This window comes from Haemaphysalis longicornis, unplaced genomic scaffold (genome assembly GCF_048455015.1).
Source record: "Haemaphysalis longicornis isolate Haplotype H1 unplaced genomic scaffold, Haemaphysalis longicornis Haplotype H1 scaffold_16, whole genome shotgun sequence".
NCBI lineage: Eukaryota > Metazoa > Arthropoda > Arachnida > Ixodida > Ixodidae > Haemaphysalis > Haemaphysalis longicornis.
Genome location: NW_027526266.1, coordinates 8423043 through 8567221, shown reverse-complemented (window position 1 = coordinate 8567221; position 144179 = coordinate 8423043). Strand labels below are relative to the sequence as shown.

At 46.8% G+C, this 144179-nt stretch overlaps 1 protein-coding gene across 1 annotated transcript; it reads right to left on the bottom strand.

Annotated features, from left to right (window-relative positions):
- Positions 1-59483: 59483 nt before the first annotated feature.
- On the bottom strand, positions 59484-93003 carry LOC144166213 (uncharacterized). The gene is made up of 6 exons (XM_077695798.1): positions 92984-93003; positions 92688-92864; positions 87854-88112; positions 83671-87752; positions 60814-60988; positions 59484-59720 (listed from the first exon to the last, which is right to left on the bottom strand). Exons 1-6 carry the CDS (start codon positions 93001-93003, stop codon positions 59484-59486), a joined length of 4950 nt encoding a protein of 1649 aa, XP_077551924.1.
- Between the last annotated feature and the right edge of the window lie 51176 nt (positions 93004-144179).

Below are 144179 nucleotides of genomic sequence, written 5' to 3'. Positions count from 1 at the left end.
ATACTGCAAATACTGGTATTTTCCACCCGTTCATTCATATAATAATGCACTCACTACGTTCTCATTATTAATTCACAATTTCTTAGGTTGCTACGGCAGCTTCATTCCTCCACCGTGTATTTACAAGCATTTCCGGTTAAGCATTTTGGACCCGTTACTCTGCAATTGAAACGTATTATGTGCAGGCTTTGCATTTTGTTTTTCTGTACCTTATGCAGGCATCTGCAGGCTCTAGAATAGATTGCTGCGAACATGCCTCGCTATGTTTTATTACAAGAGCATTGCCGGGGCCGCCTACGCTCACGTGTGCTCAAGCTAAGTGCGCGTTCGTTTTTCTGGAATGGGCAGGGCAAGGCAGTTTTTTCTAATGGAAAGCGGATCTTACTGTATGGTCACAAATCCAGATTTTTCTGCTTTTAATGTTCGCGGTTTAAATTTGTGGTTCCTGGTTGGGATAAACTCTAATAGTGCAAACGCGCCCTCATTCGTTTTTTCAGGGGCGATTGAACATTGCACATTGCTGGTGATTTCTTGGCCGTTGGCGCTTCCCCTTTATTTAGGCATCACAATCCGTCTTCTGTAAACGGTAATTTCTGAAAGAGACTTGATGTGTTCTTGACTACGGGAAAATATCTTTTAGAGGTTCCGCTAAGCTTCACACCGGATCCAGTACTCGCAGCAGTCCGGACATTCGATGACGCGACTTGGATTGAAGAAATTCTGGCTAATGGCTGAGGGAGGAAGGCATCCCAAGACCGGTACTTTTCAGACGCCACCTGGGGCATTAAATAGTTGTTTCGCTCTCTATGTCTCACGTGTACCTTTCTTGAGCTTACTGAGATTGTTGTATCCCCTTCTACTACTCCAGCCCAAACATCCAGGCTCTGAAACTACAAAGTAGTAACGGTGGTATTCGTGATACGCACGAACGCACTGGTGGAGTAAGACAAAATTTCGGAACTTGTTTCTACACGCCCAAGCAGTACGACGTTTAAATATTTGCCACAAACGTATGTGGGCTCTTCTACTCCGGCTTCTAAAATTGAAACACGGTTGGTGTAATACACGCAGCTCGTAATTGCACCCGCCAAATGCCCGCCATCCTGATTTTGTTTTGATCTTTTCTGCTGCGTAAACGCGCAAGGCTGGGGCATTGCGTTGTTAGCTAGAGAAGGCGTGTCGTTTCAGCATATTCGAGCCACTTTAAAATTTCGTCATCCGAATGTTCTGTCACCTAACAAGGTTATTTCAAGGTTTCTGCATAGCGCCTTCAGATCTCTCCACTCATTAGCTGTTTCTCTGGTAGAAAAATATGGAAGAGAGAGTATAGAACAGGGACCTCTCTATAGGCTCAAAATATGAGATTTATCGCATACCTTCGGAAGTGCGAAAGCGAATTCCTACCAGAACAAAAGTGAGACGTCGGCATTAGGGATTTTTGAAAAACGTGAGAAAGAAATGTTACCACTACGACGTACAATGACTGTTCCGAGTAGAATTCCTAAATGCCAAATGAAGCACTTGAAATTAGTGGTCTTGCTCAAACGCTTTTCATCGAGGCTGCTTTGAAATCCTCCACCACAAATTCCTACAATCCCATATATTTTATATCTACCTCTTCTGCTTCTCTTGACTCATGAGCTGCGTTTTTTACTGCATTCTCTGGACGAAGTGTTACAAACTCAGCTAAATCTATAATCTTGAAGAGCAGCACTTTCTAATTAGAGAAGAAACAACACGCTTTTAAATCACGTCTTGTATTTCGTTGTATTCCTTCCTCTGCCTTCACCTACTTCAGTTAGGGGATCCAGTGATTGAATGAACGTTTACTTTGGAAGCATGAGTTGAAGATAATACGCCACACTCCCTCTGAACGACGCGCCAAGTCTATATTCCGCTGGATGGGCCTTGCTATTAGGGGCCAGTAACTCGGTGTGCATCCGTAACCTGTCCAGGTTCCGGGATTTTTAGTTTGGCCACCGGCTACTGGTGAGATGAGGCGGAATATGTTACAAGGACGCGGTATTATGGGCACTACGGTACCTTCATGCAAAAATAAAAACCCTTACAGAAATAAGCAACTCTTCATCTATTCTTTTTATAGGCTGAAAATACAGGCAAACTAAACAATTTAACCACGCTCTCTAGGTTTGTTCAATGCATCAGCTATTGTATCTGGCCTCGACACGACAACCCAATATTCTGTCTATAGAGGTTCACATGTACTTAAAAAAGTAAGTTGTACTACGCGGGGCAATGTTTTATGAATACAAAATTGAGCACATTTTTTGTTGTGGTTGTGTTTAACCGGCAAAGATATACTGAGGTAGTATTCATGGTAGAGGGCCCCAGGATAGCAGAGAGTGGCAAGAAATCCTTCTGGGCGCTTTGAACTGCTCTGATTTTAACCTGCAAGAAAAAAGTAAGGGAACGTTAGCTGTACCTAGAAGTGCCGTTTAAGGAGGGGTAAGCACGAGTAAGATTACGCTTAAAGTCACGGTTTGGGAGGAGAGGAGATAGGAAGTATTTTTAAAAAAACATTTATGTTAATTTTCGGGTTGCGATTAAGGATAACAGGTTCAGTTGCATTTATTTATATTTTAACTCAATGCCATGGGGCCCTTCTACCCTACGCATAAATATGTTCAATAGACAACAGTCCATCATTATGTACGTTACTCTATCCAGCTCTATTGCAATTCAATCGAACCAAACTGTAATACAAATTAAACGTTTTACGGCATCTTGTTCAATAAAAAACTTTCTTAGTTACTCAGTTCAGTTCGAAGTATTCTAATTAGTTCTAAAGTCCAAAGTGTCTCACGTACCTCAATTTATAGTAATTTACCTTAAGCAACCTTCCGGCCTTTTAATTTATTTAGTAGAACCTAACCAAGCTATTCCTTTCTTCCCTATTTTACTTTGCCCCCAACCAATATTACACCGTAATATACGTGACATCACCTCAGTCATTTTTATTTATTATAATTTGCTTAGTATGCCACTATCTTCAAATCGGCATATGTTACCCCAATCAGTTTAATACATTTTAAGGCAACCGGACTAATTTTAGCTATATCAAGTAACCGTAATGCCTCTTTAGCCTTTTTTATTTTGCTGCACCCATACAATAAAGGTTATTACAATCCAAATATCTGATCCAATTTCATTTCGATGTAATGTGCTTTATTTTGAGTATAAACTTGAATCGATTTATTTTTTGTTTGATTTGATTCTGCCGTAGTCTGCCTTAATTTTGTATGTTTTGTCAGAACTTACTTTATTCAATCGCAATCCTTCCTTTGGCATGCTGGTTTATAAAAATACACAATGACATACACTAGCTGACCTAAACCCAACTTAAGCTACCTACGTAACCCCAATAATTTAACAGACACATATTTATCCAGCCTAATAAATTCTAGTCTACTTGTGGGCACTCCAAACTGCATCTATTCTGTAAACATACCTTAAACCATCCTAACCATGTTTGCCTTGCTATTGTACCCATTTTAGGCAAACTACTATATTTATAATGACCCTAACTCATTTACTACAGTGAACTACAGTGTAACTCTAACTGAAATAGCTTGGATTTTGAATAACCTGATAATTTTAGTATATGATCTAATCCGGTAAAGGAATGTACGTATAAAAAATTCGCCCGTATTTACTCCTTTCGTTGCAAATGTCGTCAAAAGACGATAGTCGTTGTAGACATTTGCCAAGGAAATGCCCCCTTTCTTTTCCCGCTCACCTCTCATGCTGTTCCTGAACCGTCGCCCTCACCCCAAGGTGAACACGCTAAACGTTTGCTCAAGGCGATTTGAGTTTACCGCGTTCCATTGCTACAGGCTGGGTTCCTCGATGCCAGCGCTGCAGTACGGCGGAGACGCGCGTGAATCGAGGCTGCCGACTTCAAGGTTTATAGAACCGCGTGGCCGTGCTCCACTTGGGTTCCAAGCACAACGTGGAACCTAGCTAGTGGAAACTCGTTGCTGTTGCCGCATGATTTTTCATATGCCGCCAGGAGGTGGCGCGGGCAACAGCAGGCGGTGGTTTTCTGCAGTAGATTTAGAATATCCTCTTCTATCGAATAACCAAGCATCCATAAATTTTAAATAAAGAAGCAATGTGAATATCCCTCGGGTAGTAATTTTCTGTCTTATATTTTCGAAATGTGTGGTTCTTGCTTAACAAATTGACAAGTATAAACATCTAAACCGGGCTTAGACGTTTACATTTGGCTGTTAGTATATAAGACTATTGCGCAATATCTATTCCACTTCGGCCGGGTGGCTGAATCGAGTCACAGACAGACAGGCAGGCCGACATACACGCAGACAAAAATTTCTGGGTTTACGTAGCCCAAGAAAGACTATTGTCTTTAAAACTGTTTAAGAATTTCGATTATTTTCCAGTACAGATAGTTCGTTTGCACGTCCCCCAGCCGGTGGTTTTCCGCCTCGTAACCGGGCAAAGAAACGCACTTCTATTTAGACATGAGTCTGCGTTGCCAAAGGAATGGATAGAAAAGCTCAGAGTAGTAGTAAGCTTGATGCGGCCGCCGGGACATGGGTGATAAAAATTCTCAAATATCACCGTTATCATCTACGTTTGGAAACCTGCTCTAAAATACTTACATTTAAGGTGGACGGGCATGCTTCATATAGGCAACTTTTGCAAAGAAGAAAAAACAAAACGTTGTGTCTATTTATAGTCAAGCAAGCAGATGTTCGATGGTAGCAGTTTCATGCAATTAAAATACACATGGAAATATTTTGGCTACAAAAACTATCACGCGCGTTGAAAAAATATCAAAACTAGGCAAGATAGTCCATTTTAAAGTTCTCTTCAAGAGCTTTTCTAATAAATGGTGTGTGAGAAGTCCTAAGGCGGGTAAAATAGAATTAACCGAACCTCTTCTTCACCTGGTATGACCACTTGTTATAAAGGGAGAGGCAGAATAAAAGAGACAGTAGAAAGAGGTATTTGGAAGGCACGGATAAATATTGGCATCTGTTGATAGTAATTGCAGCGAAAGGAAGTACCTTTAAGTTAGACGGCAACGACTTGGCGAATGGCAGAACAAGCGCTTGAGTGAATTCCAGCTCACAGTAAACAGACTCAGGCTGGTAGTATTTGAAATACATCTGAGGAAACAAAGAAAACATGCCCCTACGCATGCGTATGGCCAACTTCAAAATAAATATCACGCAAATATTTCAACATATGAAAGCAGCCGTTATATCGAATCGTGGTCTGTCCGAGTCTGAAAAATACCAAGAAAACTCCAGCGACCTCGCTGAATTGATATATTTCACAGCCGAAATATTACTTTAATTGACGTCTTGTAGTTTCCACTTAAATTTTATACGACCTCACAGCCCCGCATGCACAACCGGAATTTTCAAAACACAACCTTGAGTATAGAAAACTACGCTTGACAGTGCAAACCTTTACAGAATTGATTGCAATAGAAATAGGGCGGTTTTTGAAAATAGCTGAAATATACATAAGACGCGATCATAAGAAATACCTGTAGCGATACTGCTTTCCCTCCTTACCATCAAGAATGCTAAAACACATATTTTTACAAAACTCTTGCCTTCTTCTGGCTCTTAGGAATATCTTAAACGAGATTAGTAAAGCATCCTTGTGGAGCCTTCTAAATGGCACAGAGGTGAGTACTTTCAAAAGTAATTACAAAGCGAACGAACCTTTCGGATTTGCTTTCGAAGGAAAATCTAAATTCACCAAGTTAAAAATTTATTTGAGGTGTTAGAAATATACCCGAGCATGTTGTTTTGCATAAATGTGGCGAAGGTGGAGCGCTGCTCGAAGAAACTCCTCTTTTTGGTCGTCAGGATTAGGACTACGATATTAGGGATTCTACTTCACACGCTGCCAACTTCCTTTGCGGACTCGGATATAAGCTTTGCCGTAAAGGACCTCTGCAGGTTATGACTCCCCAATATGTTGCGACCATAATTGGGCCCCGCAATATTGGCACCGTTCATCCACTGCTGAAACAGACTCGTATCCGTTATTTAGTATATAAATGTATTAAACTACACTCTTGCGATGACATTTGATCCCAAATCCACTGGTGTTCCCTTGCTACTTCGGTTTTTTCACAGTTCCATGGTTCAACAATGTGGCTAATGAAGACTAACTGTAGGGTTTAACGCGCCAGCGCAACGCAGGCGATGAGGCGCGCCGTTGTGGAGGTCTTCGGATTATTTTTCACCACCTGGGGATCTTTGACGTGCACCGAAATCTCGTGCGCACGGGCGTTTTTGCTTTTCACCTCCATCAGAAAACCGCCCGCCATGGCCGGGAATCGATCCTGAAACCTCGTGTTCAGCAGCGCAACGCCTTAGCCACTTCGCCACCTCGGCGGGTGTATGTGGAAGTGCTGGGAAGGGGATAGTATAGTAACCACCGCATAGTAAGATCTCGAATAGGGCTAGATTTGAGGAGGGACCGTAACAAGCTAGTAAAAAAAAGCTGATCAATGTCCAAACAGTAAAACGTAAAACTGTAGAATTCTGGATCGCGCTGCAGAACCGATATTAAGCTCTTACTAAGGAAGCAGAGTTTACGACACAAGAAACCAGCGAAAATATTACACGGATTATCCCGGAGCGTGGTGTAGACGTCGCGGGCAGGATGGCTAGGCGTTATACTGGTAAATTTCCCACGTGACGGAAGATCCAAAAAGGAAATGCCAAACCAAGACAATATCCACGACAGCTGAGAGAATAGAAGTCCGGAGCTTCTGAGGTAAATCAATCAGCGTTTGACAGCTGACATACGGAAGTATATTAGGGAGAGGATCGAATATGCTGTAAAAAACGGAGGCAGCCTCAAAGCAGTGAAGAGGAGTTTAGGTGTGGGAAAAAATCAGACTTATGCACGTAAAAACAAGCCGGGCAATGTCATCACAAATAGGGATAAAATAGTTACAGTAGCCGAGGAGTTCCACAGGGATTTGCACAGTAGCCAGGACATCCAGGATAACGCCGAACGAGAAAGTATTTTAGATAAGATAGACATCTCACCAGTAACGACAGCAGAAGTAAGGAAGGCTTTGAAAGAAATGAATGGGGGCAAAGAACCTGGTGAAGATCAGGTAACAGCAGACCTCTTGAAGGACGGCGGACAAATTGTACTAGTAAAAATGGCAAACCTGTACACGTAATGGCTTATGACCGCGAGTGTACCGGAATCTTGAAAAAACGCCACCATCATCCTAACGCACCAGAAATTTGATATGAAGGACTTGAAAAACTACTGGCCGATCAGCTTAATCTCAGTCGTCTGCAAAGTACTTACCAAGTAATCGCAAACAGAATTTGTGCCACCTTATATTTCAATCCACCTACAGAGAAAGCGGGGGTTCCTAAATTTTATTCAACATTGAACCATATTCACGCGATCAATGACGTGATAGAGACGTCCACCGAATATACTGAGCCTCTAGATATATAGCCTTCATAGATTATGAGAAAGCATTTGACTGGGTCGAGACCGCAGCAGTCATTGATACATTACGGTACCAGGGTGTAGACGAGCATTATATAAGAATGCTAGAGGATATTCACAATGAGTCCACAGGTACCATCATCCTACATAAGGAGAGCAGTAAAATACCTACAAGGAAAAAACACCATCTTCCCGTGGGGGAACCCTGAGTAGTATGCGAAGCAGGCAAGGGGTCAATTCAAGTGCCGATTTGTTTTCAGGTCGTCGCTTCCGTGAGGTTGGGGTACGTAGCTGCCGCTATATGTACCGTTTGGTTTCCATGGTAACTACCTCAATTTTCACTTACCGGACCTACGAAATGGGAAATTGCGTTGACCCCATGGCTGTTTTGCATACTAATCAGGGTTCCCGGAAGTTATTGTTTATTGTTTATTGTTTATTGGGTGGTGCCCACCAACAGCACTAGGCCTTCTTGGGTGGTGCACACAAAAGGGACAGGGCGACACACAGATAAACAAACGGTAAAACATGGAGACCGGTTATGAAGTGCAGGGGTCACAAAGTACATAGTACCACCGCACACGCGCGTGCTCGCAGGCACGCACACGCACTCACACACACGTAAACACGCACGCATGCGCGCACGCACGCACGCACGCACACACACACACACACACACACACACACACACACACACACACACACACACACACACACACACACACACACACACACACACACACACACACACACACACTCAATTTATACATTTAAGGAATTAAGATTACAGTCGGGTACATTAGCCCGCGCTGAGACAGGGCTTGTGACAAGGTATACTACAAAGTACATTGGCATACACGCAAGTTCAGTACAATCCACCGTCGTAACTTACTGGGGAAGATGGATACTGGAAACAAGTACATATAAAGCAAAATTTATATGTATGCATGGCATATACGCTCGTGAGTGCAAACAAAACATACATACACGCATGCCCACGCGGGTGCATGTGAAGGTGTACAAGTGCAGGCAAATGCGCACGTGCATGCATGCACACACACGTGCGGACACACATACATAGGTACACGGGAGTATGTGTACGGCAAACTGTGCAAGTGTAGAAAATTGGAAGGGAACGGAAAACACGAACACGAGATAACTTCTATACCATACTGAATGGGCAACAGCGGCTTCAAATGCATGCATTCTTCAGGGCGCGTTTAAAAGAGTTAACATTGCCGGAAAAGACGTCCAAAGATGCACGAAAGTCATCATTATACACGCGTTGCACACGGCACACAGGAGACAGCATCTCTGAGGTGGTCACATCAAAGCAAAGGTGGGGGCGGAGAGCTCGAATTTGTGCCCTTAGCCGAACATATCTCATTAATTTCGGGCTGTCGAATCTGGAGTGAATACACTTGAACAAAAACACTAAATCGCGGTTTGTGCGTCTAGATTGCAGTTCTTCGAGCTTGAGCCGCTTGATGACATCCTTGTAAGCGTATTTCTCGTGTAGGGTGTAGCGGCGAGAGAAGATGCGGGTGAACCTTTTCTGAACCCTTTCCAACCGCAAAGACGACGACGCATTCATGCAGTTCCAGACTGCCGATGCAAACTCCAGCTTTGGGAGTACAAGGGCTTTGTACAGAGCAAGGAAACACGAACCTCCTGAGAAGTCCCTTGTTGCACGAGAGATAGCGCCCAAAGTCCGAAAACATGAGCGTGCGAGGTAGTTGACATGCGGTGTGAATCGTAGTTTCGAATCCATCAGAACTCCCAAATCACGTGTTTCGCTTACTCTTCTTATCGTCAGAGAGTCGAGGTGGTATGGGAAGGTTCAAGGAGAGGTTTTTCGAGTGTATGTAATTGTAACGGTCTTCAATGGATTCAAATCTAAGTAGTTAGTTTTGCACCAGAGGGAGATGGCTTGTACGTCGCGTTGAAGCTGGGCGCAGTCCGCCTGTGATCCCACTGCGCGATAGAGTTTCATGTCGTCTGCAAACTGCAATAGAGATGAATGCTTTATAATTAACTGTACATCATTCACAAATAAGTTAAACAGTAAAGGACTGAGAATAGAGCCCTGGGGAACCCCGGACGGTGCAGTGAAGCTGCGAGACTCAGCACCAGCGTACTGAACAAAGTTTGTTCTCTGTTTGAGGTAGGTTGCAAACCACTCGCAGAAAGCAAGAGCCAAGCCATAAGCAGACAGTTTGCGAAGGAGCAAATCATGGTTTGCGCGGTGGAAGGCCTTGCTGCAGTCGAAGTAGATGGCATCCATTTGTTGACGTGAAAGTATGTACTTGCTGGCGTCACTGAGAAAGCAGGCAAGGTTTGATTCGACGGACCGGGCAGGTATAAAACCGTGCTGATTACTATGAATGAGGGGCCGGATTTTGGACAAGAGATAACGGTGTACTACTTTTTCGAAAACTTTTGAGAAAGAACAAAGGTGTGATATTGGTCGATAGTTCCCAGGCACCGACGCATTTCCGGACTTATGGAGAGGAAAAACAACGCCGGGTTTCCAGTTTGTCGGAAAGTGCCGCTCTTCAAGCGAGAGACAAAAAATGTGGCAGAGCAACGGCGCGAAAATGACAGAGCAGCCTTTTACAATGAAGCATGGGATGTTATCATGGCCTGAGGATTTCTTCGAAGGTAGGCTGCGCATAGCAGCCGTGACATCCTCAATGGTTATGTTGGGCGTGTGTATGACATCACCTATCTGTGCGAGCCGAAGCGGGAAGCCGCTGTCGCGTGACGAGGAGTACGCGGACAAGAAGTGTTTTGTGAATATTTCAACAATGCTGGCTGGGTCGGAAACGATGGTGTCGCCATCCTGCAGAGTAATCCGCTCAGGGGCCTTTTTTGTGCGCGTGCTAAAGATCCGCCAGAAGTCGCTCGGGGATCGGGTAAGCGAAGATTCTGTGAAGTCCGAAAAATGTTTTTTGTCGCGAGCGAGCAGCACTTTCACAAGTGAGCGCTGTTCTTTGAAGTTAGTGTCGGCGGACGTGTCGTTTTTAGCTTTCCTTAGTTTGTGGAATCGACGCTTACTGCGCAGCGCGCTGCGGAGTTCTTTGCTGAACCAGAAAGGGAATTGATGAGGGCGCTTACTCTTTTTTGGTATGTGCTCGTCCATTGCTTTTTGGACAATTTTTGTGAGCAGCTGCACCGCTGCGTCTGCATTATGCGATGTGTAGACTGGCTACCAATTCGTCTCCTGGAGCGTTATGTAGAGGGCATTGTAATCGCCACGGGGAAAATCAAAGAATGGGGTCTCCATGCGCCGCGCATAGGCAACCGGTAGTAAAGCCGTGACAGTGAATGGTTCATGCCACGGGTCGACCGGAACAAGGCCTTCTCGAGCGTGTTTAAGGTCTAAGGAGGTCAAGTTGGAGAAGACGATGTCAAGGACATTTCCTGCGGGGTTAGGAGGAAGTGCAGCATATGCCAATCCAGCGAATGAGAAAAAGTTAAACAAGTGAGTGGCTTTGGTAGAATTGCCAACATTTTCCCCGGGATTCCACCACCGGCCGGGCACGTTGAAATCACCGAATAAAAGAATGTTGTACTTTCCAGGGTCTATACTTTCTGAGAGGTGCTGAAAAACGGACGCGAAAGGGGGAAGTCTAGAGTTGGATGCATATAGTACACGCCAATGAGCAGGTTTTTTCCGCGGTTTGTCTTTGTTTCGACCCAAACGCATTCATTTCCCAATTCGAGATCAGCTCGGCGAAACGCAACCATGGACTTTTGCAGGGCGATTAAAGCTCCTCCACCGTACTTTTGACCGGTGCGTTCGTAGTCTCTGTCATGGCGAAAGACAGCGTACTCGTCCCGGAAGTAATCTGTAGAAGCAATTTGGTCTGAGAGCCACGTCTCAGTAATGCAGTATACGTCATGATCGAAAAGAACCACATTATCAAAGAACTGTTGCGCTTTTGTCCGTAGGCCTCGTGTGTTTTGGTAGTAAAAAAAAAACTCATGGGACGTTTACTTCGGAGGGCTTCAGCGCACGGTCTTCTCTCAGGATGCCGTCAAATTGTCGGAATAAGCACGCGCTCGGCCACACTGACGACTTATTCACAAGATCAAAACACGCATCGCTTACCGCAACATGAAAGGAGGCGTAGCTCGGGTGCTTGGTTTTTAGACGCGTGCAAACGACGCTGCCATCTTTTCAAACATTCGTGACGAGTTTCAGCACGGTTGGAACTGAGGTGTCGGGGTGAAGACGGGACACAAACAAGGCTTTCTTGAGGGGCTGTCGGGGCACGGTCTGAACGTCGCTGTTTTCGTTTGCCCCAACGGAAGCCTCGGGGAAGCGGTTGCGGGGTTGCCTTTTGTTGAGGCCGCCGGGGCGAAGAGGGCTCCACGCGGGAGGGGGGCTGTTCAAGCAACTCGATATGGGCGACTGGCTGGTGGGTGAGGAGGCCGGGACAGAGCTTCGGAGGGGGCGGTGTGTGGCAGGAGCGTCAATCACTGCGGAGGGCTTTCGCGGTGACCCGCGGTGGCGGAGCTCCTCGCGCAAGACACGCACCTCACTCTGAAGACACGTAATTGCGGCCGCCTGTATTTCCGATGCCTTCGTGGTTTCGCTTCGAAGGCGGGCGTGCTCCTCCCGTAGCTGGCTGAGCTCGTCCGTTAAAAATGAGATGCCTTCCACGGCGTTGACGAGCAGGTCATTCATCTTGCTCAGTTGGCTACCAACATCGCCGGGGTAGGGAAAGAATGCGTTGTGGTCGAGAGCAACGTTTTCTGCCGCCGGACCGGTGTTCTCGTCGGGCTTGACGGGTGGTGCCGCTTTCCAACAAGCGTTGCAATGGAAAGGAAGATCGCCAGCGCGAAGAAGTTGGAGATCCTCGTCAGGCCAGGCAATGCACTTTGTGTGCGCGCACTTGCCACACGAAGCACAGCGAAAAGAGTGCTGCTTGGCTGTGACACGTTGCGAGCAGGCGAAAAAGTTGGCTCGACCCGCCATCTTGGCGGCTTTGATGCAGCGGCAGTGCACGGGAGTGCACAAGTGGCGAAAAGGAATACAAGCAGCGATGGCGCAAGGGGAAATCACACTCACTTGTTGCCTTGCATGCTTAGCAGTAGTTGCGAAGTGCTGTCGTCGGCTTTGGAGGGAGATTTCTTGCTGTCTTCGACAATATTTGTAGGAGCGAAGAGCGCGCCGACTTCTTCCCTGCGCCCCCTGGCGGCGCAGTGAAGATGAAGATGGAGCGGCGCATCTACGGGAAGATGGAGTAATTTTATTGGAGGGCGGTGGGGAGTGTTAGAGTTTTAGAGTGGAGAGGCATAAAAGAGACAGAGAGAGAGAGAGAGAGAGACGTTGTACGTGGTATGAATTTGTCTTTATTTAATCATTATCATCGTCATCTCCGTATGACTAAGGTACGTAGTCACCGTTATATTTACCATTTGGTTTCCATTGTAAATACCATACTTTTCAATTACCGGAAGTGCGAAATGGGAAATTGCGTTGCTCTATGGCGGTTTCGCATACTACTCAAGGTTCCCCTACGGGAAGATGGGGTAACGTCATTGGAGGGGGTGGGGGTGTTAGACTGTAGAGGCATAAAAGAGAGAGAGAGACGTTGTACGTATACGAGTCTGTTTTATTTAATCATTATCATCATCAAGTTCAAAGTAGGTGACGTCGTGCTGTGATTGGCGGTCCACTTTGATTATGGCTGCCTTATGGTCTGTAGTATGTAAAGCCAAGGGCTGTTGTAGTTGATGGACGTTAAAGTTGCTGCTGATGAGGTCGATGCACGTTCCCCGGATTGTTGTGGGCTGCTTGTAATCACGTCCCGCCAAGACTCACCGACGCACGCCGCTGCCGATGACGATGAAACGTCGAAGGCGCGTGAAGCGTGCTCGTCTCGTTCCGGCCGATGAAGACACCGGGAACACTGTCGCTCCAGGAGCCATAGAAGGGAACGGACGCTCAGGAAGCCGAGCATGCCCAGTGGGGGTGTGGACGGCGCAACAACAAAAACGACAAGGGAGGGACCTAGCCCCGACCATAAGATGCTTCGCATCTAAAATGCGTCAGTCAAGGAGACACAATCTCTCCAATGTTATTCACAGCATTTGTACAAGAAGTATACAAAACATTGAATTGGGAGCAGGTGGGAGTAAGGGGTGATGGACAACACCTCAGTTATTTCTGATTTGCTGATGACATTGCCCAGGTAAGTAACTCGGGGGACAAATTGCGAAGCATGCTTACCGCACTGAAGAAACAGAGTAGAGACTTGAGCCTCAAAATTATTATGCAGAAAACCAAAGTAATGATTAATAACCTCGGGACAGCACTGCGATTTGAGATAGGTAGCGACACAGATAAAGTAGTAAGTGAATACATCTACTTAGGCCAAGTTTTGACTCCGCATGCCAACTTTGAGAGAGAGATAATTGGAAAAATATGGCAGCTACGTCTTCCCGGTACTCACATAGAGACAGAAAATTCGAGGCTCACTAAGAGGGTTCAACTTAAATTGAGGAAGATTCAGCGAACACTGTAACAGAAGATGATAGGTGTAACATTAAGGGAAAAGAAGAAAGCGGAGTGGGTTAGGGAACAAACGTGTGTTAAGGACGTTTTAGTAGGAATTCAGAAGAAACATTTCAGCATCTTCCCGCGGGGGAACACTGAGGAGGATGCGACGCAGCTGTGGCAGTCGGTTGATGTGTAAGTAGGGCTGAAGTAAGTAGTGTGAGTAGAGTTGGTGTGTGGTGTTTGAGTAAGGAAACGCGTGGGTAGCCTGAGGAGAAGAATGGAGGAGAGAGGCGCATGCGCAGTGGAGCAGCTGACAGCGCAACAAGGGAGGGAGCAGGCTCGACTATGAGCATCCTACGGGAAGATGATGTAATTTTATTGAAGAGAAGGGTTGTTGAAGTGGAGAGGCATGAAAGAGAGAGAGACGTTGTGTGTGGTATGGGTTTGGCTTTACCATTATCATGATCATGTTCAACGTCGGTGATTTCGAGATGTGGTGGGTGTTCCGCTTTAATTATGACCGCCTTACGGTGTGTGAAATGTAGTCAAGGGCTGTTGTAGTGAATGAACCCTACAGGTATTGAGGATAAGGTTGATGCACGTTCTCCGGATGGTTGTGGGCTGCTTGTAATCACGGCCCGCCAGACTCGCAGACGCACGCTGCCGCCACCGACGATGAAACGTCGAAGGCGCGTAAACCGTGATCGTCTCGCACCGGGTCAGAAAGACACCGGCGACACTGTCGCTCCAAGAGCCCTGAAAGGGGAAGCATGCTCGTCTCGTGCCGGCGCAGGAAGACACCGGCAACACAGTCGCTCCAGGAGCCATTAAAGGGTAAGCCACCACCGGGCGTTCAGCAAGCCGAGCATGCGCAGTGGGTGTTTGAACGGCGCAACAACAACAAGAGAGGAACATAGATCCGACCATGAGATGCTTCCTATCTAAATCTATACGTGCGCAAGGCACGTAATGCGAAGGCAAGATAACCGTTGGTGATTAAGGGTGACTGAGTGGATCTCTAGAGAATGCAGGGGGTAGCCGGATGTTAGACGGACAGAGGAGATCAAGAAGTTCGCGCTGATGCATTGCTTGCAGTTTGCACAGGACGGGAAAATTGGGGAATAATGCGAGAGGCGTTTGTGACGCAGTGGGCGCAGAGAGGCTTGTCATGATGATTATGATTACGATTATGATAATGATGATGACAGAGAGAAATAACTGTTGTGCGATTTACAAGGCGGATGTAGAAAATGAATTTCTGTTGACAGCGGAAAATAGCTCTATCTCTTGTGCGGTATATAGCAGGCCACTGTTTATTTAAGAGAAAAATGAATATTTCATTTAAGAAAGAAACTTCAAAGCCTGCTACTGCCCCAGAGACGTGACCTATAATGATACGTAAAAAATTCTATCCACCATTCAGGCAACTCCACATAGAAGAATGATTTGAGCTCGGTTTTTAGCAGTTTGTTTGATTTAGAAAATATTTTTCGTCACTGACTCTTTGATTTCCTTTTAAAAGGGATTCAGATATTGGCTCTTGTCTTCATTTTGTACTCTAAAGGAGCATTTTATTAAAGGAAAGCTTTCTATATCTCAAGTGATGGTGTATATCGCGTCAAAAAGGCACTGGAGGAAGTTGAAGTTCCTGTGACGATGATGAGCGCGTGTGAACTAAAAGAAAAAGCCCTTCTATTGGTCGGAATGTAACCTCCGTGCCTCGAGATAAAGCACACATCTATACAAGCGCACCATTTTGACAAGCTCATGTAATTTGGATTTGAACATGTTCATGCAAGTGCAAAATTAAACAAAAATATTGTGCTCACTTCCACCTAATGACGACGATAATTGAACGCGGAGATTTCTTCTTGCGAAATAAAATTGAGAAAGTTCTAAGCCAAAGTCGTCGCGTTAAAACTCCAAACTGCCTGCGAGTCAAAAGTGAAGCTTCGCGTTCAACCATCCTACTTGTTACACGAACGGGTGGGTAAGGTTTGTTACCTATCTACAGCAGCCGGATTAGCCTAGTGTGTTTGCAAACGTGTCTGCATTAGGCTCTTTATCCTGCCCGTGCGTATTTTAAAGGTATGATTTGCGGCTGGTTCATTTTTTTGAGGCCCTGGGTCCGGTTCCAGTGGGCACTACACTACACTGCAGTGAACAATCTTCTTTATGCTTCGTTGGCCGCGCCTCGCTGTGCCCTGCCATATTCTCCAGCGTTTCGAGGTGAGCACTAGTTTGAATTTTTTGTCGTGGGCCGGTACGGACAGTTCTCGTCGACAGAAATAAGGTTTCACCTCATCAAAAACCTAGACGGTTCTACTTCGATCGACAATGTTCTAGATGAAATTCGAAGGTTTCGAAAACACCAGTGCGTAGGTGTGCCTGCTCGAATCACAAACACTGAAGCATTTTCTTCCCATATGGACGAATTAGCATGTCCCATTGTCGCTTCCTTGTTCACAACTGATATTTTCATTTTCACTGAGGAGCACAAGTTCGCTTCAATCACTGTTAATTTCGCGAGAACCTTTATGTTGCTGTTCACTCATTGTCCGCAATTGTGGTGGTTCAGGTATTTTTTACCTGATTAGCTTGCGTCAGCCCTTCCAAAACTCAGGGACTACCATTGCGGCGCTCTTACGATAGCTTTGCTGCAGGGAGTATTTGTAATATGAAGACGGCACTATTGGCTGAGTTTGCAAGTAAAAGTGTCATTAGTTGTTTAAGATAGTTTAATCACTAGTAGGTGTAATATCATTAAAAAATGTACTACTCCGGCGTTTGAAACTGCCACTTTTTATTGAAATGCATACAGCCGGAAATAGCGCTTGCTAATACCTACCGCATACAACTGGGAAACCTGAGTTCGTATTGAACTTTTGTTCTTCGTAAAAGGGAATGCTTCTCGCTCTTCTTTTCAGATGAAGTTGTCTCCAGAACAGTTCAAAAGTTTCGCTTTGCCCTTTAGATCAACCCATCGTAGTAGCATCGGGCAGTGAACACATGCATGTGGAATGCGAGTCAACGACCTTTCTACGTGCTCTACACGCTGCCTGCCATCGCATACCTGCGAGAGCGCAGAAGCAAATTCCAGCTGCCACAAGCGGTAGCAATAGGCATCGCTCATGTATTTTTTACAAGAGAGCAATTACTGTTTGCCACTGAAAGTCCAAGAACGGTACAACAGAACACTCTGAAATACCCAATCAAGAAATTGCAGGCGGCTTTCACGCAGGAAGGCCATTCGTATATAACGCTTCTAAGCGCCACCATTACGGTTTGTAACACTGCTAGCGATACTAGAACTTTCTTTTTTACCTCTGTCTGTGAGCTCTATTTTGGAACGTTTATACATGCGGTGAATTTTTAACGACACGCCAATATTCTTCATATAGCAGGAGAATTTTTTACATTTCCCAAAACAACAAAACAGCATGTATCGACGACTTATACTATGCCCCACTTCCTCCTCTTCGGCCACTTTCAACAGATTATGTATTCATAGATTGACTCAATGCCCTCCTTGGAAGCGTATGTCGGAAATGCCAGGCCACATACCCAATCATCTGTTTGCAAAAACAGGTAGACGTTGACAGCCTCCGCATTCAAAACTTTGGTAAGATACTCAGTAAGCAGGAAACGAACTGAAGTTAGCAGGACATCGTGGGTTTGGGGCAGCACGTTCTCCAAATATTCAATAAACTTGAAGCAAAGCTTTAAAATAACCGTTTCCTGCACAGTTCCACAACATAACTGACATAGCCACCAAGCGTCTGGACCAAAGGTATAAGGCAGGCCAACCACATCTATGATGATCAACAATGCTTCCCAAGCTCGCATTGCACGATGCAGAAAAAAACGTCTACTAGGTGCCTGTGGTGGTAGTGGTTATACTAGTGCGTAAATCGTCATCGCGCATACGGCTGTGCGTCACGTGTAGGAACGAACCAGGTGGGTTTGTAAACATGTGTTAGAAAATGCGAGCGTCAGAGAGTTGTAACAAAAAAAGCGTATAGCGACGACTGGTAGACAAGACGGAAAAACCATTAACTACTCCCATGTTTCCTGATCTATGGGTGACCAGCCCAGCGCACAGAAAAGTGTTCGCCTCCCATTGAGTAATGCGATGCCCATTGTAGAGTAGACTTGGTCTGCCGACTCCCACAGTCCACGCTTCTGCATCGGATCGTCCAGTCCTCAAACAAAAGCCCTTCCCTTGATATCCGCATCGTCTGCGCAACAAAGCGGCCCGAGTCGCGGCTCGCGGTTTAGTACACCGAGCTATTTTTGGTAGTCGCAAGGATCTACCCCTCAATGTCAACCCCACCCACCTTGGCATCAAAGATATTCTCTCCCATTACAAGCAGACTCTCGGCAGCCAGAAGTTTGACTGCCTCGCCTGTCTTTCTGGAAGCCAACTTTAACAAGAGACGAAGTCATAAGCGGTCACGTGACTTGTGTGGTGTTGTGTTGCGCAGTGTAATACAGCAGTGCGGTGATCTGTAGAGACTTTCTCATCGACCTAATACGCGTTAGTAGTGGCTCGTACGTGATCTAAGTGCGGTTTGGTGAATGATGAACTCTAGTTTTGGACCACAGTGATGCAGACACGAAAGCGCAGTGAAGTGTATTTAGAGTGAATGACTGAACAATGTGAAAAGCGGTGCAAACTGTAGTGTGCGATAGTCTTTACTTTACCGCCGAGTACTGTTTATTTGAACTGTGTGGTTTTCTGTCACTTCTAGCCGGTTTATTTCTGGTTGATTTGTTTTAGAGTGATCGTTGTGTCCATGGGTCTGCATGTGGTGAAAAAAGGGTCATTAATGCACCAACTAATTTCGCATAGTTCTGGAACTCACTGTAAGGACATTGTTCTAGTGGACTGTTTTGCATGTATTTTTGTGTGTTCTCATTTTATAACGCTTTTCAACTTTTTCGCAACTTCACTGTCATACTGTTAGATTTAAAAAATTAGCTCTGATGTATAGGATTATTTTAGTGTGTGTGTAACAGTAGCGCCTTTGGATGTGGAGTGTGATTTTTTTTTCTTTTTGTCAACATCGAATCGGCTTTTTTCTAAAAGTATTTTTGGCCTAGTGCCTATTTTATTTATTTTGAATTGGTTTAAACCTGCGATAGCTTTGTTGGTGCGGGTTTTGTCCTCGAAATTTTTTTTAGTTTTTTCTTTTAGTGTGTACATTAGAGGACAGGAAATAAATGGGATAAATGGCATCAAAGATATTCTCTCCCATTACAAGCAGACTCTCGGCAGCCTCCCACCCACACGCTGGTGCCTCTCCAGAGAGGAAGCTACAACTTGGTGGTGGCTCCATACGAATGCCTACCCCCATCCCACCAGCCACCATCTGATATTCCCCACCCAACGACCTTTTCTCTGCGCTTACTGACCCCAACGTGGCATTAACTACCACATCATATGGGAGCGCCAATTAACTCCAGACTTTCCCCCACTTCCCAACCTCACCTTCGAGCAGTGGAGGGCTTCCCTGGTCAGCCCATACTCGAATTATTAAGCGTTCAGTGTGCGTACACAGCGCAATCACAAAAACTGATCGGTTTTTTACTAATGGCTTTGCGTGATCACTGGGCAATTTTTTCCGAGGTGTGCATACGTGCAATTTGCTAAACGAGAGTTTTTCATAAGCAAAGAAAGGTTGTTTGGAGGCCATTACACCCCTTTTCTTGACTCTCAACACCCTTTTCATAACTCTAAACCTTTTTTCTGTGGAAAAAGGTATGTTGATGAACTTCAAGACCCTTCATTTTTCTTGGGCTGTTGACAGGGCATAGAAAAGGGGTTAAGCACTTGATTTGTTAAGGCTATGCCTACATGAACCATTGCACTGTAAAGTACAATACACACCCTCATACCCTTCTCTTCTCGTAAGAAAAGTTCAAAAGGGAAAAAAATTATTCTGCAATGATTGATCGTTTCTATATACGGTTCATCTCATGGCCCAAGTTTAGCCATGCCACGCGAAACATCAATTTGAACTTTTAAAATCAAAAAGAGTATATTTGTGTGGCGAAAAGGGTGTTGACTGACTGCTACACGCTTCCCTTTATGTAGAGTGTAGAAAGGGCGAGAAATACGCGTTTCGTTTAAAAAAAAGCAGCTGATCGGGGGGTTGACCTAGCTTCTTGTGGTGTTGCTAAGGTTTACTAGGTTTTGGTGAGCCTTATTACGCTTTGTTAGGTTTAGCGATGCTCTTGCTAGGATAGGCTAAGTACTCAGGGGTGAGGCCAATTTTTACAGGGTTTTAGAAGGCAGTTCCAGTGTGTGCCCCGCACTGCCGGTGTATACAAGAGGGAAACAAGCTAGGTCGACCCCAAGTCTGTTGTTTCTTTTCTGTTTTAAAATCCCAAGTATACTCGTACCTTTGAAACGGTATAGTAAGAGAGGTGCATGTGCATGAACCCCTTCTGGTCTCACCCGAACAGGCTGCTAAGCGGATTTCATCTGCGGTAGGGCACCCTTTACAAGCAGCGCCGTTCTTTTTCTTATTATTGTTTTGCCAACCCTACCGCAACTTGCTCAAGCCTAAATCGCTTCACTGGTCAGAAATTATGCGAAATCGTTTGATTTTAAATATCGTGAGGTACAAAACGTCCCCCCGCTTGTCTAAAACGTTCAGTCCAACCGTGTAACCGGGTATAAAATACTTTCGAATCTGGAGCTCTCGACACCCTTTTTATCAGTTGGTGGTCGTTTATTACACCCGTTTTCATACCCCTTTTTTACAGTTTAATTTTTTAGTTTCCAAACCCCTAATTTGAAGCTTTACACCCTCTTGAAAAAGAAGGTGCTGAAATATTCAACACACTAATTAAAGACTGTTGAAATGGCGGGGAAAATTCGTTCGGTATTTCATAAAAATTTGCGATTTTTTTAACATAACTGCATTGCGAATGTAAAGCTTTTGCAATACGCATGCAGCTTTGTATATGCTCACATTAAAGTGCATAATTTCAAAATTATCTCTAAAATGTCTGGTTTTTGCGACAAGCCCACCGACTCAATCGGGGGGCTTTCCTCTGCTGGCTATAAAAGCAAAAAGAACAGATGCAATTCTAAGTACGTATGCACTCACTGTACACAAGCACCCCGTTGATTTCCTTGCAGAATACATTTGTGGTGAAAGTGGGACTTGTGCTGTTGAATGTGTCTGTATGTCATGCTGCGCTGTCTGCCCATCCACACTGTAGCGCGTTGCGCCACTCTATAGTCGCCGACAGGCTAGCTACGCTAGCTGTGGAAAAGAGGGGCTCCTAGTCAGGTGTTTATCAGATTTTGGGCCTTACATGTAGATTGTCGTGAGCACGCAGTAGCGCATACTTGCGTACAGGTACTGACGGCTGCTAGGATACGACATTGCGCCCCGTAATGTGAGGTGCAGGGAATTGGTCGCATTCACGGCAAGCGGATAGCGTAACATGTAAGTCAGTGAGTGAGTGTGAGAATAGTTTGGGTTGGGTGGTTCAGAGAGTGGTGGCGTGAGTGAGTGAGGGAGTGAGAGTGGGTAGCTCGGTGAGGTAGTCATTGAGAGAATGAGTCAGTGAATCAGTGAGTGAATGAGAGTTGTTGGATGGGTAGCTGGGCGGGAGGGTGGGTAATTGAGTGAGTGAGTAATTGTGAGCACATGCTTGATCGTATGATCGGCAAAATGTGCGCACGTGCTGCTGCTACTTGTTCCTATGAGGTTCGACGTTATGGTCATCGCCGCTCCCGAAGCAACCGAAACTATCGTGCTTCGGTGCGTTCGCTGGCATGTTGCTTCTAGTTAGAACTTTGCAGTTGAGGCTGGTCACAGCTTAGGGCTAGCGACGTACTTAATGCCCATGCCTTTCGAATGGAAACGAGTTTGAAATTGCACTGTATAGGAAGACCTCACTAGCGTGACTTGTCAGTGCACCGCCCGTGATCAGTTTGGTAGTCCCCAAAATAACAACTAATATTTGGTTTCTTTTTTGGAAAGAATCACATTACTTAGAACGACTGAACCCCCGCATATGGCATTGTCATCGAAGTTGGAACCCTTCACGTTAAACGCCTTCTTTTTGCGCGGCCGCCGCCATCGAATACGCGCTACAACCTCCACACTTTTTTGCCTCAGTAAGCGAGAATACTTTTTTGTGGATTGATAAATACTTCTTGCCCTATACGTTGGCGATTCGGAGGTTTATTGACAATTTTATTTTGTGTATTTCTTTGAAGGGTACCAATTGGGAACACTAAACTTCACTTCTGACAGCCGTAACGACAATGGCATTGATTGTGGCGTCATTCTCAATTTTGTGTTGTCGCGCGGACACTCAAAATGTACCAATGCTGCTGTACGTACAAAGTTTTAATCAGTCTAGTCAAAATCCAAGGCCATTTCAACGTTTTTGCCAGCGTTCAACACAACTCAGTCACGGTGCATTCTTGGCATAATTTTGTTGCGTTTGTGCTGCAGGCGGGTGGCGATGTGCAAAATGTTTTCCACATATGTGCCGAAATTGCTTTTCCCAAGTTTACTGCTACTTTTATTGAACTCAATATGGTTCGCTCAATGAGACAAGAAGTTTTTCGCGGTTGTTGGCCGGACTGCAAATCGCCGGTGCAGTGCCAGCAAAAACAAGCCAGAAATGTAGTTTTAACGAGTGATGTGTCTTAGAAACTCCCTACAGAAAAACAAATAGTCTCTGGGTATGCCATAAAATTGTCGATAAACCGCATTTTTATTACAGCAGCCCAATTTTGCGCATTTGCGCATGGCGACAGCATTTGCGCATGGCGACAGCTCGCTGCTAAGTCGTCTGTCATCATTTGATGCGTTTGCCAAACGCTTTGAATTGGATCAACTAGGAAGTCTCCATGCCGCACGCAGCACATGCACGTGCAGGTAAACAAAAAAGCGCACACTGTCATTTTATTTTACTTGTTTCTTTGTTTTGAGGGTATGTATTCGCTATATTTTGTAGGGCAGTTAGTGACAGGGCATTCCAGATAAGCTCGTTCGTCACGTGTGGCGTCATTCCAAACCAACATGGCCATTACTTCATGCTAGCTAAAATCAGAGCAGTCAGAGGGAAGCGGGAAAGAAGGTGGAAGAGATCGCGGAAGGGGGTACGGTCAATTCAAAGACGGCGTCATGCAAGACAAAAACAGGAACTCAACCCACCTTCGTTTCTCCTCCCTTCTCTCAGAGCCGCACAGCAGTATGTAAAAGGGGCCAGAGCCTGTCGAATGATTAAATGCAAATAGAGTGAACCACGGCGGAAACGTGGTTTGAACCAAATTTGTTTCCCTTTTTTAATGATAATGAGGGGTCGGCAAGCAATCGCGGCCTGTCAGTCGCCAGCTAAGGCCATGTGATTCAAAAGAAAAACAAATAGTTTTTCCCCTATTGACGAGAACCGAGTTTGTTTGAGCATGAAACATATTTTCTGGGGATAAAGAGGGACATCGATTTTTAGAAATGCACACATCTCTTTTGTTGGTAGTAACTTTATGTCATAATCAAGACTAAGATCGTAAAGAAAAATTATGTCAATCATCTGAAGGTTGATTTTAACACGAAGTCTGAAGCTACAAAAAATGTTATAGTGTGGTTTTTTGGGACGGATACTCCTACTCTCACGGTAACATTAACTAAGGCAGGTGTGCATGTCCTGCAGCGTTGACAAGTTTTAAAGAATAACGTTTATTTTCAGCTGTGTTTTTGACGCCATGTCATTTTGGTGCCATGAGCGATGCTAACAACACTGTAGTAGCAGTTTCTGCTAAAAATTACGTTAAGCAACAATCATGCTTGTAAGCACAGGGAATATTAGGGTGTCGGGTTACGGATGACTGTATCCCAGTCACCCATTTTTTCCCTAGTGCAAAAAAAGTGTTTTCTGACCCAGTGCAGGACGTTCCATTATGACGACGTGTTTTATGACAGATTACCTTACTTGATGATGCAGCAGGTTACAAATTATCTCTGGATGTAACACCGTGAGGAAAATTGGTGGAGATACCTGCACGTATAATTGAAACAGTGTATGCTTGTCCGGCATGAATTTATTATTTTCTTATGCGATTTTTTTCTGAAGATTTTAACACATATTACAGAGTTCAATGACTTCATACTTCTTGAGGCAGGGCACGCTGTGCTTGTAGAAGGCAAAACTGCACCTGGCAAGTGAGTTGAGCCCTCCAGGAGAAGTGAGTATTGCCACGACTAATTAGTGCACTTTTTCTATGAAAGTGAGCCACCATGCAAAGGTAGAGGGAGTTTAGGGCTTCGCATCATTAAGTGTGTGCCCCCTAACTTTAATAGGTGCAAACTGGCTCACTAAAGCAAGAAACAGAAGATAGTATAGTCATGCAGTTACCTAAGTGTTTTTCTGTCAGAAACAAAGCCTTGCACGCGTTCTGGAAGAAAGTCATTCAACCTCCGAAAAGGTATCGCTCGTTTGTCTCAAACAAGCCTGGTCGGACTTCTCTGGCCCAGACAGGCATGAATCACGGTATGGTTTCAGAGCATACATAAAACGCGTGACTTATTTAGCGTCCAAACGTGGAACGATATCATGGAATAAACGTTCTTGCGCACACTTTCAGGAGCTGCGGATTTGCCTTCCTTTTTTGCCTTGCTTAATAGAAAATGTTTGTAGGGCGTCTGGAACTTGTTCGCTTTAACCTCAACTAGGGTGTCTTTATATCAGTTTCAATAACAGCACGGTGCAGTCAGTGCCTGAATAATGAATGACGTAGGAAAATGTAGCTGGCTCATGTTGTGTGACGGATAATGGGCTCGAGTACATTGTTTTACCACAGCAGTGAGTCAATGCAGCTTGCTAAAGTGCTGTCAGAATAATTGAGGTTTATTGTATTGAGGTGTATACTTTGTACACAGACATGTACATGCCTCCTGTGTGTGTGTGCGTGCGTGCGCACACAAACGTGATTGGTGTGGACACGCACAGGTACGTACATACATACATACATACATACACTCATGCATGCATGCATACATACATACATACATACATACATACATACATACATACATACATACATACATACATAGATACATACATACATACATACATACATACATACATACATACATACATACATACATACATACAACAACTAGGAATACTTCCATGGCTTTGTTGTCATGCTGACATTACCAGTTTTCTTAGAATTCATTAAATACAATGTTTAACATGCCCATACAAGCAGGCAATAAGGCAGGCCGCAGTAAAAGGTTCCCGATTCATTTTGAACACCTGGAGGTACTTAACTTGCGCTGAATTCTCAAACACATGGACATTTTTCTCTTTTCGCCTGCATCAGAATCGAGGCGGGTGCGTTTTTCTTGCAAGAGTTTGCCAATATTTTAAACGAGTTAAAGAAATTGTGTATTTGGAGTGCCTCGTGCAAGTATGTATGATGGTAATGCCCCCATTGCCTTTTTGAATCGTTATATTTTAATTAACAATGTTCTTTTGCGAAAGATTGTTATTAATTTTTTGCCAACGACAAATATACTGGTAGGTATTTTGAGTGCCCACTGGAAGTATAACGAAACCTTTTTATATCAAGGCCTTTAGCAAATTGAATATGAAATAAGCATCTTTCATCCATTCAGAGCAATGGTGAAGTTTTAATATTAGCACTTGTTGGCACTGATTAGATTTAGACATCCTTAAAATATATCGGCATTAAAAATTCGCACAGCTTAGTTTCTTCTTTAGGAATGTAGCTAAGCAGTAACATCAGGATTGCATGTTGGCATACTAAAGGGATCTAGAAGGGATTTGTAGATATTGTGAGATTACTTGTGCAGAGTTCCGAAGCCGTTCCAAAACCGAAAGTTCCGAAACCGTGCTTTGACCTCTGTAGTTTCGTTTATGTTAATTTCTATAGAAGAAAAGTCAATTCAAAACGGATATTCGTTTTCTTCGCGTTCCTTGCTGGTTTTTTTACGTTTTCTGTGACGCATAAATTTTTCATAGACTACGTGAGGGTTGCTGTTAAATATTGTTGACCAGACCAGTTGTCTAAGCGATCCGCTGTTAGGCCATTGGGAATTGATAGTGAAGCGAAAAGTGGGCCTAGATGTGCTTTCTGCTGTGGGAGTCCGGCTCATTTTTGTGGGCGTGCAGAAGGTGCTGAATTTTTGTAATTGTGCAATTCCACATAGGGCACATGCAGTATGGTTTTTGGTTGAAGACACTTTGCTGATTTTACTTCAATAGAGATCAGGCTTGTGTGCGTGTTCGACTGACATGATTGCAAATAATCAAACGTCCCTCTGGCGGAAGAAGAGGCTTAAAAAAGCAAGTAAAATCGACGAAAACATTCTCCGTAAATCGTAGACCCAAGGTACAAGAAACACTTTTGACGCAGGTTGTAAGTGACTTTGTGCAGCAAACTCGATTGCTCCACAGGCGAGTTGCGTCCATGCGGACACACCAGTGCCCGGATCTGGGCAATGGTGATCGTGCCAATGTGACAAAGCGCCAGCAGCTTGCTGACACAGTGCTGAATCGGCTGACTGTTCGCCTGATGTTAATACACCTCCTATGATTAGGTGAGCACAACAGCGATGAGCCAGGAAAGCTCTGAAAGTGTCGGCTAGCTTCCTTAAAGTTGAGCGCCTCCACTGACACGCACAGTTTTGAGCCACTGCTTACATCTTGCATCCCCTATTCTCACGCAATGGTACGATGCTTGCTTGCCCTGAATGCGCTGACCGGAGCAGCCAGTTTTACCCGGCCCACTTTGGTGCTCACAACTTAGCAGGAGTACGGAAAGCCAGTTCTGGAAGTAGCGAGTGCGCAAAACCAGGGATAATGGCGCAATTTAACCGTATTGTAGCAGATAACCAAAACCAGAATTGTGGTTTTGGTTCTCAACACGTAGACAGTCTAATTCCCCACACCCACAAAAAATCAACATGAGCCACATTTGGGGCATATTCATTTGGCAAATATCCCGGAAAGTCTTCCTTAAAAACAAAAAAAAAAGCATTACGATGACACGAGTGCAAGTGTGTGCGAATGAACCCTAGAATTTGCACATCGTCCACTCCTATTACAAGACCTTTTGAGCGTCTTTTTACGCCACTGCTGTAACTGTTGTGGCCGCCACAAAAGTCTCAAGCGATGCTTTATCTAATTTCTAGCTAGATGAATTCTAGCTAATTTCAAATTTCTAGAAATGAATAATGTGGGGGTAAGCGAAACGGCAGTGCGCGTCCTGGGTGCTCTTACGAATGGTGTGTGTGTGTCATTTTGTGCGTTTGTGCGTGTGTGAGTGTGCGTGGGTATGCGTGTGCGTGTGTATGGGTATGCGTGTGTGCATGCGTGCATGTGTGTGTATGTGTATGCGTGTGTGTGTGCGCGCGTGTGTGTGCATGCGTGTGCGTGCATGCGTGTTCGTGTGCGTGTATATGTGTGTGCGTCTTTGTGTGCGTGCATGTGTGTGCTCGTGCGTGCGTGCGTGTGAATGTGTCTGTGTGCGAGCGTGAGTGCGTGCGTGTGTTTGTGCGTGCGCGTGTGTACGTGCGTGCGTGCGCGTGTGTGTGTGTGAGCGCGGCAGAGCATGTGCGTGTGCATGTGTGTGTGTGTGTGCACGCGTGCGTGCGTGTATGTGTGTGTGTGTCGAATGCGGCTGAAACTTCTCGGCAGAACTGAACGTTCATCAATGAGGCACCATAACGCTGAGAAAATTTGCAAACACCAGTTTTCTCGGTGGCAACGAAGATTCATGAACTAACAACCTGGGAATCCAAAGAAAAACGTGTAAGGGGCGTGCTTCCACCACCGCCGCGGCCGCCAAAATGGGTTACATATAAAAACATCGCAAGGAGTAGTACAGTGATAGGAAACCACAAGCAACACAATGCACGTACGCAGTCCAGTTTGAAAACCCGTAATGTCGAACACGGTTGAAACTTGTCGGCAGACCTGAACGTTCTTCAATGAGGCACCATAACACTCAGAAAATTTGCAAACATCAGCGTTCTGTCTTTTTTATGGTCTGTGAAATGTAAAGTCAAAGGCTGTTGTAGTGGATGAACCCTAAAGTTGCTGAAGATGAGGTCGATGCATGTTCACTGGATGATTGTGGGCTGCTTGTAATCACGGCCCGCCGATACTCGCCGACGCACGCCGCTGCCGATGACGATTAAACATCGAAGGCGCATGAAGCGTGCTCGCCTTGTGCCGGACCAGGAAGTCACCGGACACACTGTCGATCAAGAAGCCCCTAAAGAGGAAGCGTGCTCATCTCGTGCCGGCCCAGGAAGACACCGGCAACACTGTCGCTCCAGGGGCCATAGAAGGGAGCGGCCGGTCAGCAAGCCGAGTATGCGCAGCGGGGATGTGCACGTCACAACAATATGTGGGCTATAATAAATTCTGTTTACGACAACGACAAGGAAAAGACATAACCCCGATTATGAGATGCTTCGCATCTAAAAGGGGGGCGTGCATGCACAGCTGGGCTCCACGGTGCTGCTGACCAAATGCCGGTTGTGCTGGTTGGAGATTTAGATGCCGACATTACCAGGCTAAATCCGATGAGTCGGCTCTCTTTTAATCGAGTGGTTCGGGTGTGGGTTGATGTGTTACACAGATATCTTACGCAGTCAGTAAGATGCCTAAGAGGGGGAAGAGAAACGTACAGCCACATATTTGTACTCGAGAATAGAGCTTAAGGGCTTCTAGGTTTTAAATCGTTATGGGGCGGATACATGCCCTTCGTTTTCAGAAAGGTGAGCAGCAATTGAAGCGTTGGCCTACCACAAGCGTGAAGGGGGTGAAAACAACAGAAAGCTGCTGGTGCCACCGTTAGCGCCTGAAGTTCAGCTCGCAGAGTAGCGGCCAATTTCCTTCCGGATGAACAGCAACTCGCCCGCTTAGAACGCCGGCGGAACATGCCTTCTTCAGAGGCTTTTCAGGGGATATTGTCGATCGCGAGTGTCACGTCTAAGACCGCACAATTGCCTGGTTGCTGGTTTACGCGTGCGCAGGTTTGTAGTGGAGAATACTGGGAGATAGGAGGGCGCCTGTGCACAAACAGCTATGGATTTTATGCCCGTACGGATGGATGGCATGTCCGTTGTGCCCGTGCGAGGTATAAATGCGGACGTTAAACTGCTGAATGGGACCTGACCGGATCACTAAGTCGTAGATCGGATTGGGTGTGTGTGTTACACAAACAGTAAGATGCTTACGACGCGGCAAGAACACAGGCAGCTAAATTTTTGTCGGCAAGAACAAAGCTTTCGATCCTTCAGAGGTTCATTCAGCTAGCTACCAATTAAGTATGCTTCGTCGCAAATTACAGCAAACGTGTTTTGTTTCGTGCACTCCGCGAACTGCGCCCAGCTTTGCAGGCCATCTTTCTTTGCTGAGTGGAAGGGCACGAATTTTTTTACAACCCCCTCTAGCAAGAAGGCTAATGGTTCCCGTTAAAGTTCAGTGTACGAATAGGACGCATCGGTTCCTTCCCTGCTATCGCGCGGATATAAATGTTGCAAGAGGGGCTGCATCAGTCGTAGAGCAGAACGTATAGGTATGCAGCCTCGAGCAGGAAAGCAGGTTATCACCGGATTAACGCAGCTCTGCTCATGCGTCGTTACCTGGACTGCGGGACATCCGAAGAGGACAGCGAGCAGTCACACCTTTGTTCCCTACCGAGGGAAGAAAGGTAGGAGTAGTGAGAAGAACCCCGGTGTCGCCTACTTTCACCCGACTGCATTTCTCCCCGTTGCTGCTGAATGTGATCATGCTCGTCTAGCGCATTTCTTAAAGATGACGTTGAGAGAAGGTGAGTTGCTTCGATTTTATTCTTCAAATCTACTGCGGGAATACCAAGAAATTTGTTGCTACTACTAATTGATCCTGCGCGATGAAGAAACGAAAACCCGTGAGCTACATGGTCTCAGTGCTTTCCCCACGCCAGTGTCGATGCTGAGGAACGATCCAGGTTTAATGGGATGGGCTGCCGCTGATGTAAGGAATCCGGATGTGAAACGCACGAGCGCCACTTCAATGACGGTGACGTCGAACCCATTTTTTGGGGGGATGAGTTGTCTTGAAAAAAAGGGTCGGCGAATTAAGTCTATGATAAACATTAGCCAGCGTAGCCGCGGCAACGTAGAAGACGGGCACTCCACCTCGGAAGAATAACTTTGATATCATTTCCCGGCAATGGGGTGATGGGAGGCTTACTGGATTTCGGTTTGAGGCGGATGTGTTGTTGCTCGACTTCGCTGGGTGCTGTAGAGGCACGTGAGCCGGTGACAGGAATGCGATTGTGGCCAGCCAGGGTTGTGCGTTGAAGGCGGCGGCCACAGTGTAAGCCAACCGGGTTGGAGTTTCGTCGGGTCGACTTCAATACCTTCGACCGCATACTCTATTGTGGGCAACGAAAGAAGTGCGAAGAATTTGTGCGGTTGGAGCTGTCGAAGCAGGAAACATACGGAGTGCGGAGCACCGAAGCGGCGGGGAGGGGTCTGCCAACCATGCCTGAGGTTTACCTGTGGAAACGGTGTTGTGCAAGTAAAAAAACAACGTACAAAATTCGCTTGGAGCATCCTATGGTCACAACTGGGATATCAGCACACTCCACAGAATGTTTGGAACTGCGCACACTAAACGTGAAGGAATAACTATGAAAAGATCGCATGGACGAGGGCGAAAAAACGGGAGCTTATGGGAAACCACTGTACCTGCCTTGTGACCTTCGATCAGAGCAGTTTCAGTAAGCGGTCGAAGGTGCTGTACACTTTTTTCGCGCAGGGTGAACGCCATTCGCAACGCCAGCTGAAAGGAATCATCAGCAGCCTATCTACGCCTACTGCAGGGCAAAGGCCGCTCCCATAGACCTCCAATTATTCCGGTCCTGTGTTAACTGCGACCAATCCGCCCCCCTAAACTTCTTGATCTCATCTGCCCGTCTAACCTTATGCTGTCCCCTGCAATACTTTAGTTCTCTGGGGATCCACTATGCTACCGTTAATGACCAACAATTAACTTGCCTTCGCATTACATGCCCTGCAAAAACCCATTTCCTCGTCCTAATTTCTACTAATATGTCATTGATGAGCGTTTGTTCTCTGATCCAAACCGCCCTCTTGGTGTCCCTTAAGCACCCTATCATCTTCCGTTCCACTCCTCGCTTTGTCGTCTTAATTTTAGTTGAACCCTTTTAGTAATCCTCCAAGTTATTTCTGCCTATGTTAGTACCGGTATCAGGTACGGACCTGCAAAAAATCAGATGGCCTTTAACGATGCCAGTTAAAGCATGTGCACCCCTGGCGCATAACAAGGATGCCTCTCCCAGTTGAATATGAAATAGCTCCATTAAAAGAACAAAATCGTACGGTTCGCGCAGAAGAGCAACATGCCACAATTAACATGATTTTCTATCCTCCTACTCTATTTTGAGCACCATGAGGAAGATACTGGATAGTAACCACTCAGTGACCAGCTGTTTTTAGGGCGCAGCCCTTTGGCGCCGACCTCTGGGCTGAGCCGCGTCGCCATCGTGGTTACCGAGAGAATGGTGGCAAGACGGGAGAGTGCAAGAGAGCAAAGAGGGAGGCTATCGCGAAATTGGGACGGGAATGCGGTTCGCCGTTGTGGAGCGAGAAGCTTCGTCCAAAGTGTGGAGGAGTGGGCAGTATGCTCGCACGCACGAAGAGCTCGACTGCGTGACGCTGGGTGAAAACCTGGGAGAAGCGTGCGCGTGACGATGATGTGCATTCACTAATAACACAGTTAGCGGTCTCTTCCTGAGACGAACTTTGCGCCGCCGACGTAAAGGCTCACCATAGCTGCCGTCGAGAGAACCCACGAGTGAGTGCTGCCTCTGCGCACTGCAGCCATCAGGAGTGAGTGCTGAGCTGCGAGTGAGGAAACCGCTCGTGCGCCTCGGCAGCCGCTACAGCAGAACGAGCTGCCTCAGGGGATGTCGAACACCGCCGACGCCATATTCCCGAGTGAGTGCTGAAAAACGAGTGAGGCAGCAGGTGCATGTGCGTCGTCAGCCACTGCAAATAGAAGTTTTCTGTAACCGTACAAATATGTCTTTCTGAACTTTTTTGCCTCACCATAATCTGCACAGTCAAAACCGCTAAACAACTGCGTCCCAATATGGTATTAGGGAGTTTTGTAAACCCAGCCAATTTTTTGGCTGGCGGCACCCGGCAGGTGCGAAGACACTCAAAATTTTCTCTGTCGGAGTCCGCGTCTGCTCTCCCTCTCTTCCGTGCATTCTTATTTCCAATTCAATCAAATTTCACTCAGTCAACAACACCATAAGTTTCTTATATCTATCGAAAGTAAAGCGATATTCTTGATCTTCCTAATGGCGAAGATAGTTATTTGGTTACATATGCGAAGTATCATGGCGTCACTAAACCATGAAAAGAGGGGTGCGCGTCTTTTACCGCCATTAAGGTCACGCTGTACTCTAAGAGTAACTACTTGCACATGGATACGAGCTGACGTCGATTGTGTTGCGAGCTGTGGCCTAAGGAATAGCACTGACACAATAAAAAGAACGTTTTTACTTAAGGAAGTGCGGTATGTATTTTTATGTGGTTCAGTGCGAACGAGTTCACTTCCGCGTGATACATTGCTGTGAATAAAAAAAAAACATAACGTTCCTAACGTGCGACACTCTTACCACTAAAATTGCTTTCAAAGCTCATCAACTTTTTTGAAGTCACTAAAAGCACTGTTACACATAGTGTAGCCCTTATTAGAGCTCCCCCACAGGAAATTGCAGCACGATTCTTACGAATTGGGACACGTTTGACACGAACAATTACAAAGCGGCAGAACTAACACCCAAATTGGTGTACTTGAGCCCTGCTGGTGGCTGTTCTGGAAGAAAGCGTAAAGTGTGAGTGATTGCTTGAAGGCGCTAAGAGACATTTCAATTAGGCTTCAAGCGTTCTGGCGCATCTTTTGGAGTTGTTATATTTGTCATTTTGACGTAAATATCCAAAAAGATTCTGCAATTCTGCGCATATGTATTGTAGCAGGTGTCCCATGCGGTACATACCAGCCAAACAGCAGTAGATCAAAGAAGTAGCACTATGTACTGGACAAACTTCCCGCAGACTAGCTTGCGTACACAAGCAACTGTGAGGGTGACGCTTTGGCTGTTATGATGCCGTGCTATTTCTTAATCCTTGAATAGCGTGTGTGCTCTACCTTCTATTTAGCACACAGCTTTTCAGGGGCTTTACTGCAAACCATCTTACTGCCCCGTCGTGTCGTGGTACCTCGTCCGGGGTCACGATATCTAGGCACCATAGAAACGCGTAAGGCGTAACGTAAAGCGTAACGCATTCAAATAGGCACTCTGAAAAGATCAGAGCTTCTCCTGGTCGCCGGTCGTAATCGAAGCAGGGTAGCGCGCATTGCGAAGCCAATGTCAAACCCATTGGGCCCATAGGCACGCGTTATTGATATGCGCAGTGTTGGGGTTATCATTTCTCTGCGCCGATTCCACGAATCATAGCATTATTAGCCAACAAATAAGGGCACAATAACACAAAAGATGGAAAAATCGCGACTCAACTCATTAATTGCCCAAAATAATAAAGTCAACACAGTGTCTTTTTAAAAGCGTGATGATAATTTTAATGATTAGCGGCTTCTTCTTTGTAACGGGGTGGCGTTGCACAGCGACCTACGTCGTCGCCACTTTAAAAGTACCTCACCACCCAAAAAACCTTTGTGGAAAATTGCTTTAATCTGACTTCTATGTTCGCATGCCTTCCCAGATTGATCTCTGCTCTTTCTCCACCAACATTCTAACCTTCTTTTACTAACCTATACGGCTGCCCAATTCACTTTTCCATTAACCTTAAATCAAGGGTATCCGGATGCTGGATGTCTTTCTAATCGAGGACTAGACGGATGCCTTTGCACAACGTTAAAATATCTCGCATGGTTTCGGGCTCGCTGCCGCAACCTGTGTGCAGTTGTTCCTGTACTGCACTCGCGGATGAGAGCTTTTGTCCGCAAGCAACCCGCCAGGGCTTCAAAAAGGAATGTACTCCCTTTCGTATTATGAAAGAACTTTTTTTTCTGCGTGATATCCCGCTTACCGATTCGGTATAAATCTAAGGTTTTTTTACGTTCATCGTCTTTTTTCAGGTTGCTGTTTCTGATTCTTTCACTTAATTTTTATTGCCTTGGTCGTTTCCATTGCACTTCCATGTTTCATATACTTTTTCTTAAGCCTTCCGGTTCTTTTGGTAAACCCCGTGTCAACGCTTTTCATCTAAATCTACCGAACACTCTGGCCGCCTATCTCTGGTCATCACTATTTCTAAGCCGTTTTTTGCAACAAATTTTGCTCTGTGCTTCTCTGCATTAAAATGAGTCCCATCCCATGCCTCCATGCACTGCATCATTTCATGTTTTACTGTGGGTCTCTGCCACTCCACTTACCACCCTTTCATTTGCTTCTAGCCTTTATTGGATCTCTGATATGACACACACTACTGCGCATGAAAAGGTAGAACGTGGGTACCATTACTCCTTTCCAGGTTCCCCTCACTACTAGTTATTTGTTATATTCTCACGCTGTTCTGTGCTTCATGATTCTGGCATTTATTTTGCCTTTAATTCTTATGCGTTCCTCATGAGCTTTTAGATACACGTGACCTTCGTTTATCCATATGCCCAGATATTTGTATATTTTACCCACGCTTTTGTTTCATGTTGAATGAATGCCGATCAGTTACGGGCGTCGTCTTTAATAACCACAACTCTCGAGTTTCCTGTGCTACGCTCTAACCACAGTTCAGCGGCTTTTTAACCGCATATACATGTGAGCGGTTTTAGACACTATTTGCAAACTTCTATTTGTGCTATGTCATCTTCATGAATCAGTCCCGGGATATGTTGTTCCACTTTGGCGACCAGAGGACAACCCTACTTTCAACGCCTGTTTGTGACTACCGGTTCGGTGCACTTTAGGTTCTGCCAGACAATTTGCACCTCGCTCTAATTGTGAATTCCCTGCAACAGCTGTATAAAACCATGGCCAAATCTTTCCCGCCCAAGTGTGTTCTATAGACGTTCATTTGGGAGGGTTCCCTTTATATCGAGAAATGCTACCTTATAGTGGTCATTTTTAAGCAACTGACACATGTATGCATTGCGTTTGGACAAATAAATTGTCCTTTAAGTGCCTGAGCCGCCTGACTCCATTTTTGTCTCACGGTATGCCGTTCCCCTCTTCCACGCCTGTAGTTCTGCGTTTACAAAGAACATTGCCAGCCAGTATGCCCCTGAGGTAACTATAATAGGCCTGTGTAATTTCGCTTCCGCCCTATCTCCTGTACCTGTATAAAGCCTCTTCATACTGCTTTTGCGCCAATCGTTCGCAACTTGCTTCATTTTTATCACTTTTTGGATTGCTCGAATCAGTTGTGGTTTGCTTTTTGGACCCAGTAGAGTGAGTAGCCGTGCAGGAATTCTATCCCTCTCTAGAGCCGTATTACCCACAATATTTTCTACAGCTTCTTTGCAGCTTGGATTCTCCAACTTTAGCTCCGTATCTGTACTGACCTCATTTGTAGCACTCTGCAAATTCTGTAGCCCTGTCTCCGGTCTTCTGAACTTCTCTTGTGTCATTGAGCGAACGTGAAATACCGCGTCATCATCTTTTAGTACCTTACCTACACTGGTTATGACAAGACATATTTCTTCGGTGTGTTTTCGGTAGTTCGTTTGCATGAGTCTGAAAAGTTCTCTGCGCGCCTTTATCCTATTCCCGAAAATGCGGCACCCTCTCTTGACTAGTTCCAGTACCAGTCTGGCTTCGATAACGCCAGGCTGGGAACACAAGGCTCGTACAGAAACTACTCAAGAGAGAGCGGCACAACCCCTACATTGAATCGCTTTGACGCATTTGACAAGTTTTGCGTTCAGTAGAACTGCTTTAATTTCTTTCTTTAACGGCGGGTTTCAAATCGCGTGCCTGCCCGGGAACACGAGTCGTGGTCTTGAACATGAATTCAGCCAAGTCAAAACTGTTACCAGTCCTAGTAGCTGTTTAACATCTTGTTTTCTCCTTGTGACACTAGTTAGAATTTTTTTTCGCAACTCTTAACGTTCGATAAAATTACAAGAGGAATGTACGTAGGAAAACATTTTGTTACACAAAAAGATGAGGGACTTGTTAGTCAAAAAGCTCTACCAACTGCGGCAGCCTAATATGTACCTGTGTGTTCTGGGGGGCCAACGAAACACGATTGTTACTTTGTTTTGGGGTATTTTCGTGAGCCCGTATACTTCTATGTTTGTTTATATGAACGGCGTTTGATGGGTTCTGACGGCTCCTACTTATGGGTTTGCGTGGCAGTGTTTGTTTTTGTTGACGCCGTGCTATTGTCCGTTCATCAAGGGTAGCCCCTTCAGTGCGCGCTGTCTGTCATGATATTTTTCATTTGACATTTATCACAACAGCCCTTGTGTTTTTTGGAAGAGAATACATTGTTAATTGTTCTCTTAAGGTGGTGTTTGCGGCCGGCTTTCCAACGAGCAGAATCATGTCATCTCAGGGCACCCGACTTCTTTTGAAAACTGCCACCGGAAATACTCAGTGCATTCTGGTTTGTTAAATTAAAATTTATGTTCATTCAATATATACCGAGGTTGCACGATGGAAAAAAAACTTCACTGAATGGTGTGGCATGTTTCGTTCAACTTTGTGGCAGTATCCGTCACGCAGGGTAAACTATTAACGCATTCGTCAAACAGGGCGTACTGGCAATACACAATGAAGAATGCACAAAAAATGGGGCAACTAGAGAAATGGGAGATCTAGGCTTCATACAGAGATATTGAAAATATTGGCAAGTGAAAACAAATCACCATAGCACCGGAAATAATATTGCTGCATAAGAAGGATGACTAAGGAGAAGAAAAAAAAGCAACAACACTGAGAAAAGAAAGTGCGCCCGATACAACACAACACATTTTTTCAAACCCCGGTTCAATAGAAGACGAAAACTTAAGCAACGTGAAGACAATTACAAAGGCGGACGTTAGAAGCTAAAACAAGAACAAGCAAGAAAACCTTGAACAAAGGAGGCGAGGAGGATGAAATGTGTTTATGACAACGTTCACTTTGTTGTGCCACCAACAAGCTTTGTTAGTGTCTCTATGGTCAAGATGCCCATAAAATTATTCTGCTGGCCGTATTTAACAAAAATGATGCAATATAATGTATAGAAGGCTTTCCCGAAAGTTGATTTCAGTACGTGGGAAGTGTTATTTTTTTTTCCTTCTTCAGTCTTTATGTGTTGTTTCTTGGACGATAGTTTATCCTGCGCTTTGCAAGCACGCAATTTCGGTCTGACACCTCGTTTATGCCGCTCAGAGTCTCCCGGCGGCATAAGAAAATCTACCCATAGAACAACAAACCATGTAAATTCAGAATCAGTCTTTCCGCCAACCTGGGCTACTGAAAATCACGTCCCCGATTCTAAATAAACAACTCTTCAATCTTGTAAAAAAGCAGGGGCAATCTAGCCCATGATTGGAGAGTTAAGGTATAATTAAAAGCACCCGCCACCCTTACTTCTACCTCGCTCAACGCCCTTTCGCCTAATTATTTAACAACATGTAGAGCATCTTGTTGTGAAGCCACTGCCTGGAGGATATCCAGTAGGTAACCCGGAAACAAGGGGCGAGTGCAGCTTCGGTATTTCTAATGAATAAGCTACCTCCAGCAATTGCAGAGGGTGCAGTGAGAGACAAACGGAGATAATTCATTCCTCACTCGAAACAGGGGTCAGATTGTCCCAAACCACGGATGTTGTTTAGAGGTGAAGCGGTGAAAGCCTGCAAATTAGTGTTATTTCGGGTGGGGAACCGTGCACGTGTTCGAAAAAGTATAGAAATCACACATCACGCATAGAAATTGTAGACATGGCGGTTTGTAGCAAATACCAAATTTTGTACATTTTTGTTGACAAATAGTTGTTTACATACCTTGTCTCATGCAAAAATGTGACGTGCAAAGCAGTTTAGCGGCTGGCCTTGTCGCTATAGCTCGCTGTGACAGTCGATGTCAAACGGCTGCCAGAATTAGGCGCTGCCGCGAGATGATGGACCCAAGTAGAGCCTGGAATTCGTTCGTAGGGCATCCCCCTTTTTTGTTCTATATTGCCTTCTTTGACAGAATTAAAAACAAAACACACGTAACTGATAATGTAACTCAATGACACGTAACTCAATGCTCAATAATCAATACAAGCATTAGAACTGCAGCCCTTCTTGGGCAAGTGGGGTGTTTTCAATATTTTTTATTACAAACAATGCTTCAATTATCGGTAGCCACTCTGGTTTAGAGGGCTGAAGTTTGCGTTTCCGCACAAAAGAACCTATCGTCTCTTTGAAGTACTGTCGGATGGGTCTGGCATCAGGGTCGGAGTAGCCTACCGCTATCCTGTTTCTCCAGGGGCTATGTAGTCCATACAGCACAATTGTATCAAGTGGATTAGCGTCCTCATTTTCAACATTCAAAAACTTAATACCGTAAGCATCCACAGGCAAACCGTTTTAAATGCAGGCCGGCGTGCGCCTGCATTCCTCCAGCGCGAGCGCACGTGAGCGCGCGCCTCGTAGTTCTGCCTTCGTCGTCGTCGTCGTCGTAAATGCGAATGCATTTCTTAGTCGGGGGTTCACACAATGCAACGTGAGCATTATGCCTCTCCCTGGCGGTGACGTCACTGCAGTTGCTTCCACGTCATCATCATCGGTTGGAGAAGAAGAAGACAAGTTTGCGAAGCGAAGAGCGCGTAATGCCGAACGCGTTACGCGCTCGGGAACATCAAGAAGGAGCCTAGTCGTTTGACCGCGCTTCGGGTTCTTTGGAACGAGTTTGGAAGAGGAGGTCATGAGAACGGTGACGCCATCATCGCGGTCTGTGACGACAACCCTCGTCTGGCGCCGTTCAGGTCGTACCTGGTGTGTGCTTCGTGCCGCGAGTCTCTGGTCAACGGGCGCGTTCCTTCGATGAGCGTGAGTTTCGGCTACCGGTACCCTCCTTGTCCGGCGCACCTTCCCATTACTGCTTGCCGACTGGTGCCTTGATAGCGATGGAAGTCTGTCACGTGCCCCACTACCATTCACGGGAGTTGCATTGATCTGGTCTTTACGCGAAACTGTGACGCGAGTATGCTTCTCAAAGACCCTGTGACGGTGCACCATAGCGATCACAAGGCAGTGATTGTGGCCGTCAGGTACAACGATAACACAAACAGGTGCTGATGAATAAATGATTACGTTCACACACTCGTCATTATTTACGCCATTACTCGCCACACACTCATCGGTGCACCCAAAGCATTCGCATTTCTGCACGATTCCCTTCGGGGATGTGCGGGGGAATTTTTTGTTTGAGTGTTCGCTTGAGGATGTCCCAAATAAATACCGCTCCCGAACAGTCCAAGAACACGTGCTCAATTGTTTCTGGTTTTCGAAACACAAAACAGTGCACACCCCATGGCACAAACCATCCCTTTTACTCAACCAGGTCTTTACTTCCAGTGTTCCAGTATGGAGTTTAAAAAAGAAAGATTTCCCTCCAACTGGGACCAGCATTCTTTAACCTCGCCTAGGCACATCTCTCTCAGGCCTTAGATTACACTGGCTGCGATATATTAGGACCGGAAGCACACTCTCGACGATATGTTTGTACAATTTCTTCCGCCTCACCCCGCTTAGATACTCTAAAGAAAAATGCACTAAAAGAAACAGTATGACCAAACCGTTTCCTTAAAAAAATGTATGTGTATCCAGAGCTCACAACAAATTCAAGAAAACGTTTTCCAAGTCCCAGCTGACCAACCGTCCTAAAGAGCGCATCTTCAACATAGAAAAGAAATAAAAATTTATAGACAACTTGCCTTAAAAATAAATGCAATAAACCAAGTCCGCCTTCACGCACTTCCAGAAAAAAGGTTCGTTCAGTTTGTTCTTACTCATGATGAACTAAAGATAAAGACGGCGAATACACGATAAAATGTCTCAAAATTAGCCATGGAACAATGGAAAACTTGCAAAAGATAGCACAGTTTGCTTATACAAAACAAACTGCAAACAGTGGCTCTCGCAAGCATTAATACACCCCACCCTTTTCACTTCTCTGTCTTTACTCGAAGTTCCTTAAGTTGCTTGAACCAGTAAGTGTCACTGTTTTCGTAACTGTCTAGTGGCACCCCCAGGTGCTTAACAGGACTCGTGACCCACTGGATGTTTGCAAAACGCTTGGCGTAGACTGTCATTCGCCTTGCCAAAAACCTAAGCATTTAGTCCAATTTACTGCGCTACCGCTTGCCAAGCAAAACTGTTTCACGGTTCGTACTACCTCGATCGTAGGGCATCTCGCAGTGGCTTCTAAAACCAAGCGGAATGAATAGTCATAACCATTCAAAACTCGTGAAACGCAGGCGCTTGTGGTACTTATCCCCGTTGTTAAGCTCGAACAACTGCAGATACATTTGACGCAATGTATATATAATCAACCGGCAGTAACCACCTTCATTTATTTCGGAAAGCTCGTTCGGTTGGTTTTTTGATAGTAAGCGAAAAGAAGTGGCAGTGCAACGTCGGCACGTGCTGTAGGAAAAGCAAGCACAAAAGAACAGAACTCCCGCTGCCGCTGTTACAAGCAGAGAGCCGGCGAGCACCAGGGAGGCGGGAATTGTGAATTGCTTTAGATGGTAGCAGTGAGCGGATAACGGTGCTACAGCACATTATGGGGAATCGGTTTCGCTGAACTGCCATCAGCTTTCACGTTGAGTGGAATGGCTTTAAATTTTAAGATGTAGAGACCTAATTGGGTGTTGTAATTTTAAGGTCTGTGCACGGTCGAACCCAAAAATGTGGAATAGCACAGGTTTGTACTAAAACTATTTATACTTTCATCAAACCCAGCCGTCACTATTTGGCCATGATTAATGCGGACGAAAATAATTAACCATAAGCACGGGGAAGGGAGCATGCTTACTGTATTTTACAAGTGCATCTGCTCAGCTTGCTTTTATGGCTAGCAGAGACAATATTTTGCTGCTGTCGCATGGCGTTTATGGAAATCTAATCATTTGGGGCTAAATATAAAGTAGGCACAACAACGACAACATATAAATGCGAGCATATATATTGGGAATAAGTTTGTTCGCGATGCGAAGTTTAGAAATCGCTTTAGTTGTACAATTCAAGTAGTAATATTCTTACATCAATTTCTAAAGACCTAATCCAGGCGCTCTAAATACCCATCAAGAAAGCTGCTCATAGCGTCAGCATGATTAACAGTGGGCACGAGAATGTTGTCACAATGAAACATAGGAGTAACGTCCTTGGTATTTTTCACATGGCTTTTCAGAAGACTACGATACAAAATGCTCAGTGTGTGCGGTTTGGGTACTCCTTTCCGAGTACGTTCAAAAAAATCATTTCTATTGTTGCGAGCAAATGTTTAGGAACTATGCAAATATCTGCTTGCCGTTATGCGTGCTTTACAATTTACGAAATTTTGCAGTTTTCTTTGTGCAACAAAGGTAAAGTATTCCAGGACCTAACGATATTAGTGTGTTATAAGGATGCTGTAGCAACAGTTCAAGCATATAAAATTTGTTTTCAAAAGGTGAAGGGGCGGTAAAGCTTCCAAAAAGAAGCCACAGGGCTGGACGTGAACAATATTATGAGTGAGGGGAAGCGCTGTTTCGACGTTTAGCGTTTTTTTATCTATGTTTTGGCCTTACTATGACTGAAAACGGATTTCGCCCTCATTGAACACTCATAAAGACCGACCTTGTGCAATCGGCCACCATCATTCTCGACTAAGAATGACGGTAATTAAGTCAATAGGTATAATCCAGGGTTGGGACTAATCGAAGGGAGATTTTCTTCCGTTCCACTAGCCTAATCACACCTTTACAACACTTTTTCAAACGAAATAGTGTGGAAAGACGTTTTCTGTACGAGCTCAAACGACATGCAATACGATCCTCACTCTGCACGTCTATGCATTGTGAAGCCCGTAAAGCTCGATTTTAGCAACAGGCCGTCGTTGTGGAGACCCCCGTCCCAAATGTGATAACGTAATCGTGCTTATTCCAGGGTTACTAAAGAAATTGTCAGGCAAGGTGGTGTGAGGAACAGAGAAGAGCAGGAACAACGCTCTTTTAACTGCTGTGTAGTGAGCGATTGTCAGTGTTGCATGTTGTCATTTCTGTGAGAATGATAAAGATAGTAGAGGGCGAGGAGGAAGAGGACTGAAAGCCGACACTTGTGTGAAACATCGCAAAGGACAGAGCCGGGTTGGAAAAAAAATGGGAACCGGGCGGGAAGAGCGACTTGATTTGGAGATCGTGAGAGGGATAAAATAGCACAAAATAGCAGGGGACAGAAAAATTTGGGGGGGGGGGGTTATCACGTAGTTAACAATGACGCGAGTTAGGATGATTGCGATGTTAATTATTTTCTCATGACAGCCGGGAGGAGGGCTCTACAATAGATTCACAAATGAACTGTAGGGGAATCACGGTGCGAATATTTTTGTACCATTAAGTGTCAGCCGGTAGCAAAGTGACTCTACACCATTCTTCTTTCCTTCCGGCACCCACAATCTTTTCCGACCCTCTCATGTTTCTTTGAACCCGCCAAATGCATTCGGTCCAGCCAATATTCATATCGGTGATCTTTTTACATGTTTTTATTCGTAGCTGCTCTTTACAGTTGTCTACGTAGTTTATCTGCTAATCGTTTTTTATCCGCCCGCCTTATATTTCCTGATTCTTTATACTTCCAGAAAAAAAACAGCAAACATTTTCTTTAATTTTTTTTAAATTCAATTCCGTTTTGTATTCCGTGGATCAACCACTAATGAAATATAAAAACCGGTTGCTTGCGTCCTTCCAATTCAAAATAAAATTATTTTTGGCAAATATAAATCTTTCGAGGGAGGACTTCTGAGAACTGAGTCATGACAACTTGAAGTGTACCTTGCAGTTGCCATGTGACAATGCATTAGGAATGTTCGGACAAAACAACTTTTTTGAGTGACGCATGAGCAAGATGAAATAACACTGTCCTGCTGTCTCCTGATGCGCGTAAACAACCATTATGGATTGTTTTTTTATTAAAAGACACCCTGCCTTTCCGTATTAGCGCATCTATATATACATACTGCTCTAAAGCAATGTTTACATATTGCTTTTTGATCTGTAAGATTCCTTTAAAAGTATCCATCGAGTTCAAACAAATCTGTAGTCATGAGGTTCCTCCTGTTGTGTGTTGTTCTGGTGCTGACTGGGTCAGTATGGCACTCTTTTTTCGCACCATATTCAACGTTACTAATGTACTAGCACAACAGCCCTTGGTTTAGGAAGGAAGATTTAGTATTTTTTGTCGGTTCTCAACGTACAGTAAATCTTCTGTCCCTTAATTCGTATTCTTCAGCTTCCTCGCAGCAGCTGGTCAAAATGTTTGTGTAAGGGGGTACGTTGCTGCTACTCGTTGGGTAGATAGTGTTAAGACAACCAAGATAGCAAAACAAAAACAGTGGAAGCAGTGCGCTGACTAGAAAGAAAAATATATTACCCCCGGAACATGCAGAAAAGTTTGGGAACGACCACGCCACTGTATTGGCTTGCGCTGCATTAGATCATCAGTTGTGAATTTGGTAACCTGGGTCTTCTACTAAAAGCGTACTGCATACGCCCTCATAGTCTTTGTTCTTTCGTCTTTTTCTCGCTCTCTTGCCTCTAGTTGGTGAACTAATCCTAGGAGTGAGGCCGGAACATCTTTAGCCTTTACTGTGTGCGTTACTCAAGAGCTTAACATGAAAGCGTTACTTGTTTCGCTTGATGAGGGCGGGCAACCGGCGGCTGTCCACAGATCGAGCAAACAAATATCGTCCGTAAGAAAGCGTCCACAGGACCTGAGCTTTCCCCATTGCGTCCAGTACCCTTTTGAACGTGTATTAGTGTGGCCCATGCCAGAAAAAGCGCCCACACCGAAGAAAAACCGCTTAGGCTTATAACGCAGTGAGAGGTATGAATTCTAGCGAAACTGATTCGTAACTTATCCAAGAGGATTGCTGCAAAAGTAACTTAATCTGTAGCCATAGGAAATAGCCTCGCCAAGGGCAAGTCAATTGGACCCTGCACTATGGTCTCTAGAAATACTTGCCAGTCTGCCGTCCACCGGCCGCGAAGGAGGCTCCTCTGTGATGCATGCAGCGGTGGCGCTGCGAGCACTGGGAGCGCGGTCGGCCAGCCACGGCCGGAACGATGGGCAGCGCGCAGACGGCACCCTGCCGTGCTGCCGCTGCCTTCGTAGTTCTGCCTTATTTCTGTGCGTGTTCAGCCCATTTTATCCGCCCATTTTCGAACTCCGTCCTTTTCTCTCGACAAACCAGATTAGCCAAATACGTGGGTTGCAACGAATACGAAGAGTTTTAACCAAAGCATGAAGTGATAGGAGTAAGTTTTCGCGAAATATGAACGATCGAGCCGTAAAAACGGCAGGATCGTGTCGCTGCGCTCTTTCCTCTTCCGAACAACCAAACTGTCGGCACTGAATCTTTTTCCAGATGGAGAATATAACGCATGATTTCAACTACGTTAAGTAGCAAAGAACCATTCTTTGTGAATACCCCCGCCGTTGTAACTGAAGGATAGTTCAACACGAGAATATGTGTGTGGTGTGTAAGCGCTCCACTTCCGTGTACGGCTCTTCGGAACCGCCTTTGTTTGAAAGTTTCCCAAGATGTTGTCCCCTGTACCTGTATGTAAATAAAGCCGCTGTTGATAATCGGTTAAATGTAAGTGCCAAAAAAAAAAATCACGCGTGCACTTGTATACGCAGTTTTTTATCATTTTCAATCGACAGATACAGTGATTTCTCCTTAACTCGAACTGGGATATCTCAGAATATCAGTGAAGTCGAAAAGGTTTCTTGCCGTGCATATACCTGCCTTAGGCGACATTTGCCACCCTTTTATTTGAAAAGTTTTTTTCGGGAGATCACGAATATCTCGAAATATTGCAAAGAGGACGCAATGCAACATCATCTGCAGTCAGCTGATAAGGTGTCGGCTAACGCTTAGCTCCCATTACGTGCCTAACACCTTCACGAATGGCAAATTTACGCGCGATACGCGCTGTGTGAGGCCGATTTCCTGTTACCGGAATGATGTCCGACGCCTACACCGGAAGACGCTTTTGATCATGTGGACGAGAACAAGCCTCAACAAGTGTCTACAACGGCAGAAACAAGAAACGAATATTAGATGGTACCCATCTCATTCACCCGCCTTGTCCATGCATGCATGCATCCCTCCATCCATCCGGCGTCGTCGTTGTCCGCGCCAGCTGGGCATGCGCTCTGCGCCGCTCTCACCGCAGTGTTATCTGCGGGTTAGCGCTCGCTCCTAGCAATGCCAGCGGTGCGTCGGCGCGCGCTAGCGCTCGGTTAACGCATGCGCACGCGCTGCTCTCTCTCATTCCCCTCACCATTATGCGGTGGTATAAAACGCGGTACCTGCACCGCTCCGCTTCGTCGTTCCAGCGCCGGGGCTCCGATGTCCAAAGCTGCTTTGAATGGAGACTAACAAGCCTGCTATCGCGATGGTCAGCGCAACCGCAACAAGCACCGGCCAGCCCAATAACAGAACTGCTAGCACAACCGACGATCAGGCTTCAAAGGGACGTGCACGGGATGTGGGAACCCCGTAGTAGGCGGAAATGCATCGTACACGTTCATGGCACGTTTCACGCGACGGGAGAATCAACCCAACGAAAACGCCGAGGGAAACCCACGATGCGTCGCATCTACACAGGGTTCCCGCGAGGGGAGGTGGGAGTAATTTTTCTTTGCCTGCTTCGCAGCAAGATAAGATATAGCGTTGGCGACCAACAATTGATGCGGCATTGAGAAGCTCGAGAACGCCTTTTTGGGACCAGATGCGAACGCAAAATAGGCGAGCATAACGCAGTTCTTTTTCCGCAGTACCCAATAAAAAACTTGTTTTTCTGCCAATATTTTGCCTTTTCCGCTGTGCATTGGAGCGTTTGTTACCAGCACTAGCTCTTATTTCAGTGACCTGGCAATACATTTTTGGCATTTCGCTTAACTCAAAACTCCGCTTATCTCGAAATTTTCAGAGGATTTTGAGACTTCGAGTTAACTAGGTGTTTCTGTATTTTAAGACGACAAGATTTCGGGTACTATCAAACTTTTTTCGCGTGCCTGTAATTTTCGTGAATACCACGATTTGAAACATTCGCAAACATTAGGTGCACGTGACACTTATTTCTGATATAACCAGGCTGCAAATCAGTAGCTGCGCTTGCATTCCTCGTTGTACAGGTTCTTTTTGGTAGCCCACACACTCGGAGTTAATCGCGAGATGTGCGGGGAAAGCAACAAGAGAAAATATTTGTGTTATGTCCAATCATTTTATTCGCGGCTGTTTCAAACCAGGGAGCAAAAATACTTAGGTTCATTTATACTACCATGTCCATAATACCTTGCTTTATCCCATCTCCCCGCACTCTACGAAAGTATTTGGGGTCAAGTTTTTGCTGGTAAAACATTTCACCCAAGCTGTCGCTTTTCTTCTTGTCAGCCTACCAGCCGGCTACGTGGCTGCCACCATCAATGAAATTCGGGAATAACCCGGTAGTTGTGATGCGGAACAAACACTGCTTCTGGCACCGCAGGGAGCTGTTTTTGAACGGGATCTCACTGTCTGAACTTTGCGTAAAAAATCATACGCCCCTCTGTCTGACGACGAAGGTGGTTGAACGCGAGGCTTTCTTGTGAGGGAATTGTTGTCGTCTGATTTTGGACTGTGACGCGCATTTTGGACTTGTGATCGCACCATCTTTGACATCGCCCTTTTGCCATTTGATTTCACGCGAAGAACGCATCGTTTCGGAATTAGACGAAGTGGAGGTGCGGATGATTTTTCTGACTAATTAAATGTGCAATTCTATGCACCCCTCTCCAAATCCAGACTCATTTGACAGTGTTAGAATTGCGCAATGAGAAAAACGTCGGCCTCATAACGCGATAGAACCAGGTAGTGCCTTTTCACTACTTTTCGACGCGACATAGGCCATCAGTGAGAGATAGCTTCCCTTTAATAATGGTTCCAGCGGCGGTAGCGGAACGGCTACGCTCGTTGCTGCGGTTTCATCCTCGATCTCACTCGCGAAGTTGAGGGGCCACAAAGACGCTCTGTAGCTCAATTCGCGAAAACTTCGGGGCGCCAAATTAAAGGTTCTTATATTACTATCGCACCTTCAAATGTTAGCAGATGTACCTCGAGCCAATTCATTCCAGGGCTCTAATTGGCCGACCAATCCTGAGGCACGCTCGCTTTCCGCGGCAGTAGCGCGCGGCACAGGCTGGCCGGCGGCCGCTTTCGCTCCGGCTGCTTGGGCACTTCGATTGCTCGCAGCGCCCTCTGCGAAGCGCCAGGCATGCATCAGCAGCGCGGACACGCCTTCCTACGGAGAAGGCGCGCGGAAGGCAGACTAGCAATTATTTCAAGGGACCATACTGCCACTATGACCATATCACGGCCAACTACACGGGAATCTGGAGTCACGCCTGGTACCCTGCCAAAAGTAACCGTGCTGTAATTCGCGGAGAATTAAAAAAAAAGAAGGCTTTTCGAAATGTTACTGAACTCCAAGTAATTTCCCTCGCCGGCGTGATCGCCAATGAGTCTTATTTACTAGTTAAGCCAAACTTACAGCCTCCAGCAAGGCATTAAGCCGCTTCCTCCCAACCTACGAGTACCTTCGTCATGCGGCAACGTGAGACCCAGGAAAAACACCGCTCATACCAGCGAGCCCTGCCACGTCCAATAAACGCTATGCGACGCTCCCTTCGCTGGGCCATGTACTCTGTCATCGGGGTTTTTCTTCGAGTCCCTTCTCCCCCTTCACCCCCTGCCGTTGTCTGGACAGCGCCTGAAGGAGATGCACGAAAACCTGTCCGAGACCAGCCGAGGACTTGCGCTCTTCAACCATTCGCCGTCAACTGCCGCGTACGGGTTGCCGATACCACGCAGAAGTGCTTGCTTCCCGTATAAAACCCCAGCAGGCCGCGCCAAGGGAAATAAAAGCCGCAGCCTCAGAAGGTGAACCTACTGAATATCGAAAAAACTAGACCCACCAATAGACACAGCAGGGAACTTTTCATCGAGACCCGCACGCACCCACAGCTTTACGCCAAGGTCGGCCGCACGCTGCGACGCGCACCTGACGGGACAAAGCTCACCGAACCTGAAGACCACGTGCGGAATTCGACCGATTCCGCACACCAGTCTGATACCACGCTTGCCGGCCACGAATCTCCAAAAGAAGGACGACCGATGTACAGTCATTCATCCGTGGGCATTATGTTGTGGCATTGATAGCCACCCGAGCCAAATTCTCGGTAATGAGCGGATCATTAGTGGCGAGGAAGACAAAGGTTACAACTAGTTGGAACAGATCGCATGTCTGCACAACTGGAAACCGTTTTTTACGTCAATATAAATCTGCACATCGCGAATCACCATAAATTGCGCTACGTACACTGCTGCAGCTCCAGCCCTGCTGACGCGACGGGTCTACAAATGTAATACAGTCGGCGACCGTTAATTCGGACGCCGAAAATTCGGACACGCTTGTTTATTCGGACGCCTTCGCGGCACGGCCACTTGTCCCATTGAAGTACATGTATATCCACGACCGATATTTCGGTCGCTGCACAGCCCGCCGATCGATTTTTCGGACTCCAGATTCGGTGCTCTCACGGGACCTGTGTCGCCACATGGCCGCAACTGCTTTTGGTTTGCGGGATTTGTGGTTGGCAGTGAGGACAAGGATAGTCACACAGTCCCGAACCCCACAGCTGAGATGCCGTCTGCCGCAGCATTCGACATTTTCGATGACCTACGTGCTAGCGGTGTCGATGTGGGAGCGGCTACGTTTGAAGGTTTCACCAACATAGATAGTGCCGGCCTGCCGTGTGCCGAGTTGGATGATGACGAAATCGTACGCCAGGTCCTCGAACCGGGGCAGGTGGACAGCGACTCCGATGATCGCGTGCCACCAACGCCAGAGGCATCAAATACTGATCTAACGCGAGCCCTAACAGTGCTTTTGTCTGCCTACAGTGACGAACAAACGCTGGCAGAAATAGAGGCGGACTTAGTCGCGCGTAGGCGTTGGTGTGTACAGACGCGCATATATACGTTTTTCCAGCCGTTGGGCCAATGAAGGTTTTTTTTCAGTGAATCCTTTTTTTCGCACTACCGACTATTCGGACTTACCGGTGGATCCCGTCGAGTCCGAAAAAACGGTCCGCAACTGTATTAATAATGGTGGCGCGGTTATATATTATAGTCAAGTTAGCAAAAACTGTAAATGACCACGCCGTGACGCCCCAGCGCGACCCTAGCACAAGAAAACGTGTAAATTAGGAACTTCATAATTCCGCAAAAAAATATTTGGTGGTCCACTTAAAAGATACATCACATTCCACTTCGGAAACACCGATATGCAGGGTGATGAAAGTTAAGTCGACAGTTTTTCTAAAAATAGGCGCTTAGATTTACGCGAAGGCCGACTCTACAGGGAGGTTATGCGCCCTGGGGAACACATAATTAGGAGGTAATTGTTGATGTAGGTGGTTAAATTAACTAACATTTTTTGTAACTCACTCCCCTCTGTAATGCCTCTGGCCCTGAGGGTATAATAATAAATAAATAAAAAATTGATTAAATAACTTTTGTAGTGGCTACAGTAACTAGGCATGTTTGTATTGGAAAGTTAGACGCAATCATGTTTCTACGCAGTTTCATTTGGCAAAATTCTTCGAGCGCAGCCTTAATTCGAGATATTGAACTGCGAATTTTAATTGCCTCTGACATGGTTACGCATGGTAGAAGGCAAGACCGGCGCATAGCTCCTCTCTTCTGTTCTATGTTTTGATAGCGGTTCCGAGTACGGCAGATTGAAATAACGGCAGCAAAGAATTAATGGGCGCCAGTTATCATTTTTCCTATGCCTCCCCCTCCACTCCTTTTTGGAACTAAACACCGTAAACAGCAAGCAAGTCACAGAAGGGAGGAGCTTTGCGCCGGTGCAGATTGTCTTGCATGCGTAATCATGCGAACGGCAATCAAACTTCGCAGTTTGATATCTGGGACAACGGATGCGCTAGAAGAATTCTGCCAAGTGAAAATGCGTAGAAACATGATTGCGTCTAACTTTCCAATACAAACATGCCTGGTTACTGCAGCCCCTGAAAAGTTTATTAATCAATTTTACTTGATTAGGCCTACGAAATCTGTAAATATCTTTTTTTTATTGTGTCCCCCTGGGCGCATACCTTCACTGTAGAGGTGGTATTTGCGTAATTCTAAGCGCTTAATTAAAAAATTCGGAGCCCTTCCACCCTGTGAAGAGGGATGGCCAGCAAAGCTGCGGTGCCGAGCCTCCACGTGAGGTTTGACTGGGTCGTAGTCCAAGGGGTGCCCGAAGCAAAACACTTTTGTTTGTATTTTGCGATTGAGCATTGTTCCTGGTTATTAACTGAAAGCCCAGTCCTGTACAGTCACCGCTCCTCGCGCATGCTCAACACGCCTCTTCACGAGCCACGCGAAACGGCTTTCGAGCGGCTCCGACGCAGCGACAGACTTGCCTGGGCACGTGCCGGTGCCAGTGCGTCTGCCGCGGCTATGACGCAACACAATCCAACACAATCCACTTTATTCCAATCCGTTCTTCACTTACTCCGTTCTCCGTTATCCGTTCTTCTGTCTCCGTTCTCCGTTCTTCACTTACTCGCGTTAGAGATATGTTTCCACAAGCACCTATTTTTCTGTACGGAGATTTTAACTTTCCGGAAATTTCATGGCATTTGCTTACAACTACCCACAGTTCCCCGCACAGCGAATCAAAAGAGTTTATCAAGTTAATTTTGGACTTCAACCTTAATCAAATGATAACGTCCCCTACCAGAGGAGATAATACACTAGACTTACTGCTAACATCCTGCTCTGATAACGTCCAAAGTGTTACTGTTCTTGGAGGCTTGAGCGACCACAATCTTATACATATTTGCATTTCACTGCCACTACGTAAAATATCACCATCAAAAAAGTTCATCTGCGATTACAGGAAAGGAAATTTTGAGGCGTTTAACCGGGAGCTAGAGCATTTCTTTCAAGACTTTAAAAATTTATACATAAACCGCTCTGTCAACGCAAACTGGGAAATTTATAAAAATGTCATGCTAAACTTAAAAAAGAAATACGTACCGAATATTCTTGTCAAGACTGATTCAAACAACCCTTGGTTTAATAAACATTTGAAATCCCTCCTAAACCGTAAGAAACGTCTGTACAAACGAGCAAACGCAACTGGTCATTCTCAGGCCTGGCACAGGTACGAGTTATGTTCTAAACAGTACATTCAGGAGTTAAGTAAAACTAAAGCAAAATTCTTCTCTACAGACCTGCTAAATATTCTTCAAACTAACCGCAACACGTTTTGGCGCATGATTAGCAATAAGCCCGGCTCTAATCTAATAGAACTTACAGACCAAGGCAACGAGCCAATAAATAACGATAAGTGTGCAGATGTCCTAAATGACTATTTTTGTTCCATTTTTTCCCCTAGTAACGCTGCTATTTCTGTCCCCACTTCAACCACTTGCGTGAGCACGATGTCCGCTATCCACGTTAGCTGTGAAGGCATTTTAATCTCATCAAAGAACTTAAGTTGTCATCTTCTGCCGGATGTGATCAAATTAACAGCAAATTATTGAAAAACACTATTGTTCTATCCCGTCAGATACTCTTGTTGATATTTTCGCAATCCTTAGAATCCAGCATCATTCCCGATGACTGGAGGGTTGCGCAGGTTGTGCCGCTTTTTAAATCGGGAAATCGAGCAGGCCCCGCTAACTATCGTTCTATTTCACTCACAAGTGTCGCCTGCAAATTGCTCGAGCATATAATAGCATCTGCCCTCATGAATTACCTGGAAACAATTAACTTCTTCTATCCACATCAACACGGTTTTCGAAAGTCATTTTCCTGCGAAACGCAGTTAACAAAATTTACATATGACATCTTATACTACATGGAAGACAACCTCCAAGTAGACGCAGTGTTTTTGGATTTTTCAAAGGCGTTTGACCGGGTTCCCCATAATCTTCTCTTGCTTAAGCTCTCTTCTCTTGGAATTCCCATTAATATACTACGCTGGATCGAACACTTTCTACAAGGCCGCATGCAATATACTACCGCTAACAACCAGCGCTCAACGCTCGCCAATGTAACTTCTGGAGTCCCGCAAGGCGCAAGCCTATCACCATTGTTGTTCCTCATCTACATAAACGATTTACCGACCAATATTACAACAAAATTACGATTATTCGCTGATGACTGCGTCATCTATAACCCCATCCGCTCTCCCTCTGACAACCACTCCTTGCAACACGATCTCAACACAATTTCTACTTGGTGCGATAAATCCCTCATGCCATTAAACCTAAAAAAAATGCAAAGTCTTGTCATTCTCCCGAAAACACACTACTGTTCAACACCTGTACACAATTAAATCAGTACCAGTAATCCCGGCCACTACGTACAAATACCTTGGTGTTCATCTGACGTCATCGTTGTCATGAGTGTCCCATATCGAATCCATCTGCTCAGACGCTTCACGCACACTTGGCTACCTCCGTCGCAACCTTAAAACCGCATCCGCCGATGTTAAAAAACTTGCATATCTAACGTTCGTTCGACCAAGGCTAGAATATGCATCATCAATTTGGAACCCCTCGCAATCATATCTTTCTAACGATTTGGAATCGATACAAAACCGTGCCACCCGTTTTATAACATCGCAGTACTCCCACACAGTCAGTGTGACGTCACTCAAACAGTCCATCAACCTCCCCACCCTCGCTACAAGCCGCGTTATCGCTCGTTTGTGCATTCTACACATTTTCTATTTCCCGTCACAATCACGACATGCTTTATTGACGCCCCCACCAAGAGCTTCTGCCCGTCTTAACCACAGTCACCCAATCTCTAGAATCAAGTGCCGTACATTATCAATGAATAGTTCTTTCCTTCCTCACGCAATAGCAATTTGGAATTCCCTACCCAATGACATAGCTTCATGCCCTAACCGAAAATTATTTCGCAAAAAACTTCAAACGGCGAACCTTTCAGCCTTCACGCGATACCCCTGCCGAATCGATTGTGAAAATTCTGTTGTCACGTTCTCTTTTTTTTCTCTCTCTCTCTGTCACTCGAGTAATTATGTTTACAATAGTTTCGCTATTCCTAACTGATGTTGCTTTTATTGTAGTCTTGTTTTTGTTGTTGTTATTTTCGGTGTATGTATTCTTATACCTTGGCGCAAGCCCCCCTTATGTAATGCCTTCGGGCCTTTAAGGAGCAAATAAATGAAATGAAAAAATGAAATCAAAATCCAATCCAATCCTATCGAAGCCAAGCCAAGCCAATCGAATCAGATCGAATCGAATCCAATCAAATGCCCCTCGCGCTTGCGCAGAACGGCCCTTCACGGCACACGCGAAACTGCTCAACCTCGGCCAGTGTAGCTTACGCTACAAAACACACAGGAATCGTGGGTATAAATTTATTATAGCGCGGGTATGGTAATCACGGCGCATGCTCTATGAAAGCCCTAGGACCTTTTTTTTATTTTGTATGATTTTCTCCATGCCCCGGGGGTGTGGCGTGCAGTTTAACGATTCCGTGTATTTGAGTGGGCTCCGCAACGCGGCGCTACGCTCGCTAGCGATTCCTGTCTACATCCCTTTAGGACCGGAGACGATCTGCTGGATCCTAGCCATTTACAGCTTTTCTGTAAAAAAAATCCTCTCGACCTAACTTTGATCACGCTATATAGTAAGAGACGGAGCCCGCTAAGCAACGTACCAGAAATAAAAGCACTTACTGCAATGGAAGCTCTAATCTTCCACCGAGCTATTACCGGTACCGGTTTACAGCGACTATGAATAACTGGCCCAATGTTAACACGAACAATTATTAAAAAGCAAACAAGTTGCCAAAATATAACCGATTTTTCAAAATATGTCGCTCAAAGTAATTTCTGAATTCGCCGAACTCGGCCCATTGGATAATCAACCGTTCACTGTAGTGACCACGTTACGACATCGATCCCCAACATCGACTTCGTGGAAGACAACAAAAGAGCTCCTACGTATCCTGAAGGCCAAAACTTAAAGGGCTCCATTCCGCGTGCCCACTGTTTCATTTCCTTAACAGCAGTGCTCCTTCCCCGAGTAGAAATCCCAGCTCTACGCTTGTACCTCTCGGCATTCTCGTTCATTTTTCTCCTGCTTCACCTCCTTCGTCTGCCCCTCAACCTTGGTATTCAGGAGGCTGACGTACAGGACACCTTTCGACTATCAAATTACGACATTTTTAAACCTTATTGGTTATATATAAAACTTCTTATAAAACTTATTGGCCTATTGGTGTATCAGAGAAATGTTAATATGTGTTCAGAAGAACAACCCATCTTCTGTGGTTGAGATCAGGAACTCGGACTTTCTTGAGTGCGTCGCCTGCTGGATATTTTTGGGTAACATTTGTATCAAGTTTATTACAGATTACGTCCTGTTGACAGAGTACAAAACTTTATGCTCCCGAGACAGAGTAAGGGAAGCAGTCAGGTGGGAGTCCTCGTCATTCTTCTTACCTCACACCACGGCCAGCATTCCTTGGGTCCTGGAGCATGTTCGGCCATCTGGATGGCTCAGAGTTTAACGTCCGGGTCTGAAATGAGCACCACGGTTCCCGACTGCTCCGAGGAAGTGATGTATAATGATGAATTCGGCTGTTGACTGTAAGGGACCAGTCCCATAAAAAGCGTTCAAGGTCGGCCCTTGCTGAACATAATTTACACTTATTGTCATAGAGCCGAGGGTAGCAATGACTGTACGGCACCGCGTTTGGAAAAGTGTATGACTGAAGTAGACTCCGCACTCCGGACTTCCACTTTCGCAAGGTTAGGTGAGTTGCAGGATATCTGGGCCTCCTTATTGGGTAATGATCAGTTACCTCTCTAGTAGTCACCAAGCGGTCCTACCCCCTTTATCCCCCCCCCCGCCCATGCTGAGCGATGATTCAGTATTTTCCGGGCAGTCTCGTAAACGTAGACATTCTGCTGCCACGTGAGCGTTTTCAATCCCTGGAAGTGCAGAGAGTGCCGCTGCCCATATAATTCGCAGCCCTTGGAGTTTTGATGGTTTTAGTCCTTTAACAATTAGTTTGGCGTCGGGGAGATCCTTCTCTTTGCGAAGTACTTGATCCAAGATTTAGAACCGTCTAATATGAATTATGCTGTAACGGAAAATAATGCTTGGGCAATGGCTGCCTCATCTCCTACCTCCACAGTATCGGTGGGGATTGTTGCGGAGGCTATGAAAAGTCGAAGGCTTTTGTTAGGTGGACGCCTAGTGCTTCCCTGCTGTCTAGCTGTGAGCACCCGTCTCGATCAATAATTTGGTGCTGAACCCTTTGTTAGACAGCGGGACACATACGTTTCACTTTCTATTTCACGTTCTCCGCACTATTGCTCCTTGAGAAATTTCGCGGGATGATAGCAGAACATTCCAGATGCAATGTCGTAACGTTGCCACTAAAATGAACTACACTTCAAGACAAGTGGAATCCTTTGGTTTCTTATGCCCATGTCTCAATGTTTTGCATTTTTGAGCTATTCCCAACTGGAAAAAAAATTGGTGAGCAAATATTGCCTTTTTTGCTTGACAGTAATACTTACGAACACCAAAAACTAAATTTTGTGATTTTTGGGCGTGGATAGATAAACAAAACAATTTTTACCAAAGCGGCCCGATTAGCTTTGCAATGAAGTGGGAGCTGTTCATACGGCACCGGTGTAACGTTCGTGTTAAGGTAACAAGAAATATTTCGCGGGTTAAGATCACCTTCAGTAGAACAAATCACTGGGATACGGCGACAGTTAGCATGCCTGCGCCCATAAATCAGGCCTTCTAATCGTGGTGTTCATGAGTTCACGCGTACTACATATTGAATATATGCAACGAGCCTCTATATGAGAGTTTATTCGCACATTTTCACCTGAAAAAGTATCTGCACCACGTAGGCCCAGGGTCGAATGGCACTCACCTGAACACAATGACCCAACTGGAGGGTGGGACATATGGGTTTGACTTTTTTCTCAGTAATGAAGCAGTTAGATTTTTTATATGTTTTGTTATTATCAAAAAGTAGTTATGGCTAACATACAACATCTTCAACGCGATAAAATGTCTTGCCTTGTATCCACCGAAGCGTTAAGGCAGAACATAACGTACTGAGTTTTGTTTTTGCCGAAAGCCTATCATGGTGTGGGTATAGATATCTCTCTTGTTCATGAATTTGTTGAGCCTGTTGTGAATGAAGTGCTCCAATAGGCTACCTGCCCACGATGTGGGCCATATAGGCCTTAAATTTTCTAACTGAAGTTTCTTGCTGGTTTAGGAATAGAACAATTATAGCTGATTTTCCTTGCGCCAGTAAGGTTCCTTTTTGAAGCTGTCGTTCATGTACCTGGAGAGCGCTTCCTTTGAGTGGTCATCCAGATTTCTAAGCTTTTTGCTAGTTTTCCATTCGGGCCTGCGGCAGGCTTGGCCCGTTCCAATGTATGGCGTGTTGCACTTATGGCGCGGTGCTATGAGGCTGGTAATTCAAGATTTGGTGCTCCGGTGCAACATGCCAGGGACCTGCTGAAATACTACGCGTTTGTGTCCGTCACAAACTTCCACCCTCAGAATAGGTGAGGGGTTTATCAGCCACAATCCTATACGGAGGAGTGACTACTATCGTGTCCGCAGATATAGCGTAGAGAGCACAATTAATAGATGAAATTTATCACTTCAGAACAACGAGCCCTCTACTTTCATTCATGGTACTTGACCCTCATTCTCCATTGATAACGTTGCACCCTTCTTTCCCGACATAGTGAATTGTGATTTCCGCCAACTCTTGAAGGTGGATGATGAGAACTTTCTTCAGCAGAATAGAGATGGTGTGGAGAATGAGGAGGTGGATAAAGGAACGCTCACTGGCAGTTGCTTTCCCGGGTGTACCGTGGTCTTTGCTGTCCCCAAACCTCATTTGTTCATCTTTGTTAACAGTTTTGGTTGAGTGTGTGGTGTGTGACACCACGAACGCCCAGGAATTGCGTCCAAGCCCACGGCTTGCTGGACTGCCTCCATCGCCTCCCACCACGATTTGGAACCAGGCGACTGAGCAACAGGGCGCCTATTGAGACGTGGAATATTCACATAAAGTCCGTATGTTTTTGACGTGCACAAATTCTGACTTGAATAACAGAACGAAGAGGCTCTAGAGCCGTTTCTGGGAAAATGCTCTTTTTTCGGAAACTGTTAGAGTAAACAAGGAAGTGGCGTTTATTTACAGTGGAGACCACGACACACCAGGGCAACCATGAGTAACAGACAGGAGCGCCCCTTTGCTGTCTGTTTTACTTCCCCTAGTTGTTCCTGGCGCTTAATCTGTTCCCATGAAGCAGCTCAGAATTCATTACCCACCTGCGGGTCTTCTAGAGGACCCCATTTCATCTTAATATACATGTCGTCATCCACTTCAAGCACTGTGAACAAATGCTTAGGTTACCTCAAATATAAACATGAATGAAGCAATATAATTTGAGTTCCAATGAAGTATTGAATGGTATCACATAGGGTGTAGATATGAAAATACATGCAGTAATAATTTCCCCATTTTAGTAAGTTGCTCTCGGCTGTGCAATAATAAGGTAACTCGGCATACAACTTTCACTACCTGGTAGCTTTTCCTCGAAGCATAAACGCGACCCTTGGTACCACGGTAAACATGAAGAAGTTAACGTCTTTCTTAGACCAGGCCATGCGAATGTGCACTCAAGAAAGCTCCGTTCAAAGCTTGTACGCAGATGTTGACACCGAATGTGAACGGCTGTGGGCACTTTAAAAGAGTGCCGAGTGACAATATCGTCGAAGTGGGAAGGGTCGAGGATTCTGCCACTCCCTTTCAATTGCGAACTCCTGTGACGAAAAAAATGCATTTGATGTGTCCTTTATTGGGCCAGTTAATGAAAGCTAACTTTCCGATGTTTTGCTGTTGCCCAGAAAGAACTGTGGCTGATGAAATCTGTACGATTGCAATTGACCAGGTGCCAAGAGCAATGGGCCCGATTATAGACCTGGGCCAAATTGGCCAACCATGAAGTCTGTGAAAACTTCCATGAAGAGGAGAGAAACAATAGAGCCCTAAGAACGTTACACAGTAGGACGTGTCTTCTAATCAGCCTGATGCTATCCGGAACAAATGTGCGATACCAGGTGGGCGACGATGCTACACAGGCATGAAAATTTCACTTCATTGTCCCGGTTGTGCTTGTAAAGAAAGAAACGCCTGCTCCGTGGGCTTTCATGGCACAATGTTTCGCGTTATAAAAATAGGTTTACCCAAGGGAAAAAAATCGGCAACGTCCTGAACCAGCTATAAATGCGAAGTACCTTCTTTTGATTCACTTGAAAGTCACGTGCTCGCCTTCAGAAAGTGACAGGGACCGTTGGTAGACTACCGCAGGACGGAGTGTGGCACCTCAAGGAGCTACCGCTTTGGCCGGGAGGGACGCTAGCAGTTTTGAAGTGCTATTGACGTTGTGCTTCCAGCTGCTTTTACCTCGCGTGTTTGAACGTATTGTCATGTAGCCGAAGGCGACGCAGCTGTCTTGAAAAAAAAAACACCTTATTGGAGCGAACTTGTGCTCCTCTAACAGCTCAACGAATAAACAGGCGGCGAAACACCAGTCAACAAAGTGACGTTCGTAGACTGGCGTCGGCGATTCGAATGCCGTGGCGTCGGCTCCGTGGGAATTCATCTTTGGGTGAGAGTGTTTCTGGAACCGTCGAATTACATCCACAACAAAGAATATTATTATAGGCTGTTCACATCAGATCCAAACGCTCGCCCTATCAAATAAGATAGCACAGTCGACATGGAAAGAAAGAATGGAATACGCGCTTCCTGGCATACACAGATAATACAGAACGGCGCAGCGTGCGGTAAAAGCAAAACATAAATAACCAAACACAATGCATGGTTCGCGGAATTACCTCCCCTTGAAGAGTGCATTGAACCGATGCTAACATAAGCGACAGTTCGAACAAAAAAAAATAAAAGCCCGTCATCGTGCGTAGATAGGTTTAAAGGGAACAACGCGGATGATGTCGGGCCGCATGCGTCGTCGTGATGTTCCTGAATCACCATCGGGGATCACCTTGTAGTTAAGTTGGCCAAGGCGTCGTAGAATCAGGTAGGGCCCGAAACACCATCGTAGAAGCTTGTCACTGAGTGTACGTCGTCGGATGGGAGTCCAAACCCGCACACGATCCCCTGGGCCGTACTAGACGTCTCGGCGTCGGAGGTTACAGCCTCCGGCATCAGCATGCACCAGCTGCTGGTCTGTTGTGCGATGTCGCGCGAGCTGGCGGGCCTCCTCCGCACGCTGAAGGTGCCCTTGGACGTCGGCGTAGAGGTTGCCTTCTTCTACGTGGGGAAGCATGCCGTAAAGCATCGTAGTCGGCGGTCTTCCCTAGACAAGCTCGAACGGTGTCATCTGTGTAGTTTCCTGGATAGCCGTGTTGTACGCAAACGTGACATGCGGAAGGACTTCGTCCCAAGTGTTACGTTCAACGTCGACGTACATAGACAGCATATACGCGATCATCTTATTCAGACGTTCCGTTAGTCCCTTCGTTTGTGGGTGGTAGGCCGTCGTTCTTCGGTGCTCCGTGTTGCTGTAGCGCAAGATTCCTTGCATGAGCGCCACAGTGAAGGCCGTTCCGCCATCCGTGATTAGGACTACAGGGGCTCCATGTCGCAGCACAACTTGTTTCATAAAGCACTTGGTGACTTCTTGCGCAGTCACCATCAGAAGTTCGGCGGTCTCTGCGTAGCGGGTCATGTAGTCTGTCGCTACGACAATCCATTGGTTTGATTGATTGAAGGGTTTAACGCGCCCACGCAACGCAGGCGAGGAGGCGCGCCGTAGTGGAGGGCTCCGGATTAATTTTGACCACCTGGGGATCTTTAACGTGCGCCGAAATCTCGCACACAAGGGCGTTTTTCTTTTCGCCTCCATCAGAAAAGCGGCCGCCGCGGCCGGGAATCGAACCCGCGACCTCGTGCTCAGCAGCGCAACGCCTTAGCCACTGAGCCACCGCGGCGGGTGCTACGACAATCCACTTGATCGCTGATTGTGACGTGGGGAACGGGCCCAGAAGGTCCATTTTAATTTGTTGTATGGGCCTTGATGGGAAGGCGATCGACTGCAGAAGCCTCGTGGGTCTCGTCGGCGACGTTTTTTGTCGCTGGCCGTCACGGCAGCTCCGGGCATAGCGTGTGGCGTCGCATGTAAGCCGGGCCAATAGTATTTTGCCTTGATTTTTCCAATAGTGCGAGGTTTGCCGAGATATCCGGAAGACGGGTTGTCGTGGCACGCTTCCAAAATTTCGTCCCGAAGGACTGCGGGGATGACAAGAAGATAATTCGTTCTCGTTCGGGGGCTGAAATTATTCTTTTCGAGGACGGGGTTTTTCAGGCCGAATGCTGCTAAATTGCGGTTGAAGGCCCTAGGCACGGCGATGTTGCTTCCTTCAAGGTAGTCGATCATGACGCGTAAGTAGGGGTCGGCACGCGGCTGGGCGGCTAGGTCGATCTCCGTCACGAGTTCGAAGAACGCGCTGTCCTCGTCGGAGTTCTGTGGTGGTGGGTCGAAGGGGGCGCAGGTCAGGAAGTCGGCGTCAGGTTGTTTTCTGCCGGATTTATAGACAATTGTAACGTTGACCTCTTGCAGGCGCAAGCTCCACCGCCAAAGACGGCCAGAGAGGTCCTTCATTTTGGCCAGCCCACACAGCGCATGGTGGTCTGTCACAATCTTGAACGGTCTTCTATACACGTATGAGCGAAATTTTGAAACTGCACATATGATAGCGAGGCGCTCCTTCTGAGTGGCTGAATAGTTTTTCTCCTCTTTTGACCGACAACGGCTGGCATAGGCGATTTCGTTTTCGCCCCCGCTTTGCTTCCGGATGAGAACGGAACCCAAGCCTATATCACTGGCATCCGTGTCAATTTCCGTTTCGGCGTTTTCGTCAAAATGAGCGAGCATGGGTGGCCTTTGCAAGCGTTGTTGCAGTTCCCAGAATGCTTCCTCTTGGGCACTTTCGCAGCTGAAAGGCGTGCTATCTTTCGAAAATCGTGTGACTGGCTCTGCAATGCGTGCGAATTCTGCGACGAAGCGCTCGTAGTATGCACACAGTCCGAGAAATCTTCCCACGTCTTTCTTATATATTTTTTTGGAAAGTTCGCTATGGCTGAAGTTTTCGCCGGGTCAGGCACGACTCCCTAGGCGTTGACCACATGGCCCAAAAACTTCAGCTCCTCGTACGCGAAGAGGCACTTCTCAAGCTTCAGCGTTAATCCCGACGTACGGATGGCCTCGAGTACCGACTGCAACCTTGCGAGGTGTTCGTCGAAAGTACGGGAAAATACCACAACGTCGTCGAGGTATACGAGGAAGGTGTGCCACTTCAGGCCAGCTAGCACAGTGTCCATGACTCTTTGGAACGTTGCTGGTGCCGTGCATAGTCCAAACGGCATCCCCTTGAACTCGTAAAGACCGTCCGGGGTAATTTATTTATTTATTGTACCCCTCTGCGGCAAAGGATTTACAGAGGGGGAGTGGGTTACAAAGCAAAAAAAAAACATAATACAGTGCAGTGAGCATCATAACAACAAAAACTATTAGATTGTTCCTGAATGTACAATATTAGCCACATTCTAGCGAAAATTCAAGTTATCATTCATATTAACAATGTCACGGGGAATGTGGTTCCATTCGCCCGATGTACGGGGGACAAAGGAATGACAGAAAGTTTTTTTGTTGCGCGATTGAATACCAACTTTGTGAGAGTGATTAATGCGATGTGAAGTGTACTGGGGTGGTGGAATTAATTTACAGAATTCCGGGTGATGATACAATTTCTGGAACAAGGTTAGACGTAAAAGCTTTCGACGAGAAGACAACGTAGGTAGGCCAAGTGTATTTAATAGGGCTGGTATGCTGCACCTCGGTTATAATTGGAGAGAATGAAGCGAATTGCCTTGTTCTGTACAAGTTGAAGTGAAGTTGTTAGCATTTCGTGATTGGAATCCCATATGGTCGCGGCGTACTGTAATTTTGAACGTACTAGAGTTGTAAAAAGCAGCAGTTTAGGTACGGACGGGGCACAAAAAAGTTTCGCCTTATATATCGCATCAAACGGTTAGCGTTGTTAATAACGTATTCGATGTGAAGGGCCCAGGAGAAGTTTGATGTGATGTGAACGCCAAGGTACTTATCGGAGATAAAAAATTCTAAAGCGGAAATATTAATAAATTACATATTAATAATAATATTTCTTAGTGTTGAGCTCCATTCGCCATTCATGACACCAGTTAGCGATACTAGTAAGATCAGACTGAAGAATTGTGCAATCGTTGTGAGTGTTGATTTCTCGGAAAATGACGCAGTCATCAGCAAAAGATGGATTTAGAACTTAACAGGGAGGAGAGATCGTTATTGTATATTATAAATAAAAGCGTCCCTAGCACTGACCCCTGTGGTACACCAAAGTGTACGTCTCGTAGGGGTGAGTAGTAGCCGTTTGCTGAAACGAATTGGGATCGGTTAGTAAGAAAACATTGAATCCATTTTAGAAGATTAGCATCGATATTTAGTTGGCGTAGTTTGGGAAGCAGCAGCTTATGAGAGACCTTTTCAAAAGCCTTGCTAAAAACCAAAAAATACAATCTACATTAGACGAACGATTAAGAATACGGTGAAGACTGTGCAAAGGTTATCAAGTGGTGAAGGGTATGATTTCCGAAAACCGTGCTGTGCCAACGTAAAAAATGAGTTAGATTCAAGAAATTTAACGAGAATAAAAAAATAACATGTTCGAGCATTGTACAACTTGTGCTGGTGAGTAAAATTGGGTGGTAATTAGAGGATCAGAATTATTTCCCGTTTTGTACAGAGGAACCACCTTCCCGATTATCGACGCGGTGGCTAACGTAAGTGTATATAGTGATTGTTGAAAATTTTTTTAGTAGTAAAGAACAATAATCACTGGTACTTTTTTAGAAACTTTGCAGTAACTAGGCCAAAACTAGGGGATGAATGATTCTGTAAGCCGCCAAATAATTTGAAAATGCCAAGAACATCGACAATCACTTGAGACATGGCAATATGTTTGAAATGTTGCACGGCCGGAAGCTTATCGACAGTAGTGTTGGAAACGTTTTTTACGAAATTCTCGTTTAAGATAAACGCACACATAATAGAAGGCACTGTATTGTTAAAGTCGTCCTCGAGGCGAATATCATCATGAGCGGGTGGATTAATGACGCGCCAAACTTTCTTAATGTTAGTCTTTAGCATAAACGGCAGTACTGTAGAGAAGAAAGCTTTTTTAGCATTTTTTATTCAATGGACGTAAGCTTCAGAAGCGACACGATAAATATTCCAGCGGGGACTAGTGGGGGACTTTTTGGCTAATCGGTAAAAGCGCTTCTTACGGTTAGAGGGGCGCTTCATATACGAGTTGTACCATGGTGCGTGGGAATAAGATATAACTACACGATTCGGAACATATTTACCCATTAGGTGGTGCATTTTACTCAAAAAAAAATCCCATTTACAACGAGCCGACCGGTCATCAAAGTGCAGCAAGAATGAGTAGGTAAAGGCTGACAGTTCGTTCTTAATAGTTTCGAAATGACCGTTCTTGTAGTCACGAATATATTTTCCTCTCTTTCGCTTTTCTTGTGGGGACTGCAATAACGTGAAACGTCAAACACAAATAATCACTCAATCCAGGAGAATAAGTGACAGATGAAGAAAAATCAGGTTGGTTCGTTAAAATAAGGTCTAAAGTACTTGCTGTGTTATTTATGGTTCTAGTCGATTGTGTCATTAATTGGCTTATAGAAAATACAGAGCAGAAACCTAAACAATTAGTTGCTTCAGTCGAAAATGGCGATAAGTGAGGCGGTTGCGTACTCCAACAAATGTTACGAGAGTAAAGTCACCCAGAAGAAAAAGGCACGCGGAAGGATAGCGTGTAGAAATTGCGTTGCTCATTCATAATGTAGCTCATTCATAAACATAACTGAGGAAGAAGGAGGTCGATAGCAAACACCGAACAAGATATTTTGATGGTGACGTGTCATAGAGGACCAAATTTTTTTAAATGACGGTTAATATGTACGCACTTGGATGGAATATGTTTTGATATGGCTAAATGAACGCATCCGCCTCGATGTTCAGTACGGTCACAACGATAAATGGAAAAGTGAGAGGCATTGCAAAAACTTTTCGTGTCGCGCACATGTGTGGAAAGCCAAGTTTCTGTTAGGGCAATAATGTGGGCGGAACATGTGTCAATCGCCGAAGACAACGAGTCAGGTTTGTTAAGTAAACTTTTTACATTGCAAAAAAGAATGAAAATTCTAGGCGAAGAAAACGATGAACAAAGAAAGCCACTCCCCTCGTTTTCCTAGGATAAGGCAGGAGAGGCGGCATCAGTAGTACGGTTGGGGCGCTCGTCTCGAGTTTCAATTTGCTCTACGGTGTCAATGCTAGCGTTGTTGATGTAACATTTCTTTTCTATAAATAATCGTTTGTAGCTGAGTTGGAAAAAGAGGATATAGGCTGACTTTTGGCAAATTCGTTCGGTTTCTTCTGGCAATACGAGTGGTAACAGAGAAATTTTAATTAACAGCGATGTCCTTAAGTTTGAGTGTACTGCGTAGGGAAAGTACCTTTTGTTTTTGTTTGAAATTAGTAAATAATGCAATGACGAGGCGACTGTTCTTCGGTGAAAGGGACCCTGAACGATGTGCACGTTCCATTGCGTCGGATTTAAAAGAATCCTTGACGGAAGATAACACAGTTGATAGTCTTGCTTCTGTCTCACTGAATGAATGCGGTCTTCTCGAATGAGTAGTCTTCTCTCTTCTGGCGTATGAATGCAGTCTTCCCTCGATCTCTCTTGTCCACTTCCATTTGCCAGTAGCCTGTCTTCAAATCCATCGAAGAGAAGTAATTTGCGTGGCAGAGGTGGTCGAAGGCGTCGTCGATTCGTGGTAGGGGGTAAAAGTCCTTTTTGGTGACTTTGTTCAGTCGCCTGTAGTCAACACAAAACCCTAATGTGCCGTCTTTGTTCTTCACCAGTACGACTACCGCAGCCGAGGAGTTTTTGATGTTTCTATATAGTCGTCGCTGAGCATGTCGTCGACTTGAGTCCGGATGGCTTCCCGCTCGTGTGAACAGACGCGGTAGGGTGACTGTAGGGTAGGTAGGGCTCTATCTTGGGTTATTATTCGGTGCTTCGCTAGAGGAGTCTGACGTAGTTTTGAGTTCGACGAAACATACTTCCTGTAGCGAAGCAGCAAAGCAAGTTATTTGTTAGTTTATGCTTGGGGTAACGCCGGATTCACATCGAATAGATTCGGAAGCTTGACGGTGTATTCGGGTGTGGGTTGAAATTCGGCAACCGCAATCACGTCACTCCCTTCTAGCGTTTCTTCGAGGAACGCAATTGCAGCGCCCTTCTCTAAATGCTGGTATTCTACGGTGCAATTAGTGACGAAAACGTGAGATTGGCGTTTCTTAAAGCGCGCAATGCCTATTGCGACAGAGACACCGTGGCCGAGAAGCAACGTTTAGTCACTCTCTACGATACCGTCGACGTCAGGAACAGCATCTTCACAGTAGACACTGATCATCAAGCTTGCGTGGGGTGGCAGCGTGACATGATCGTCGGCGATCCTTACAGCAGCACGGTTTTCGGGGTTAGGTTCCGGCGTAATGCAGTAATCAGAGGAAAATGTTATCGACTTAGCCTGTAGATCAATTATTGCAGCGTTGTCCATCAGAAAGTCCATTCCGAGAATTATGTCACGGGAGCAGTTAGGCAAAATGACGAACGCCGCAGGGTACGTCGTGCCGTATATGGTGACGCGCGATGTGCACGTTCCCCTGAGCGTTACCAGGAGTCCTCCTGCTTTGCGTATGTTCGGAGCGTCCCATCTGCTCATACCTTTCTTCATCTTATACGCAAATGGTCCGCTTATTACTGAGCAGTCGGCTCACGTGTCTAAGACGGCGAATACATCAAAGCCATCGATGGACACCTTGACTTCGGATGCTACCTTTTTCGAGTTCCAGGTGCGTCGGGGCGTCGCATCTCGGCTTGTGCGTGTTGACGGTCGGGCACTGTGCGTCGTCGTCTTCTTCTCAGTGGCAGTCTCGGTCATGTCGGCTACGCGTCACACCCTGTGGCTGTCGTCGTGTTTATGCGTCTAGTCAGAGTTAGGTCGGGTCGTCGGGATGAGGGCGTGTCGTGAATCACGGTCTTCGTTGCGTCCTTGCGTCGTTGGAGGGTTTTCGGTTTTTTCGCCGTAGAGCAACTTGCCCTCCAGACGTTTCTGCTTTTACTTTTCTCCGCGTGGGCTGGGGTAGTTTCAGGGGGGAAGTCTTCGTTGCTTCGGCGGCTTGGTGATTGGTAAAGGTAGGGTGACGGCGAACGGTTAAGTTCGCTGGGACACGGCAGGTTTGAGATAGGTTCTTGTCAATCTCACGTGGTCGATGGCCAGGGAGAGGGCGAGGTCTGTCGATGGAGCGACCACGTATTCCGAGTGTCTTGTACCGGCAACGCGATATATGTGATCGGCCTCTCCACAGTGGTAGCGCAGCGGACGATTATCGGCGGTTCTCTATACGTCCGTCTTCCTCGGCGCCTGGTTTTGGGCTTCAGAGGGTCGGCAGAGCGACAGTGGACGGCGGCACGGCGGGACTTCTTGACGACGAGTTGGAGCCGGGCGGGGTCGACCAACAGCCGTGAAGTAGGGCATAGCTTCTGGTTCGCGCGGTACGTGAGATGGTGTAGAAGTCCCCAAAGCGAGTTGAATTTCTTCTCGGATCACGTTGCTCATAGAGGTGAGTTCGGGTTGTAGCGTTATTGGGAATAGTTTCCGAAGTTCTTCAAGTTCTTCCCTGACGACAGCGCGAATTTTCTCGCATGGTGCATCGGAAAAAATAGCCCCTGCTCCGCTCGCCTCCGAAACAAGCGCATTGACTGGATGGTCGTACTGCTTAGTTCGGATTTAGAGCCACTTCTCCATCGCGACGGCCTAAGACGCGAATTCGGACACGGTCTTGGGGGGAAGCGGTCATGAAGAAGGCAGGCGAATGGCTCTTCCTTCATCCCTCGTATCAGAAACCTTAGTTTCTTTTTTTCCGTGATTTCTTGGTCCGCACGACGAAAACGTCGCTTCATGTCCTCGACGAAGATCATTACCACTTCGTTGAGGTGCTGCGTTCAAGTTTCAAGCAAACGCTCTGCACGTTCGTTTCTGACGACGGTAGTAAAGGTCTAAGGAACTCGCTTTTGGAGTGAGCCCAGTTGGTGAAGAAGCTCTCGTGGTTCTCGAACCAAGTGCGAGCTGAATCTTCCAAGTAAAAGAAAACATGCCTGAATGTTTCTGCGTCGTCCCACCTGTTGAAGATCCGGACGCGCTCCAGTTTCTCCAACCATTCTTCTGGGTCTTCTGCGGGGGCTCCTCGGAGTGATGGCGGTTCCCGTGGCTGCTGCAGGACGATTCGCCATGTTGCTTCTTTCACCATGGTGGTGGTTGCAGCGGTCGTTATTTTGGGTTTGTCTGGCAGGAGACCGAAATCGGGCGGGAAGCCTTGCTGTCGGCGGCTGTCTCTAGTTGTACTGGCTTGGTGGCTTCCAGAGGTTTTTGGTGGCATAAAGTGTGCGTACCTGCATCTCCACCACATGTCACGTAGCCAAATACGACGTAGCTGTCTTGAAGAAAAACAATTATATTAGAGCGAACTTGTGCTCCCCTAAACACTCAAATAATACACAGGCGGCGATACAGCAGTCAACAAAGTGACGTGCATAGACTGGTGTTGGCGATTCCGATGCCGCGGCGTCTGCTCCGCGGGAATTTATCTTTGGGAGCAAGTATTTCTGGAACCGTGGAATTACATCCAGAACAAAGAATATTATTCTAGGCTGCTCAAGTTAGTTCGGAACGCTTGCCTCTTCCGAAGAGATAACACAGGCGACATAGAAAGAAAGAATGGAACACGCGCTTCTTGGCACACACAGGTAAAACAGAACGGCGCAGCCGGGCGGTAAAAGCAAGACATAAATAAATAAACCCAAAGCATTGTTTGCGGCAGTATGGTCGTCGCCGCGCTGAGCCTCAGGTAGCAGCTTGGAAGGTTTAAGCATATACTGGAGATTCCGAACTTCAGGATTTACACAGCGGCTTGAGAAGTCAGGCTTTCAATACGACGGACTCTATTTCTTGAGCCAAGTCACCAAAGCCGCCGAAATCATGCCCGACACGTCGAAAACATCAGCTGTCGGCAAGTTCTTTATTCTCGAGGACTAGAAAGGCGTGAGCTGCTTCGTCGGAAAAGTCGCAGGTATAGCCGAACCAATCTCCCCTTTATGAAAAAAAGCACCCCTCTGATCTAATAAAAAGATGCTGGGAAGGAGCCTAACACGAAACATTTCAAGAGGTCCTCCAGCGACTAAAATGCACAGGTGTGCTTCCCCATTTTTGCGAGGACGCTGAAAGCAAAATTTGTACATAAATATGCGACGTAGATTTCAGTACTGTCCGCGTGCAGAGGGAAATCTTTCGCAAAAATCTAATCTATAACAGCATGAATGATCTGCACATAAAAAAACTACGCACCTTAAGAGACACTGATCTTCACTATATCTGTGCCATTTCTAAATACACCAGTCAAGCTACACAAAATATTCAAGGGGGTTATACAACATCATGCACTGGGCTGGCTTCAAAATCCAAAGGAGCCCTCCCGGCCAAACCGCACTGGAGCCTGAGCAGCAAGCCTTTGAAGATTTTCTTCTGCATAAAACCGGCACGAAACATAGCGGTACTGACTGCCTATCACGCACCCCTGTAGAACTATTAAAAGAAGAATCAGAAGAAGACAGTGCGGTTTTGGTCATAGTTACGGAAAGCAATCTAGCCAACAAGCAGCGTGTAAGCCTCACGTTCGGCATCCCCTTTGACCACACGAAATGACACAACCAGGAACTCAAAGCCAAACCTATGTGCACAAGTGTAAAACATATTGTTCTTGTTAAACATATTGATCCCCAATCGAGAACAATATATCGCCCAGTCAGTTTTGCATATATAGAAAGAAATTTGTGAAGTTGTGTCGCAGCCACCTGCGTATTGCACAACTAATCACAGCGCATACGCTTGGAGGAATTGTCTAGCTGTCCTAATTGAAAGTGGGAGAAATCGTCAACGACGAGACCAGCAATAACAACAACAGTACAGTAACATTCTATTCCTACACGTTCAACGTATCACAATGAACCTTCTACGCCTGTTCAATATGTAAGGACACGAGAACACGTGGATTGTCGTTGCCACAGCCTACAAGACGAGCTGCTAGCATGCCGACGCATTACCAAGGAAACCACAAAAAATTGCCAACTGTTTTGTCCTCCAAGTGATGCTGCGAAATTGAACCCGTGGAACGGCGTCAGCTGGAGGGGTACAGCGAAGGGTTTAAAGTAATAGCATCATATCGGTATCTTTGTTAATAAAGTTTTCTCCTTCGATTTCTCCTTCTCGTTTGTCACGAAAGATTATGGCGTTCGACGGCCAAATGAACAGATGAAAAAAAACGTCTTAACAAGATCACTCTAATGTATTTTACGTATGAGTCGACATTGATTATCTGTCGAAGTTAATCAAGAAACGAGGATGGAAATACTTCGTTTTGAAACTTGGTTGCGCGTACAGCTAAGAAACCACGTAGAAGACTTCATTTTTGCTTGCTCCTTCGGACACCCGACAACGGTGTCCGATAGTGTTTTGCGGCATTTGGAGGACACCACAATGTCGGCGCCGACGCCCAACAATATCGGCAGGGTGCACAGAAGTTAAAACACGTAGCACACGTTCGTACGCTGGACAAGGAGCTGGTTGACGCCGTACGATACAACCACTGCTACAGAAACCTAATTTCACCGCGGTGGTATCGTTCACGTTTAAACCCTAAGCCGTCAATGTGGCCTCTACGACAAGCTTCTGCGAAGATATTTCGGACCATACCGAATTGAAAGACGGTTATTCCCGGTAGACACTAGGGAAGACGTCGACAACCTGCGATTCCTGAAGCTTACCTCCTCCACATCAAAACTACCGTGTTAGGTAAGACACCTGAATTACGAAAACTGCGCCGACTGCACATGCAGAGGAAGGCTGGCAAACAAGGCGCATTCTTTGTCTTCCTTCCCCTGTATGTCCAGTCAGCGCAATTTTACTGAAGACCCGCCTTCACTGGTTTTGTGCGATTTTCGGTGTTCGCGTCCATTCTCCGCACTGTTTGAGGCATAATGCCAAAAATTGTGGCCTGGGAAATATTTTTGTGGATGTATTGCCAGCAGCGTGTTCCGCGCGCGCTGCAAAGCGCTGGAAAGCGTTTTGACTTCACTACTTTTAACATGTGGGTGACGGATAAGCCCACTCATACGTTCTTTTCAACGCAGTATCCCGAGCATCTTGTCATGACGACACTAAAGCTGACTAGCTTGCTACTAGCAAATGTGCAAAGTCGTCAGAAGCCAATGCTTGAGGCTTTGCTTTCTAACAGCATCTCTTATTATATTCAGCCAGACTCTATTATTAAGCTTTTAGTGCACTGACTCAGCCTCGACTGATGTACGAACACACTTTTCTCGAACTCCATCTGAAGTTATTGGCGTCGACATGTGGGCGCCTTTAACTTCGAGTGCTCATTCAAGGATTGTGACGCAGTACACTCAAATTGCCCCCATTGTAGCAAAGATTTCTGCCTCTTCCACCCAGCGGTTCTTTCGTGACTAGCGGAACAAGAAACTCCCAACGCGATTGGGCAAGCGGGGGGCGCTTTTCACTCACGTAGCAGAGGATAGAGCGCCAATCCTGCTCACGGAGCAGGGATGACGCGGAGATAGCTTGTTATTAACCGCGTTCCCCGTGCTCATCCCGGCGGGCTCGTCAGCGGGACCCTGCCATCGGCTTTGCCGTCTGCTTTAGCGACGGTGATTTGGCGCAGCTTCGCGTCCATTGCGCGGTTACTTCGCACGGCTTGATTAACTTGTTCCACAGCTCGTTGTGGGTAACCCAGACCCGACGGAATGAAGTGTTCGCACGGCAAAGATACGTTAAGAATTGGTTTGCAGGACGGTTAATCAAAATGTTGAGACCAAATACAGACATCTGGCTGCTAGAGAAACAACACCTTTTGAGCACTGCTTGTCACGAATAGGACTGCGTTTTTATATTGCTCAATACCAATTCGGTTGTGTTTTAACACGTAATCCAAAGAGAAGAATTGAGCTACTGGTACTGAAAAATAGCGCTTATAAGAGGTCCGTCACCTTTCATGCAATTTTCAAAACTACGAATTTATTTAAGGGAAATCTGTAGAAATGGGAATCACTGAGCTCACAGGCCGGATTATTTTGGTGTCTGCGCTTGTGTTGCGAGGTGGGGTAGCCCCGACCTAGCACATCACGATGGCTAGGTTCCATTGTCTCACCCTTCGGTACACCATCCTTTCTGTACTGTCTTCCGACGCACGGCCGGGATACAGCGTCGGCGTCTGCTGCTCACGCCCACCCGTTGCCCATGCTGCTGCGTTCGGGACACCGCCCCTCGATTCCAAGCTAACGGCTGGTGGAATCTCTGGTTTCACTCTTTATAGAGCCACGTGTGTGAATTAAAGTGACGTCACATGTGGAATTGTTGTGGGCGTCCTTCACAGCTTTGTTTTCCAACCATCCTTACAACGTGGATTTTAGTCAATTTTTTTAAATCTGTTACTCGGCGCCGAATCGGTCACCCTGGGAGCCCACCAATTGCCACTTAGCCTAAATCTTGGTCTGCCCAAATTCATATTTTTGTATTCAAACCACAATGACTTCGACTATACACTGCATTAGCTGATTCAGGAGATTCGGGTAAAGTGTCTAACTGTTGCTCAGGGTAATATTCCGCCCAAGGCCCGTTGAGCCTACCTAAACTTTTTTCAAGTTGCATAGTAAGGCGTCAAGTTTACGTTTTAATGTCATCACATTTATTTTCCAAGTTGAGTTGTAGCTGCAAGTTCCCCATGACTGTCAAGACGCGGATCATTTCGTCCGCAGGCTCTCACATCTCTTACAAAGTGGACAGCGTTTGTAGATCCTAAAACCCGCGGCGAATCCAAAGACAACACCCGCGCTACGAACCGAAAATAATGCACTACTGACGGGTTGAGATTATAGCCCAGTCGGAACGACGCAGGTTTCATAAAGCGAGTGACCCAGGTTTGATTCCGCATAAAGGAAGCGTTTTAGTTCTCTCCGATTGATTGCACATATTACTATTATTCGCCGCTGTAAACCCTTTCCCCTCGGACCTTTGGGTTGCCCCGAGGTCACGTCTCCGGTTTGGCGTCAAGGTTCGATGTTCGATTACTGACACGTCCCTAACAACATTTTGATTTTAAGGTTTCAGGGTTGCTTGGAGTGCCGGATGGATTTGCGTCGGCCGAAGCGACTCTGCTTTGACAATTGAACAGCAGGCACCAATGAATCCCAAAGTCCTGTCTCTTGGCAATGACAAACGTATATAGAAAACGTAGCTGCCATTTCCCATAATATCTGGCCGAATGCTTTGAGATTACTTTAATAATGCACCATGTTTAGTATAAAACATTTTTTGAGAGTTTAAAAAGGTCGTGAGTGTATTGGGAACATTAAACTACAAAACATTTTCTGCCCGTTCTCAATCATAGGATTTGAACCGCTTAGCGATGTGGTTCTGTATGTAGTTTATTTGAACGGGAACTGAATCGTGACAACATAAAGGTTCCCGCACTAGCACTGTGGGCCAACTGTTATTTCTTTCGGTTTTACACACTCACCCGAAGTGAATAAATCAAACACGGCTACTTTGAGCTATGTCAACAGAAGAATTTAGAGCTTCGTGGCCCGGGCCTCTTACCGCAGTACCGTAAACGATTTGTTATCAGATTAGTGTTCCACCTGATATGTCGGTGGCTATAGGTATCGGCAGGTGATTCTGGAACTTTTAAGGAAAAATTTTTTATGGACATAACATTTACAGAGACGCAACTTCAACGATTGTAATTTTTTTGGAACACAATTCGCAGGCCCCTGTTTATGGGGAAATACCAAAGAATACAAAAAAGAGTATTTGTGAGACATGCCGCAGGGTATCCTATTTTTGGGGGTTCGGATAAAAGGCAAATCCTACGCTATAAACCAGTTTGCTTCTCTATAATCACGGTGGAAAGGCAGTTTTTGCGGCAGTATATATGAATAGTTTTAGTGTCCTGTGCGACAGACAAAATAACGGCGAGTTTTCTTGCAGGCGGGAATACTATGACCTTTCCATCAAATCCTTTAAATGTGAATTTTTTTATAGCACTTTCAATTATTAAAACCATCCTTTTGTTGTTTTTTCTGTAAAATTCGCCCTTAATGCGCCAATTTAAAATACGAGCAGTATTCAGAATGTTTTGTTTGTAGCAGCAATGTATCAACTTTTTTGACGCATGATTCATTTACAGGGCCGTGCTGAACACAGACCACTGATATAAAACTGTTCTGCCGCCATAGTATTGTCGGATCATCTGCCAGTAGACAAAAAGTTTTGGTATAACGTCTGCAGGTATCGCTACGGCGTACGTCACCCGGCTGTCGCCAATGAACATGGAAATTACGTGTGTGCATCGGTGTTAGTATTTCCGCCAGGAGTGAGAGAAAACAAGCACCCGATTTACATTCCCGCGCACACAACTTCAGCGAACGCCTCCGTGTGCAGTGAAGTGCATCGAAGCCACCAACATCACCACTGAATTCCGTGCCGGCGACTGTGCTACTGGTGCGTCACTATCACTATTATCCCCGTCTGCATCAGAGAGCGGCGGCCATCATAATAATTTTTTTATTGATGCATTGGAGAACATGGCACTGAAAAGGAGGACGTGCGCGTGTGGAGCATCGAAGGGTTTTCCGTTAGTTAGAATACGTAAGCTTCTTCTACAGTGAGACCGCAATGTGAATTGCAAATCCCGCAGAGTGGGCACGTGCTCCAATGAACCAATCAAGTGTTGAGAGGTTCGTCCGCAGAATGCGACTAGGAGCTGCTATCAGAACGTATCAGGACTGGTTCTGAAATGCTGCGAGCCGTACCGATCTCCCCGGTAAGCGACGTTCAGTTACCCTCAGCAGGTTATGAAGCCGCGGGACAGTGGTGCCGGTTCCTAGTTACGCGTGAACCCACTACCTGTCGTAATACGCTTCCAAAGCACTGCGAACCGACAAGGGCGAACCACATTTTCCGTAAACCGGACATCCACAGTAACCGAGGAGCGGCACGTGCTGTGAGTCACTAGCATAAGCAGACTAGGCCGAATCCGTCGCCGCATTGTGATAGGTAGTGTGGTCATGTGCATCCTATCTCATTAGCCTAATGTAGTTTTCTTGTGCCGCATCCTGTGTGTGCCGGGAATGGTATCCTGGTCCCACTAGAAAATCTGCCTCCGCAATGCTGCCTTGATCATCTCGCGTGGCCCTAGTGCAAGTTCTGTTCTTGCCTGTACCAGCCTGAAAACCGCACTGCTTATGATGTCACCGGCACTCGGAGCCGCGGTGCGAACATTTCTCATGCTTCTCCTTTGGATACGCTTCCCTGGCGATCACAATTCCTTTGAATCGCGCCGAAGTAGACTACTTGAACCGTGCGAGAACGCACAGTGAAACTTCTCTTGATACCGATTTTGGCGGGCCTTGTTCTCAACATTGTTTTCATTACCACAGCCCTGTATTCAATTTTCTCAAGCAATTTTCTGATGCCACCATCATCATTGCCGGGCACGGCCATCGTTAGTGCGGGATCATCAGTGCTCCAATAAATCGTTTACCAAGTCTCCTGGTCGATTTCCGCTGCACTTATTTTTTTGCATATATACGCACAAAAACGAAGTTTCCTCATTCATTTTGTTTTTGTGTTTTTGTCCGAATGAGAGAGTGTGTTTTAATGTACTATTCACTTCAAAGAGTTTTGCTAGACAAAAAAAGCCCTGACAAAATTACCGATTCTTTTTACAGGAGTATTTCGGGCGTATCATCAACTATAATTCCAATTCCATGCTACGATGCTGTAAGTACATCATTCCTGGTTCTGTTGAACATCCGTAGTATTCACTGATGTTTTAAAAATGCAGAAGCAAAAACGATTTCCTGTCGAAGTGAGAGATAGCAGCTAAACTAGTATATTGCATTTACTTTACATAGGATACGTTAGGCTTCTTTTAAAGATACGTATTTCCGAAATATAACTGCGAAACATCCAGGTTTGAAGGCGTGGTGTTAAAATGAAAAAAGTAACTTCTGCACAGAATTTAGTGCATGCTTCAATACGCAAAATTTTAACACCGCCTGACGTAATTCGTCGCAGTTTCGAATATAGGGTTTTTAGTGAGAAGAATTTCGACAGTGACAACAGAAAGAACAGAATGCTGCTTATCAAAAACAAACACCAGAGCTAACGCGTCATAAACCGCGACTGATACACGCTTCCTAAAGCATAACAAATATGTGGAAGGCTAAATACACCAAATATTGTTCCAGAAATTGAACAGTAACGTGCAATATAAGTGTTTTTTTTATTTTTTATTAGCATTCTCACTTTCTTACGTACAGCAAACTCAAGGAATAGGAACAAAAAGTGCCAAACTGCACCTGTCTGGTTTCGTGACTCCATGCATTGTGCATAACAGGGAAACAGAAACAAGCTAAATTACAATACAAACACAGAAAAAAGTACACACGGTATGTAGAGGCACTAGAGATTATTTAAAAACGGGTGTGATATACAAAACCGCGGTTACATTGCGAAACAAAATCGTAAACAGACAGCATCACACAGAAAATAGAGAAGACGTAAATTATTTCTTGAAAAAAAAACCCTTTGGGCACTGATCACTTATGTCCATTAAGGCCTTATTTTTATTCAAGAGGCTATAAAATAGGTGGTGTAAACCTTAAAAGCTGTAATTGGTTCGGATCTTCAGCGTTTTGTACTTTCTAGTTCTAGATTCTAAAAACTGATTTCTGGTTAGGCATGCATGTTCAAAGTCCTCCTGACTTTTCTTTATGTGTGAATATATGTACATCGCAAGCTTGAGCTTGTGAAGCTGGAACACATCGATCAAACCATATTTGGCGCACACGTTTGCAACACTATCCGTATATTTAAAGTTTTCTAATGGTCTAATAGATCTTTTTTATAGTTGAAAGTGTGCTCCCAAATTAGAATCTGTTGTATTGCTCCAGATTAGTAGGCAATACCGGAAATGAGGCTCAATTATTCCAGAATATATACTAGTTCTATACCTTGCAGGAATTTGGTTCCTTAACTTCCACAATGCTCCTGTTAGCCTATTAGCTTCATGTGATCGATATGTTCATTCCAGGATAGATATTTGTAAAAAAACACGCCTAACAATTTATTAGCGTTAGTGGATTGTAATATGTTATTGCGAAAGCAAAATTGAAAATTTTCTAACCACGGTGTATTTCGGGCTCTGAACATAACGTACTTGGTTTTGTTTATATTTACCTACAATTCATCAGCGTACAGCCAATCAGAGTTCCCCTAGCCAAAAATTCACACCTACTTCCAGTTTCATTACGTCTCTTACAAAAGAAAACATTTCTGTCGTCTGCGTATAAAACTATTTCTTGCGGGTGAAGAATATTGGGAATATCATTTATATAAACCAAAAAAAGGAGAGGACCGAGTATCGATCCTTCGGGTACTCTCAATGATATCGAACGAAAATCGGAAGACGTGGCACCTACCAATACAAACTGCTTACGACATGTCAAATAGCTTTTGATTAGTTTTTGTGCAACTCCTCTAATTCCGTACGGAGCTATTTTGTCCAATTAGAAGTGTTTCGTGGTGTCAAACGCCTTCCTGATATCAAGAAAAAGTCCCACCGTATACACTTTTTTCCAGATGTTTTCTATCAGCTTTTCTTTAACTCATAATAACGCTAACTTCGTCGACGTTTTCTTTGAGAACCAACTTTTTGAGGAACTATCACTTGCAAACTTTCTATGTATTCATTTATTTGTGTAAAAATTACTCCTTCTATAATTTTGGAAAACAAAATTGACAATCGAAATGGCACGATAGTTATTTAGCTCATCTTATGGACCCCATTCTGAAGAACCATCACACGGGCAACCTTGAGTTCATCTGGAAACAATCCGTCGAGGAGTATACAATTACATAATGACAAAATGGTGTCGCAATAAGAGAATACATGGCTTTTATGGGTGCAGCCTTGATTTCGCCAGGGCCTGCTGCGCTATTATTATTCAAGAAACCGATTATATTTTGTTTTTCTAACTCCTCTGACGGCCTTAAAAAGATACAGCCTTCAACATGGGAGGTAATTTAGGATACAGGATCACGTTTTTTTGCCTATCGTTTGGCGAGACCACACAACAAAAAGTGTTAATAGCTTTGTCAGACAATTGTGTATCAGAAATCGTTACACCATTGACATTTATTTCCGTAGGTATTGTATTACTTGTGCGTTGTTCAGCTCATTAGAGGCTTTCAAAAATGTGTGTCTTTGATCAATAATTTCAAACCTATGTCTGTAGTAGGAATATTTCGTTTTACTAATTGCTGTATTTATTTTATTGCGAAGCCTTTTAAGTTCCGGGAATATTTCAACATTTTTGGTCTGGAGAAATTCTGCCAATAATTTATGTTTTCTGTTATTACCACTATAAACAGAAACCGTAATCCACAGTTTTCTAGCCTTTTTACGCCTTTTCAAAATATACGCTGGAAAGGCCTTGTGGTAGGCATCAATAACTTTACAATAAAAAGTTGAAAACGCAGAGTTTGCGTCATTTTCATTTAAAACATCAAACCAGTCTAATCAAGATAACATCGAGTGAAATGTAGCTACCGTTTTATCACTATTTTTCTCAATTTCTGCAAAGAGTTGGGTATTTCTACCGAGATATTGTAATTCAAAACATAGAATAAAGGTATAAGATCACTAATACTTACTCTAATTACACCAGAAGTGCTTTTGTTTTGTACAGCATTAGCAAAGCACACATCAATAGAAGTTTCAGTAAAAGGGGTATTTGTGTTGCACAGTTTATAAGTATGTCATACCCATAAGACAACATGAAGACCAGAAATTCGCTCTGTGCCCTTCCGGTTGAAGATAACGTAATATTTATATCTCCTACAATACCTTATTTCAGTTTTGAAAGGGGCACATGAATAAGAAGTTTTTCCAAGCAGTCGAAGGCGTTTTTCACTGTTCCATCGGGAGGCCTGTACATAAATATTCCTAAAGTGCCAGCGCAGTTAGCTGTTAGTATTTCATAATCTCTCGTAACGGACGAAAATTCTGGCACAAGCGAGCACTTCACACCAGCCTTCACATAAAAAAAACCGCCACATTTTCTTTCTGTTCTAAATAAACCGATGTGCTCGTAACCCTCAAAGCGGCAGACATCGCTCGTACAAGAGAGAACCACTTCTCAGTAAAGCCTAGTGAATGTTCACTAAACACTAGTTCAAGTTGTTCCATTTAGTTTCTTAGACTACAAGCATTCAAATGAAACAATGACAACGCCTTATGAGTCCATTTGTTGGCTGATACGAAATCTACGCTTCTATGAAGAAGTGGAATCGGCAATGAATAAAGTAAAAACAAAGTATACCGTAGTTATGGGGGACTTCAATGCTAAAGTAGGCAATAATCAGGTTGGAGACAAAGCAGTTGGGAACTATGGTCTGGGCTGTAGAAATAGCAGGGGGGACCTACTAGTTGAGTTTGCAGAACGGAATAACCTACGCATAATGAATACCTTCTTCTTTAAACGGGAGAGTTGGAAGTGGATCTGGAGGAGCCCGAATGGGGACCCCAAAAATGAAATAGACTTCATATTATGCGACACCCTGGCGTCGTGCAGGATGTGGAAGTGCTCGGAAGGGTAAGGTGTAGTGACCACCGAATGGTAAGATCTCGAATGACGCTAGATTTGAGGAGGGACCGCAACAAGCTACTACAAAATAAGCCGATAAATGAGCTAACAGTAAGCCGTAAATTAGAAGAATTCAGGGTCGCGCTGCAGAACCGATATTCCGCCCTCAACGAGGAAGCCGAGCTTACGACACAGGAAGCCAGCGACAACCGTACACGCATTATCACGGAGTGTGCAGTAGAAGTCGGGGGCACTATGGCTAGACAGGATGCTGGTAAACGTTCACAGGAGACGAAAGATCTAATCAGAAAACGGCAAACCATGACAATATCTAACGCAGCTGACAGAATAGAACTAGCCGAGCTCTCGAAGTTATTCAATAAGCTTAAGACAGCTGACATACGGAAGTTTAATATGGAGAGGATCGAATACGCTGTAAAGAACGGAGGTAGCCTGAAAGCAGTGAAGAGACGTCTTGGCGTGGGGAAAAATCAGATGTATGCACTTAAGGATCAGCAAGGCAATGTCATTACAAACAGGGATAAAATAGTCACAGTGGCCGAGGAGTTCTATAGGGATCTGTACAGTAGCCGGGACATACAGGACAATGCCGAACGAGACAGTAGTTCAGAGGAGATAGACATCTCACCAGTAACGACCGAAGAAGTAAGGAAGGCTTTGAAAGAAATGAAAGGGGGCAAAGCACCTGGTGAGGATCAGATAACAGCAGACCTCTTGAAGGATGGCGGAGAAATTGTGCTTGAAAAACTGGCAAACCTGTATACGCAATGCCTAATGACCGCAATGGTACCGGAATCTTGGAAGAACGCGAACATCATCCTTGAAGGACTTAAAAAATCTCAGCCGATCAGCTTACTGTCAGTCGTCTACAAGGTATTTACCAAGGTAATCGCTAATCGAATCTCTGCAACCTTAGATTTCAGTCAACCTAAAGAACAAGCAGGGTTCCGTAAAGGTTATTCAACAATGGACCATATTCACACGATCAATCAGGTGATAGAGAAGTGCGCTGAGTATACTGAACCCCTATATATAGCCTTCATAGATTATGAGAAAGCATTTGACTTCGGTCGAAACCCTAGCAATCATTCAGGCATTTCGGAACCAGGGGGTAGATGAGCATTATGTAAGAATACTAGAGGATATCTACAATGGGTCTACAGCTACCATCATCCTCCATAGGGAGAGTAGTAAATTACCTATAAGGAAGGGTGTCAGACAAGGAGACACAATCTCTCCAATGTTATTCACAGCATGCTTACAAGAAGTATTCAGAACGTTGAATAGGGAACAGGCTGGAGTAAGGGTAATGGAGAATACCTCAGTAACCTCAGATTTGCTGATGACGTTGCCTTGCTAAGTAACTCGGGGGACGAATTGCAAAACATGCTTTCCGCACTGGGCGAACACAGTAGAACCGTGGGCCTGAAAATTAATACGCAGAAAACTAAAGTATTGATCAATAACCTCGGGACAGCACAGCAGTTTGAGATAGGTGGCGAGGCAGTGGAAGTGGAAAGCGAATATATCTAATTAGGCCACGTTGTGACCACAGATCCCAATCATGAGGCAGAGATAATTAGAAGGATCAGAATGGGGTGGGGTGCATATGGCAGACATTCTCAGATAATGAATAGCAGCCTACCACTGTCGCTGAAGAAGAAAGTGTATGACAGCTGCGTCTTACCGGTACTCACCTACGGGGCAGAAACTTGGAGGCTCGCTAAGAGGGTTCAACTTAAATTGAGAACGACTCTACGGGCAATGGAGCGGAAAATGATAGGTGTAACATTAAGGGAGAAGAAGAGACCGGAGTGGGTCAGGGAGCCAACAGGTGTTAAAGACGTATTAGTAGAAATTGAGAAGAAATGTACGTGGGCAGGGCATGTAATGCGAAGGCAAGATAACCGTTGGTCATTAAGGGTAACAGAGTGGATCCCTAAAGAAGGCAAGCGTTCCAGGTGGCGGCAGAAAGTTAGATGGGCAGATGAGATCAAGAAGTTTGCGGGGATAAATTGGCCACAGTTGGCCCAGGACCGAGGCAATTGGAGAATAATGGGAGAGGCCTTTACCCTGCAGTAAGCGTAGATAGGCTGGTGATGATGATGATGATGACGACATACCCTATAAAATACTCAGTCGAGTATACTGAACCCTCTATGACAGTAACTTAATTCCGTTAGCGAACATGAGCCTTTCATTTGATTTTTTCCAGATCGCCCTCAAAAAGAATTCTGCTATTAGGGGCGCCGGACTGCTTCTTAACCAGAATCTTCGAAAAATCTGTGATTGCTCAGAAAAGTCTGCGATTGCTCAGAAAAAGGTGTCAGAATTGGAGAGAGGGCAGACCAGATTATATTTGGCAAATCGAAATCCCCCCAAAAAAATAACGGCTAGGAAGGGAACCAAAAGGCGAGAATATTGAGAAGATTGTGTAGTTCCTCAACGAAGCCTTCTGATGCGTTCGGAGGGCTGTAGGAGAAACCAATTATACCTTTTGGCCTAAGCTTAGGCCTAAACTGTTTCAAAATTTGTTTAAACATTTATGGGAAAATACGGGATACCATGAGGTATAGCAATAAGTGTGCCAGAACCGTGTTGTTCTTCCCTGTCACAGCGATAAACTGGTTACCCTTGCTGCCGTGTAATATTTCGCTTCTCCGCACTTTAGCCGGTAGCCATGTTTCGGTTAAAATAATTACGTCCGCGTCGCATGAGCGGATGATAGGGCCGTGTTGGTCCGTTTGTTCATAGCACTTCTCACATTGGCAAATACAACGTGATCCGATAATAATTTTTAAGCGCCGGCGCGGTTGGCAGGTGCAGATTGCTAACAGTATCTGTGCGCGTTGGAAGAAGCGGCTGTGCCATTAAAAGCAACTGTCGGGCTGCTGCGCGCACGAGTGCTTGAGGTTGATCCTAGGGCTTCGGTACTCCCGGAATTCGGAGCGCTACTTGCGATATAACGGGAACTTGCCCCCATGCTATCACTTTGCCGGTCGTAAGGGTAGTTGCACCATATACAGACAGCCCGTTGTAACAAATGTTGAATTCAGGATAACCTGGCAGCTCTTTGCCGTATTGCCACAGTTTTTTCTTCGCTTGTCTTGTCACTAGTGAAAAATGTTCAGTCAGTGATACGTCGCATTATTTTAGTTTGGATCGTTGGGACAGTAGCTATTTCTTATCTTTATAGCTGCTAACCTCGGCTATAATTGGTCTGCATTTCTGTGCTCTGTAAGGTCCTCCCAAGCGAAAAACATTAGTTCCCTTCCACTCAGTGAAAAATGTCCTGCAATTCTGGACGTAGTCCACGGATTGTACGAAACAAAACACGTTCATTGTAATTTCTGATGAAGCATACTTAAAGGGGCCCTGAAAGGCATTTTCATCACACTAAATGAACTAGCGCAACCGTTAGATTGGGTCGTCAACGTCCTCTGTGCCAAGTATTACTCTTTTACGCGCAGCGGAAAGCTCACACTTTCGTTGCAAAGTTTGTCGTGTTTTTCTCACCCTTCCCTTCGTGTTCTTGGACCCCGCCATCTTCACATGTCTACATCATCGATTCCCAGATGTTCGTCATTAGCTAGACATCCTGCTATTGGGCGGCTTTTTCACGCACTTCCGGCAAAGAGATCAGTCGTCTGCTCAGCGTCGGCTCGCCGGCTGATCTGCCAGCGGAGTGCCGGAGTGCTTGGGCATTTTACGACAAACGAAACAAGTGTAAAGCAAACGCTTAACCGTTTGTATTGAATGCAACACGGCCATAACACGACATGGATATTCTGTTACCTGAGTACGTTCCATAAAGAAAGCGTTGAAGCCCCGTGGCAATTCTTTCGTGCAATCGCAGAGAACGCCCTGAGCCGAAGGCCCGGGTTTGACGCATACATTTTAGTCAACTTCAAAACAATCCAGAGAGGCGTTTTTAACGAACACAACGTCACAACATGCGTTGAAAGTCTGAACCACGATTGACAGAGGATGGGTTGCCTCCTACCTGTCGTAAATTCGGTACTCACCTCGCGCGCGCTTTGCGGGGACAAACAGCAAGTCACTTAACTCTGGCGCACAAGCCGATGGCTTTTAGCCACGCACACTGTGTGGCGGATCAAGCAAAGAAAGCAGGACCCAGACGTCCGGTTCTCGTGGTGGTCACGGAACACTCCAGCTCGAGAACGCGAGCGCGGCCGATCTTCATCTTCTGATCGTGCCAAGCCCCCTGCCTTCGCTTGTCTCAACCACCCATTCCACCTTTATTTTCTACACACTCCCCGGCCCGCCAAGAAGTGTAAGGGTTGGCTTCAAGGAAGTAGAGACGTTGAATGGGCCGCCTGATTTCTTGACCAGTTGACAGGCGGAGTACACAGGAGCGGGCGATTCCGTCGCGTCCGGGTAGCAACTTGGCCACACGGCCGAGTCTCCAAAACGTTGGGGCGTATCCTTCATCGTGCACTACAACCACGTCTCCGAGTGCGAGTTGGTGTAACGGATGCGAGGGCACTTCGTGAGCGGACCGCAGAAGCAGCAGGTATTCATTCCGCCATCTTTGCCATAGGCGATTTGTGACGTTCTGTCGGTGCCTCCAGCGGCGTGTCAACTCGGAGCTTGTCGACGATGGCTCGAATGGCCCGAGGTTCTGGGGGAGGCACATGTTCGGCTTGCCGAGCCAGAAGTGAGCCGGTGTTAAGGGATGAGGTCCGTCGGCATCTGTGGTCAGGTACGTCAAGGGCCGGCTGTTGATAACCGCCTCCACTTCACACAACGTGGTGACCAGTTCCTCAGCTGTCAGGGAGTTGCGTCCAAGGGTACGTCTCAGCGTCTCTTTTGTTATCCGAATCATTCGTTCCCACCAACCGCCCCACCACGGTGCCTTCTCTACGTTGAATTTCCAAACAATGCGCTTTCCGCTGCAGAAATCTTGGAGTGTGGCGTCGGTGAGGGAATGGAAGGACTTCGCACAGTGTTTAAAAGCGAGGGCGTTATCGGAGTATACCGTGGCAGGTATTCCGCGGCGAGCGATGAAGCGCCTGAAGGCGAGCAAGAAACTTGACGCTGTCATCCCCGTCGTCAATTCCAGGTGTAGAGCCCGCGTGACGCCGCACGAGAATACGGCGACGTATGCTTTGACTTTGGAAGGGTCATTGGTACGGCAGTACAGAGGACCGCAGAAGTCCACGCCCACAATAGAGAACGGGCTTGTTTCCGTTATGCGGTCACGTGGTAATGGTGCCGTCGGTGCTGTCTCCGGTGTCAGCCTGCGCCTTCGGCACGGCACGCACTGGTGGAGGGCTTTCTTCACTGTCTGGCGCCCTCGAATGATCCAATAGCGCTGGCGGATCTCTGTGAGCGTGGCTTCTGTTCCAGCGTGCAATAGGCGCTCGTGGGTTGCCAGAATAAGCAGCCGTGTTAAATCGTTCTTTCCGGGCAGAATGATCGGATGTCGCACTTCGAAAGGCAATTGTAAGCAGTGTAGTCGTCTCCCCACGCGGATAACGCCAGCGGAGTCCAAAAAGGGCTGTAGACGAAGCAGTCGGGAAGTCCCCACACCAAGCTGGCTGTTCGATAGAGCTTCCCGGTCTTGGGGGAATGCTTCCTGCTGTACCTGGAGAATCCAGTACAGTTCAGCTTCTTGGACTTCGTTAGCAACCAGTGGCCCGGTCATCGACGGACGTTGCGGTAAAGCGTTGTTTACGAAGCGTCGAACCCAGGCCGTCACTCTAAGTAGCCGTGAGTAGCGGCTGTAATCTGAAATTTGGCATAGCGGTTCTGGTGGCGAAGACCCCACCGGGCAAGATGACGGCAAGGCTGGTGACGGGTCGACGAAGTCAGCGACTTCCTGGGGCTGGTTCAATGGCCACAGGTTTTCTATGTGGGTGATCCATGATGGTCCATGCCACCAAAGCTCTGAGGTTCTGAGGACTGTTGCACTTATTCCGCGTGTTATGAGGTCGGCAGGATTGTCCTTGCTACTGCAATTCCCCCATCTGCATCCCTTGGTTAGGCGCTGGATCTCTTCGACGCGATTTCGGACGAAGGGTGGCCACCTGCTAGGTTCCCCGCATATCCAGTGCAGGGCAATCTGCGCGTCCGACCAGAAGAACGCACGTGTGGCTGATAGGCGAGGAACTCGCATTAGGTAGTTGTAAAGGCGCGCTGCGATGAGGCAGGCAAGGAGCTTGAGGCGAGGCAACGTCGTCGCCTTGATAGGGGCCACACGACCTTTGCTGATCAGCAGATTTGCCTCAAACGGGTCACCATGCACGGAGCGTCGGCGGACGTAGACAGCTGTGCCATATGCTCGCGGGCTAGCGTCCGCGAAGAAGTGGATTTCGATGGACTGCTCCGGGTGACCTTGGTTGTCTGATACGTTTCGTGGCAAACAAAGGTGTTGCAGCTCGGTTAGTTCGGAGCACCATGCGTTCCAGGCGGTGAGTTGCTCACGTCGTAGAGGACTGTCCCATGGGTGCCGCAGCTTCCATAAATCTTGAAATATAACCTTTGCCCGGACCGTGAATGGTGCCAAGAAGCCTAGCGGATCGTAGATTCTTGCAAATGTTTGTAGCAGGGTTCGCTTGGTGGTGGGCTTTCTGTTGATAAACGCGGTCACGTTTCCTGTGCTAATGAGCAGCGTGTCGTCAATGCGGTTCCAGCTCACCCCGAGAACTTTCATTGTGGTGGCGTCGCCACCTTCATCCTCCAATGCGAGCTTATCTCTTATGAACAAGTCCCGCAGGGAAGAGATGTTGGAAGCCCATTTTCGGAGCTCCATTCCGGCTTCGGCCATTACAGCCCTTGCTTCCGAATATATCTGATGAGCTCGGTCGACGTTGTCCATGCCAATGATGAGGTCGTCGACATAGAAAGACTCTCGCAAGATGGCGGCGGTGTCCGGAAACTTTTGTGAGACTCGCAGATGATGGTGCAAAGTGGCGGCGAGCAAAAAGGGACTCGATCTCGCACCAAAAGGAACCCGTGTCATTCGCCACTTCACTACTGGAGGAAAGGGCTCATTCGGTGTAGGAAGGCGCTCGACCCACAAAAAACGTAGCGCGTCCCTGTCCTGTTCCCGAACAATCATCTGGAGGTAGGCCTTCTTTATATCTGCGACCATGACCACGGGATAGCACCTGAATTTAAGAATGAGCCTTAACAGGTCCGCATCCAACTTGGGCCCCTTACAGAGAATGCTGTTCAGCGAAGGTTGCCCCGAAACATGTGACGAGGCATCGAAGACCACCCTTAGCTTGGTTGTGACGGCGTCCCGACGAACCACACCGTGATGCGGCATGTAGTACCTGGTTGTCGAGCATTGGTCACCGTCATGCTCGGGAACTCGTTCGGCATGGCCGTCGTTGAAATACGTCCGGATTGCGTTGTCGTACTGGGACAGCAGCTCAGGCTGACCACGAAAGCGCCGCATCTGCACACGCAACCGCTGTTCTGCGAGCCTATAGTTGTCAGCGCTGGCGTCCAGCCCTGGCTCCTGGATCATGACTGGAACCTCGAACCGCGCGCCATTCTTCCTCACGTCGCTATCGAATTGCTCTACGGCCGCGCGGTCCAGCACTGACGCATCAGGTCTTTCTTTGATCCCGATAGCATCCAGTCGCCACAGTGACGATAACTCGTTATCTGCCGCTGCGTCATCCAGCGAGGGCTCAATGAGGGCCAGGAATAAAGCACTAGATGATCCCGAAGTCCAGCCAGTTTCGTCGGAGTGTGCACCCTGGAGAGTCCAGCCGAACATTGTTTCGACGGCGGTCAGGTGCGGAGTCAGCCGTGAAATGTTCCCCGAGGTAACTTTCCAGTAGAAATCTGACCCAATTAGGATGCTGATGTGGTCATCCATGTAAGCCGACGCGGGCGAAGTGTCAGCGGCGAAAAGACCATGGTCGTGCATCAGTCTAAGCGTGTCATCGGTGATTGGGGGACTCGTAACGACGCAGATACTTGGGACCTCAAGGGCGTCGATGACCGCCTGCTTGCCGTTGTTCTGGCTGGCCACCGTGACTGACACACGAGGATACTTCTCCGCTGCTGCATGGTGGCTCTTGCCGAATGTGACCAGCTTGAGGTCCTCAACGCCTTCAACGGAGTAGCCCAGAGCGCGCGAAACGTCACGCCGAACGAACGTCCGCTGGCTGCCCGTGTCTAGCAGAACCCTCACCAGAAGCTGACCGTTGGGACCTGTCGCCCATGCGCGGCAAGTCTGCAGGTAGACTGGAGTGGGCCGTGTGGTTCTAGTTGACGCTGTAACCACCGACGATGCCGCATGGGACGGTTTGGGCACTGTGGGCGGTCCCCCTTGACCAGCCGAGTGGGACGACCTGGTAGCGTGCGCGGAACCTGGCTGAGCCACGTCGCAGAGTGACGTTAGATGCCGGCGTGAACAGCGGCTGCAGGACAACGTTCTAGCAGTCTAGCAAGCACGTGCAATGTGATTCTGCTTGCCGCACCGGAAGCAATGTCTTCCTGCTTGCAGTCGCCGTCGCTTCTCCTCTGGTGGCACATTCGCGGTGCATTGCGCGATCCCATGGCCTCGCCCGTCACAAAGGGGGCAACAGTCACCACGAGGAGGCGGCGATGACTCCGCATGTAGCGCTGCGGCTGACGGTGGAGAAAACTCCTCATGCGGTGTCTGCCGGGGTGCTGGAGGGCGTCGAACCTGAGGGCCGGTGCTGTCCATGTACCCTTCTTCCCGAATTTCCACCTGAATACAGAGAAAATCCAAGATCGCCTGAACTTGCTTGGCATCCCCGTTCACCTCATTCGCGGCTGATTCCTTCATCCGTTGCCGGTAAAGAAGAGCGATGTCATGCGGCAACGCCTTCAGCAGGACCCGGTGGATTATGACGGCGTACCGGTCGGGCGCGATGCCTAGTGCCTCCAAAGCGTTTAGGCGAAAGCTGATGTCGTCATGCAAGCGCCGCAAGCGCTTGTCTCAACCACCCATTCCACCTTTATTTTCTACACACTGCACATACCCCATGCGAGGTTGAGTAGTACGTCGCTCGAGAAAGATAATCCAGACCATGGGAAGCACTATCCACCCGCAGAAGCACAACGTCGCATTTCATCGCGTGACAAAGGCGCCCACAACACACACACATCGCCTCCTGTAATGCCAAACGCATCTCGCGCTTCCCAATTGGAGTGAATGGTACGCCTGCAGTGCCCACATGTCGCGAAGTGGGGCCCCAAGCTGAACCGGGATCACGCAACCGTAACTGACTTCTAAAGCGGTTTGTGCCTTGTTGCCAAGGCAACCGATGTTTGAGATTGTCAAAGAAATGGCGCTCGCCCCAGCGCTAGAAAGCTCAGAGCCGCGGCGGAGCATGTTTTGCCAACGTTGCCGCTCTCCACCACGCCTCGCCCCAAGCTAAACTGGTCACATGATTGAAGCGTTTTGTGCACGGGTTCTGTATCGGTTTAATATGACTTTTCCACATGCAGCCGGCCGGAATTACCACCACCGCAAAATAAGACCCGGCACCAGCGGGGCCACATCTGATACGGCGCTTTTTGGATAAACAGTGCGCGGTACATCAAGGGAACGAGCGCACGACCCTCCCCGTGCGGCTGCGAGTTCGCCCCCGATAAAAAGTCAAGTGCCGCCAGCAGCGTACACCGCGAAAGGGCAAGGCCATGCCGCCGCATACATGCGGCCAGATTTTTCGTTCGCTTTTCCAGCCTTGATCGGAGTGCGGGATTCATGGTGTCAACAAAGCTTTCCCGTAGCAGACGACAGTCTGAGCAGCGCAATAGCGGAAGTACGTCACCGCTGCGGAGCGCAGCATCATGGGAGGCAATGCTCGCGCGCCGTCAACAGCGGAGAGTAAGTCGAAAGGAGGAGGAAACGCGGAGCGACTATAATGCGCGGTTTTTGATTTACGATTTCTCAGCTAATACTCATCGCTTTAACAAAATTCTTGCGGGAGGGAGATTGCAAATACATTGCTTTATTTGGGTACATGTACATCCATGCATCGGCGGAAGGTATTTCAGGAATCCCTTTAATAGCCAATCAGCTGACTGAACGACGGAAGAATCCAAGCTTTGTTCTTGCACATAAACATGGAGGTTCCTGTGTCCCTCCAGCGTCGTAAGCATCTTACAGCTTGGTAAGGCCGGGATCAGATGGTTGCTGCAAATGTCGTAATAACGTTAAAGAACGACGTCATTTTCCGTCTCAGCCAAACCGAACCGTGCGACGAGCCGTTTCTTTGCGTCCACAAAACACGATACGGGTTTTGCTTCGGCAGTCTGAACAAAAACACAATTCGCTCTACCACTAAGGACTCCAGACAGGTCTCATTTGACCGTAGAACGTGCGCGTTTAAACCTCGCACGAGCAAAAAGCCCATGCCTCCAATCAGTAGGAATATGAAACCTATAGCCACACGTGCACGCCCCCCCCCTCTTCCCTACCACTATTCCCCGCTGCAAACCTACGCGCGCCTAAACCAGGAACCGGTCACGTGCACGTGCATAGATGTGACAGACGCGGTCGAAAATATACCCTGAAATCTCTCTGAACAAGTGATATTGGCTCACGCCGGCGTTCCAAACGGGAAAGTCGCTGTTCGTCCGGAAAGGATTCGCCGCTACTCGACGAGCTGAACTTGAGGCAGTAATGGCGGCTCGAGCACCTTTCTGTTGTTTTTGCACCCATTCGCGCTCGTGTTCTGGTTAACGCTTCAATTCTTGCAGTTCCTCCAAACGAACGGCATGCATTCATCACATAACGATTTAAAACCTGGAAGCTCTTCAGCTCAACCTTCACTTACAAACATGTGCATTTGCGCTTCCTTCCCTCTTGTATGCATCTTTCGGTTTGTGTAAGACGTCTGTGTAACACATTCTGCCACACCCTAACACTGGTTTGAGGAGCACAGCCGACTAATCGCACTGAGCCATGTAATTTCAGCCTCTAAATCTCCCACCGGCACAACCGGCATTTCATTGGTAGCGGCATGAGGGCTAGCTTTGTGTGCACGTCCCCTTCACCCCCCCCCCCCCCGCTTTTTATACTCCCCAACCATGCATGCCTAAACCGGCAACTCGTGATTGCTTATACTTGGGCGTGAGAGAGACCGGCTAAAATGTCGCTCTCAAGGCCTTCCAAGCTGGAAAAGAAATAAGTGCTTAAGCCGGCATTCCAACTAGGTTTGTTTCACTTCTGCCGGGAAGGATTCCCAGTTGGTGAGGTAGCATTTCAGCGGAAATGGCGATGAATGTTCGCGTTAGTTTTAGTAGGCAGCGTTTAGGCAGCCGTTACGTGGGCTTCATGGAAGCGGCATCGGTTTAGAGGTCCGCGTTGCTGAGTGACCGAACACTGCAGCTATGAAAGAAAAGAAAACGAAGAGGAGCGTCCAGCGAAAGGTAAAGTGGAGTATGACACGTGCGGCTATGGCATCCTCTCTGTCACTGCCTTTCCCTTGCACATGTTTTATGTTTCGCCACCAAGGCGCGCCCTTCCCCTGACACTTTCCCCAAATCCTGTTCCATTTACCGCTATCGCAACCTCGTGGCGTTTGCGTGAGAGGTTCAAACACGATATGCAGCAACATGCTCGCTGCTACGTTGTCCTGGGCTGGCTGGTGACGGTGGTGCAGTGCGTGCTAGCAGCAGAGTAGTGCACGCGGCGGTGCACTCGCTGATCACGCGAACACTTCCTAATACCTAGCAGAAATGCGCCGTGACCGAAAAGATTCAGGTCGCGCTGCGCACAAATTTAGTTTTATGGAGTTTGGAAGTCGTCGGGGCATTTTTACGCCCTTCCGTGCTTCTGTTTATTTCTCGCAATCAAGTAATACTGCACTACCACCGTTTGCTCGATGGCATCGGTGGAGGCGAGGGGGAAATTAGTTGTGAAAGAGGTGTCAGCGGTAGTGAGGAGGAGCTCCGGAGCGACGCCGAGTAAATCGATGACATCGGAATAAAAACTGAAGGGGGGGGGGGGCGGGTGCGGTAGATTAGACATACACTGTTTTGCAGTAAAATATAGCGCTGGTCTAGGATTTTTCTGGTGGAGTTATTGATCGACATTCTTTCGAGCTGGGCGTCGCGTTGTGCTGCGGCTATTTCCTCCAGCGGGTTGTGGATGCCCAATTGCAGTAGCCGGTTGGCGTTCGTGGTTTCCAGCAGTCCCAGGGCTGTGTTAGGCTGTATAATTATGCGGATCTTGCTTTTCTCGCTCTTCTTCCGTCTGTCAAAAGCCGCCGCTTAGGGAATGTGGCAAACCACCAATCTTTGAATTACCCTTACGAAGCTTTGGTGTCTCATGACACTGGTTCTTGCCATAACTCTTTTCAGGAGTCGCATTGAATTTGCCGCTTTCCCAATGAGGCAGCTGACGGTGACTCCGTTTCACCTTTTGTCATTGACGATGTTGGGACTGGGCATCTCACCTCAGTCACCCATATCACGACCCCAATCCCAGGTTGTCATTCCGACATCCCAGGTTGTCATCAGCCATTCCGACGCTCTCCCCGCTGTTGAGACTTGGCCTTCTCACCGCAGCCACCACTGTTGCGACTGGCCATCCGAGCGCAGCCACCGGTGTAGCGACGTTACCTTGCTCGGTCCTCTATGGACGCGACGCAGAGTAGAGCGATGAAGTTTCTCAAGCCGACGAAAAGTTGAAGAAGCATTTATATACAGTATACTGTATGTGCAAGGATAATGAAGGCGTTGCATTGCTCGCACCAAGGCGACAGCACCTATCAACTTGGTGCCTCCGAAAAGTGCGCCAAAAAATGCCGCCGAAAAATGCCGACAATGAGTGCCTCGGGGCGGGTTTTTATACCCCCGGAAGTCCGTTGTGGTCCCGAAATGTTTCAATTTTCTCCAATAAGGACTCTCGCTGGCTGAAGTTTGAAATCCCACGAGTGGAAGCGAAGCGGTTACGTCAACCGAGCCCCCATGATGCGGAAAGGGAGGGCGACGCTCACGTGGTCTCTGCGACGGCGCCTCCAGGCAAGTAGCAGCCTGTCGGTGGCGGGTCGTTCACCCGATGCAGATTCGGTGGAGCCGCCGCGATGCAGAAGGATGTGGAGACTCGTGGGAGTGTCACGTTTCAGCCTTTCGGCCGTGGGCGGTTTGGTCTGGTTTGGACGAGGCGTGAATCGGACCCGCGGTCGGCGGTTCACCAGGTGCAACAATTTTGGGGCGGGCGCTCTTGCACAACAGCACCCATGCCGCCAGACAATGCGCCATGAAGACAAGCTGCCTCCGCGTGGCTGGATCCCGGGCGTGCTCGTTCGCCAGGGTCATCCAGGTTCACCTCCAGTGGTCCAGGAAAAAGGCGGATCCACGCTCCTTTCCAAAAGGAGGTACCACCTGCCAGATCCCGATAACAGGTACATCACCGTGCTGCCCAGGTGTCTCGACCAGCTTCGCCAGGTTCTTCCGGTCTCGTTTCTCAGCACCGTTGGGTCCTCGTTTTGCAGCTTGCAAAGAACTGACCGACAACAGGCAACACCAAGCGCAAGCAAGCACCCTCTGTCCTCCGACAGAACAGCAGACTTCAAAATATGTGACAAAATTTCCTATCTTTGTGCCTATCCCCCAATATGTTACCTCTTCACGAAGGGACCCATGCGGTACGCAAGTCTCTCAAAATCAGAATTCACACTATGTGTCAAACGTAACACACAATCTCAAATGTTGACGACTAAAGTTGATCACTTGAAATCACGCGGTGAGGACATAATCAATTGAGGCAGCAAATTGGGGCAATAATTTTGCTCCCAGTGCTCAGCTAAAATCCCTTCACGAAGAGACGAAACAAAAGTCACTTGGAGGACGGAGGCAGCAGTACTTATAACGCACAGCTTAGCGCGGCTGCGTTAGCACTCAACTTTCCTTCCTTATAGCGAACGATAAGATTGTGCTGGTAGTGTAATTTACTCCACCTAACCAATCGACCGATTTTAAACGATTGAAAAGTCGGTGGCCATTAGAACTAGCGCTTCACTCAAGGCTCGCTTCAGTGTTTGAAACACGTCCTCCATCTTTGTGTCCCGCTACACCTTAACTGGCTCCGTCTTTCTGAGAGCGCCAGTTGAGTGACTAGCAAGTGTGGAGTAATCTTGCCCACCAGCCTAATTTCATTCCTTCACACCTAAATTTGCCCTTATATCGAACTTAGTAGTTGGTCGGGGATTGGTCTACTCCGTGTACTTCGATTTCTTGTGGTTTTCCTCGGCTGCGCTGGTGGTTTGCCTCAGCTACGAACTCTTATCATAACTGGTTGTTTCGTTAAAAAATCTACCCAAGAACTATACGAAACACTTACTGCTTATATTAGGTTGTACATTATGAGCTCTACCCTGCATTCAATAAATGTCTCTAATATTTGAACTGAAGTTACTATCGTCACACAAAATTGCTCCATACGTTCAATGGAGGATTCCGAAAATGTGCAGGTAGTATTTCTTTTATGCCTCCAATGTGGTTTTATTTGTGCCTTCATTTACATCAACGCTCATTGTGCGAAACTTGGGGAAGTTTGTGCAGTTGTCACTTAGCTTTCTTGTAAGAAAACGTAGATTTTTTCGGATAAAGAATCCACAAGTACAGTATTCTAAGCTTGAAATAAATTCTTGCAGAGAAATTGTAGATGTCTATTGAAAAGTAAGTCTCTGTTCCAATGTATTTAGTAGTCTGTTTACTCTTTGCACTTCACGGAAAAACTAGCGAATGTTGTGATACAATATACTGCGTGGTTAATTTCGTTCTGTAGTGTTTTTCTTTGAGCGAAGTAGTCACCCTTGGGCGTACGAGGATCATGACTGCAAATGTATTCTTTATAGTTTCTTGTTTTTTTATTTTTGTTTTGTACACTTTACTAGAACTGTGCAATAAAATATACTGGGCCCGCATGTACCTCGCACCAGGAGGAGAGGCCCTAATCAGGCTCCAAGCCTTTAGCCTCTGCTCCCCTATTCGTACCGACAGAAACTATAAAGAAAAGGAAAAAGAAGAAAGAAAGAGAATAACGGCATTTTGAGAATAATAAATTCTCAGAGAATCGCCATCTTTGCGCGCTTTTGGCAAACCGAAACGAAGTTTATTTTCAAACATTTTGTTCTGCGCAAATTTAATTCCGAATTCTTAAGCCTTTTTATGTATTCATTCTATTACTGATATTTCTTGCAGTGTTCTGAATATGGCGAAAACGACCGATGCGGAACAGGTTGCCAGTGTGTTCGAAAAGTAGAAAATGCTTCTGGGCTCTCTGGGAGGTGCGAGCGAGTATCGTGACTAAACGTTGTACACGCAAAAATGCCTACAAATTTTTTGTAAGGTAATGAGCATTTTAAATAAACAACACTGGTGCGACTAAAAATTTGCTTCATGTTCTTCATTCGCGCACAGCTCCTGATGTTTCGCATAAATGTGTTATAACTGCCCACAGAGGCTGCATTTGTGCTTTTCAGAGGACGTGATATTTTGGCTTTATATGGTAAATATACCATTAACAAAAGGCGCCAGAGCGAAAATGTTTACCATTAGCTAAATATCTCGGTACATGTGTTCAAAATTATAAAAAAGGTCTCTTGGAGCACCAAGATGTATTAGGTTAGATGATGTCGCAGCATTATGTTCCTGAGGTAACAAACATGACAAGAGAATCGTTTTAGAATTGTACACATTTGAAATCAAAAGAGAATTTACGATATCCCGCTGTGTGGAGTAAAAATACCAGTGAACTAGCCGCAGTCTAAGTGGTAGCCAAGAAAAAGCTTGTTTTTAAAGAGAAAGCTTAATTTTTGTTACCGATCGCATTCTCTTAAATAAGTAACCCATTTATTTATATACCGGTTGGTTACCCAAAAAACTCTGATAAGATTTGTGGACACCCAGAGCGTGCGTGAAACCAGGCTTCGATAGGGTCAAAATGGTTGTTTGAAAACTGCGAGAAGTAACTGTTTTTGAAACGACAATACAAGCATCGGCCCTGAAGACGTTTTACAATAGTATAAATTTATCCCATATACCACCTATCGAGAAAATATTTAGATCGTTTCTTATGCGTTTTTTAGTGCGGGAAAAATCGAGGCATGCGTTTGTTCTTCGTTTCTGTATGCCGTAGTCTTTCTTTACAAGAGTAGGCCAGCTACCTCCTCAGAGGAGGTGTAATCGCCCGTTTCTTTTTTATTCTGGTTCCCACTCAACTCAAGATAAAGAAAACGTTTGAAGAAATCATCCTCAACCGACCTGCGACCTCAGCAAAGATAACCCTTTAGTCTCATACTCACATAAACTGTGAAGGAAGTGTTTTGTAATGTATTGTGTTTAACTGTGGCTTAATATTATCCGGTCGGTTAATATTGCAACTGAGTGAAAGCGCTAGGTGTACACATTTCCCAGGCTAACCTACGGTTACTGAAAGGTCACTGAAATGCGAGGTACGTTGCCCCGTCGTGGAGCAACCTTGACCGCTGTCTTGTAAATACGACCCCTTCCTCCCTCTCTCCCTATCTTCTTTCTCTCTTTTTTGTTGTTGTTTTTGTAACTTAGGCTTAGCCCGAATGCATGCATACTCTCTGTTTCCGAAACATCTTCCGATCCTTCTCGCACTTTTCTGCAACTCTATAACGGAAATGTGCTGCAAGTGTTTGTGACAGAAAAATAATGTAACGGTACTCTTCTGATAAAGGCAAGTCCTGTTGCCGCTTGTATCCGACTCTTTACTGGTACTATTTCTGCGGGCTTTGTAAGTTTTATCTCTCTCACTCTCTCTCTCTCTCTCTCTCTCTCTCTCTATATATATATATATATATATATATAAGAGAAGAAAAACTTCGAACAAGGTAAAAGCACGATTGTGGCCTACGTTTCAGCAAAGAGAACTTGCTTTCCTCAGGGCCCTGAGGAAAGCAAGTTCTCTTTGCTGAAACGTAGGCCACAATCGTGCTTTTACCTTGTTCGAAGTTTTTCTTCTCTTGTGTTCTCTACCATCTTCAAAGTTCTACTACTCCCTATATATATATATATATATATGTATATGTATATATAGTCGGGAAGTAGAGTCCTTAGTTGCTGCAGGAATACGCACAAAGTAGAAGTACGCTCTTTGGAGACTTTATTTCCAACGTTTCGACCTGAGACAGGTCTTCCTCAGGAAGAAGCGGAAACGTTGGAAATAAAGTCTCCGAAGAGCGTACTTCTACTTTGTTGTGCGTATATATATATATATATATATATATATATATATATATATAGGAGAAGGGCTGTCTTTGGTAGCCGTAGCAAATAGTAAAAAATGGGTAGAGCTTCTAACAAAACTGTTTATAGGGACCTTTCGATCGGAGAAAGATCGGCATCCGATCGAAACGTCCCTATAAACAGTTTTGTTAGAAGCTCTACCCATTTTTTTACTTTATATATACACATATATATATATATATATATATATATATATATATATATATATATATATATATATATATATATATATATATATATATATGTGTATATATATATATATATATACATGTGTGTGTGTGTACATACGTATGACGGCAGCAATACGCAATGTAGGCGCCTGCATCTTCCACCCTCTGCACGCAAGCGTCAGCGGCGTCACTGAACCAGCCAAGGTGTTCTGGCACCCAGTTCACCCAAAACAGCAACGGCCGATAAGTAGACCCCGTGGGTCGCCAACCTACCACCTCATTAGAACTTACCCAGGATATGAACTATGCTTCCTCTGTGCCTCGAAGTGAAGTCTCAACACCCTGCGCAAGGCACGCACTGGTCGCCACAAAGAACACGCCGCCAAATAAAAAGTCTAGGGCCACCCCAGGTGCTTCCACCGCACGCGATCCTCCTTGCAGCCATTCTCCCACTACAGTTTACCCGACCGCTCCTCCTGACCGATCATTCCGGGTTCACATTAAACCCACCACTATCCCAAATAGGTTGTTCAACAAGTTAGAGAAGAGTGGCATCCAAAAATATCAAGGGTTCGTGAGCCATAACGGGTTCAACACAATACCCACGAACCTTGCGGGCATGAATGACGCTAACAAGATCTGCTGTAGTTGCAGCCTTCAATTATCCAGCGGTATTACAATGCCCATGCACCTTTAATGTGCCTCTGGGCACAATGTACCCCGCTTGGTCCTATTCCACCTTCACCAAAATGACTCCCCTGCAATCATTCGAAGTGAGTGGAGGTGATTGCGATGAATAAATTTTCATGGCGCAAGGCCGACTAAGGGCAAAGAGCACCGAACAAACGTCATTTCATGAGAGTGACATGAAGGTAAAAGTAGACCGTTTAAGTAAAAATAAACAAAGTAAAACACAACGTAATGAAGATGGCTGGTGTAAAGGGTCAAGTTGTCAAGATGCACGATAACAAATGAGATGTAAAGTTTTATGTGGCTAAGACACTCAAAAACACGTTTGACTGAAAACATGGGCTCCGCTCCTAAGAAGTATGGCGGATGTTGTGGAATATGTTGTGTGTACACCTGTGGCAAGTGTTTGCGTCGTGTTATGTCAAGTGCCTTGGATTGATTGAGCACGTGGATTACGGATAGGCCTTCTCCACACCCGCTGTAGATGGGTCTTGGGGATCCAGTAAGCCGGTGGGAGTGTGTCTTAAATGTGTTTTGCCAATCCGTAACCTTGCCAAGGCAACTTCTGCGTATGTGTTGTGTGAATCGGTTGGGTATCGTCTCCAGCATGGTTTTATAGTGTGGAAATTGTTGTCTGTGTGTTCATTCCAATGTTTTTGCCATATTTTCCGTAGTTGTTTTTTAATGTGTGGTTTCAAGTATGTGTAGGGTACTGTTGTTAGTTGCACAGTCTTTGTGTTTGTAGCAGCGGCCATTTCATCCGCCGTCTCATTTCCAGCGATCCATGAATGGCCTGGTACCCAACAAACAGTTACCTGAAAGTTTGCGCCATATGCCAACATAATTGTCCTAAGAAGAAGGTTGATAATGTACTTTTTGGATTTCTTTCGTGATGATAACGCCCCTATGACACCTAGTGAATCAGTGTAAATGACAGATTTTGGGATATGACATTTGACAATATAATTCACAGCAAGATTCCATAAGCCTCTGTTGTGAACATACTACACGTTACATTCATACATTCAAAAGCTTCAAATTTGGGTCCGTAAGCAGAACATCACACTGCGGAGGCAGTTTTGAAGGCGTCACTATAAAATTGTGTACACTGGTACTTTTCCTTCAGTGACATAAAGTGCTGCAGAATCGCATTTCTCGGTACCCTATTTTGATAGATTTGGAATAAAGACACGTCACACGACACAGCGCACGACACAGCGCGAAGCTGCCACGGCGCTGTAAAATCAGTGCAAGATGATTTCAAGATGTTTAAAAAGGCGACATTAAGTAAAGGCGCCTCCTCTCTCACTCTATGTGAGAAGGGAACAGAAATGGATGGGCGATTTAAAAACAGCTGTGATGTGTATGTATTCATAAAAAAGGTTTAAAAGGATGGTTATCAATCGATCAGACTTTAGAACCATATAAAATATCAACATAAGTTCGCTGGTGCTCTAGGCACCATTTGTCGCATTCCACACAAGGGCTTTGTACGGAAAGCGCCACACGAGAGGCGAAGACGCAAGTGCAGCACTGGGTCGATCATTTCCGTAATGCAAGCGAGACCCTACCAAAGCGGTATAAAGGCGCAGCAGGAGTTTTTTTGTCTGCGCCGTATGATTAGTGAGATGGGACTTTAAGAATATTCATTGTTTTTAGACCATTTTGCTTGAGCTGCTTGATATGGAAAATAATGATAGTTTTTCGTCCATCACCACACCCAAAAACTGGTGTTTTTTCAACAGAAACTTGGTCACCATTGAGAGTCATCATAGGAGCGGGCCTTAATCAGCTTCTCTTTGAGAATACCACACAAGTACTTTTCGCGGGATTAGGTTTGAAACCATTTTCATCGGCACAGCGAAGAAGTTTGTTTACCCCAAGCTGGACCTGATGCTCACATATGGATATGTTACAAGATATTAAGGATATTTCTACATTATCCACATACACTAAACAGGAGATTGATGGAGGTGATGCTTTCCGAAGCGAGTTCATCTTAAGAATGAAGAGTGTGCAGCTGAAAACTCCGCCCTGCGGCACGCCATTTTTTTTATAATGAACTCTTGACAGTGCCGCCCCAACTCTGATACGAAACGTTTGCATGGACAGCTATCAAGAGTGTTCAACATGTTGCCTCTTATGCCTGAAGTTTTTCTTTCTGCAAGAATGCCGTAATGCCATGCCGCATCATAGGCTTTTTCGATGTCACGAAATACGGTCATGCAGTACTGTTTGTGTATAAAGGCGTCTTTATTGTATACTTCTAATGCTACTAGTTTATCATTTGTGGATCGCCCTGCCCGGACGCCTGCCTGGCAGCTCTTGAGAAGACCGTTGTACTCAAGAAAGTACACGAGCTTCCGCTTAGTCATCTTCTCGAGAAGCTTACACAGGCAGCTGGTAAGGGCAATGAGCTGATAGCTTGCAGGAGAGGAAGGGCCCTTCCCTTTTTTTAGAAAAACCGCTACTCTGGCCTCCCTCCAAGAGCGTGGAATGTGCCCCGAAATCCATCTTTAGTTTTTTATAGGTGTAGGAGTGTTTCAAGACTATCTGAGTATAGATGTTTTATCATAGTGTATGTAATCTTATATGCACCTGGAGCTGGAGGTTTACATGTGGTCTGAGCACCCTTCCGCTCAATATTTAAAAAAAGGAGAATTGTAGGAAGTGTGCGACTTTTTGCTATCACGCAGACGCGTCTTTTTGGCACACGTTTTGTGTTTCATTAAAGTGTTTGTGTAGTTTGCTGAACTGAACATGTGTTCGAAGTGTTGTGCAAGTGTGTTGCCTGGTCTTCGACTGTGTCTCCTGTTGTGCTAACCAGGGGCAGGCTGTGTGTCTGTTGTCCTTTGAGCTTACGTTTATGTGTCAAACTTTGTGTGTGTCCGTGTACGAATTGATGGATGTCAAGAAGGAGCTCCAACTCTTTCGTTGTGCCTCACGGAGCAAACGTTTTCCAAACGCCTTGGCCCTATTGAACAAAATGAGGTTACCCGACTTGGAGTACCGACGAAGGATACCCCACGCCTTGTTGTGGCCCTTTAGCGCCCGCCTACAGTCCTCATTCCACCACGCCCTCCTCTGGTTGCGCGGCGCACCAGAGGCGTGGGGGAAAACTTTTCGGCAGTGTCAAGGATGTGTGCCATGAGGAGTTGGGAAGCTTCTTCAATGTGTAGTTGTCTTATGGTTGTGTAGTGTAGTTTGGATGTCTCTGTAAATGTATTCCAATTAGGTCTTGCTTCATTGAACCTGTTCTGGGAAGATAGACAGCATGGGCCTTTACCTATATATGTTAGTGAGGTGGGGAAGTAGTCACTACCGTATACGTCCGTGCCCACACCCCACTCGAGGAGGGGAAAGAGACTGCGGAGCCAACAGCCGAGTCAAGACGAGAGTATGTGTTGTGTCCTATAATAATGTATGTCGGCTTATTTTTGTTGAAGAAGCATGCTCCTTTAGATGTAAAAAATTTCCCTATCAGGTTACTTCGGGTATCCGTGCGAGAAGAGCCCCAAAGAAAACTGTGTACATTAAGGTCGCCTGTTAGCATGTATCGTTCAGGCAGCTGGTCGACCGGCGCCTCGAAGTCAGAGCTCGAAAGTACAAGATCAGGAGGAATATATATGAAGCATACCGTTATCAACCTATTGAATATTATTGTGCGAATTGTTACAGCCTCCAGGAAATTGTTTAAAGTAACAGGGTGGCATGCTAATGATTTCCGGGCGATTATTGGCGGTGTGATGTTTGAGTGGCGCCCACTGGCTCTCACGTCGGCTTAGGGACTTGCGCCGCTGTCGTCTGCTACACTCGCGCCGCTGCCACCCTCCCGCCGCTGTCGTGCGCTTGTGAGGAGCAGCAGTGCCTGCGCTAGAAATCGCCTGCTTTGATGCTTCAGTGCATCAAAAAACGTATTTCGAGTAATTCAGTTATTTTGCCAGCTTCTGACACCTCTGAATAATTTCAAGCTGAATCCCGCACAAGCTTGCAACACACGTGGACAGAGAGAACAACTTTCCTAGAACATTGCTCAGAAGATTGTGTGTAACTCGTCCTTTCTAGCTTATTTGGGAACATCAGTGCTCACAGCTTTTCGGTAAGTATTTAAAATGCGTAGGTTTCCCTGGAGTATTTTTGAGATTCTCTTATGAAGACTCAACAGTCTAATGCTACGCTCCAAGCATCGGGTGGCACACGCGCGTCGCACAGCAGGAAATAAATCAGCCCTGTTCTATTTATTTCTTCGTCGTTGGCTTGTATTAGATAATTGTTTTTTCTGTGCCCAACGCATTGATTTTTCTGCACCGTCACAAACTTCTTATGAGGAGGTTTGGGGATGTTTGGTCGGGTCACTAAGTTCGTGTGAATATATTCTTCGGGCTGAAAGGCAAACAGTACCTTCTTCGGAAATTGGAATTCGTTATGCCCGCGTACAAAAAGGGGCGTATCCGCAGCGTGCGTTGTTTATTCACATGAAAATGCAATGACAAGGTATCTGCTACGCCACCGCGAAACGGCGGAGACAACGTTGTCGAAAACTCGAAGGTAACTTTTGTGCCCCGATTTTACCATCCTTATCGCAACAAATGAAGTCTCGACCCGATAGTTACGACATGCTTACGGTGTTAAAGGCTTGATATATTCGCTAGCGAGCGCAATAGAACATATACGCGCCGGTTTTCGGTATAACAAGAATCGATACCGATGAATAAGTCCAAGCAGCCCTTTGTTGTTTCTTAACCCCTTCGGGCGTAAAGAACAAATCCTGGCCTACTCGGGATGGCATTTGTTAAACTGAGGAAAATTATTCCTGCTCTCTTGTCCTGGACTTAGCACCCGACCCACTAACCAGCTCGATTTTAGTGTTAAATAAATTTTTTTCCTTCTGTACCTCCTCCTCCTCTTAAGTGCAGTATTACTAAACGCATATCTGATTATTGGGCAAATAAGGCCGCGGGAAATGTACCCAAAAATTCCTGCAAGTCTGAAAAAGCACAGTGTTACTGTATTTTTGCCATAGACGTGCCTCGTTTTGCCTAATAAGCCTGCATACTTGTTAAAATTCTGGTATAAAACCAGCATGCGCCTATACACGCAGTTGGTTATTTTGAATTCAACCTACATTTTTTCACGCCTCATGATCCATGTCGGCATACTTTCATGCCATGACAACATAAAGTGATGTGATTGCAATACTTTCGAGCGTTAGGCAAGGTTTCAAAAACTGTTTTACCTTGCATACCATTACCGCGAATCGTCATGCCTTCTGCCAAAGCCGACAGCCCCGAAGGCATGGAATTCGTTTTCGTCTTGTATTTTCGCTGTAGTCGGTTACTAGAAGCTGCCTGTTACTTTTGTTAGAAAGATTGCATACAGAAGATCACCCCCACGCTCCGACTCTTCGCGCTCCGCACAGTACCGGCTTCGCAAGGAATGGGGAGACGCTGGCAATGTTTCTTCCGTAGCGGTATGCAAAACTGTACTTCAACTCACGCCTTGAGCTAGTGTATGCGATCTTAAGTTATCTTTAGGATAAAAATTTACGCACACGTGAAGTCTGGTGCGGAGAAGCATCAGCCGTGAACCGAGCGCAAACAAACAGCAGGGACAGAGAGAGCCCGTCTGAAGCAGATGACAAATTCGAGAATCCCTAAGCTGACGTCACGGAGGCGCGCTTCGTAGCGCCGCCCGTGGTCCCGCTCACCGCCAATAACCACACCCCCAAAATAGTGTGTGCAGCCATTCCTGTCCTTTCTGTATACCAGGTAACTATTGAAGAAATTTGTGTGTTTAGTACTCAAATGTGTATCGTGAACACACCTTACTCTTGGCTGATTGGCATGCAGTGTTTCGGATACATTGTCAAGATTTTTAAAAAGGCCTCTGCAGTTCTATCGTATTATGTTTTCTCTTCCCATTATAATGTGTTTCGAGCAACTGAAGTGTGACTATTTACGTAAGGTCTTTTGGCGTTTGCACTTTTGGGAGGGGTTTTTAACCTTCTCTGCAGGTTGCGATGGAAGGCGCCGCTCCTTCCGCCACTGCGAAGCAGACAGGAAAGGTCCCACATCCATCTCATCATCAGATTTGGAAAGGGTACACGGCGGACCATAACCCCGGACTGGCACCCTTTTCGGTGCCCCTCGTTTAAGCCACGACCACCGAGGGCGTCAGGAGCCCCCCGGCTGGCACAGGTGGTGCTGCAGGGGTGGGAACTACGGCGCATTCATCTGTCTCTATCGCCTCCGTGCCCTCCACAGCCACTGCTGACTGAGCAGGTGGTGTGCTGACGGGTGGGGCTGCCGGAGGCAACCCGATGGGGGGCGGAGGCGGGACCAGGTTGGACTCGCGGTACTGGGTCCCCGCGGAAACCAGACGCCGCTCCGCTACCCGGCGATCCGCGTCGGCGTACCTCCCAAGGGAGAAAGAGGCGAACCTCTTTTGTGCCTCTGGGAAGGTGATGTTCTCGTTTACTTCAGACCTATCTGTTTCTCTGTTTCTCTTATTTATTTGTTTCTCTTGTTTAAACGTTTCCAAGTTTCTGGAATAGCCAGCGTGCGGTCTGTGGCAGTTCGGACCGGTGACGTGCTCGGATTCACACTTTTCGGTTGGATGATCTCGCGCTGCACATTTTGCGCACGTCAGTTTACCACGACAAGAGGTTGTGCCATGGCCAAACCTCTCAAACTTCTAACAGCGGCGTGGGTTTGGCTCGTAGGCTCGGACTGGAGATCTCACGAGGCCTGTGTTGATTGACGCAGGAAGTTTTGAGCGGTCAAAGGTCAAGATGATGTTTTTGATATGAAAGATTTGGTCGTTTCGGCGTATGGTTATTCGCCTCACTGCCGTCGCGCCTTGATCATGAAGGCCGTCGAGCAGATCGGCTTCGTTTTCACTGATACGATCCCGATCAGACAGCACGCCTTGGAAGCTGTTAAGGCTCCGATGAGGTATGATCTTGATGTCAACATTGACCATGTGCGTTTGTGCAAGGAGGTTTGCGGGCTGCTGTTGGTTGTCTACCTCAATGAGGAGTTCTCCCGTTTTCAGTTTCTTAGCCTTGTACGACTTGCCGAAAAGGCTTTCAAGACACTTGGAGATTACAAACACGGACTGGGTAGTGATTGGCTTTGTCTTATCAAGAAATTTCATGAACCGTTTGGCTTTGACTTATCAAGAAATTTCATGATCCGAAAGTGCGAGAAGTTATCGGGCTTTGGGAGCCAGATTGATTGCAACGGAGGAAAAGGTACTTCAGTGCGGCCCCTTTTGAGGGACCGATCACGTTTGGGGGGGGGGGGGGTCTAAAATACTTTACATCATGTATCAGGGGACGGGGATGCTTTCTTCCGCAGCCTTACTCTGATAGCTGATGAGGTCGCGGAGCGCCCTGCCTGTTAAACAGACAGGGAGCCCATCCGCCGGAGCTTGACCTGGGCTCCGATGGCCACCGTTTAGGGTTTCTACCCTTCACCATACAAAACATCGCCACTGTTGAACCCAGCTTATGTTTCGGAGATCGGGGTCCGCGGTGTCGCCAACACCGTCACCAAGATTACTCAAGGTGCCCCGTGCGGGGGTGAGTGGAGGTCCCCTACACATGAGGTTCTTAGTTTTGGCATATGGGTCACAGAATGAGCTACCAAATCACAGTACGAGGTTTTTCTACCATACCGGAAAGGTTCTAATACGATGGCTTTGTAGTGGTGCACACAAAATTTTACCGGCTGCAAATCATTTATTGCTACGGATGCTTTGCACTTGTTCACGTGGAAAACGACTGTCCGAAGACAACTGTAGACCCACTAAGAACAAATACCGATGGCAAGCCACGCTCTCGCTGCAGCATTGAATGACCGATGAGAACGAAAAATAGTGGCAAAGTGCGGGACCCGCGGTCCGGAAAACAGTTTAGTGAGGGTTATACTAAGAAATCGATTCCAGGTACTGGAAGCCATTGCGTTCTATGCGGTAGAAGATACTGAGGAACTGGGTTGATTGATTGATTGTAAGGTTTACCGCCCCGACGCAACGCAGGCGATGAGGCGTACCGTAGTGGAAGTCTCGAGAATTTGAGCACCTGGGGATCTTTAACGCGCGCCGAAACCTCGAACAAATGGGAGTATTTGCTTTTCGTCTCCGTCAGAAAAGTGGCCGCCGCCTTAGGAACCTGGTGTAATAATGTTTTTTTATTCGGAGGTTGGGAAGAAGACCGACTTTAGAAAGCGTGGATCTCCTAAACAATTTCAAATGATCACTCGGAGCTTACTGACTCTGCTTTGGTACGTGAACACCTGGATGCCCAAATGGTTGGTGCCAGCAGACGACGAATTGGCAAAAGTTGCTGAGGTTACGACCGGCGAGCATTAGTGCACATAAGTGCGCAGACGGAGCGTTGCATGTAGCGCTCGGAGGAGTTGCAGTGTTTAGTAGGCGAGATCCTGTAGCCCCGCAACCAGGACGCAGTGTTTGCTTTTCCACGCCGTACGATTGGGTCGGGACATTTCTGGTGCTGCAGGGCTGCTCCGGAGTTCCAACACCTACGTAGTGGCAGAACCTTAGAAGCCAATGTTTCTTTGACTGTGGCATGGGATTCACTCCGAAGTGTGGAATATCCCCAGCACTTTCCCCGAACTTCTAGTGGAGCGGGGGTCTGTAGCTTGATAGAGAGTGCCCTGAATAAAGTGACCGAGTAAATCCGGTAACAATTAGTCCATGCGAATCTGGTTCTGGTGACCTGCACTTTTGAAACCATGCCTTGTCATCTGCAAAGCTTCTAATGGGTTCATGTGGTTAATGAGCCCCACCGGCGGCTGGCAGGCCGTATGTGCAAAAAGCTTGGTCCGCACCTGGAAGAGAACTTTCAGGCTGCGTTGACAATCGTCATCGTCTGTGCTGAGCTAGGCCCGGGCCCTAGGTTATGTAGTAGCGTTTTTAGTAAGTGGCCAACTTTAAACGGACATATCCGCGGTGAACTCACCAGTACTTCTTTCGGATTTGTCTGGGGTCGAGTAGATCTCAGGTAAGTAGCGCATGTTGGCAGATACCAGGTGGCCTCCAGCACCATAGCTCGCGTTGTCAGACAGCGGGTGGTCTCCGGCCCTGTAGGTCGCGTTGCCTAAGACTGGGAGGCATCCGGCCCCTTAGCTCGCGTTGGCAGAGAGTGGGTGGCCTCCGCCGTCGTAAGTTGCGTGGTCAGGGACCGGGTGGTCTCTAGCTCCTTAGCCCGCTGCGTCAGGGACAAGGTGCCGTTCATCCCAAAGACCATGGGTAGAGTCATCAGTGGTTCCCGGGAAGCGCGTTAGTAAACCTGCATGATGCGGCTCGGGTGTGCGCTGTCCGGAAAAGCATGGAGACCTGTCGCATACGACGCTTCGTCCAGCCGCCGATGGCCAGCACCAGCAGTCTCCTCTGCTGCTGGACTGCTGCACCAGCAGTCTCCTCTGCTAGGTTCAACTCGGCCAGGGTCATCATTGGGAGTTGCAAAACTCGCTGCGGCTTCGCCGGTACTCGTCGCGGACGGAATCGGTGGTTCGCTCAACATCTGTGCCTGCAAAAGTCGCAGCACGCGACTGAGCGAGCGCATGTTAGAAGCCAGGGCTTCCAACTCGGGCGTGGGAAGAGGCAATATTTTGTCCCGGCAAGAAAAGCGGTTTTCGTACTTCGGTGTTTATACTAACCAATAAAGGAACCGTCTATTTGCGAGTGCGCAAAGCGATGTTGACATTGTGTGCACATACCCAAGGAATCCTGGCACTGGAATTTCTAAAGCTACCACTCTACTGGAATAAAAGATTTGTTTGCCAGAAAGGGGCGTGTTTCACACCGACGTTATCGACATATTCAACGAGCAGGTTAACTGTGCGCAGTCTTTATTTTCGCCGCTGGCCGGGAAACGTGACATTCGTTTACACGGAAAACAACGCTGTGCAGTGTGCGGGCGCGTTGGAAAAAAACTTAGTGCCCTTTGCCTCTGTGAAGAAGGATGACCTGCAAAGCAGCACTCCCACCACAGAGTAGAGCAAGGAAAATACGTTTGTAATTTACGACTGAGCATACTTCCCAGCCAATTACCTGAATGAACTTTGCAAAATACCCGAGCTATATTCTAGCAGACAAACATAGAGGTGTTCCTTCACCTTTCGCGTCGTACCGTTTTGTACCCCCCTCCCCTACAGCCCTCCTCTCCGAACCCGTGTACGCATACACCGGCAGCTGGTCATGAGCGGGTGCTTCGAAATGAAAGATAATATCCAACAAGAAAGCCTTTCAAGCCGAACAAGTGACATTGGCCGACGTCGGTGTTCGAAGCGGGCCGGTCTGTCAACCCGACCGGGATTCCCAGCAACCCGAACAGGTGGAACCTGAGGTGGTATTGACGGTAGCAGTGGCTTTCCCAGGTTTTCGCGACAGTTCACACCTCTGTTCGGGCTGACGTTTCTTATGTTTGCGCTCTTCTTTTTCCAAGCGACTGATATGCGTCCGTCCTGTACCAAGTTAACACCTCGAGGATTCGACCTGTATACTAGTGGACACACACGTGGGTGCCCCTAGTGCTACCCAGTCGTAGGTATCTCGTTGTCTGTGCAACACACCAACCCAGACCCAAACAGATTGATTGCCGAGGACAGCTGACTGCCACGTTTAAATCTCCCACCACCTCAACGGGTATGTCATTGGTAGCGGCACTAAGTCCTCGTCTGCGTTCATGCCCCCTTCACCCCCAGCCTCCGCACTCCTAAACCGGCAACAGGGGATATGGGCCTATTTATGCGTGAAGTCTCACTAGCGAATGTAGAGAGAAAGACTTTATATGCGACTAGAATAAGATCAATTATTTTTCCGTCAGAACTAGGACCAGCTGGTCCACGAGGGCAGCCTATGCGATAATGTTGCTCGGAATGGCTTTCAAGCTTAAGACCAATAATGTGCCCACGCCGGCGTGCTAACGGGACAAGTTGCTTTCAACCGGCATGGGCGCGCAGCCAGTTGTACAGGTGGAATTCGAAGCACCAACGGCCGCTGCGCATTTTCGGCGGCAGCGGTAGTTTTGGCTACCCGGCATCTTTACACCCATTCGCGGTACTGTTGATTCTCCTGAATCATCTGATAACGGTGCTACGGCGGATGCCAGCCGACAGCGCAACTTGTGAAAGATGAATTAGTGGTGGCGAGGGGAGTAATTGTTGTGATAACCTTTGGAAAATAGTGGCTGGCGGTGGTGAGGAGGAGCACCGAAGTGGGTCCGAGTAAATCCGCTTCACCGGAACGATGAATCACTGGGAGAAGGGGTGAGACTTATGCTGCTTTGCAGTAAAATAAACGCTGTGACATAGCAGCGAAAACAGCACGCCCGGCTATCAGATACCAATAGATACCAAGAAATGTTTATGGTGCTTACATCACTCGAGTACGTCAGTCTGTTGTGTTTATAATAGTACAAGGTTTTATTATATTATGTGTCGCAACACCCGCGTTCATGGCGCTTGCTGCTTGTTCTTTACTGTTTCTTCTTTGGCGCTTTAGGTTTCGGCAAACAAACTCCATCAAGCGGACCAGCACCCCGCCTCACCTGTACACAATGGCATGGAGGTGCGCATGCGTCACCGTTGGGATTTGCATATGAGCACTGAAACGAAAATATATGCCGTGAACATATCGCCTAATTACAACATATTTAACTTTACCTTGTCCTCGTGTTAACCCTTCTAAAAAAGCAAGAGCGTTCGAGAAGTATCACGCACCAAATAACACACCAAGGTCTCTTTTAAGTAAAGTGCAGTAAGGATCGCCATGATGTAACTATCCAAGGGTCAAAGGGTATAATAACAGCAGGATTCAATGTCCTGCAGACGCTACAAGTTGCACCTACAAAACAGATACAGCCCTTGGGTAAAAAACGTAAAGTTTGCGTTTAACATATAGGATCTTAGACTGGCTACGTAATAAAGTAATCGAAATGTAATGAACCTGCCCAAGAGCAGGCAGATAACAAAAAATATTTTTATTTTGAAACTTTATTTATAGTAATGCCTTGTTTCGCACTTCACAGTATAATTTTCGGGATAAAAATGCTATATGCCAACAATAAAAGTCACAAAATCTTCGTAACTGGGACTTTTTCAATGATATCAGCATAGAGTCTGTGAATTCAGTGCACCAAAAAAAACACTTTGGTTTTAAAAAGGGAAATTTTGTAGCGTTATTAGATCCCGTTTTTTACAGCTTATGCCTCCACTTTGTTGTTGTGGATAAATTGCGCATACATTTTTGGATTGCTCCTCCACTGTAAGCGTTTCGCATTCATTCCGAAATTTGCTGGTACCTAAATTAGCGATTGACAAACTGAATCTCCGAAGAAGTCCAATAAAATCACTGATTTAGACTGAGGTGCAAACAGTATAACCTAAAGAAATTATGTCGCTCAAATATTCCACCCAAGATCATACAGAAAATAACTAAAGAGAAAGTCTACATTAAAAATCTTGAAATATTCTTTCTTAAAAAAACAACTCACACAAAATGTACTTACAGATCAAGAAATATAAAGACTCCAAGAACGCCAAATACATACCGCCTTTCACATACATGTAAATACTTTAATAAATGCTTCAAACCTTGAAACCTGCCAGAATACCATAATCTTTGTTCAATAATGTCCAAGAGGCATATTACAGATATACCTACAATTTATTTCTTCGTTCAAAATGTATAAAAATATATAATACACTGCTTCAAAAGCTCACAATAAAAACCGCGTAACAAAAATGCTTACTCTTCTCGAAGCCACAGAATTGAAGTAAACTCCGCAAGCGCACTGCCTGTAGCAGTGAAAGACTTAAGCGAGACAGACCCCAGCTGGCCCCCCGAAACGAGATGAAATCTTTAACGACTCGGGATATCTCATAAGAAAAATATGATGATGATGACTAGTGCATACCTAGCTGGATTCTGCGCCCGAAAGGTTCCCGTCGGCTGTTTATTTGTACAAGCCTATGATGGGATAATACAATTAAAAGAAAGTTCGCCAACCCCCACTGGAAACGATGAGCGGCACAACGAAGCCAATATCAGCTGAGTACCATATTCATGACGCAGATGAAGGCAGAAGAGGTGTAAGATGACCGGAAATAGGGCGTTCCAGCGGACTCGAAGTTAGTGAGCTAGTCGGAAAGTTCTGCGGCATGTCGACCGAACCGGCGGAACCGCGGTGTCCTGTGGCTATCGAACGGACAACCATGCACCACGTCCGCATCCTCTACAGCTGGCTGAAGAAACATGCCGTTACAAATTGGGGTCCTTGCATCGTCCCGTTACAAGGGCAACAAAGTGGCGTCCTGTCATTATCTCGTTGCAAAAAGCAACAAAGTGGCGACCGCGTAAGGACTCTCCATTAAGAGCTTCTGGAGTCAGACTCAGTCGAGTGCAAAAAATATGCAGGTTCAAAACTGTTAACATGGGGGTCGAAGAATTCGAAACGCCTATTGTTAACGGAATACGATCGGTAATGAAACTGCCGTAACTTCGCATGGGGGGTCGATAGTGAGCATGCCGGACTGAAAACAGAGCTGGAAGAAGAAAAGGGAGTGTTCAAAGCCCAGCGCGAAGCTCAAAGACAGGCGTGAAAGTGTCCACGAAAAGCACCTTCCGGAGCTGAACCACCAGTTGGTAGTTCTTAAGAACTTTAAGAGAAAGGGGGCTGAAGCCTCTTTGGCTACCAACATGACAGCAGGCCATAACAAGTTGGAAGACATTGGGGAAGCAGGTAGTGTGGTAAATCTTCCAGGGTGGCTACGAACATCTGAAAGTACATCTCAAGCAGCGTTTCCAGAAGGCCTCCAATAGGATGTCAAAAAACTGCATAACAAGAGTACTTCAAGTAAGTACTTCCAGTACTTCCGAGACCCAGCTTCAAGATACAAATCAAAATAGTCCCTCAAGAGGTCCAAGCTAGGGGTCATTAAAGCAAAGTGCTGGGTTTTGACGGCTCACTGTCATCGGATACCACGATGAACGAAGCTGCTAGTGTACGCGGAGCCAGCACAGAGTTCGACACATTGCCTTTCATACTTCACAAATAAAATGAAGCTTGAATCAAAGGGCGACCAGGCTAGCCCAAATGTTCTCCAGGGGTGCGAAAAACGCGCAATCGCAAACACAACCCCGAGAAATATAAGAGGCCCTTCTTGATTATGGGTAGCAAAATCCTAAACACACTTCAGAGTGCAGACACAAACTCCTTTGAGGGAAATTACTTTGAGGGAGCTTACCTTCCTTCTTGATGCGGAGGCTGCTCAAGTGCAAAGCTCGTATTGCCGCTAACCATGTATGGGTTTGTTTATTTATTGTTTGTTTCTACTGCACGGTCACGCCCTGCTCGGTTGTCGCGTCCCAAGCGAAGCTCGTCTTCCATTTTTATTTTATGCCCGACGGCGCATCTCATTCAGATAAGCAGACTGTTTCGCATTAAGTCACTACCCAGGAATAATCTTCTTTCATTTACAATGTTTCGTATGTAAATCGATTGTTCCAGAAACACTCGGGCCGAAAGATAAAAGCCTGCAGAGCAGGCGCCGCCGCATGGGAATCGCTGACTTGTTGACTTGTTGACTGCTGCTTCGCCGCCTGTGTATTCTTTGAGTTGTTGAGGGAACACAATTTCGCTCTAATACACTTGTTTTCCTTGAATACAACTTTGTCGTCTTTGACTTCGTGACATCTGGTAAGGTGCGGGGTACACGACACCAAAACGCTCTGCGAGTCGCCAAGCAAGCCCCCCGTACTAGCCGCCGACAGCAAGACCTCCCACCGAAGCTCAGTCTACTATCGGTGAAAGGGAAAAAGGAAAACGTCGCAACCAGCACCATGCTCAACCAAGCCAATCCTCCCGTTGTTCTGCAGCAACCTCGGCAGCCCCCATCATTCCGGGGATCCCCTGGTGAAGACCCAAAAGAGTGGCTGGAGAAGCTAAAGCGCATCCGAAATTTTAACCGACGGGATGACGAAAAAAACCTGAGTCAACTGTTTTTCTACTTCAGATACTCGGCTCAAGTCTAGCTTGAAAATCATGAGAGCTCGCTAACATCATAGAGGATGTTCAGAGCGGTATTTGTGAAAACTATCACAACTTTCGTGTGGAAAACGAGCTGAGCTGTTGTTGCAGACGCGATTTGAATACCCCAACAAAGGTGTTCTAGTGTTCGTTGTGGAGATGAAGATGCTGTTCGAACTAGCTGACCCCGAAAAAGCAGAACAGAAGTAGGTGCGCTTTCTGATGCGAGTGTTAAACAAGAGCTCTTCGCTGGACTCAATGGCAACATCCCGCTAAACTATCGCAGAGTTCATGACCGAGGCTTTGCTGATCGAGAGCACCGTGGACATGCGTAGGTGGCACTACGATCGACCACACAGCGCGTTTTCGGTGAACCCCGTCAACGCCCCTCGATTCGCGACGGAAGACTTACGAGAAACGATGTGCGCTGTCGTTCTCGAGGAACTGAGGAAGCTTTTCACAACCATGCGGCAACCCCAAGCCGCCTTCCTGACCGACGTGATCCGAGAAGTTCAACACGCGCTGGGGAATTCTACTCCGTCGGAAGTACCCCGCGCCCCACATGCGATGATCGACTACGCGGCTGTTCGTCGAACCTAACCTGCTCTAACCCGTCGCCAGGAAGCACCGCTACGCCGCCGTCCACATTCGCCAGCAGGACCCCCTCTAGCCCAAAACCAGACGCCTAGGAACACGGACGTATAGCAAACCCCCGATAATCGTACGCTGTGCAACCATTGCAGAGAGGCCGCCCACCGTCGCTGTCCCTACAAAAGGCTCGATTTGCGAGGATTCTCTATTGCCGCCTCACGCCCCCAACCGGGCCAACGCACTACTGAAAGTGAATACGTCTGAAACACCAACCGAGGACCAGCCCGCTTCAACCGTTCACTATCGCTCTACCATACCAGTCGCCAATCCGCCGTAGCACGGCTGACTGCTCACATGGAAAACCCCAAGCCCACGCTGGGGAAATTAAAAGCAGCATCTTCTGGAGGTAAAGTTGCACGACCGCAGAAAAATGCAAACCCTCCAACGACGCAGCGGTTTGCTGAAGTCCATAATTCACGCAATGCCCTCAGCCCGACGACTCTAACTAACTCTGACGTGACTCCCAAACGCGATGACAGCGAAACGGTGGACGCGTACCCGACAGGAGTGAACCTGCCGCTGAGAATACGACGAAGACGACGCCACATAGTGACCCACTATCAACACGTACAAGCACAGGTACGACGCCACGACGCACCCGGAACTCGAGGACGGCGGCGTCTGACGTTCAGCTGTCCATCGAGGGCTTTGATGTAGTCGCCCTCATAGACACCGGAGCCGACTACTCAGTAATGACCGGCCCAATAGCGTCTAAGCTGACAAACGTTATGACCAGGTGGGACGGTCCGCACATACGCACAGCAGGAGGCCACCTCGTGATGCCAAGTGGAACGTGCATATCGCTCGTCACCATAGACGGCACAACGTGCTCTGCGGCGTTTTTCATTTTGCCTAACTGCTCCCGTGATGTAATTCTAGGAATGGACTTCTAGACGGACAATGGTGCAATAATTGATCTACAGGCCAAGTCTATACCATTTTCCTCCGATCACTGCATGGCGCCAGAACCAAACCCCGAACACCGTGCTGCTGTAAGGATAGCCGACGATCATGTCAAACTGCCACCCCGCACAAGCTTGATGATCAGCGTCTACTGTGAAAATGCGGTTCTTAAAGGGACACTGAAGTGATATGTAAACATTGCGAGATTACCAGGGCAAATTGTAGCCCGGAGTCCCAAGGCAATTGTTCGACCACTCTGGGGGCGTTTACGCGATTTTATTTAGTAGAAAAATTAATTCGAAAATGCTGTCCTCCTCTCTTTACGCTCGCCCATTTTATGTGGCGTTTTCGTGTGACGTCAGGAGGTGCCGAGCTCGCAATTGGCTGCGTTACTGCACGGCTCCCCGGCCTTCAGACAGAGTCAGTCGGCCCAGCGTTTCGTCCGCCGGCCGCCGACGGGTCGTCGCAATTCGTTCGCTCAGTTGAAACGAAGCCAGGACACGTTTGTGAATGGAAGAATGTGCCTTTCTTTACTTGGTTAGTTTGTACACTGTATCTAGCTCCAAGTCAAGGTCGCTTCACACGAGCTCTGCACAAGCGCACATGCGACGCTTCGCTGAGTGATACGCCAGTAGGAAAATATAAGGCCTCTTGAAGGCGGGAGAAGGGTCAGCGAAGTCAATATAGGTACTAAGGAAATAAAATCAACTGGTATTTTTACCGTACAGCGTAAAACTAGGGTGCGGGAAGCACTTTTTTGCGCTGGGCAAACAACCACAGCGGTCAGCAGCACGACTACGCATCTGCGAACGCTTTTCCGTCTACGAAATGCAATTGCTAGCGTGAGCTATTGTGGAAACTCGGGGTACGCTTTCTGCACGAGCGCAATACAACAAATATTCACCTAAGCTTCTTGAAATGCCAAAACTAAATAAAAGTGTAAACGTGTTGTACAATATATACCTTATATTACCGATGTCGGCTGAGCCGGACGCCGTTTCGAGCGGCTGTGTTTCTCTAGGCTCTCAGCTGGGAACAGCGCATCGGCCACTGGCCGAGGTACTACTTCGTCTGGAACTAACATGGATACGTACAAGATCATCCTTCCCCGTCTGCCAACCGGTAATGTTGTCTAGAACACTGTCTTCCTGCATGCGGACTTGAAAGGCCGGCCATACCGTGCTCCCGATTTTAGGGATGCTCTGGCTCGCGTGATCAACCTCCGCGACGTCTTGTGTATAGGGCAATACCAAATGAGCCACGTGTGGATGGTTACTTGCGTCTCGAGCGCCGTCAAGCAGAAGTTAGTCCAGCTGGAGAAGTTCATCGTCAAAGGATTACAGTGCATGGTGCTTGACCCGGATAGAAAGAATGTTAAGATGAAGCTACTTTGGGTGCCACGTCACATGGAAAACCGTAGAGTAACAGAAGCGTTACAACCATTTGGAACCACCCAATCCATTGCCAGAGAAATGTGGCGGTGTCCGGGAATGGACGATATGGAGACTGGAGCTCGCGAGGTGTCCCTTACACTAAAGGATGGAGTATCAGTCTCTGATGTGCTGCATATAATAAATATTTATGGAAGCCAGTGTCCTGTACTGATTCCTGGAAGGGCACCTCTTTGTTTGCGGTGCAGCAGGATTGGGCACGTGCGACGGCAGTGCCGAACACCCCGGTGCAACGAGTGTCGCCGATATGGTCATACCGCAGAAAGGTGCGTTGTGACATACGCAGACAAGCTTCGTCATGACCAGGAATCAACTACTGAAGATGACGTCTCCGCTCATGTCATGGATGTGACGGAGGTCGTTGACGCATAAGGTGAAGTTGGCCAGTCGGTGCTATCGGAAAATCCGGAGGCTGGGCCTCAAGATTCTTCGGCGGTGGATCGCAGGGAACTGGAGCCCTACCGTGTGCCCCCTGATCGCGAGTGGCAAGATGATTCCCAGTCTAGTAAGCAGAACCGGGAAGAGGAAATGGACACGCATTCGACAGCTTCGAATGACGCTTCAGGGGAGATTCACGCTGCGGTACCTTTACCTGCCAGCGATGATGACAGCAGTGATGCCTCGTGCGGAGAAGGTGGAGATGACAGTTCCGTTACCTTGCCGTCCGCATCCTGGGTGGATGCTGTGGCTCTACCAGAGGAAGTTCCGGGTGGTAACAGCGGACCGGTGAAGAGGCCAGCTCCTGCCGACGGCGAGGACAAGTCATCGAGCGCTGGCAAAAAGCAAGCGTCCAATGCTCAAGATTCTTCCGACATGGCTGTGGTTACTAGTGGTCTTGTGACGCGGGCTGGCTCCAAAAAGTCAGGAAAATCACTGTCATCCAAGACCACCCGCAAGGGTGGCACATCTGGAGGTGAAAAGGTCGCTTGAGAAGCTCCAACAAAATGGCAAATGTCACAGCATTTCACGCTGCCACACTTAACGTGAGAGGTCTAAGAAACAGGGGAAGGCAATACCAGCTTTTACGCCTCTTTAAACAGATGGGCGTGGACATTGCGGCCATCCAGGAGACAAAGCTCTGCAGTGATGAGGACACGGCGGCTGCATTAGAACCCTTTTTAGAACATTACAGCGTATGTGTTAGTCTCTCTGCAGGCTTGTCTGGTGGATGTTTTTAGGTTATTAGCAAGAATGTTGAGTTTTCCAGTCTCTCCTGTAGTATAGATGATGCTGGGCGTTTTATTTGCTGTGACCTTGTTATGATAGGAGTTGAATGGCGTATTATATGCATTTATGCTCCAGTGAATTGTCGGGAACATAACTCCTTTTTTATGTCACTAGGGAATTTTCTACGCACACAAGAGAAAATCCTCCTCATGGGGGATTTTAATTGTGTCTGCTGTGAGCGAGACCGATCTGGACCACGTTCACAATAAGGCCAAAGTGCAGCCACCCTGTCTGATTTAGTGCATGATAATGGTATTGTTGATGTTGGTCAAGTAAAAGGGAGTACCATGCACTTTACTCACTTTCAGAGCAATTCGAATGCCCGTCTTGACTGCATATACATTTCAGCAGAAGAGATGCCTAGCATTTCTGACTATATTGTACGCCCGATCTTCTTCACAGACCACTGCATGGTATCTGTTTGCTTAGGACGATCAAGACCGCGTAGTGTGCTGCCTCAATGGGATCGGTGGAAGCTTAATACCTCTTTATTGGCCGATGGAATATTTTGTAAACGTATATCCGATTGCTTGACTAGTATTCTTGAAACACACAGTCTTTCTTTATATCAGAAATGGGATTTATTCAAACAGGAGGTAAGGGATTGCGCAATAGAAGAGTCCGCACGGCTTTTGCTTTTAAAACGTTTTTATGTACGGGAACTAACTCGTACATTGGTAGGACTTCATGAACTCGAAGCGGTCAGTCCGGGATCGGGTGTAGAGGAAATTGGCATTGTTAAGGCACAACTTCAGCAATATGTTACCGAAAAATACAATGGCGCTCTAATTCGGTCGAGAACTGAAAAATTCTTGGATAGTTACCCCACTCGTCGTTCACTAAATGATGAGCGGGAGTCAGCACTTGCAAAGGAGGTAATCGAAATTCAACATAACGGTATTAGGTACACTGAAGCAGCTGAAATTGCTAGTGCTTTCCATGACCACTACAGCACGCTATTTACGGGGTCAAGTCTATTAGCTCGGGGGCAAGAATTTAGTTCCCTCATTGATTTACTCCCAAAGCTGACAAACGATGAGTGCGCTCTGGTTTCTGGCTCTATTAAACTCGAAGAAGTTAAGGCTGCTATCTCTGACCTCAAGACAAACAAGACCCCGGGGCCCGATGGTTTGAGCGGAGAGTTTTATCAAAAGTTCTCTGATATCCTTGCTCCCGTTCTGTTAGACATACTTACAGCAGCATACGACCATGATGTTTTGCCGCCAACCTTTTATTTAGGACACACAGTTTTAATTCCGAAAACGCAAGATGAACAAAAGTTGAAATCGGTTGACGGCTATCGGCCAATATCTCTCTGCAATGTAGATTATAAAATTTTCGCAAAAATTTTATCTAGGCGCCTTCAATCTGTCATCACTAGTTTAGCAGGACCTCGTCACACTTGCGGTATTAGAGGTAGGAGCATTCAAACAAACATACATGTTGCCCGCTCAATATTGGAGTGTGTGTCTGATTCGGCAGAGCAGGTGGCCCTTATCCAAATTGACCTTTCAAAGGCATTTGATCGCGTTTCTCATGATTTTCTATTCGCACTATTGGCAACGGTAAATTTAGGGGATGTGTTGTTAAAAGGCATTCAGCTTTGTTACAAACAGTGCACCACACAACTGGTCGTCAACCGAGTTCTGTCTAAGCCAGTTTCGACTAAGTCGTCTGTTAGACAGGGCTGCCCCCTTTCACCCTTGTTGTTTGCCTTATACCTCGAACCTCTGTGCCTTAGTATTCAGCAGAGTGAAAGAGTACGGGGCTTTTCATTGCTATCCTGTGAGGTTAAGGTCCTTGCTGACGCGGATGACATTGCCTATTTTTGTGCTGATAAAAAAAGCGTTCAAGAAGCCCTAAATCTCACCAGGCAGTTCTGTGGCGCGTCTGGAGCAGCTGTGAATATGGAAAAAACAAAGGGATTTTGGTTTGGTGAATGGGGTGTGAAACCGTCCTTATTTGGTGGCATTACTTGGGATAAGGACGTACTTCAATACCTTGGTGTACCTTAGCACCAAATACGAAACACCGGGCCTCATTCGTCATTGGCACTCCAAAAAGTCAAGCGAGCCTCTCAGGCATGGATGGGGCGAGAACTTTCTGTGTTTGCGCGTGCGCACGTTTGTAATGTCTTTCTTGTCGCAAAGCTTGTTTATGTGCTGCAAATACTCCACTGTGCGCGTTCTAAAGTACAAGACCTACATAGAGTTTTTGCAACATTTGTGTGGGGGTCCCAATGGGAACCTATGCGTAGGAAAAATTTGTTTCTTCCATTAGTGTCTGGGGGTGCTGGGCTGATACATTTGTTCGTACACAAGCTTGTATCTCAGTTTTTCTTCTATAAGGTGACGCATCATCCACTTCTGCTCAACGTTATTCAACAGCGCATAAGTTTTCATTTACCGTTTTTGCTTGTCTCCACTGGTGAAGTCAGTACGAAGCCGCCATGGGGGTTTTTAAAGGAGGTGGTTGACACCTTCAATTTCCTTACTGCGAGGTTTTCCCTGCAATATCTGTTTACCCTTTCCAGGAAGGCTTTGACGAACACTTTATTAGAGAGTCTGTTCCCAGTGCCGGTTTATCGCCAGCCTTACATTGGCCGCCATAAGGACAGTGTTTTGAAGCGGGGCACACATATGTGTCTTCCTCCAAATGCAAAAACGTTTTTCTTTAAGCTGCATACATCAACACTCCCAGTGAAAACATGGTTGCGCGAGAAAGGAATGTCTATTCCTTGGTCTGACAATTGCCGTTTATGCAATCAACCTGAAACCATTGATCATTGTTTTATTTTGTGCCGGGATGCGGTGTTTTTCTGGGATGTGTTGCAACGAACTCTTAAAAAGGACATGGACATTACCCCTTATACAATTCGGTTCTTGCCTTTTAGAGATGTTACTGGAGTGCCCTATGATATGTTTGTTGTGATCGGATTGTATAGCTTGTGGAAGTGCCGCATGACGGACAGGCACGCGGAGCCCCCTCGCCCAACGAAGTCCATTTTTCGGGAGCAAACTGCGTTGGTGCGGAGCATTTATGCGGCGCAAAGTGACTCACCAGAATGGCTGCATCTGTTGGGCGCGTGCGTCTGCTTGCCAGAGTTTTAACGGACGGCTTATTTTAACTGCAGTGATGTGCATCTTCTTGGATGACTCCTAACTTTTGTAGGCTGTATTAAGGGCAGTTTTCCATGCAGTAAAGAAAAAAAAGTTTCGTGGCCTAGTGGTCTGGGGTGCTGGGTTTGTTGTCGCAAGTGTTTTTCAAGTCACGAGTTCGAGTCCCCGCGGGTACGTGCTTTTTTTTGTAAGTTAACTTTTTCTTTTTCTGCCGATGTTTTCTACATTGAGTTCACCTTTTTTTGGGCCGCAACGTTCATAGCTCCACGAACTAGTTCACAGGACGCGCGCAGGCTAGCACTGGCGCGCTAGCGAGTTCTCGTTGGCGTGCTGTTGCCATAAGCACCGACTGCTTGCGGGCAGTGGGCACACGCCAGAATGAACAGACCCTTGGCCTGGTGCGAACATGCTTTTTACGGTACAGGCATGAGTGAGGCAAGCTCCAAATATGGGGGAAAAGCGTGAGACACTTGGGCGTCTGCGGGTACGCGGAGGGCGTCCATGCACTGCGTAGGCCTCGGCTAGTGAATGCTACGATTCCAAGCCGTCCTGGGAGGCTTATCTTTATGCATTTTCACAGCTGACAACATGGCAGAAGCGCGGTACGATGATTACTGAGTTATTGAGAATGCCCATCCAACAACGCCACCAGTTGTGTTTTACAGAACCGAAACCGAAACCAAAACTTGTTTGGTTGCTCACCTTGGGCATCGTCCAATCACGGTGCCCGCTCCTCCTAACGTCACAGCTTTAGTTGGTGCGGCCGCCGCAAACCGCGCATGTTAGTTTTTCTTCTTTCGCGCTTTGTAAAATATTTACCGATTTGTCAACCGGATAAACGATGAAAAGTGTGCTAATTTGAGCCAGTCTACGCACTCCAAGCAAAAACGGGAGCTTGACAAATTCACTTCAGTGTCCCTTTAATGTCGACGCTATCTTGGAGAGTGACTAAAGGTTGCTTCTCGGCCGCGGTGTCTATGTCGTGAGAGGGATTGCGCGCTTTAAGCAATGCCAATCGCACATCATTGTCACTAATTGCACCGACGAGTACCTGCATTTAAACCAGGGTGCTTGAATTGCCTTCCTCGAAGAAACGCAAATAGCAAGTGACGTGAACGCGGTTGCCGAATTTGAACGCGCACCCGAAGATACCTTCAAGCTTCTGGATCCCTTCCACGTGATTCGGGCGTTACCGCAAGCAAAACGGAACAAATTATTGGCTTTGCTGCGTCGCTACAGGGAATGTTCTTCGTCGAACTCAAAACTACGTGAGACACCTTTAGCAAAGCACCGAATAATAACCGAAGAAGGAGCCGACCTACCCGACAGTCACCGTAGCGCGTCTCTTCACACGAGCGGGAAGCCATTCGTAATCAATTCGACGACTTGCTCAGCGACGACAGTGTACAGCCATCGAAAAGCACCTGGGCAGCGTAGGTCGTACTGGTTACGAAAAAAGACGGTATATTAAGGTTTTGCGTTGACTACAGGTGACTGAACAAAATCACCATAAAAGACTTGTACCCCCTGGCACGAATCGACGACGCCTTCGACCACCTCTCCCATGCGAAGTACTTCTCATCCATGAATCTGCAGACCGGCTACTGGCAAATTTAAGTGGACGAGAGAGACCGAGATAAGACCAAATTTATAACTCTTGACAGCCTATATAGAGTTCAAGGTGATGCCGTTTGGGCTGTGCACAGCGCCAGTAACGTTTCAACGAGTCATGGACACTGTTCTAGCTGGCTTAAGTGGCACACCTGCCTCCTATAGCTTGGTGACGTTGTGGTATTCGCCCGGACGTTCGACGAACACCTTGCAAGGTTGGAGTCTGTACTCGAGGCCATCGGTACGTCGGCGTTACCGCTGAAGCCTGAAAAGTGCTGCTTCGCGTACGAGGAGCTCCACTTTCTGGACCACGTCGTCAACGACGTGGGAGTCCTACTTGACCCGGCAAAAACTTCAGCCATTGCGAACTTCCCAAGGCAGAAAGACAAGAAGGCCGTGCGAAGATTTCTCGCACTGTGCGCATGCTACCGGTGCTTCGTCGCAAACTTAACACGCATTCCAAAGCCACTCACCCGCTTGACGAAAGATAGCACCCCTTTTACCTCGGAAAACGGCTAAGAAAAAGCATTCTGCGAGCTGCAAAAACGCCCGCAAAGCCCGTCCGTGATCGCTCATTTCCACGAAGATGCCGAAACGGAAATGCACACGGACGCTACTGATAAAGGCTTGGTTGCCGTACTCGTCCAAAATCAGAGCGATTGGAAAAACAAATTAGCGCCAATCCACCCTGTAACTGTGGTTGAAAAGCAAAGCTGTAAACGGCACCCACAACGATTACCCATGCCACGTCACTTACATTCACTGACGTCGTTCTACAAATAGTTAAACGAGGGACATGGGAAATGCACTTAACCACAACCTCTGTTACTTCAAGAAGGTATTCTTAGTAAGGTTAAATTAAGGTCACAAAACAATCTTTAGCAACCTTTGCCGCTGGTCTAGAAGAGCGAGAAAATAATTGTACTTGTGTGCTAGCTTTGTTCGCTTTACGCAAAATGAGTGATGTTTATTCTGTGCCTTTTTCTTACGTTTGTTTACGTTTGTAAAACGCAAGTGATGGTTCTTTCTTTGCCTTGTGTTATATGCCTGCCTACGATGTGAAATGTGACAGACTGTTCCATCTGTTTATGGAATGTTATATGCTAATATTTTCGTCTTTTCTAACCACCTTGTCCAGTTCAGGTCCCTCCTCCTCCTGTTCAGATTTATAAAGGGCCCAGAGTATGGTCCAGGGGAGTGGTTACTTCTTCACTCTAGCCCCTATTCAGTCCGCGCCGCCCGTGCTCTCTCCACCAGCTGATAGTGGGTAGGCAGATAGGGGCTCGACAGCAGCATCTCCAATTGCTCTTGTTCGGTAGTTGACGGAAAGAGAGGAGGGTGCTCACGGCTAATGTCGCACACCCATATTATGTGGCAGAGTGTTCTTACTTCTTAGCAAAATGTACATTCAGCGTTGAAGCCATTCGGTTGCAATATTAATACTGAAGACGCTGTGGGTGTGGGAAGGAGGGGGTTGTATGAGTCGTAGGGTAATTTGTTGTTGCCTGGAAAGGTCATGTTAAGGCGAACGTAGGGCCTGTCTCAGAAGGCGATGATGGTGGGTTATGTTCATGACCGAGACAAGAGTGTGATTGTCTTTGTGCAGCTCCATAGCACGGGTGGTAAAAGTGCTGGCTTGGTAGGCGTATTCATTGCCCTCCTTGGAAGCCTGAGCGGGTGTGCAGATGAGCTGAATGGAACTATTTGAAGAGTGTATTTTAGCACGCGCAGTGCAGGTTGGGACACCACACCCGAGTGGTGAATCCGGTAGGGTTTTTGGGAATCGGTGACTATGCCTTACGACCCTCTGGTTAAGAGAGAGCCAAGGCAATGGCTGCCTCTTTTTCTGCCGTCATATTTTCCGTCTTGATTGAGTCACAAGGAACGATCTTGGTTCTGAAGGTAGCCACGATGATGGCGTACTGCTGCCCTCGATCGTGGCAGGCGTCTGTGTAGTAACTGCATGATCCTCACCGAGTGCGGTGTTGAGCGCTTGAGCCCGTGCTTGCAGGGGACCCTCGTTGTGTGAGGGGTTCATATTTCTAAGCAAAGGGAGCATCTTTATTTATTGTCACCAGAAGTGAGGGAGTACATCAAGCGGAGTGATATTCTGTGCTGCAGAGTCAATCTGGTGAAGCTTGAGGTGACCCGCCGCAGTTATACTCATTCGGAACTTCTGATTAGAAATATGGCTCTCTATCAGCTCTTCCACCGTGTTGTAGAGCCCCGTGCTAAGCAGCCTCTCTGTGGACGCACTCATGGGATAACCAATGGCTTGCTCAACCGGCTTTCTAATCATTATATAAACCATCTTTATATCCTCCTTGCTGAGAAGAAGACAGGTGGTTGACGTGATTCTCGAGAGGACAAAAGCGTGAACTAATGGAAAGGTATCGGGTTCCTTGAGGCCTCGCATGTTCGTGCTAACTCGCCTGAACTCGCCTGTTTGGGGCGCTGCAAGGGTACGTCACTCTTGGTGTTGGCATGAAGACGTAGGCCCTGGATCTTGATGCTGGCGCTTCGAGTGATGGCCTGGCCATCAAGGAGTATTTGAATTGGTTCCTTGAGGTGTGGTTTGGCTTGAGGGCGTACTACAAGGAGCTGAGATTGTTCACTTGAACACTGGAAGCCACAGGCTTTATCACATTGCCGTAATAGAAGTGAGATGGAAAGGGTTGGTGTGATCTTTCTTTATTCGCTATCGTGTGGAATTCAGCGAGAATGCAGGGGGTGATATGCAGGTGCACCGGTCGATGTGCTTGGTAAGTGTACCATTTGTCTTCGCCGTTTCCGCGTGGGCTCGTAGTGATCTAAATCTGTAAGACAACGGGCTCTGGTTCCAGGTTCGATGGCTGGCGCTGCCAGTAAATTATTTTATTTCTTCGCGGGAGCTTTCTGTTGATGCCAACAGTCATGAAAGACCCTGGGGGGTAGCGGTAACAGCTTTGCTTTAAATGTAATCGCCTATGCCAGCCGTGGTCTGTCGAAGGAGAAGAAAAACTACTGCGTCTTTGAGAAAGACAGCTTCGCAATTATATGGGTCATTTCAAAATTTCGCCAATACGTGTATTGGAGATTGTTTAAGATTGTGACTGACCACCATGCGCTGTGTTGGCTAGGCAATTTGAAGAACCCCTCGGGCCGTCTCGGGTGGTGGACCTTGCGACTGCAAGACTTCGACGTAACAATTGTCTTAAAATCCGTCTTCAAACACTCCGACGTTGGCTGCCTATCCCGCGCTCCCGGCGACCCACCACCACAAGGCCCTGATGAAGACAGCGCGTCTTCGGAGTCGTGACGGAGAGTGACCTAGCCGCGCAGCAGCGTGCCGACCATGACTTACGCGTCATAATCGACTACCTTGAAGGATGCAATGTCGCCGTGCCTAGGACCTTCAAACGCTACCTACCAGCATTCAGCCTGAAAAACTTCGTTCTCTTGAAGCATTTCAGCCCCGAAACGAGAAAGAATTATCTTTTTGTTGTCCCCGCTTACCTTCGTGGCGAAAGTTTAGAAGCAAGCCACGATGACCAGTCTTCCGTACATCTCGGCACAGCCCGCACTATTAGAAAAATCAAGAAGTGCTACTGGCCCCGCCTTACATCTGACATCACCCAGTACGTCCGGAGCTGCCATGAGTGCCAGCGACAAAATCGCCACCGGAGCGATCCGCCAGACTTCTGCAGCCGATTGCCGACCATATCGAGGCTTTTCCAACAGATTGGAATGGACCATGTGGACTCATTGCCTATATCCGAATTCGAGAACAAGTGGATTGTCCTTGCGGCATACTACATGACGCGCTACCCAGACACCACCGCTTTTCTGATGTAGACAGCACTAGAAATCGCAAAGTTCTTCATGAGCCAAGTTATGCTGCGACATGGAGCCTCGCAAGTCCTAATCACGGACCGCGATACGCCCTTTATTGCGGAGCTGATGCAAGGAATATTACGCAACAGCAACACGGAGCACCGAAAAACGACGGCGTAACCCCCCCCCCCCCCCCACAAATGAACGGTCTAATAGGATGTCTGAACAAGACAATCACGGATGTGCTGTCAACGTATGGCGACGTTAAACATAAGACTTGAGAAGAAGTGCTCCCGTATGTCACGTTTGCGTAGAACGCGGCTATCCATGTAACTACGCAGATGACGCCGTTCTAGCTTGTCTACGGAAGACTCCCGACTACGATGCTTGACGTTATGCTTCCGCATGTAGAAGACGACGACTTCAGCGGCGACGTCCATGGATTCCTTTACGTGTGGAGAAGGTCTGCCAGCTTACTCGAGTTCGCACAACAAAGCAGCAGCTGGTGCATGCCGAGCGCTACAACCTCCGAAGCCGAGACGCCGACCACCACCTAGGGGATCGTGTTTGGGTTTGGGCTCCCATCCGACGACGCGGACTCAGTGAGAAGCTTCTGCGATGGTATTTCGAACCCTACCGGATTCGACGACGGGTCGGCCAACTTACCTAATAGGTGGTCCCTGGTGGTGATTCCAGAACATCACGACGACGCACGCGGCCCGAAATCTCATTTAGATAAGCAAACTGTCTCTCCCTAACCTCACTAGCCCAGAATATTCTTGTTTGATCTCCAATGTTCTGAATGTAAATCGACGGTTCAAGAAACACTCGCAACCAAAGATAAAAGCCTGCAGAGCAGACGCCGCAGCATCCGAATCGGCGACACTCGCTTGAGCACGTCACTTTGTTGACTGCTGCGTCGCTGCCTGTGTATTCTTTTAGTTGTTATGGGAGCAGAAGTTCGCTCCAATTAACGTCTTTCCCTTGAAGACAACTTCGTTGTCTTTGACTTCGGGACAATATGCTGAAGTGACGGAAGAATTGCTACGCCGATGAGAAGTGGGTGGTTCCAGGTTTCAAAGCAAACCAGGTCCGGAAGAACTGAAGAACTGTCGCAGTAAACCGAGATTTTATTGTGACCAAAATGTGTCTCAGGAACCAAGGAAAGCAAGAGGAGTGGCTGGTCCCGCACAAGACTGCGCCATCTGAATGTTCCTTGCCAGCTATTTCGGAAGTATAGGAGAAAGTAAGATGTGCGAAACCAAACGGCTTCCCACGACACGACAGCTCTTCTTACTTCTCCGCTGCTTTTTCCTCTTGGACCTTTAAGTTTCATAAATTAAAATGACTGTGAAAAGAGTGTGTCTATTGTGATTTTTATTTTGCTTTGAAAGTGTGCGTGCCTATGTCCTAGCAACCTTGTTTGAGTGGTAGTATTGCAATGGACGTTACCATCAGCATATCACCTATCCCCAGTGGAAACGCTGTGCGGCGCAATGAAGTACCTTGGGCAGCATCATCAATTGACCAGCATGCCTGTTTAGCAGCATCATCAGGAGGCTGATGAAGGCAGAAGAGGAGGAAGATGATAGGGAATAGGCCGGCCCAGCGGAATCCAGGTTAGTGAGGAAGTCGTAAACTTCTCCGGCCTGTCAACCGGACGGCCACAACCACGGCGTCCTGTGGCTGTCGACCGGTACCAGGCAGAACGTCTACCTCCGGCAAAACTGACTGAGGTACCATTGTGTCACAGCTCTCAGCATACCGGCTTCACTTCGCATCAGAAATATGTACATTTCGCCTCTGCAATCACAGCGAGACTTGTTGAATTGGTGACTGCACCCATCCCCCTTTATTTATAGGTTACGACTTGACTGAGCCATCATTGCACTTCCCACATCATTTCCACGACGACCCCAACATTTCAACCGTTTTGAATATTCGTTATTGTTGCACCATTCTCAATCTTTATCTTCTGGTATAAATATTATTTCAATTTATAATTTCGCCGCCGCATGTGCTAGTCTTTGACGTGTGCCTTTGAGTACCTTGTTTTCAGTCTCTGAAACCTCATACATTACAAAGTTCTTATGCCAGTATTTTGACATCGTTCGGGCCTTATTGCCTGCGCCACAGCTTGATCATGCACATTCGGGGCTCTCAGAAACAGCGGGTATTGTTTGGCGCGTCTTGGTACTGTCAAGTCACCCACGCTATGCCACCGAAGCAGTGGCAAACGGAAAATTGTTGCCGCTTCCCCGGTGTCGTCAAACCTGTCAGAGTGTTCTGTTTCGCGATTGTACTGGTCGTACAGCACCAGTACCAATGTCAGTGGTTGTCTTGCTCAAAAGGTGGTACCCTGTGCTGTACTACGAGATTCTGACTGGGTCTCCAAGGGCGCCTTTTGTTGTGCTCGAAATTCGGCCTATTCAGTTACTCGTCCTGGTGATCTGTGTAAGCCGATGCTTCCTTTTGTGATATCTCGGCAGCTGAAGCAAGTAACGGTACTACTGCCGGGGCGCAGTCACGTTTGAGCACAACGAGTGCTGTCTTTTTAAAGATGATCGCTTAATCATGTTAGAACAAGTCTGTCACGTCCCTTTCTTCCGCACGTGTGAAAGTGTTGCGGCGTTCTGCAATCCTAAGTCTTTTCGCTGTCTTTGTATTTTCGAACTTTCGAAAGATGATTTGAAATGTTCTTTACTCTTTCGTTTTCAGGAGTGTTTTCAACATCGTGCACATTTGGTGCCAAGTTCACGCACCATCATGCAGATTTTCTGCCTTCGGGGAGGTTGGAACGATGCAGACTTTCTTGTCACCGCACCTTCCTGCTGTTGTTTTGTCACAAAAGCTTGTCCAGTTTAAAGAACGCCCGGAAATTTTGAGCATTCAGGATTCCTCAAAGTAACATATAGCGGAACTACCATGGTGGTGGCTCCATCTTTTCTTCGCCGTCTTTTACTTATCCACGTTTTCTACCGCCTGAAGAGGCAGGAGCAGCTACGAACCCCTTGCCTTCGGCAGGCATAACTTCGTGTGCTTCGGACTTCCGTCTGGCAAGAGTAACGAAGCATTGATGCAATCTATGCGGTATTCGCTGCAGCTAATAAAAACATTTTGGCAGCGACACTATACTTCGTTCGTGCTACTTACGTTTATTTCTCTTTTATTAGGTGGCTTAACCCGAGAAAGTGGTTCAGGGTTGCGTTTTCCGCCTGAATGTGGGGAAATGGTTCAAACAAAAGCAGCACGTCTTTGCAACACATTATCTTCGAAATGTTTACCTCTTTATTTCTCATCACCACAACACCAAGATCGCTAAAACAAGTTTTTCGGACTCTCTATTAGGCTAAAAACACTTCCTGATTATGGATACAAATAAAAAATTAGCGCCAATACACCCTGTGAATGTGATTACAAAGTGAAGCTGTAAACAGCAGCCACAACGACTACCCATGCGACGTCCCTTAAATTCACCCATGTCGCTCTACAAATAGCGAAACCAGAGAGAAGTGAAAGGTACATAACCACACCATGTATTACTTCAAAGAGATATTCTTGGTTAGGTTAAATCAATGATTATGCCTGAGCGGTGGTCGGTTGAGTGGTATTGGTGGAGAGCATGATTGGAAACTTTTTTTTATAAAATAAAAGGAAGCTGCAACCTGCTGATAACTAACAGGGACACAATAAGAAAGAAGTGGACAGGACTAGCGCTGACAATAAAAGAGTTGAATGTCAGCGGTAGTCCTGTCCGCTTCTTTCTTATTGTGTCCCTGTTATTTGGCGCTGTTCCCCAAGATGCAAGTACACCAACTCGCCAAACTCGCCATTCTGCTACAGTTTATACCTGCTGTGAAACTATCTTATTTGTACGTCTCTGCGGCGCAGACGGATGCGACGAGATCGGCGGCAGAGTTGGAGGAGTGGAGCGAGGAGGAAGAGAAGGAAATACTCCTATTACATTTCTGAATGGCCCACAGTGCGGCCCAGGGTAGTGGTTCCTTCTTCACTGTAGCCCATATTCAGTCGGCGCCGCCTATGCTCTGTACATCAGCTGAAGATGGGTAGTCGGAGGGGTTTGCCCAGCAGGAAATACCATTGCTCTTGTCCGGTAGTTGACGGAAAGATAGGAGGGTTCTCAGGGATAAAGTCACACACCCCGATTATGTGGCGGAGTGTGCCTACATATTGGGAAAATATACATTCAGCGTCGTAGCAATTCGTGTGCATTAAGTGAGGACGCGTCGGGTGTGGTAAGGAGCCGGATTGTATGAGCCGTAGGGTAGTTTCTTGTTCGATGGAAAGGACAGGGTAAGGCGAAGGAAGGTTCTGTCTCTGAAGGCGATAATGTTGCGTTATGTCCCTGAACAAGCCAAGCGGGTGACTGCCCTCGTACAGCTCCATAGCAAAGGGGGTAAAAGTGTAGGCTTGGTGGGCGTATTCGTTGCCCTCCATAGAAGCGTGAGTGGGTGTCCAGATGAGCTGAATGGAAGCATTTGAAGAGTGGTTTTTAAATGCAGAGCATTTCAGTAACTCACGATGTCACCCGCGTTGACGTCCGTCGTAGTCCCCCCGCACGGGGCACCTTGAGTATTCATGGTGACGGTACTGGCGATACCGCGGACCCCGAGCCCCCAAACATAAGCTGGATCCAACCGTGGCGATGTGTTTATAGGTGGAGGGTTAGAAACCACGAACGGTGGCCGTCGGAGCCCAGGTCAAGCTCCGGCGGATGGGCTCTCTGTCTGTTCACCAGGCAGGGAGCTCCGGGACCTCTCAAGCTATTAGGGTAAGGTTTGAGACGAAAGTACCCCCGTCCCCTACTTTTTTCCAATGCCACATGGATAAATCAAAACCCCCCCGCAAAATGATCGGTCCCTGAAAAGGGGCCGCACCGATGTTACGTACCCACCCCTTCCAACTCTCACTCTCCCGAAACCTGATAACTATCCCCGATTCTTGATTATCGAATCCCTTGAAAAAGACAAGCCAGTTGCCTCAATGTCCGTTTTTCTGACTACAAAATTTATAGAAGGAATAATAGGTAAACACTACGAAGCCAAAAAGCAAAGAACTGGAGAGTTGCTGGTAGAAGTCACCACCCAGCAACAGGCCACAAGCCTCCTGAGCCAGACCCGTATTGCCGATCTTGGCATCAAGGTCACGCCCCACCGCAGCCTCAACAGCTCACAGGGCGTGATCTCAGAGTCAGATCTGGCAAACGAGACGGAAGCCGATCTTCTAGAAGGCCTGAGAAATCAGGGTGTGACGGCAGTCAGGCGGATAAACATAAGACGAGACAATACGGAAATACCTACCAGGCACATAATTCTCACTTTCGACCGTGCAACTCTTCCAGACCATATCAATGCAGGATTCATCCGGTGCTCTGTCCGAGCCTACATCCCGAATCCGCGGCGCTGTTACAAGTGCCAGCGGTTCGGGCATGGCACCAACTCGTGTCGGGGCCAACTAACCTGCGCCAAGTGCGCGCAACAAGGTCATCACTCTGATAATTGTCCCTCTAACCAATTGCTTTGTGTGAATTGCAAAGGACCTCACGGCGCGTATTCGCGAGCCGGCGAGACATTCGAAATTGAAAAGAAAATCATCAACGTCAAAGTCACGGAAAACATCACCTTCCCGGAGGCGCGAAAGAGGTTCGCCTCTTTCCCCCTGGGGAGGTACGCCGACGCAGCTCGCCGGGGGGCGGAGCGGCGTCTAGTTTCGGCGGGGACCCAGTACCGCGAGTCGGACTTGGTCCCGCCGCCGCCCCCCCAGGGTTGCCCCAGGCAGCCCAACCAGCCTCTGCACCGCTAGCTCAGCCAGCAGCGGCTGTGGAGGCAACAACGTCTGTTGGGGATGCCGCTGCATCCACTGCTTCCTCTCCACCGGCCCAAAGCACATGCAAGGGCACGGAGATGGAGACGGAGGCAGTCGCAGCGACCCCCTCCCCCGCCTCACTGTCTGTGCCACCTGTGGTGCTCCCCACGCCTTCGGCACTGGCAGCGCAGGCAAAGAACACCCGAAAGGGTACCACGCCAAGGGGGCCCAGTCCGCTGGGCACCCCCTTGCCTTCAGATGACGACATGGACGTCGAGCCCTTCCGGCTTCCATCGCAGCGCAAGGAACGGGCTGCGACGTCCAGGTCAGTAGAGAAGGCCACAAAACCCCTTCCAAGAGTGCAAGCCCCGAAAGACCCTACATAAATAATCACACTCCAGTAGCTCTGAACACATAATAATGGGAAGAGAAAATATTGTTCAATGGAACTGCAGAGGCCTTCTGAATAATCTTGACGACGTTTATGAGATTCTGCATGCCAATCAGCCAAGTATAATGTGTGTCCAGGAAACACATCTGAATTCCAAACACACAAATTTCTTGAATAGTTACATGGTATACAGGAAAGACAGGGATGGCTGCACACACTCTTCTGGCTGTGTTGCCATAATCACCCGCAAATCCTTAGCATGCCACCCTGTCACCTTGAACACCGTCCTTGAGGCTGTAGCAATACGCTTAATAATATTTAATAGGTTGATAACGGTATGCTCCATATACATTCCTCCTGATGTCTCACTTTCGAGCTCTGACTTCGAGGCGCTGGTTGACCAGCTGCCCGAACCATACATCCTGACAGGCGACCTTAATGCTCACAACACTCTTTGGGGCTCTTCTCGCACGGATGCCCGAGGTCGCCTTATAGAGAAATTCCTTACATCTTCAGGAGCATGCCTTTTCAACAATAAACAGCCTACATACCATAACATAGGACACAACACATACTCATGTCTTGACTTGTCGATTGGCTCCGCACTTCTCTTTCCTCTTCTCGAGTGGGGTGTGGGCACTGACCCATACGGTAGTGACCACTTCCCCACCTCACTCACATACATAGGTAAAGGCCCATGCAGTCCATCTTCCCATAATAGGTTCAATGAAGCACGAGCTAACTGGAATACATTTACAGAGACATCCAAACTACACCACACATCCATAGGACACCTACACGTCGAAGAAGCTACCCAACTCCTCACGGCGCACATCCTCGACGCCGCCGAAAAGTCCATTCCCCACGCCTCTGGTGCCCGCGCAACCAGCGGAGGCCGTGGTGGAATGAGGACTGTAGGCGGGCGCGAGAGGCCCAGAACAAGGCGTGGGGTATCCTGCGCAGGTACCCCAAGTCGGGAAACCTTTTATTGTTCAAAAGGGCTAAGGCGATGGGAAAACGTGTGCGCCGTGAGGCAAAACGAGAGAGTTGGCGCTCATTCGTAATATCCATAAACTCTTACACTGACTCTCGCAAAGTCTGGACACGAATACGAAAACTAAAAGGACAACAGACACACAGCCTGCCCCTGGTCAGTACAACAGGGGACAAACTGGAAGACCAGGCTAACACACTCGCACAACACTTCCAACACGTGTCCAGTTCAGCACACTACACTAGCACTTTCATGAAACACAAACAATTGGCTGAAAAGAAGCCTTTACGTGATAATGATAAGTCAACCTCCTCTTATAACTCGGAGTTTTCACTCCATGAGCTGAGGACCGCTCTGAGCACTTGTAAACCCTCAGCTCCAGGCCCAGACAACATCACATATACAATGATACAGCACCTACACTCAGACACTCTTCTAACACTCCTCCACCTATATAACAAGATTTGGCTTTCGGGGCACATTCCTCGCTCTTGGAGGGAGGCCATAGTAGTGGCTATCCTAAAGGAAGGGAAGGACCCTTCCTCTCCATCCAGTTACCGGCCCATCGCTTTGACAAGCTGCCTGTGCAAGCTCCTCGAGAAGATGATAAACCGTAGGCTCGTGTACTTTCTTGAGTACAATGGTCTTCTCGAGGGCTGCCAGGCAGGCTTCCGGGCGGGGCGATGCACAAATGATCAACTGGTTTCTCTAGAGGCCTACATAAAGGATGCATTCATTCATAAGCAATACTGTATGACAGTATTTTTTGACATTGAAAAGGCATATGATACAGCATGGCGCTACGGCATTCTTAGAGACCTAAAAGCTTTTGGTATCTCGGGTAACATGCTGAACACTCTTTGTAGTTACATGTCTTCACGAACATTTCGTGTCAGGGTCGGTTCGGCACTTTCAAATGTTCACGTGCAGGAGAATGGCGTGCCTCAAGGTGGCGTATTGAGCTGCACCTTGTTTATAGCTAAGATGAACTCTCTCCGAAAGGCACTGCCGCCAACCATATCCTGCTTGATGTATGTAGATGACGTTCAAATATCTTTCAAATCGTGTAACATATCCATTTGTGAACGTCAGGTCCAGCTTGGGGTAAATAAACTTTCTCGCTGGGCAGATGAAAATGGATTTAAACTTAATCTTTCACGTGGTCAGCTTTGTTCACACAAAATCCACAAAATCCATCGTTTCGCGGCACTCGCTGAAACCGAAACTGCGAATGGCCGCATTGAAAATGCCTCTAATTAAACAACCGTCGCACGCTGAAGCAAATGAGGTTTCTACAGGTTATAAGTAGGTGACTAGCTACTTATCGCAACAAAAAAAACAAGATGCAAAAGTTTTGTGTCAGTGCCCCTTTAAGCTCGCGGCGATTTTTTAATTAAAGAAGAATAACAAGAAGAAAGTTTATTGAAATGCAGTAGGCAATTAATACAACAGTACAAAATTTTTCAGATAAGGGTCCCAAAGTCGAAGACTGTACCGGGACCGTCGGTAAGTTAACAACAGGGGTAATCACTGAGTAAACTTTAGGCCAGAAACAATAAACAGCGACAAGCAATTCATATCCCAAAAAAATGTAAATAGGAGAAAAAAGTTCACTTGGAAATGTAAGGCAATTACATCATGACAAGAACTACAACATCTCGAGTAAACCATAGAAGCAGACCAAGGCGGTTTTAATGCAGTCAGTCGTAGTCTCGGTTTCAGCGAGTACGCGAAAGGCTGGATTTGGTATACACAAAGCTGCCCAGTTGTTGTTGTTGTTGTTTTTGTTGTTGTTGTTGTTGCTGTTGTTGTTCTCTCTCTCTCTGCCCAGTGACTCTCGGATGGATATTACAGAGCAGAGCTGCCCGATTCTGCGTCAGCGGCATCTTCTCCTAATGCCCCTACCTGCTTATCTCGTCAACCACTTTATTAAACAGCGACTGTGAATCTGACGCAGGCGCGGCGAGTTTAGGTTGGTGCCGCGGCTAGAGGGCGACGCGCGACGCTCAAGACAGGGGGTGGGGAGACGCACGCTGGGAGGAGCCGGCCGGTCTGCCTACGGGTCTGCGTACATATGTTAGTCTTAACTCTGCGGCGGATATTCGATTGCCGGTTCCGTAAGCGGACGATGGCGATTTTTAATGCAATTCGGCCACATATCCTTAACTCCTGTTTCCTACAGTAAAGCCCGCTTATATCCAACACGTATATATCGAAATATTGCTTATATTGAACCCTCGTACAATTCCGATAAAAATACATGCATGTTAAACTTTTTATATCGAACGTGATTTTGCTCACAATGGATATATCGAACTCTCCCGCGCCGGATTTTCGCTCTCCTGAGTCATCCGCCGCGGAGGCTCAGTGGCTAAGGCGTCGCACTGCTGAGCACGAGGTCGCGGGTTCGATTCCCGGCCGTGGCGGCGGCTTTACTTATGGAGGCGAAAAGCAAAAACGCCCGTGCGTGAGAGATTTCGGCACGCGTTAAAGATCCCCAGGTGCTCAAAATTAATCCGGAGCCCTCCACTTCGGCGCGCCTCATCGCCTGCGTTGCGTCGGCGCGTTAAACCCTATAATCAATCAATCACTTAATCAATCAATAACTGAATCAATCAATCAATCAATCAATCAATCAATCAATCAATCAATCAGCTCTCAATAGTCATACGGCAGGTGTTCCCGCTATACATCGGCGCCCCCGCTACGCCACCGCTGCGGTGGCGCGGGTGTCGCTTGCGATTCCCACACGAGCTGTAGCGCGTTCAGACCGGCCGTGGAAGAGTGGACCATCTCCAGGCATGCATGCCGTTGGGGCCAAAAAAGCCACATTGGGCGCTGCGGGCTGCGGTGTCACCAATCTTCAAGTCCGCGCCACTCGCTGCCCGCACTACGTCGGTTTGCTGGGTTCGCCATTATTCGCTTGTAACCATGCTTGTCTCCGCTGAGTCCTCTCTGTAGAAGACGTCGAGCGTGGCTCTCCCGAGCAGGAGTGAAGCCGACGCTGCCGCGGCTCTGCTACGGCGATACAGCAGGGCCATTGAAGGCAGCGGTCTTGTGCTTGTCGACTGGTTAGGCACCGTGGAGCAAGCAGTCACTAGGAACGCGTTGCGCTCCAAGAAGCAGGCTACACTTGTGCTGTTCTTGCGCCCAAATAAAAGACTATTTTCTTTCCGAAAAAGTGTATCAATAGTCTTCTGCAGGGTGGTAAAAGCTCAGCGTTAGCTCGTGACTACGTCGGCAGGATTGCTCTCATGTAAGTTTTTCATTTGCTTCACTTTCTGTATCAAATTTCTGCTATAACGAAATAGTTTACAATCCTTGCGCTGTTCTATATAAGCGGGCTTTACGGTATGTGCTGCCTTGCTTAGGAATTTTGTCCTATTTCGTGCAGGGCTAACAAGCTATCGCTCGAGCTACCTGCGGCGGCCTCAGCCACTTCGCGGCCGTGGCTGCCGCCTGCGTAGTGACCGTGCGGTTCGCTCAGTGTGCTTTTTGTTTCCCCGGCGCATTTTTGCCTCCAGTGTAATGGAAAGCAATCGAAAGGAAGTGCCTGGAATCGCTGTAGAAGTTAGGTTGCAGCCAGCTGCCCGCTGAGTTAACAAAATCCAGGCGCCTCCGCCGCCAACGATTGGATCGTTAGTTACTCGATAGAAAAAGCACTGACCTCCGTTCAGAGCGGCGAGCCCGCAAGAAACCACGCAAGTGCGCAAGCGGCCAACACAAACTCGTGAAGTATTTGGATGTTGTGTATTTACTATACATCCAGGGAATGTCGATTGAGCGAGGTTGTGCGCTGGCTGCTCGATTGCCCTTCGCGCACTGTAAAATTGATTTTAAATATGTTCTAGGCTGTAATGCCATTGATATTTTACAGATGATGTATGCGTGTTGACACCAATGTATCTCCGAAGTTATCTCATCTTCAAAATTTTGTGTAGTGCTTATTTATTATATTATCCGCGAGCAGCACGAGACCAACCTAGAGAGTAATCCGCGTACGCGACTAAACGCGACTTCGAAGCATCCCCATATGACAAAAGGAGCCTGTAGAATCTAGAACGCATTGAAATCAAAGGACCTTATGACATACTACTCTCTTTCTTCCAACGGCACCTTGTATCGCTTGTGAACTGCCTACCCTGTATACTTCGAAAATTGCTTCCGTCAAGTGGTGAGCTGTACGTTGAAGTCGATAAACAAAAGGAAAGTGAACGCGCATCTTTGTGTGCGACTGCTAAAACGTTCATTGCTTGAGTTTGCTCCGCATTGGTTCACAACGAGAGTTATGAGTCTCCCTCCACAAGACCCCCCTCCCCCCCCCCCCCCCTCGTCTTGCGAAATAGAAATGCATTTTGAATCTAGTTGGTCCGGTGAGTCCTACCAGACGAATAACTTGAGCATTTCGCAATCTGCGCTGGGTTTTTACTGTGAACCGGTGTTTGTCTAAACCCCCAGTTTTCGTTCGGCTCGGCTTCGGGATATTCCTCCGCCACCGCTGACCGCTCTGTCACAACTGTTATTCCCCTTCACCACCGCTGCCTCTTTCACAACTTGGGCTATCAGCTGACAACGGCAGTAGCACCGTTATCAGGCGATTGCGGAGAACACGCAGAAGCGCGCAAGGGCGTAAAATGGCCGAAAGCAGCTGCCCCTTTGGCTACCTCAAATTCCACCTTCCCGACTAGGTGTGCAATGAAGACCCACTTGCCCGGTTGGAGCGCGGGCGTGAGTCGATAATTGTTGTTCTCACCTGAAAGGCTTTCCGAAGGATATTTTCGCAGGTGTATTTCCCGGCTAATTTTGTGCCCCTCATCGTTTGCCCGTTAAAGGGACACTGCAGTGAATTTGTCAAGCTCCCGTTTTTGCTTGCACTGCGTAGACTGGCTCAAATTAGCACACTTTTCAGCGTTTATCCGGTTGACAAATCGGTAATTATTTTACAAAGCGCGAAAGAAGAAAAACTACCATGCGCGGTTTGCGGCGGCCGCACCAACTAAGGCTGCGACGTTGGGAGGAGCGGGCACCGTGATTGGACGATGCCCAAGGTGAGCAACCAAACAAGTTGCGGTTTCGGTTTCGGTTCTGTAAAACACAACCGGTGGCGTTGTTGGATGGGCATTCTCAATAACTGAGTAATCACCGTACCGCGCTTCTGCCATGTTGTCAGCTGTAAAAATGCATAAAGATAAGCCTCCCAGGACGGCTTGGAATCGTAGCATTCACTATCCGAGACCTACGCAGTGCATGAACGCCCTCCGCGTACCCGTAGACGCCCAAATATCATGCGCTTTTCCCCCATATTCGGAGCTTGCCTCCCTCATGCCTGTATCGTAAAAAGCGTGTTCACACCAGGCCAAGGGTCTGTTCATTCTGGCCTGTGCCCACTGCCTGCAAGAGTCGGTGCTTATGGCAACAGCACGCCAACGAGAACTCTCTAGCGCGCCAGTGCCAGCCTGCGCGCGTTTTGTGAACTAGTTCGTGGAGCCATGAACGTTGCTGCCCAAAATGGGTGAATTCAATATAGAAAACATCGGCGGAAAACTAAAAAGTTAACTAACAAAAAAAAAAGCACGTACCCGCCGGGATTCGAACTCGCGACTTGCAAAACGATTGCGACGTCGTACCAAGCGCTCCAGCGAACTCAGCCACGGAGAGGGCTCAGCTGGCCCTGGTAATATAAGGTATATATTGTATAACCACTTTACACTTTTATTTAGTTTCGGCATTTCAAACAGCTTAGGTGACTATTTGTTGTTTTGCGCTCGTGCAGTAAGCATCCCCCAAGTTTCCACAATATATCACGTCGAGCAATTGCATTTCTTAGACGGAAAAGCGTTCGCCGATGCGTAGTCGTGCTGCTGACCGCTCTGCTTGTTCGCCCAGCGCAAAGAAGTGCTTCCCGCACCCTAGTTTTACGCTGTACGGTAAAAATATCAGTGGATTTTATTTCGTTAGTACCTATATTGACTTCGCTGACTCTTCTCCCCCTTCAAGAGGCCTTATATTTTCCTAGTGGCGTACCAGTCAGCGAAGCGTCGCATGTGCGCTTGTGCAGCGCTTGTATGAAGCGACCTTGACTTGGAGCTAGATACAGTGTACAAACTAACCAAGTAAAGAAAGGCACATTCTTCCATTCACAAACGTGTCCTGGCTTCATTTCAACTGAGCGAACGAATTGCGACGACCTGTCGGCGGCCGGCTGACGAAACGCTGGGCCGACTGACTCTGTCTGAAAGCCGGGGAGCCGTGCAGTAGCGCAGCCAATTGCGAGATCGGCTCCTCTCGACGTCACACAAAAACGCCGCAGAAAATGGGCGAGCGTAAAGAGAGGAGGACAGCATTTTTGAATTAATTTTTCTACTAAATAAAATCGCGTAAACGCGCCCAGAGTGGTCGAAACATGGCCTGGGGACTCCGGACTACAATTTGCGCTAGTAATCCCGCAACGTTTACATATCACTTCAGTGTCCCTTTAATGGGTTCAGAGGTTGTAAGGAGGGAGATAAGTGAGCGTCCACGCGCAGCTGGGCTCCATGCGCTACCGATAATGGCTGTGGTGGTGGTTTGAAATGTGAACGTAGAAGTGTCTTGGCTTAATATGCCCTGTCAGCTGTCCTCTGTAAACGAGCAATATCGCTCTTGTTTTATGTATTACAGAGACAGTAAGGTGCCTGTGACGGGTGAGGAAGCAGACAGTGACATGTTTGTTCCCTAAAAAAGCTCTAGATCTTCCAGCTTTAACTCGCTTTGGGACGAATGCATGTCGTTCACTTGGAGGAAGAGCGGGAATCGAAGCGTCGGCCGGAACAGAAGCGTAAATAGGCGCAAAAAATAGAAAGCCGCTGCCGCCACCGTTGCGTCCTCTAGTTCCAGCTCGCCAAGTGGCTTCGAATACCTCCCCGATGAACTGCAACCTTACCGCTTGGCATGCCGACGTGGGCAATATTACTTGTTCACCTTAAAGGGCGTTTAGAGCGGCATTGTGTATGGTTTCTTTCATTGATAAGGCCGCGCACATGACTAGTTGCCAGCGTGCACGGGGCGCAAAGTGGGGAGGAAGGGGGCATGTAGACGAAGCTATAGGTCTCATGCTCTTACAGTTGACTAGAGGCCTGAACTTTAGGCACGAAAAATGCACGTTTTAGGCGCCTATAAAAACTGGTGGTGCTACTTAGGCATATACTCTCGAATACTCTCGAATACGCATATATTGGCTGAATTCCTATTTACTTCGAAAGCATATTTTAGCACATATTTTTGACTTGCAGTGAAACCGCGGACAAATTATGGGCAGCGGGAAATTAGTTTTATTTTCTACCGGTAAATAAGGAGCACAAGAGTTCATATGTCAAAGTTTACGCTAAATTTATGGTGATTCAACACCAAAAGAAAAGATTGAAAGTCATGGAAAAACACACCAATTTCAATGGTTTGCTGCTTCAAGTTGTACCACCTTTCAGTCAATAATTGGGAGCAAAAAACAACGCTCAACGTACATTCAAGTGGGCGGAGCGTTCCTGTACTTCGGGACGCTCCATGATCTACTTACATCTGAAATAACACAATTTTGGATGCTCAGAACATTCGGATGTTATTTAAGCAAATGGAACCCAAAAAGTTTATGTCAGGCAGATTTAATCAACCGATCCTTCGGGGATGGTGGCAGATCTGTCGTGAACCTTTCAAATGAACTGAGCATTCTTAGAGTGGCGCCAACTCTCTGTGCTGCTGAAATGCTTTTTGCTAAGAGTGCGAAATAAGCACACGAATGTGTCATGTCACGTTGAACTGTAGCGTGGGGCAAATACTTTGGGCTGCGACGCTTTTGTCCATGCAAAGCTATTGATAGAGACCGGAGTGTTTTTGGTGTAGTTTTCTGCCCTCAGCCGAGTTCCTGGAGGTGTAGCAACGACCTCTGGCGGAAGAGGCAAAATCGGTAATTGCCCCTTGAAGACAGAACTGTGCGTCAAAAAACGGTCTTTACTGCAACTTATTATTCATTGACGGAGCAGAACAACCTCCTATGCTCTTCACAACAACCAATAATTTTATAGATAGTACAGGGAAGTGAAATAATTCTGTACAAATTACCGAGCTATTCTGTTATGCAGAAGCGGATGACTACTGAAGCTGCCGGAATAACACTATTCCGTAACTATGCACTATGCACCGATTGGCAATATTAGACAGCGTGCAAGATTCTTCGGAACTAATTCTCGTAATACTAGGTTTCCAAATGCCCTTAAAGATTACCCGGCCGCGGCAGATGACGGGTGTCACGATTAGATTACTTGTAAAGTGCGGAAATCCACCTTCCTAAGATCCGTTTCTTGTTTCTTCTCCGTGGTGCGCGTACTGTATCTTGCCAGCTGGCGGTGCACCCAGTAGCGGCGGCTCATAGTGCACGTGTTCATGGCATCACCTTAAAACTTTGGTGTCTATGATTTCCACGTGCTTTCCCCCAGTACGCGTATTTGAGCTTTAGCAGCATGTACGCGTCTGCTAAAGCAGCCGCGCATTACACAGGCACCGGCAGGATTTGAGCCTGTGTCTGGTTGACCAGGCAGAGTTAGTGTCAATCGTCTTACCCATTTGGGTACAACCGCGAGTTAGTACCCGACAGTCAAACAGCTTACTCCGTCGCCCGTAACCGTGCGGAGTACCTCCCAAATTCCATCGGCGTCCATCCGTGCGCACACCACCATCAAGCGAAAATCAAGCGAAATTCGATTTGAGCCGTGGGCTGCAGTTTCATTGAGTGAATAATCAAGGTACAACTCACGGCTCGAATCGAGTGACTGTCGGGGCTTAGACCGGATGTCACTCGGTGCGCAACTTGGATGTCATTTCGAGTCCTCGTACTTCGCACCCTCGCCTTAATCCACGGAGTGGAGGTGCTTCCATTTTGTTCGCTGTCATTTTAGTAGATTAGAAGTTTCCCTGTTTGTCCGTGGACACAGCACTTCAGAAGGACATATAACAAAAGAGTTCGCGTGGACCGGGGTGTCGTCGGTGAACTTGGCTCCGTTGTAGCGCCGCACGGGTTTCTGGTGGCTCGGCCGAGGTGGCAAGTTCCAGGTGGTGGTGGCTTGGGCACGGTTGGGCTTTTTGCGTGTTTGGCACGGCTTGTGGGTTTTTCTCGCAAATGGCGAAAAGCAAACACCCCGTCACGGGATGATGAAGCTAGAACAGTCTCTGCTGCAGATCACATTCATTACATTGTATAGCATATTTTTTAAAAAGAACATACCACACCTTTCGATCTTTTGTGGCACGCATTTACAGCACCATTACCACTACTACTTTGATTCGACGAAGCAGGGACCCTCTAAGAGTCGTAGTTGGGGCAGTATGTAAAGCAACTGGGTGTATGCACGGACATTTTTTTTAAATTTTGAATCAACGTAACGCGGCTGGATCGCTTACGACCAATCAAGGCACTCGTATTACACCCACTATGAAAATCACATAACCGGAATTCAGTTGACCAAAAAGCATCTACGGCCGTCAAAGTAAAATACTACTGTACGATAACGAAGAAAATACTCACAAAACTGACAATGTTACTGTCAGAGTCAGAAAAAGTCCCAATATCATGGTGGCGAGGTTTAATACTGCGGAAAAAGTAAAACGTGCCGAAGCTAACTGTGTTCGTCGCCGGCAGGAGCATGTCATAAAGAGAACTTCAATCGACGTCACCGCCATACCTTCAGTAAAGTGATTTGTAATTGCTTACAGCGACCATTCTCTCCTTAAGCTTAACCTACTACGTTTAAAAAATGTTTTGTCCAGTAGTTCTTGAGTAGCGACAACGACCATAGTTTTCGTTCCTCCGACGGGCAAGAGATATTTTAAGTATATTTCAAAACTACAGTTACTTTGACAATTGTATGTCGCGGAGACATGTTGAAGTCGCCAGAGAATAGTAGGGCTTTATTCATAACGAATTTCCGAATTTCGAGACATACGTCTATGTCTGTGTACAATGTTACAAGACTTCCCAACTGCTGCATATTCTTTACCCGGTATGAGCGTGGTATAATCCCACACAACTGACATAGTGTATATTGTCTTGTGTTCAAAAGGGAATTGCGCAGTTACAATCTTGTTTAAAAGAATTATAACAATAGAATCGTTTTCGCAAGCTAACAAGTCACACAGCCTAGCACTGTTCACCAAAAAAATTTCAACTAAGCAAATGAAAAGTCTAACCTAAATAACTCATGTAACTTGAAGTACTGAGGCTAACACTTGCACCTGTTTTTTATGAATATCGTGCGCCACTTCGTTGACTTATAACTAGGGAACAAATTTTTATGTCAACAAATATGCTGGTTCACTTTAGTACTAGAAGCAACTTTTGTAACTATATACACAGAAATAATAATTTAGCTGCCAACGGTATTCGAACAAATTCGAAAGTATAAAGGTTTCAAAAATATAGGGCGGAAGCTTTAGCAGTTCGCGCTAACTTTGTAGTTGAGTGGTAATATCTCACTGCGCCCAAAGAGGTTCATAACTCATATGACATTACGTCTCGCGTAAAACAAAAACCACTTGTTTGTGGTGCGCACTTTACGAAAAGCTTCTAATGTCAAACATATAAACATACGTTTTAAAGAAGTTACGTAGACGTTCATTGCAAGGAGCAAAACGTAATATATTACACTTTATCAGCAAGTGTAAGGAGGTTCGCTGAAGGGCAAATAAACATACGTTTTAAAGAAGTTACGTAGACGTTCATTGCAAGGAGCAAAACGTAATATATTACACTTTATCAGCAAGTGTAAGGAGGTTCGCTGAAGGGCAAATTTTTTACCCATGGAGCCCTCATGGGTGGGTAGCGCAACGTTCGGCCATCCATATGTACCGTTTTTATGTCTACTTTTAAAACGTCTGAAATTTCACACCACATCTTAAACAGTGTGTGACAAAATCTAAGTCAGAACGTCTTTGTGTTGTACTTACAGAAATATGACGCCAACTCTAGATCTTTGCCAATCGACAATATACTGGAATTGCTAAGCTATTTTTTTGTACTACGTTGCTTTGGGTGTTTTTACATTTTTTCAAGGGGTGTATAAAAGGTTATGCCTGTGGAGTCTCCGTCTTAGCGTTCTTAGAAATTGGCTGTTGCAAATAACGTTCGTCGTTGCTTTACTGAAAGCAAATGCACTGAATTAAAGTTCGAGGAAAAATTCAGCGATCAGTTTTTGGTCTAAGCAACTTGAATGTGTCGACTAAGTTACGTTGATATGTTGTTTCAACTGCCCCTTCCTAGCTGATACCAAACCAACAGCTTTAAAAATAGTCACAAGGACAAGTTTTTATTGGGAGCACTCCTGTTACGTACTTTTTACCCTACCACGTTTTTCAACCTAAGCTTTCATACTTAAGTGCCATTACTTTAAATTCTGGGAATTTTACTGGGAATTTTTGGAGAATCAAACTCATTGTTTTTTTTCTGTGATTTCTCATTAGCCGCTATTTTTCTTTCAAAGACAAAGCCGAGCAGTGGTGTGATATTTACTTGAATGGGGCTGTATACATGTTGGGAGAGCCTGTTCCGATTCACCGGACTTTCTCGTCAATATTGCGTGATTCATATGACAAAAGCGGCGAAATTTTCTTCGTTTTT

What these genes read in the sequence shown, in the direction of transcription:
- LOC144166213 (XM_077695798.1), bottom strand. Translation starts at nt 93,003, where the DNA reads ATGGGTCCCTTCGTGAAGAG. An exon ending in ATGGGTCCCTTCGTGAAGAG is followed by an intron (nt 92,865 to 92,983) that starts GTAACATATTGG and finishes GTTGTCGGTCAG; the next exon opens with TTCTTTGCAAGCTGCAAAAC. An exon ending in TTTTTCCTGGACCACTGGAG is followed by an intron (nt 88,113 to 92,687) that starts GTGAACCTGGAT and finishes CTCTGTATTCAG; the next exon opens with GTGGAAATTCGGGAAGAAGG.